At 46.3% G+C, this 140,697-nt stretch overlaps 6 protein-coding genes and 1 long non-coding RNA gene across 36 annotated transcripts; 3 read left to right on the top strand and 4 right to left on the bottom strand.

The window, feature by feature from the left end:
• Positions 1-27,955: 27,955 nt before the first annotated feature.
• On the bottom strand, positions 27,956-36,267 carry SNX12 (sorting nexin 12). 2 transcript variants are annotated; one of them, XM_057719214.1, is made up of 4 exons: positions 35,994-36,267; positions 30,896-30,991; positions 30,240-30,364; positions 27,956-29,829 (listed from the first exon to the last, which is right to left on the bottom strand). In XM_057719214.1, exons 1-4 carry the CDS (start codon positions 36,156-36,158, stop codon positions 29,727-29,729), a joined length of 489 nt encoding a protein of 162 aa, XP_057575197.1. In that variant the 5' UTR covers positions 36,159-36,267; the 3' UTR covers positions 27,956-29,726. The 2 variants fall into 2 exon arrangements, with proteins under 2 accessions (XP_057575197.1, XP_057575198.1); XM_057719215.1 differs by having other exon boundaries at positions 36,006-36,267.
• Positions 36,268-57,553: 21,286 nt separating this feature from the next.
• FOXO4 (forkhead box O4) lies at positions 57,554-64,729 on the top strand. Its single transcript, XM_057719092.1, has 3 exons — positions 57,554-58,482; positions 61,923-62,982; positions 63,308-64,729. The coding sequence occupies exons 1-3, from the start codon at positions 58,018-58,020 to the stop codon at positions 63,313-63,315; spliced, it is 1,533 nt and encodes a 510-aa protein (XP_057575075.1). The 5' UTR covers positions 57,554-58,017; the 3' UTR covers positions 63,316-64,729.
• A 544-nt stretch (positions 64,730-65,273) lies between these two features.
• On the bottom strand, positions 65,274-67,004 carry CXHXorf65 (chromosome X CXorf65 homolog). Its single transcript, XM_057717453.1, has 6 exons — positions 66,980-67,004; positions 66,774-66,860; positions 66,480-66,614; positions 66,078-66,146; positions 65,513-65,619; positions 65,274-65,291 (listed from the first exon to the last, which is right to left on the bottom strand). The coding sequence occupies exons 1-6, from the start codon at positions 67,002-67,004 to the stop codon at positions 65,274-65,276; spliced, it is 441 nt and encodes a 146-aa protein (XP_057573436.1).
• Positions 67,005-67,637: 633 nt separating this feature from the next.
• Positions 67,638-71,242, bottom strand: IL2RG (interleukin 2 receptor subunit gamma). 2 transcript variants are annotated; one of them, XM_057718637.1, is made up of 8 exons: positions 71,088-71,242; positions 70,739-70,892; positions 70,325-70,512; positions 69,985-70,124; positions 69,420-69,582; positions 68,735-68,858; positions 68,416-68,485; positions 67,638-68,070 (listed from the first exon to the last, which is right to left on the bottom strand). In XM_057718637.1, exons 1-8 carry the CDS (start codon positions 71,224-71,226, stop codon positions 67,894-67,896), a joined length of 1,155 nt encoding a protein of 384 aa, XP_057574620.1. In that variant the 5' UTR covers positions 71,227-71,242; the 3' UTR covers positions 67,638-67,893. The 2 variants fall into 2 exon arrangements, with proteins under 2 accessions (XP_057574620.1, XP_057574621.1); XM_057718638.1 differs by having other exon boundaries at positions 71,084-71,135.
• Positions 71,243-73,870: 2,628 nt separating this feature from the next.
• MED12 (mediator complex subunit 12) lies at positions 73,871-96,658 on the top strand. Of its 25 annotated transcripts, none has more exons than XM_057718159.1 (46): positions 73,871-74,175; positions 74,701-74,805; positions 75,011-75,202; positions 75,339-75,498; positions 76,218-76,399; positions 76,586-76,696; positions 76,805-77,059; positions 77,457-77,603; positions 77,768-77,867; positions 77,998-78,134; positions 78,361-78,492; positions 78,822-78,948; positions 79,724-79,953; positions 80,460-80,540; positions 80,668-80,838; positions 81,047-81,191; positions 81,358-81,408; positions 81,729-81,847; positions 82,041-82,184; positions 82,623-82,786; positions 82,988-83,119; positions 83,545-83,772; positions 83,949-84,093; positions 84,265-84,385; positions 84,745-84,846; positions 84,948-85,061; positions 85,313-85,488; positions 85,670-85,849; positions 86,913-86,984; positions 87,418-87,551; positions 87,720-87,881; positions 88,559-88,670; positions 88,840-88,929; positions 89,424-89,533; positions 89,769-89,904; positions 90,565-90,726; positions 91,693-92,067; positions 92,283-92,433; positions 92,590-92,786; positions 92,950-93,027; positions 93,120-93,174; positions 93,250-93,337; positions 95,140-95,365; positions 95,735-95,906; positions 96,095-96,176; positions 96,393-96,658. In XM_057718159.1, exons 1-46 carry the CDS (start codon positions 74,077-74,079, stop codon positions 96,583-96,585), a joined length of 6,645 nt encoding a protein of 2,214 aa, XP_057574142.1. In that variant the 5' UTR covers positions 73,871-74,076; the 3' UTR covers positions 96,586-96,658. The 25 variants fall into 25 exon arrangements, 22 of the variants coding, with proteins under 22 accessions (XP_057574142.1, XP_057574138.1, XP_057574132.1 ...); XM_057718155.1 differs by having other exon boundaries at positions 92,590-92,795; XM_057718149.1 differs by having other exon boundaries at positions 91,606-92,067; positions 92,590-92,795.
• Positions 96,659-101,115: 4,457 nt separating this feature from the next.
• Positions 101,116-119,691, top strand: NLGN3 (neuroligin 3). 3 transcript variants are annotated; one of them, XM_057718263.1, is made up of 7 exons: positions 101,116-101,746; positions 102,386-102,445; positions 106,410-106,469; positions 108,176-108,325; positions 114,430-114,615; positions 116,297-117,086; positions 117,728-119,691. In XM_057718263.1, exons 1-7 carry the CDS (start codon positions 101,290-101,292, stop codon positions 118,569-118,571), a joined length of 2,547 nt encoding a protein of 848 aa, XP_057574246.1. In that variant the 5' UTR covers positions 101,116-101,289; the 3' UTR covers positions 118,572-119,691. The 3 variants fall into 3 exon arrangements, with proteins under 3 accessions (XP_057574246.1, XP_057574247.1, XP_057574248.1); XM_057718264.1 differs by lacking the exon at positions 102,386-102,445; XM_057718265.1 differs by lacking the exons at positions 102,386-102,445; positions 106,410-106,469.
• A 3,408-nt stretch (positions 119,692-123,099) lies between these two features.
• On the bottom strand, positions 123,100-128,114 carry LOC130842164 (uncharacterized). 2 transcript variants are annotated; one of them, XR_009050374.1, is made up of 3 exons: positions 128,002-128,114; positions 127,589-127,638; positions 123,100-124,728 (listed from the first exon to the last, which is right to left on the bottom strand). It is a non-coding gene; the product is annotated as an uncharacterized LOC130842164 (long non-coding RNA). The 2 variants fall into 2 exon arrangements; XR_009050373.1 differs by having other exon boundaries at positions 127,906-128,098.
• Between the last annotated feature and the right edge of the window lie 12,583 nt (positions 128,115-140,697).

Below are 140,697 nucleotides of genomic sequence, written 5' to 3'. Positions count from 1 at the left end.
ACATTGGCAGGCAAATTCTTAACCACTGCACTACCAGGGAGTAACTCCTGCCCATTTTAAAATCAGGTTTTTGTTTTTGTTTTTTGGTTTTTGGTTGTTTTTGATATTCAGTTGTATGAGCTGTTTATATATTTTGGATTATTAACCCCTTACTGGTCATATAATTTGCAAATATTTTCTCCCACTCGGTTGTCTTTTTTTTTTTTAAGAAACTTTATTGAGATACAGTTAACAGACAATAAACAGCATATATTTAGAGTGTACAATTTGGTATCCCAATCTCCCAATTCATTCCCCCCCACACCCTCCCCGCTTTCCCCACTTGGTGTCCATACGTTTGTTCTCTACATCTGTGTCTGTTTCTGCCTTGCAAACTGGTTGATTTGTACCATTTTTCTATAGTCCACATATATGTGTTAATATACAATATTTGTCTTTCTCTTTCTGACTCACTTCACTCTGTATGACAGTCTCTAGGTCCACCCATGTCTCTACAAATGTCCCAGTTTGTCTACTAACTTTGGGTTTTGTTTGCTCTTCTTTCTCTAGTTTCTTTAGGTGTAAGTTTAGATTGTTTATTTGGGATTTTTCTTGTTTCTTGAGGTAGGATTGTATTGCTATAAACTTCCCTCTTAGAACTGCCTTTGCATCCCATAGGTTTCGGTTCATTGTGTTTTCATTGTCATTTGTCTCAAGGTATTTTTTGATTTCCTCTTTGATTTCTTCAGTGATCTCTTGGTTAGTTAGTAGCATATTGTTTAGCTTCTATGTGTTTGTATTTTTTACAGTTTTTTTCCAGTAATTGATTTCTAATCTCATAGTGTTGTGGTTGGAAAAGATGCTTGATATGATTTCAGTTTTCTTGAATTTACCAACACTTGATTTATGACACAAAATGTGATCTATCCTGGAGAATGTTTCATGTGCACTTGAGAAGAACGTGTAATCTGCTGTTTTTGGATGTAATGTCCTATATATATCTATTAAATCAAGCTGATTTATTGTGTCATTTAATGCTTGTGTTTCCTTATTAATTTTCTGTCTGATCTGTCCATTGGTGTAAGTGGGGTGTTAAAGCCCCCCACTATTATTGTTACTGTCAATTTCCTCTTTCATAGTTGTTAGCATTTGCCTTATGCATTGAGGTGCTCCTATATTGGATGCATATATATTTATAATTATCTCCGTTTCTTGGATTGATCCCTTGATTTTTATGTAATGTCCTTTCTTGTCTCTTATAACATTTTTTATTTTAAAGTCTATTTTATCTGATATGAGTACTGCTACTCCAGCTTTCTTTTGATTTCCATTTGCATGGACTATCTTTTTCCATCCCCTCACTTTCACTCTGTATGTGTCCCTAGGTCTGAAGTGGGTCTCTTGTAGACAGCATATATATGGGTCTTGTTTTTGTATCCTTTCAGCTAGTCTGTGTCTTTTGGTTGGTGCATTTAGTCCATTTACATTCAAGATAATTATCGATATGCATGTTCCTATTACCATTTTCTTAATTGTTTTGTTTTTGTTTCTGTAGGTCCTTTTCTTCTCTTATGTTTCCCGCTTAGAGAAGTTCCTTGAGCATTTGTTGTAGGGCTGGTTTGGTGGTGCTGAATTCTCTTAGCTGTTGCTTGTCTGGACAGCTTTTGATTTCTCCATCGAATCTGAATGAGATCCTTGCTGGGTAGAGTATTCTTGGTTATAGTTTCTTCCCTTTCATCACTTGAAATATATCCTGCCACTCCCTTCTGGCTTGCAGAGTTTCTGCTGAGAAATCAGCTGTTACCCTTATGGGAGTTCCCTTGTATGTTGTCATTTTAACCTTGTTGCTTTTAATAACTTTTCTCTGTCTTTAATTTTTGTCAGTTTGACTACGATATGTCTTGGCGTCTTTCTCCTTGGGTTTATCCTGCCTGGGACTCTCTGTGCTTCCTGGACTTGGGTGGCTATTTCGTTTCCCATGTAGGGAAGTTTTCAACTATAATCTCTTCCAATATTTTCTCGGGTCCTTTCTCTCTCTCTTCTGCTTCTGGGACCCCTATAATGCGAATGTTGGTGCATTTAACATTGTCCCAGAGGTCTCTTAGGCTGTCTTCAGTTCTTTTCATTCTTTTTTCTTGATTCTTTTCCACATCAGTGATTATCACCATTCTGTCTTCCAGGTCACTTATTCGCCCTTCTGCCTCAGTTAATCTGCTATTGGATCCTTCTAGTGTATCTTTCATTTCAGTTATCGTGTTGCATATCTCTGTTTGTTTGCTCTTTAACTCTTCTAGGTCTTTGGTAAACTTTTTGATCTTTGCATCCAGTCTTTTTTCAAAGTCCTGGATCATCTTCACCATCATTATTCTGAATTCTTTTTCTGGAAGCGTGCATATCTCCTCTTCATTTAGTTGTTTTTCTGGGGTTTTATCCTGTCCCTTCATCTGGTACAAAGTCCTCTGCTTTTTCATTTTCTCTATCTTTCTGTGGCTGTGGTTTTCAGTTCCACAGAATGAAATACTGCTGATACTGATTAATACTGCTGTCTGCCCTCTTGTGGAGGAAGCTATCTAGGAGGCTCGTGGGTGCTTCCTGATGGGAGGGACTGATGGTGGGTAGGGCTGTGTGGGTGGAGCTCAGTAAGACTTTAATCCGATTTGGTGGGCAGAGCTCAGTAAAACTTTAATCTCCTTGTCTGCCAATGGGTGGGGCTGTGTTCACACCCTGTTGGTCATTTGGCCTGAGGCCACCTAGCACTGGAGCCCACAGGCTCTTTGGTGGGGCTAATAGCGGACTCTGGGAGAGCTCACTCCAATGAGCGCTTCCCAGAACCCCTGCCACCAGTGCCCCTGTCTCCTCAGTGAGCCACAGCCACCCCCTACCTCCGCAGGCAATCCCCCAACACCAGCAGGTAGGTCTGGTTCAGTCTCCTGTGGGGTCACTGTTCCTTCCCCCTGGGTCCTGGTGAGCATACTTTTTTGTGTGCCCTCCAAGAGTGGAGTCTCCGTTTCCCCCAATCCTGTGGAGGTCCTGCAATCAAATCCTACTGGCTTTCAAAGTCTGATTCTCTGGGGTTTCCTCCTCCCGTTGCTGGACCCTCAGGTTAGGAAGCCTGACGTGAGGCTCAAAACCCTCACTTTAGTGGGTGGACTTCTGCCATATAACTCTCCTCCAGCTTGTGAGTCACCCACCCAGCATTTATGGGATTTGATTTTAACACGATTGCGCCCCTCCTAGTTTCTCATTGTGGCTTCTCCTTTATCTCTGGATGTGGGGTGTCTTTTTGGTGAGTTCCAGTGTCTTTCTGTCGATGATTGTTCAGCAGTTAGTTGTAATTCTGGGGCTCTTGCAAGAGGGAGTGAGTGTACATCCTCCTACTCCACCATCTTGATCCTCTCCTCTGTTGTCTTTTCATTTTGTCAATGGTTTCCTTTGCTGTGCAAAAGATTTTAAGTTTAATTAGGTCTCATTTTTTATATTTGCTTATGTTTCCTTTGCCTTAGGAGACAGATCCATAAAAACATTGCTACTATTTATGTCAAAGAGTGTTCTGCCTGTGTTTTCTCTTTGGAGCTTTATGATTTCCGGTCTTATATTTAGGCCTTTAATCCATTTTGAGTTTATTTTTGTATGTCATGTGAGATATTCTAATTTCATTCTTTTACATGTAGCTGTCCAGTTTCCCAGCACCACTTACTGAAGAGATTGTTTTTCCCCCATTATATATTCTTGCCTACCTTGCCATAAATTAATTGGCCATAAGTGTATGAGTTTATTTCTGGGCTCTCTATTCTGTTCCATTGACCTATGTGTCTATTTTTGTGCCAAGAAATCAGTGAGCATGATACCTCTAGCTCTGTTCTTTTTCCCAAGGTTGCTTTGGCTAATGGGGGACTTTTCTGGTTTCCATATAAGTTTTAGGATTATTTGTTCTGCTTCTGAGCCAAATGTCATGGGTATTTTAATAGGAATTGCATTAAATCTGTAGATTGGTTTAGGTAGTATGGCCATTTTAACAATGCTAATACTTCCAATCCATGAACATGGGATATCTTTCCATTTCTTTGTATCATTTTCAATTCCCTTCACTGATGTTTTATAGTTTTCACAGTATAGATCTTTCACCTCCTTGGTTATGTTTACGCCTACGTATTTTATTCTTTTGGTGCAATTTTAAGCAGGATTGTTTTCTTGCTTTCTCTCACTGATAGTTCATTATATGTGTATAGAAAAGCAACAGATTTCTTTATATTAATCTCATATCCTGCAACTTTACTGAGTTCATTTATTAGTTCTAATAGTTTTCTGATGGAGACTTTAGGGTTGTCTATATATAGTATCATGTCATCTGTAACTAGTGAGAGTTTTACCTCTTCCCTTCCAATTTAGATACCTTTTATTTTTTGTCTTGCCTGGTTGCTGTGGCTAGGACTTCCAATACTATGTTAAATACACGTGGTGAGAGTGGGCATCCTTGTCTTGTTCCTGATTTAAGAGGAAAAGCTTTCAGCTTTTCACCGTTGAGTATGATGTTAGCTGTGTGTTTGTCATATATGGCCTGTACTATGTTGCGATTTATTCCCCCTATATCCACTTTGATGAGGTTTTTTAATTATGAATGACTGTTGAATTTTGTAAAATGCTTTTTTTGCATCTATTGAGATGATCATGTGATTTTTATCCTTCCTTTTGTTAATGTGGTGTATCACATTGATTGATTTGCGAATGTTGAACAATCCTTGCATCCCTGGAATAGATTCCACTTGTTCATGGTGTATGATCCTTTTTATATATTGTTGAATTCAGTCTGCTAATATTTTGTTGAGGATTTTTGCATCTATATTCATCAGAGATACTGGCCTGTGATCTCTTCTTTTGTAGTGTCTTTGTCTGGTTTTTGTATCAAGGTAATGGTGGTTTCATATGATGAATTTGGGAGTGTTCCATTCTCTCCAATTTTTTGGAATAGTTTGAGGATAGGATATTTATATGTTTGGTAGAACTCCCCTGTGAACCTGTCCAGTACTGGACTTTCATTTTCTGGGAATTTTTTAAATTACTAATTCTATTAGTATACTGTACACTCTCCTCAGCAACAGCAGCCCTTGCCCTAGTGGGGAGCTGTACTAGAGCAAGAGAGGCCTTAGTGGGTGCTCAGTGTGGGCCAGGGCACACATTGGGGTGGTCTTGGGATACTAGTCAGAGTCCCAGGCAGTTTCTATCTGATTCCTCTACCTTGTTTTGGGAGTAAGCAAGGGTGTGCATGCTGTTCAGGGACACAGTATAGGTTTCTTATAGCCCTCCTGTTAGACCCACTAGTTTTCAAACCAGCTAAGAGGATTTGTCTTCCCAGTGTTGGACCCCAGGCCTGGGGTGCCCAATATATGGTCTGAACTTCTCGCTCCCCAGGGAGGATCTCCAAGCCCATGTAATCCCTCTCCTCTTCTGTGTCCCCTCCAAGGTGCACAGTTCTCAACTAGATCACTTCTTCTCCCTTTCTAACCAACTTCGTTTGGTTCTTTTACAGCCTTAGTTGCAGAAGAGTATTTCTGCCTTTCTCCAGGTTGTTTTCAGTGAGAACTGTTCCACATGTAGATGTATTTTTGATGTGTTTATAGGGGTAGGTGAGCTCAGTGTCCTCATGCTCCACCATTTTGATCTCTTCTCCAAAGAGAAAATAATCTTAAAGAATTTTTACAAGTCTTGAAAAAGTTATTATGAGACTAAAAATAGTCTTTATGTAAAAGAAGGAACATGGTATTTTGTGTCACACAGGCCAGCATTCAAATCCTTGCTCTGCCACTTGTTATTTGCATGACCTTGGGCAAGTTGCTTAGCTTTTCTCAGCCTCAATTTCTTCATGAAGTGTCTTATAAATTTAAATATACACCCTACCCTACAGTCTAGAAATGCCACTTCTAGATACTTACAAAAAAAAACCTAAAGCATGTTTACAAAAAGACTTGTACTAGAACATTCATTGCAGCTTTAGTTATAACAGCTAGAAAATGTAAACAATTCAAATGTCCATCAATAATAGAAAGGACAAACTGTGGTATATTCATACAATGGGATATTACTCACTAATGAAAAGGAGAAAACTTGACATGCACAATTAACATGGGAAAATCTCAGAAACATTATGCTGAGCAAAAGAAGCATTACACAAAAACTATTCCTTATAAGCTATAGATTTTGAAGTAAACATTGGTTAATAAATGTTTTAACAAGTAATACATTTGACTTAAGGAGAGAACCAGACAAGTACACAAAGATGCGTGGGTAAGAATGTTCATCAAAGCAGCTTATAATAGCAAGAAAACAATCTAAATGTTGTTTTAAGAGAAAATTAAATTATGTTACATCCATACAATAGAATGCTACACAGCCATTTAAAATGATGGTATAATCTATATTCATTGACACAGAAAAAAGTTCAGAACATACTACTGAGTGCAAACTAAATGGATTACAAACAACAATGAAATAAAGAACAAGAAATTTCTCACCTATCATGTTGGTAATGATGAAAAATGATTGATAATACCCAATATTGACAAGTAAGTGGGAAAAACATACTTTCATATCCTATTGGTAAAGACTGTAAAATGGTGAACTCTAGAAGGCTATATGACTGTAATTAAAATTCTAACTGTGCATACCATTTCACATAGCAATACATTTCTAAAACTTCATCCTACATAAATACTCACATAGGCACACAGGTATGTGTACAAAGAATGTAGCAGTATTTGTGGTAGTCAAACATTCTAAGAACCCAAATGTCTATCAGCGGATTTGGCTAGATAAAACCATGGTCCATATATACAATGGAACACTATGCAGCTATTAAAATTAATTAGTTGGCCATTGAATCAGAAAGTAGAATGGTGCTTACCACAGGTTGGGGTGGAGGGGAAAGAGAAGATAATATTTTTGTATCAAAGGGTACAAACTTTCAGTTACAAGATAAATAAGTTCTGGAAATGTAATGTACAGCATGGTGACTGTAGTTAATTAAAATGTATTATATTGCTAAGCGAGTAGATCTCAAGTGTTCTCACCACACATACTAAAAAAAGGTAACTATGGGAGGTATGTTAATTAGTTTCATTGTAGTAACCATATAACAATGTATACATATATCAAAACATCACATTTTACACCTTACAATTTTTTAAATATATATATATAATTTTATTCATCTAAATAAATAAATGTTTTTAAATGAATGAGTTAAGACCTCGAAAAGCAATCTTGAGAAAGAAGAACATAGTATCACACTTCCCAATTTCAAACTATATTACAAAATTGGAGTAATCAAAAGAGCACGGTATTGGCATAAAAACAAACACATAGATCAATGGAACAGAATAAAGAACCCAAAAATAAACCCACGCACTTGTGGATAATTAATCTATGACAAAGGAGACAAGAATATACAATGGAGAAAAGACAGTCTCTTCAATAAGTTGTGCTGGGGAAACTGGACAGCTACATGTCAAAGAATGAAATTAGAACATTCTTTAACACTATACACAAAAATAAACTCAAAATGGATTAAAGACCTAAATGTAAGATTGGATACTACAAAACTCCCAGAGAAAAACATAGGTGGTAAGTTCCTTGATGTGGGTCTTGGTGATGATTTTTTGGATTTGACATCAAAAACAAAGGCAACAAAAGCAAAAATAAACATGTGGAACTACATCAAACTAAAAAGCTTCTGAACAGCAAAGGAAACCATCAATAAAATGAAAAGACAACCTAATGAATGGGAGAACATATGTGCAACTCATATATCTGCTAAGGGGTTAATTTTCAAAATATATAAAGAACTCATACACTCAATAGTAAAAAACAAACAAAAACAAAAACCTGATTTAAAAATGAGTACATATAAGCAATATCATATGATATTTGTCTTTGTCTCATTTACTTCACTCAGTATTAAAATCTCTAGGTCCATCCATGTGACTGCAAATGGCATTATTTTGTTCTTTGTTTTGGCTGAGTAATATTCCATTGTATGTATGTACCACATCTTCTTTATGCATTCATCTGCTGATGGGCATTTAGGTTGCTTCCATGTTCTGGCTATTGTAAATAATGCTGCAATGAACATTGTGGTACATACATTTTAAATTATGATTTTCTCCAGGTATATGCCCAGCAGTGGGATTCCTGGGTCATATGGTAGTTGATATGGTCACATTTTAGTTTTTTGAGGAACCTCCATACTGTTTTCCATGGTGGCTGTATCACTTTACAGTCCCACCAACAGTGCAGGAGGGTCCCCTTTTCTCCACAGCATCTCCAGCATTTATTGTTCCTAGATTTTTTGATGATGGCCACATGCCGCGGAGCAACTAAGCCCGTGTGCCTCAACTATTGAGCCTGCACTCTAGAGCCCGCGAGCCACAACTATTGAGCCTGTGCAACTATTGAAGCCCATGCTCCACAACAAGAGAAGCCACCACAGTGAGGAGCCCTCACACCACAATGAAGAGTGATCCCCGCTCGCCACAACTAGAGAAAGCCCATGTGTAGCAACGAAGACCCAACACAGCCAGTAAATAAATAAATAAATAAATTTAAAAACAAACAAACAAAAAACCAAGATTTCAAAACTGTAGTAAAATAATTAAAAAAAAACAAAACAAAACAGAGCTGGAGGAATCAGGTTCCCTGACTTCAGATTACACTACAAAGCTACAGTAATCAATACAGTATGGTACTGGCACAAAAACAGAAATATAGATCAATGAAACAGGATAGAAAGATATGGTCACCTTATCTTCGACAAAGGTGGCAGGACTATACAATGGAGAAAAGACAGCCTCTTCAATAAGTGTTGCTGGGAAAACTGGACAGCTACTTGTAAAAGAATGAATTTAGAACATTCCCTAACACCATACACAAAAATAAACTCAAAACGGATGCAAGACCTAAATGTAAGCCTGTGTGTCTTTTAAACATACATAGTTTCCACTTTACATGGAATAATCAGGAAAAGTGTAAAAACTCAAACGTGAAATAAAAAATTTTATCAGTTAAAAAAATGTCCATCAATGGATAAATGGATAAAAATGATGAGGGAAATATATACAATGGAATGTTATTCAGCCACAAAAAAGAATGAAATCTTGCCATCTGTGATAACATGGATCGACCTTGAAGGCATTATGCTAAGGGAAATGTCAGAAAAAAAAAAAAACCATGTGATCTCACTTGTATGTGGAATCTAAATACAGCAAAAAAACAAAAAACAAAACAAACCAAACTCACAGATATGAGAGAAAAAATTAGTAGTTGCCAGAGGTAGGGGGCAATAAGGGTGAAGGGAGTCAAAAGGTACAAACATCCAGTTATAAAAGAAATAAATCATGGGGATGTAATGTAAAACAGTTTGGAGGTTCCTTAAAAAACTAAAAATAGAATTACCATATGATCCAGTCATCCCACTCCTGGGCATATACCCAAAGAAAACCATAATCCCAAAAGAAACTTGTACCATCATGTTTATTGCAGCACTCTTTACAATAGCCAGGACATGGAAGCAACCTAAATGCCCATCAACAAATGAATGGATACAGAAGGTGTGGCATATATATACAATGGAATATTACTCAGCTATAAAAAGGGATGAGATGGAGCTATATGTAATGAGGTGGATAGAACTACAATCTGTCATACAGAGTGAAGTAAGTCAGAAAGAGAAAGACAAATATTGTATGCTAACTCACATATATGGAATCTAAAAATGGTACTGATGAACTCAGTGACAAGAACAGGGAAGCAGATACAGGGAATGGACTGGAGAACTCGAGGTATGGGAGGGGGCGGGGGATGAAGGGGAAACTGAGAAGAAGCGGGAGAGTAGTACAGACATATATATACTACCAACTGTAAAATAGTCAGTGGGAAGTTGTTGTATAACAAAGGGAGTCCAACTCGAGGATGGAAGATGCCTTAGAGGACTGGGGCAGGGAGGGTGGGGGGGAATCGGGGGGGGCGTCAAGGAAGGGAGGGAATATGGGGATATGTGTATAAAAACAGTTGATTGAACCTGGTGTACCCCCCAAAAAAAAAAAATAAAATAATAATAAAAAAAAAAAAAAAAAAAAAAAAAAAAAAGAAATAAATCATGGGGATGTAATGTAAAACATGGTGACTAATTAATAATACTCTATTGCATATTTGAAAGTTGCTAAGAGAGTATATCTATTTTATAATCAGCAAGGAACTATACTCAATACTCTATAATAACCTATATGGGAAAAGAATCTGAAAAACAATACATATATGAATATGTATAACTAAATGACTTTACTGTACACCTGAAACTAACACAATATTGTAAATACACTGCAATATAAAATAAATTTTTTTTAAAAAATGAAAAAAGAGTAAATCTTAAAAAGTTCTCACCACAAGAAAAAAAGTTTGTAGCTATGTAGTGATGGAGGTTAACTAGACTTATTTTGGTGATCATTTCACAATATACACAAACATTGAATCATTATGTTGTATACCTGAAACTATTATAATGTTATATGTCCATTTATATCTCAATAAAAAATTAAATTTGAATTTAAAAAACATGAATGCATTGATGCTGTATGTATAAAATGACAAAAATATCTAAAATATATTACGCAAAAAGGAAGTTGCAGAATGGTGTATAAAATATAGAGTGTGCCCATTATTATAAAAAGTATATAAAAGTATACATGCAGATGAAACTCTGTAAGACTTACACTAAATTCTTAACAGGGGTTATCTCAGAGTGATAGAATTACCAGAGACTTATACTGTCTAGGTTGTAGGTTTATGTTATTAAGCAAATCTTTTATAATACATATTATTTTTGGTGGGTTTTTAAAATTTTTTTCATCTTTATTTTTTTCATCTACAGTATTGTTTTAGCCTCTGCTGCACAACAAAGTGAATTAGCTATATGCACACACATATCCCCATATCCCTTCCCTCTTGAGCCTCCCTCCCATCCCCCTAGGTCTTCACAAAGCATCCAGCTGATCTCCCTGTGCTCTGTAGCAGCTTCCCACCAGCTTTCTAATTTATATTTGGTAGTATATGTCAATGCTACTCTCTCACTATGTCCCAGTTTCCCCTTCTCCCCACCATGTCCGCAAGTCCATTCTCTACATCTGCATCTCTATTCCTGCCCTGCCACTAGGTTCATCAGTACCATTTTTCTAGATTCCATGTATATGCATTAGCATATGGTATTTGTTTTTCTCGTTCTGATTTACTTCACTCTATATGACAGACTCTTCGTCCATCTGCCTCACTACAAACAACTTAATTTTGTTCTTTTTCATGGCTGACTGATATTCCATTGTATATATGTGCCACATCTTCTTTGTCCATTCATCTGTCAATGGACATTTAGGTTGCTTCCATGTCCTGGCTATTGTAAATAATGCTGCAATGAACATTGTGGTACATGTATCTTTTTGAATTGGTTTTCTCCAGGTATATGCCCAGGAGTGGGAGTTCTGTTTTTAGTTTTTTAAGGAACCTCCATAATGTTCTTCATAGTGGCTGTATCAATTTACATTCCCATCAACTGTGCAGGAGGGTACCCTTTTCTCTACACCTTCTCCAGCATTTATTGTTTCTAGATTTTATGATGTTGGCCATTCTGACTAGTATGAGGTGATAGCTCGTGGTTTTGATTTGCATTTCTGTAATGATTAGTGATGTTGAGCATCTTTTCATGTGTTTGTTAGCCATCTGTATGTTTTCCTTGGAGAAATGTCTATTTAGGTCTTCCACCCATTTTTGGATTTGGTTGCTTGTTTTTTGGAAATTGAGCTGCATGAGGGGCTTGTTATAATATTTACTACTTTTAAAATGATAAGAACACATTTTGAAAAATAAAGTGGAGGGGTTATGGGTCTGAAGGGCAATTACAGAAGGATTAAAGTAGTGAAAAAGTCAGAATAAACCAAAGTCAAGGACAAAGAATGAGATAATGGAATTTTACATTTTCAGTAGAGTAATTCTGGGAAATGACCAAGTCCAGGAGCAGGCGGAGAGATTTTTGTCACATAAGTAGAGTGCAGAAGATCACTAGCAGTGGCCAGGGAACTGTGAAGCTAGGGTGTTGCTTGGCCAGTCCAATCACAGAGTACTGTGATCGGCTAGCAGGTGAAGAGCTGGAGTTTTACCTGGGTAGAGGGGAAAATAAGAGTCAGATGCCCGAGTTCTCAAAGAATATAAGGAAATATAAAAGAAGTTAATAAATGACTACATCAAGAAGTTATAAAAAGGGAATACTCCAGTGGTTCAGTGGTTGGGACTCCATGCTCTCACTTCCAGGGACTCAGATTCCATCCCTGGTCAGGCAACTAAGATCCCACAAGCTGCGGGATGCAACCAAAAGAAAAAGGAAAGGAATAAAAAGTAATATTACCAGGAGGCATGAGATTCAAAGGAGAAACTTTTAATCTGACGGTTGAAAGCCATGATCTGAAAACAGTGAAGAATAAGAATGATAACTGCTCCTGTGAAACAAATAAAAATTACTAACGACTAAAATGACTGAAAAAATATAAATACCTCCCCACTAATGGTGAGGTATAAGAATATAGGCACTCTCATGTATGGCTGGTAAGAATGTACATTAGAACAAACTTTATGGATAAAACTTGGTAGTATTTATCAAATTTTTTAATTCTCATGCCATCTAATTCAGCCGTTCCAATTCCAGAAATCTAACCTACAAATACATGTACTCAAACATAGATTTAAGGATGTTCATTGTGGCGTTGTAATAGCAAAAACAAAACAAAACTGGAAACAACCCAAATGTTCATAAGTAAGGACACTGGTTAAACAAATAATGTGAGGCATTTACTCAAGAGCCATAGCAATAAGGGAGGTATACCCTTGGGGAGAAGCAAGGTTTCAGTAAAAGCAAGTGAAGAGAGAATTGGGGGAGGAATTTTAGGGTACAGTAGAGTTTGTTTACAATGCAATCAGTTTTGCAGAAAACACAGTGTGAAGAATTGGCAAGTGAGGCAACAGGGGTTGGATGAACAGGGTAAGGGAAGGTGTGGAAGTGTAGCTGGAAGCTCAAAAAAGAGTGAACAAAAAGGCAAATGATCAAGGAGGCTTGCAGGATAAACTGGCTTTCAGGTTAACTGGACCCTTCAGTGTAAGATGCCCTTAGCCCACCATTGAAAGTCCAGGAAATGGATTTCCCTGCTAGCGCAGTGGTTAAGAATCTGCCTGCCAGTGCAGGAGACATGGGTTCAATCCCTGGTCCAGGAAGATCCCACATGCCATGGAGCAACTAAGCCCGTGGGCCACAACTGCTGAGCCTGCACTCTAGAGTCCATAAGCCACAACTATTGAGCCTGCATGCCACAACTACTGAAGCCCGCAAGCCTAGAGCCCGTGCTCCACAACAATAGAAGCCACCGCCCCCGAACTGCAACGAAGAGTTGCCCTGCTCGCTGCAACTACAAAAAGCCTGTGCACAGCAATAGACCCAAGGCAGCCAATAAATTAATTTTTTTAAAAGTCCAGGAAACTCCTACTCATTCTTGAAGTCTCAGACCAAAGATTATTTCTTGATGAGGCTTTCCCTGATACCCTGTGGTAGTTATAAAACCCTTCCCTCAAATCCTATAGCAATTTATACAACCACTATTATAGGATTTATCACTTTTGATGAGGGAATACTTAACATGAGGTTTATGGATAGGCAGCAGGGAAAGTATCCGTGTATTCCTTGAAATTTTATGCAAAATTCTGTGTATATTTGTGCATTTTTTTCTTGGGAAAAAGTCTACAGTTTTTAATCAAATTATTGAACAACTACTGTAATGTAATTTGTTCAACAAACATTTATTGAGCAACCTACTATATGCCAGACACTATAAATACAGAAATGAAACAAAAAGGTCCCTACACTCAAAAAGCTCACAGAAAAGAAAAAAAAGTAAATAAAGGATTACAAAATAGTATAAAACATAAATGAAGACCTAAATAAATGGAAAGATATACCATGTTCCTGGTTGGGAAAACTCAATAACGTAAAGCTATCAACTCTCCCTAAATTAAGCTGACAATTCAATGTAATCTCAACTAAAATCTCAGCAAGATCTTTGGTAGGATTTATGGGGCAATTCTAAAAATTCTCATGGAAGGAAAAATGAGCTAGATTAGTCAAGAAATATTTCAAATACAACAAAGGAAAACTTGCCATATCAGGTATCAAAATTTATGATAGTCATAGCAGTAATTTTCATATTGATATTAATATTGACATTAATATTGGCATATGAACAAATACACCACTGAAACAAAAAAGACATCTAGAAACAGACTGATGTATATAAGGGAATTTAGTATATGATAAAGGTGGTATTTTAAATCATTGGAGAAAGTCAATAAGTAGTGTTGGGACAATTAGCTACCTGTTTGGAAAAAAATTCAGTATCTCACATCATTCACAAAAATAAGTTCTAAACAGTTTATTTTTTAATTCTGAGACAAATGCTTTTTAAAAATTTTATTTATTTATTTATTTATTTATTTAGGCTGTGTTGGGTCTTCCTTGCTGCGCACGGGCTTTCTCTAGTTGTGGAGAGCGGGGATACTCTTCATTGCAATGTGCGGGGTTCTCATTGCTGTGGCTTCTCTTGTTGCAGAGCACGGGCTCTAGGCTTCCGCAGTTGCAGTGCATGGGCACAGCAGTTGTGGCGCATGGGCTTAATTGCTCCTCAGCATGTGGAAATCTTCCCAGAGCAGGGATCAAACCTGTGTCCCCTGCATTGGTAGGCGGATTCTTGTTTTCTTTTTTTTCATTTATTTATTTATTTTATTGGCTGTGTTGGGTCTCCGTTGCTGCACGTGGGCTTTCTCTAGTTGCAGCAAGTGGGGGCTACTCTTTGTTGTGGTGCACAAGCTTTTCATTGCTGTGCCTTCTCTTGTTGTGGAGCATCAGCTCTAGGCATGAGGGCTTCAGTAGTTGCACCATGTGAGCTCAGTAGTTGTGGCCCGCAGGCTCTAGAGCGCAGGCTAGTAGTTGTGGCACACGGGATTAGTTGCTCTGAGGCATGTGGGATCTTCCCAGGTCAGGGATTGAACCCGTGTCCCCTGCATTGGCAGGCATATTCTTAACCACCGCATGGCAGGCGGATTCTTAACCACTTGTGCCACCAGGAAAGTCCTAAACAGTTTAAAGAATAAAACCTAAAAAACAAACTCAGAAACAACCTATGTTGGACAGATTCCTTAGATATGAAACCAAAAGCATGAGTCATAAAAGAAAAAATTGATATACTGAACTTCATCAAAATCATGAACTTCTGTTCCTCTAAAGGTACTGCTAAGAGAATGAAAAAAACAGGCTACAGACTGAGAGGAAATGTTTGCAAATCACATATCTGATAAAGAACTTGTACTCAAAAATATATAAGAACTCTCAATAATTAGAAAATAAATAATCCATTTTTTTAATGGGCAAAAGATTTGAATAGACATTATACCATAGATGCTCAATATCATTGTCATCAGGAAAATACTAATTAAAACCACAATGAAAAACCATTACATACCTATTAGAATATCATAAAAAAATTTAAAAAATGACACTACCAAGTGCTGGGGAACTAGAAGTAACTGGAACTCTCATACATTACTGAAAGGAATAAAATTGTATAACCAATTTGGAAAAGAGTTTGGCAGTTTCTTATAAAGTTAAACATACACTGACTATATAATCTAGCAGTCCCACTCCTAGGCATTCACCGAAGTAAAATGAAAACTTGCGTTCACACAAAAACCTGATGTTACTGTTTACAGTGACTGCACTTGTAATCACCAAACACCGGAAACAATTCAAATGTCTCTCAACTGGGGAATGGACAAAAAAAAAACTGTGGTATATCCATATATTGAAATCTACTTAGCAATAAAAAGGAACAAAGTACTGATACAAGCAATGACATGGGTACATTTTAAAGGCAGTGTGTGGATTGGAATAAGCCAGTTTCAAAAGGTTATATTCGTATGATTTCATTTATATGACAGTTTTGAAAACACAAAACTATAATGACAGAAAATAGGTAGTGAGTACTAGGAAGTAGGGAGGAGCTGACTGTAAAGGGGAACTGGGGAATTTTTTTAAGTTATGGATCAACTATTATATATCTTGATTGTGCTAGCTGTCACACAACTGTATGCATTTATCAAAACACGCAGAAATGTACACTAAAAAAGAGTGAATTTTACTATACATAAATAATCCTTCAATTAAAAAAATAATAATCCTGGCACACACACACATACACAATTAGAAATGTATGAGAACAAAGGAACAAGGAGATTTTGGGGGCTGATGGACATGTTCGTTGTGGTGATGGTTTAATGGGCATGTACATATGTCAAAACTCATCAAATTATATCCTTTAAGTATGTACAGTTTATTGTACATCAATCATACCTCAATACAGCTGTTTAAAAAGAAGAGGAAGAAACATATGAGAAGAAAATATGTGACTAGGTTTAAAACCTTGGAGTAGGGACATTTTTTGTTTTTGTTTTTGTTTTTGAGCTACCTGCATTGCATTTTTTAAGCTCTTTATTGGAATATAATTGCTTTACATGTGCCAGTTTCTGCTGTACAACAAAGTGAATCAGCTGTCTTTATACATATATCCCCTCCCTCCCACGACTCCTTCCCACGTTCCCTATCCCAGCCCTCTAAGTCATTACCCATCATTGCGTTGATTTCCCTGTGCTATGCAGCAGCTTCTCACTAGCTAGCTATTTTACATTTGGTAGCGAATATATGTCAATGCTACTCTCTCACTTCGTCCCGGCTTCCCCTTTGCCACACCCTCCACAATGTCCTCAAGTCCATTCTCTACTACTGCATCCTTATTCTTGCCCTGTCACTGGGTTCATCAGTACCATTTTTTTAGATTCCATATATATGAGTTAGCATACGGTATTTGTTTTTCTCTTTCTGGCTTACTTCACTCTGTATGACAGACTCTAGGTCCATCCACCTCACTACAAATAACTCAGTTTCATTCCTTTTAATGGCTGAGTAATATTTCATTGTATATACGTGCCACATCTTCTTTATCCATTCATCTGTTGATGGGCATTTAGACAACCTTCTCAGACAAAAAAAAAGGCAAAAGCCATAAAGGAAAAGAATAATATATTTGACTACATCAAAAGTTAAAGTTTCTGTTCTAAAGACATAAAAAATAAATACAAAAGAAGAGTAGATTGGGGGAAATGTTTGCAACATATATAGACAACAGATAATTAATACCCAAAAAATAAAGAACTCCTACAAATCAATAAAAAACAACTCAATAGAAACATGAGCAAAAGATATAACAAGAAAAAAAAGAGGAAATGCAAATATTAATAAACATACAAAAGGAATATATATAAACTGGCTATTAATTAGAGAACTATGATCAAAACATCACCTTTGGGGACTTTCATGGTGGCGCAGTGGTTAAGAATCTGCCTGCCACTATTTACAATAGCCAGGACATGGAAGCAACCTAACTGTCCATCAATAGATGAACAGATAAAGAGGGCGTGGCACATATGTACAATGGAATATCACTCAGCTATAAAAAGCAGTGAAACTGGGACATTTGTAGAGACATGGATGGACCTAGAGACTGTCATACCGAGTGAAGTGAGTCAGAAAGAGAAAAACAAATATTGTATATTAACACATATATGTGGACTATAGAAAAATGGTACAGATCAACAGGTTTGCAAGGCAGAAATAGAGACACAGATGTAGAGAACAAACATATGGACAGCAAGTGGGGAAAGTGGGGAGGGCTGGGGGGGGAATGAATTGGGAGATTGGAATACCAAATAGTACACTCTAAATATATGCAGTTTATTGTCTGTTAACTGTATCTCAATAAAAGTTCTTAAAAAAAAAAAAAAAAGAATCCGCCTGCCAATGCAGGGGACACAGGTTTGATCGCCAGTCTGGGAAGATCCCACATGCCATGGAGCAACTAAGCCTGTGTGCCACAACTACTGAGCCCATGCACCACAACTACTGAGCACGCACGCCACAACTACTGAATCCCCTGCGCCTAGAGCCCATGCTCCACAACAAGAGAAGCCACCACAATGAGAAGCCCGCACACTGCAACAAAGTGTAGTCCCCCCCAACCCCATGTCCTCCAGTCCATTCTCTGCATCTGCAGACACGGGGTTGGGGGGCAGGGGGTGAAGGGGAAGCTGGGACGAAGTGAGAGAGTAGCATAGACGTACATATACTACCAACTGTAAAATAGAGAGCTAGTGGGAAGTTGCTGTAAAACAAAGGGAGATCAACTTGATGATGGGTGATGCCTCAGAGGGCCGGGACGGGGAGGGTGGGGGGGAGTTGCAGGAGGGAGGGGATATGGGGATATGTGGATACGTGTATAAATACAGCTAATTCACTTTGGTGGAAAAAAAAAAAGTGTAGTCCCCACTTGCCACAGTTAGAGAAAGCCTGCATGCAGCAACAAAGACCAACACAGCCAAAAATAAATAAAAAAAAATAAAATAAATGACACTGAATTTGTTAAAAAAAAAAAAAAAAAAAGGATTTTCAGGGACTTCCCCAGTGGTCCAGTGGTTAAGAATATGACCGGGAAATTATCATGGAAGTGTTACAAATTCTATTGCATATAATCCTGCAACAGAATCCTAAAAGATACTTCTCTACATACTATGAATCAGTATCAAATGAATAAGCATAGCCTTTTGCTGAAGTAACCCACTGTGATAGGCTAAATAGGCAAAGATGTCCATGTCCTAATCCCCAAAACCCGTGAATATTTTACCTTACATGGCAAGAGACTTTGCAGAAGAAAAAAAGACCTTGATGATATGATTAAGTTAAAGATTTCAGTGATTTAAGTTAAAGTTAGGGAGATTACCCTAACTTTATGGTGGCCTCTACATAATTATAAGGGTCCTTATAAGTAAAAGAAGGAGTCAGGAGAGTCAGAGGAGATATAGAGACAAAAGTAGAAGCTGAAGTGGAGATTGCTGGCTTTGAAGATGGAAGGGAACCATGAGCCAAGGAATGCAGATAGCCTCCAGAAGCTGGAAAAGACAAGGAACAGATTGTCCCAGACAGCCTCCAGAAGAAACACAGCCCTGCCAACATGTTGATTTTAGCCCCATAAGACCTATTTGGACTTCTGACCTCTAGAGCAGTAAGACAATAAATCTGTGTTGTTTTAAGCCATTGAGTTTGTGGTAATTTGCTACACAGTAATAGGAAACTAATACACCCACTTTAAAAGGAAAAAAAAATAGAGGAACAAACTGAATCCTAAGGAAAAGATGGCTGGCCCAAAGAAACCTCTTAGGACTTTCTATAATGACAAGAAAAAACTCAAGGAACCTCTTCTCCAGAGTAAGTCTAGAGAGACCACCTTGTGATTTTTCTTCTATCTTGCCTTAAGGGCTGTTTGTCTGGATCAGCTAGGTGACTCTCCCACTCCCACCCTCCAAAAGATACGTGGTACTAGGTTGCTTCTTCCCAGATAAGGATTTCTCTAGGAAGATGTTAGCTCACCTATAGGTTCCTCTTCTCAGCATGAGGGTGGAGGCCAGGATAGAGCCATTGCCATATAGGAAGTTCCAAATGATTAGCAGATGAGGGCTGGGTGTGGGGATGTTGGGCTCTGAATGGGATCCTTCTTTACAGGAAATGGCCCCCCCCATCAGGTGTCCCACTGAATGCAGCCAACTACTAAGGTCAGAAAACATCATGGACAAGACTTCAATTGAGCAGCCCCGGAGATTCACAATCCTAAGTTCCCTTCATTCTGTGCTGTATTCCCGTCTATTTTCAAAGATGGTCCTTTGAAAACAAAGAACAAAAAATATGTCACTCACACCATCCACAAAAATAAATCCTAGCTGTATCAAAGATATAATCAAACACCCGGAAATCCCTATACAAGTATTAGAAAACACAGAGGAATGTTTATGACCTTGGCATATGAAGGACCTTATTAAACAAAACACAACAATCAAAAGCCAAAAAAGAAAAGATAAATCTGACCTCAAAATTTAAAACTTCTGCTCAATAAAAGATATCATAAAGTTAAAAGGTGCGAGATTAACTGAGAGAAAATATTTGCAATATATATAAAACAAAGGACTAATTTTTTTTTATTTATCCTGGATAAGAAAAAGATGAACAACATAGGAAAACAGGTAAAGGTTGTGAGCAGGCATATCACAGAAAAAATACAAATGGCCAATAAACATATGAATGGATGTTCAACTTCCCTCTTAGGGTACTAAAAATAAACGAGATTCTATTTTCTACCTATCATATTGGCAAAATTTAAAGTTTGATAATATTCAGTGTTGGGAAGAGTAAAAAGAAATGAGACCTCTTTTACCCTGCTGGGGGGAGCATAAACTAGTACAGCCACATTGGAAGGCTATTTGGCAATATCTACTAAGATTACAAATGCATATAGTTTACAATACCACTCCTAGGTATATGCCCTAGAGCAGATGTTCAGATGTTCTTAAAAGGTAGTCCATAGATCCCTGGGAGTTCTCAAGATCCTTTCAGGTGACCTATGAGGTTCAAAACTATTTTCATAGAATTATTAAGATGTATTTGCCTTTTTAACTGTGTTGACATTTGCACTGATGGTGCAAAAGCAAAGGTGGGAAAAAAAGAAAAAGCAAAGGTGGATAAAAGGCAGTGGCACCAAAACTATACTAGTAGTCACTGTATTTTTTCACCACCACACACTTAAGAATGTCTTTGATGAAGCAGTAAAAATTATTAAACCTCCATTGCTGGGACTTCCCTGGTGGCGCAGTGGTTGAGAGTCTGCCTGCCAATGCAGGGGACTTGGGTTTGAGCCCTGGTCCAGGAGGATCCCACGTGCCGCAGAGCAATTAAGCCCGTGTGCCACACCTGTGTGCAGCAACAAAGAACCAACACAGCCAATGAATCAATAAAATAAAATTCACAAAATAAATAAATCTCCATTGCTGAGTACATGGATTTCTAATATTTTGTATAACAAAGCAGGAAGTACAGATAAAGTACTTCTGTTGCATACTCAAGTTGGGTTGTGCCAAGGAAAAGCACTTGTGAAACTGAGTTGTGAGTTGAACTAGGCACTTTTTTTAAATGGAACACCATTTTTCTTGAAATAACAACTGACAGATAAACCATGGCTATTCAGACTTGGGTTCTTGGCAGGCATTTTCTCAAAATGAACAAAGTGAGCCTGTTGCTTCAAGAAAAACAACTGACAGTATCTGGTGCTGATAAAATTTTCAGTTTTCAAGTAAAAATTAGGATTTTGGAAAACTTGCACCTCCACCACAGGTTTGGCAGCTTTCCAATACTTTTCTGATGAGAGCAGTGGTGATACTAATGAATGTGATTTTTTGACAGTGTCAACATTTGAAAGATCTGCATAACTCAGTGAAACCAACATTTTCCAAATTGCCAATGCATGATGTTATAAAATTATGCACCCAGTAAAAGATCTATTAAAGTACAGGATAGTCTAATGGATTTTAATGTAACAAAATATGAAAACTTGACTAATATGATTTCAAAATCCACATTAAAAGTAATCTTTTAAAAAGTAATCTTTAAGAAACTACCACTTGTTGAAGATTGACGTAGTAATAAAGAAAAACCACAATTATCTGAAAAGGCTATTAAAATACGGCTCATTTTTCTAATTACATCTGTGCGATATACTTCAACCAAAACATCATACCATAATAGATCAAATACAGAAGCAGATGTTTCCTATTAACCCTATTAAAGAGACTTGCAAAAAATGTAGCACAATTTTACTGCTCTAATTTTTTTTTTGCGTTGGAAAAGTTATTTTTCATCTAAAAATATTATTTATGTTAACATGTAATGTGCTTACTGCTGTTATTTTTAATGAATATTTTTAAATTCTCACTTTTAATGTCTAATACATTGAATAGTGATAGATATAAACCCACACAAACAAATTCTCTTAGGAGTGTAAAGGGGTCCTGACATCAAAAAGTTTGAGAACCACTTCCCTAGAGAAACTGACAAAAAAGGCATGTCAGAACTTTCATAGCAGGACTGCTCGTAAAAGCAGAAAAAAATTGGAAAGATCTAGTAGTCTATTAATAAGGAATGGTTAAATAAACCATTTAATAGCCATTCTATGGCATATTATGCCACATTTTTTAAGTGAAGTACATCTTGATGTAGTGAAATTAAAATGTTTCCAAAACACTGAATGAAAAACTTTCAGGATATGTACAGTATGGTATACTTTTTGTAGAAATAAAAACACAACACAGTGTCTTAAAGGAAAAAAAAAGAACTTGAAGGCTACCAGGATACATACCAAACTGTTGACAGTGGCTCCTTTGGGAAGGATTGTTGGGTAATGGCCAACATGTACTTTAGCACCATCTTTGTGAAATGTTTTGAGGGTTTCCCCCCCAAGGAAAATGTACTAGTGTAATTAAAAATAATTGGGAAAAAGGAATAAAGCAACAAGGTCAAGTCCACTGACACTGAGAAAGAAAGGGCACTGGCTCTGAATCCAGGCTGAGAGGGCCAATGTATTTGTTGCAGTGGTTCTGGAGCTGATGAGTCTAGGAAGAAGCGACGAGGGGTGAAATCATGCGATGGAGGGCGTGGGTGGCTCAAATGGTGGTGACCACTTGGACGGCAGAACTTTGAGTCAGGCACCTCCTGCTCCCTTACGGGGACTTAATTCAAAGCCCTCCACGCCCGGCCGCCGAGCCCTGCCTCTCCCGCTTCCGGCGTCACGAACCTCTCCTTGTTGCCTGCAAATTCTTGCCCCATTCCGGGTCCCCGACCCACTCCCTGGGCCGCATCAGGAGAAGAGCTCCGGGCTGGCAGTGGTGGAAGGAGCCCTGCAGGCTAAGGCATGGCCCCCCTAAGTGCTAGACAATGAGACTACAGCCAGAGTTGTGGCGGCACAGCCGGAGACACCCTAAGACGCCAAAGCGTGACGGTGCCTGGGGTGATGGGGGTGGAATTAGAGGGTAGCTAGGTTACGGGGTACAGGAAGTTACCAAATAATGCCGAAGGAGCTCCGAGGCAACCCTGCAAACTCTTCCATGTGCCAAGAGGCAAGCTTTGTTTTCGAAAGCAGCGCCGCAGGGCCTCCATTGGTCTTCCATTCCAGCCAACCAGCAGGCCTCCCTATGGCCCACCCCCTCAACTAAGAAGCCAATCAGAGGAGAGTATGTGCTCCCGTCGCGTACGACCAAAGTTTGCTCATTTCTGACTGATGTGTGGATAGCCAACCAGAAGAGCCGAGGCCTGGTGAGTCGGCCTCCCGTTTCAATCGCCAGTTACGTCGCTGTCCGTGTCCAGTCCCTACCTGTAACCCAAGGTTTGGATCTGGGAGAAATAACCGAAGAGATCTATGCTGGAGGGATCGTGGCCCAAGAGGCAAAGTGATATTTCCCTGAGTTTCCAAGGTGGTTGGCCCTGAGGTCAGATGAGCCTGTGGTTGCTCTGGGATTGGCCTCAAGTAATGCCAACCTGAGATAAGCATTGGTCGTGAGAGCGCCTCAGGTATGTTGCTTTGCCACTAGGTTAGTTGCTTCATTTTCCCTCAAATTTAGGTGGGAAGAAGGCTAGGAACATCCTGGGCCTTTAACTGAGATTATTGGTTCTTCTATAGTGAGGAGTGTAGGAATCCTCAATTACAGCAATAAATACTGCTTATAGAACAACTAAAATGAAATGTGTGGAGAAAATTTTAAAAACCTGATAGTGGTATCATTACAACTAAATATGCCAGAAAACTCAAATTAAAACTAAGAAATACCACTTTCACCAAATAGCTTGGATAATTATGAATTGTTTAATATTTTTCCACTTTTGGCAAGGATACTATTTGTAGGGAAACAGGAATTTCTCCACTGTTGTGAAGAAACAGAAATTCTCATTTGCTGTAAGTGGGAATCTAAACTGCACTCTTTAAAAAGGTAGCTTAGTAATACCTATCAAAATGTAAAATGCACACATCCTCTGACCCAGGAATTACTTCTCAAAATCTATCCTACAGAAACACTTAAAACACACGAGCAAGGTTATATGCAGCATTACTTATAATAGTGGATGACTGGAGACAAATTTCCATCAATAAGTGAATCATTAAATGATGATACAACTACACTATGAAATAATATTATGCTGCCATTTTAAAAAATGAGGTAAGTTTCCATGTACTAATGTGAGAGGAAGTCCACGCTATATTACAAAGTGATAAAGTTGCAAAACAGTACATAAAATATCCCATTTTGTTTTCAAAAAACTATATATGTGTGTATTCAATGATGTATATGTGTGTATGAATATATGTATATATTCACATACATATATTTGTGCATAGAAAAATGTCTAGAAAGACACATACCAAGTTAGGTTATCCTTGAGGAATGGGAATAGGGTTAGGGAATAAGGAGAAATCTCACTTTCTACTTATTTATGTTTTGTTTGAATTTTGTCAACTAGCATTAATTACTTTTGAACTTTTATCACAATAAAACATTTTAACAAAATAGGCACTTCTGTAATCAGATCAACAAAGTTATAATTTATACATTTTAAATAAGAATAATTACATATAGTTATGAGGTGACTATTTCATTTAAAAATTTCAGCTAGGGACTTCCCTGGTGGTCCAGTGGTTAAGACTCTGCCCTTCTACTGCCGGGGGTGCGGGTTCAATCCCTGGTCCGGGAACTAACATCCTGCATGTTGCGTGGCCAAAAAAGTGTTTTTTTTAATTTTTAAAAATAATAAATAAAATTTTTGGCTAGAAGACCTATGATAAAATTAGGGCCACTGTAAATCGAATCACCACTGAGATTCAATGGGGTACTCATGACAACAGGATATGGGCAAACAAAATCAAATCAGGATTAAGTGAAGAGTCATTCACTTCTGGGAGAGAAAACTAACTGCACTACAGCAAACCCCATCACACAGGGAAATTGTGCTTTCACCTTTTTGGTGGCATCGCCTCCAGGGTTTCTCAACTCCTCGGCAAGGGTTGGAAATCATAAGCATTAGAGATTTAAGATACCTCAGATATCATTTAGTCAAATCCTCTCATTTTATAGCTGAGAAAACAGGCCCAGAGTGGTAAAGCACCTTTGCCTAAGGTGCTATAGCCAGCTAATGGCACAGCCAGCTCCAGAACCCAGGTTTCTATTCCAGGCCTATTACTCTTTCTACTACTTTTCAGATCTTCCTGAGTCTTTATTCTGATGACATATTAGGGAATATTTTTTAAGTCTTATGAATACTAGACATCTCTATATTTAAATTTTAGAACAAAAATGTGTAACAAAAATGTATATCCCTCCACTAGCACAGATGATCAAAAGTTGACTGTACTTGGACAAAAGAAATTATTGCTATAATAAATAACATTTTCTTGAAAAGTAATGCATAAATTTCTGTGAATCTAACTATTTTACTGTTCACTCAAGAACTACTGTTTTGTATAAAAACAGATGATTGAACCTGGTGTACCCCCCAAAAAATAAAAAAATAAAAAAACAAAAAACAAAAAGATACATGTAAAAAAAAAAAAAAAAGAACTACTGTTTTATCCAATTTCTGACTGTTCTTCAATTGGCAGTGCCTCTTAATCCTTTCCCTTCAGTTTCTCTATATTAAGTAGTTGTTGATCTACATACAAACACTTAAAACCACCGTAGGAAGCACCTATTTAAAGAAAGCCTGTCGTGATTTAAAGAATCTTTTATTCTGCATAATGTTAATAATTACCCCAGTTTGTCTGTTTTGTAAGAAATGACTTTTCTGTTCTCAAAGGCATAGATAGATAGACAGGCAGGCAGGCAGGAGGGAGAGAGAAAATAAAAGTAAAATAGGGAACAATTTTTTTTTGTACAAGGCAAAAAAAAAAGATAAGAAGAATGAGGGGTGGTGGGTGGTCGGGAAGGGAGTGGCAGAGAACCACAAGCTAAATTAGTCACAAAGTGTTTATATTTTAAAAGTAAACTTGAATACTGCGATGTATAAATGGACTAACAACCACCTAAACTTCAGACTATAATTAAAGTGTCCAGTTTTAGACTCTATGACTTGGGGACATATGAGGACCTTGGAGAGATTTCAGAATAATAAAGATAAAAGAGTTAAAAATGAGCGAAGTGAGGAAAACTTAGAACTGTTATTGTGTCTAAGAAGAGAAGACCAGAGGTGACTCAACAGTCCTCAAGGATAGGAAGAAATATCCATTTCAGTGAGCAGCTGGTCTGCATTTCCATAGCAAAAAAGTAATTTTACGTAAATTATTACAGCATGTATTTGAAGATGGAAGTGTCTTAAATAGGACACCTCTTCCAACAAAAACTCCAGAGAAGCCTGAATGCTGTCCACCTCTCCCACCCTTTACTAGCTCTGTTCATCTCAAAGAATGGTTCAAAGGGTAGATAAGGCATCTTTGGAATGTGAAGATTTAGACTTCTTTTGGGTATAGCTACTATGTTCAAAAATTTTTGTTAGCCTCTAGCCCCCAGGTCCCAGTGAAAAGTTGACCGCTTCTGTGCTATGGATAAAGGGAATTAATTAGTAGTAAATGCCTAGATGCAGGCATAATCTTGAGTTCCTTATAAAAGTATACTTCTCCTTCTCAGTGTTAATGGGCTTGGATTTGGGGTTCTTTCAGGACCCAGTTACATTTGACTCCAAAGAGGGAATTTACCTGACAAAAAAAAAAAAAAAAAGTTTGGACAACTAACTAGATGTGTCTGGACCTCTTGTCGCTAGCATTTTTTTGTCATTTAGATATCTCCTGAACTGAAGTATAAGAAGTATAAGGTCTATGAAGAAGGCGAATGTAATCATTTTATTTTACCTTGAGCAGCGCACCCCATGACAGCCCAGCTTTTAGCATAAGGCTGGGCGCACAGGCGGCTATTAATTAGTACTTGTTAAATAATGTTATCTGTCCAAAATTTTGCTAATATTTTATTTTATAGCTGCTTTTTCTAGTTATTCTATATTCATTCTCCAACACTGCTGCCTATGAAGGCTGCATTTCTCTTATTACTCTTCCTTTCTCTTATCTCACAGAAACAGCTATTCTTCCCTATCCCCTCAGATATCTTTAGTCATCTAATTCCTAAACTACCAAAACCTCTTAACTTCTTCAATTCAGCCCCTACTCTTCTACTTGGACCCAAATATCATTGTTAAGTCATCTTAATTCATAATGTTTTGACCACATCACTTTCTATACCTTCTTTCCATGCTCAACTACATGATGAAACCTCTCATTCCAAACCTTTCCCAAAATCCACTCTGTGTATGAAGCCATTTCAGAACCCACTGGTCAAGTGTAAACATCCATCCATCAAAAATTCTCAGAGTTCACTCACCTTTCTGCCTACATCAAATCTATTGAAAGAAAAACATCTCAATTGCGGTAAAAATCCTATGAAGGAAATAATGTTTGTAGGGGGTGTGTGGGTGTGTTGGAGGATAAGCGTATGCACACACGTTTATGTACACATACAGCATATGCATATACATGCACACACACACACACACACACTATAAATATATTTTACCCAAATTAGCACAAACCCACAAGCTTAAAAACCAAATCTGCTAAATCTGACCCAAACCACAGTTACTGAGCCCTATGGCTACTTCCTGCAAGCAGATGCATTACCTCTGTGACAAAGTCAATTGCAAGCTGCAAGAAGGATAGGTAAAATCTGCTACAGGCAGCCAGGGTTCTGCTTTTTGTAAATTTAAATGTAAAAATTACTTATCACTTCAGGACACTGACCATGTCGTATAATTTCGGCACAATACTCAGAATATCCTAGAAACTAAAAAGTACTAAATTTACAACTTAAGCAGGAAAACAGAGGCTTGCTTCACAGTGGTTTAATATGAACAGAGTTGAATATGACATTGTCTGACAGAAGAATGAACATTTTGCTGAATAAAAGCCCCGAGTCAGGATATATACAGCAGAAATGGGACCTCAGGCTCTCAGCACTTGTGCACAATGAAAGAAGAAATCTTTAAAATAAAAAGTCAATAACAGAGGATAAAAATGAAAAAGGCAGCAACAACACCAACATTGAGAAGGTGGGAAAGGGAGCAGAGCCTCTCTCTAGGGGCTGCTCAGTCCCTGGCACAGGCCCGGCAACTGAAGAGCTGATCTGTCTCAGGGAACTTCAACATTTAGATGGACTGCAAACCCCATATCAAAATCCAATCCTAATCTCTCCCATCAGGGTCTTGTCAGAATCAGTAATCCTTTTCCCTAAGACCCTATAAAAAGAACTCCAATCCTTCCATGATAGGGAGTCTAAGCAAAGAGCCCCCACTTTTGACCTGACACCAGAGTTAATCTGCTCCCATCCCACCACTTGGGATAGATATTGGGCCCCAGCAAACAAACCACTACCTCCCAGACAGAAGCCCAGGAAAGTTGCCAGCCTCAAGAAGCTGCTTCAGACTCTTAAGATTTAGGAAATCTACACCCAGCTGCTAACCCTAGCTCAGCTTCCGGGGAGAATGCTGGGGTTCCATGGGAAACAAGTGCAGGCAGTTCAATAACCCTGTGACCAAGCTGGGGAGGGCAGCGACAACTCTTGCCCCTAAGCCCCATTTAACAGCTCAAAGTGCTTAGAAGTCAGAGACTGTGTGGTTTGTTCATGTGTTTCTGCCTCGTGGCAACACTAAATGGGATGGGGGGAAGGGAGAATGGAAGGAAGAGAGTGGTGACGCCCTTCCCTACCACCGGGAGGTACCTAGAAAATGATCCACTCCCACCCTTCAGGGAGTTACCTGGCAGTGGTGAGTTTCCCCCAGCCCTTAAGCCACCAAATCTGCAAAGCTAACCCAGAAAAGTAGCAAGGGCTTGGGGAGGGAGAACTGCTGGCCCAGCCCATACTGACTCACCTGCTGGTAAGCAAGAACAGGCAGCCAGAGTGGGGAGCCACAAAGGAGAGGGGCTAGGCAAGAGGAGCTCCCCAACTGCCCTATGGCTTTCTTCTGACTCTGAAGCAGCCATGATGATGGGCCCAGAAAACCCACACACCTTGCTCAACACAACAGACTGCTTAGACTCTAGAATTACTGCCATGAAAAGCAACAAGGGAGAGAGAAAGTACAACAAAAGAAACTCTTGAGAAAACTGGGAGCGGGCCTAGAAAAAACGAGAGCTTTTGGGTCTCTGCCACCTTCCCCAAAAGGAAAAAGTTCATGCAGGTAGGAAAGGCAGGGTCTTTCCCTGCTCAGCGTTCCTGGTTAAACCTAAGAATAAGAAAGATCCCCTGGACTTGCAGCATCAGTATGTATCCAAGTGCCCCACCAGCACAAGACCCACCCCCCCACCCAAGGTTAGCCTTCTGGCATAGGTAAATGCCCAAGAAATTGCCTTCCAGTCCAGTCCCCCCACCCATCTCCCAATCCCAAGCAAAGGGCATCTGCCTATGGTTTCCCACCTCTCCTCAGAGAAGGGGATCCTAGCAGAGTGGTCATGGTATAGTCAGGTACCAAGGAACACAACGCCAGACAGTCTATCAGGCCAGGGGATGGACTTCAGATCAAAGAGAGAGAGAGAGAGGCTTAGTGTAAAAACCAATGTCATTTCAGCAGGAAAGTAGAGGGCAAGTGGTGAGAGGGGCTCCTACTGGCGCACCTTCCCAGGGACGTAGTTCCTGTCAATTGCCTCCTCCTGCAGGAACATGTGTAGGCAGCGTTCGTTCTGAGCCAGTGGGTGCCCAGCAATTCTATAAAGAGACCAAGATAGTTATCAGCAGTATTTGGGATCAGAGAGAATTCACAGAAGGATAGGGCTGTGGATGTGGACAGGGGAAGAAGGACAAAGTCAGCCCTGAGGTTCAAGCAAGTAGAGGACAGCAGCAGGGCACCACTTCAACTCTAATATTGCAGAGGGGACGGGGATAGAGGGGTAAGGTAGGGGGAAATCCCTAGACACATCCAACATGCAGTACTTTCTCAGGCCCTGAAGTACAGGATCAGAACTCTGCTCAAAGGAATGGAGTTTTACTGTCCAGTGAGCCCAGCACACAATCGGCACCACATCACATTACCCATTACAAAAGAGAAAAGAGATGAAACATATAGAAAGATCAAGATGGCAAAAGGAGCAAAAGGAATCCCCAGGAACTTGGCTTACTTGTTTATAAACTGTTCGAGGCCCTGCCTCCTTTCTTCAATAAAGGACTCCTCAAAGATCCCTTCATCTCCTCGAAAAGGGAGCTGCCGCTTCAAGGCTTTCCCAGGCAGTGGTGGTACTACAATCTGTAGGCAGACGCAAAATATCAGTCACATGGGAGAGGACGGAGAGGGAATAAGGTGTTAAAGCACTGTATGCTTCACCTCCTATTAGGCACAGGGTTCATCCCATGCCACAGTTCAGCAGTTTGCAAGAACTGAGATCATAAGAACAGCCAGGATGGCTCAGGTCAAAAATGAATCCAACTCTGTTTCTGTAGGAGAACAGGTTTACCATCTCAAAAGAAAGGAAATAAATTTCAAATATTCTTCACTTTCTTTGATAGTCCACTGCCATCCAAGAATTTAGCTATACTTTCCATTTTTAGCACCTATAGAAATTAAGTTGTATGACTTTTCTAGACACTAAGTCACGTAATAGTTTTTCTTTACAATTTCTCCTGAACTTACCACTTTCAAGTTTCAAAGGGTATCACCCAGATCCAATATATGGGGATTTGGTAAATAGTGTGTTCACCCTCTCTATTGCCTTCAAGATTTTATAAACCTATGCAGATCTTCTCTCCCAAGGGTGCCACACAGGGAACAAGGCCATACCTTACTATCTCGCTCCAGCTCATTTTTTAGCCATTCAAAGTCACTGTAGCGCCGTCGTACACAGGACTCCTTCAGCTTGAAAATAGGTAGGTTTGTCTACAGGAAAGAAAGAATGTGAGAGAAAAGAGATGGTAAGAAATGTTCAGGACTTCCTAAGTGGCGCAGTGGTTAAGAATCTGTCTGCCAATGCAGGGGACACGGGTTCGATCCCTGCCCCAGGAAGATCCCACATGCCACGGAGCAACTAAGCCCATGTGCCACAACTATGGACACTGTGCTCTAGAGCCCGTGCGCCACAACTACTGAGCCCACGTGCTGCAACTACTGAAGCCCACGCACCTAGAGCCCATGCTCCACAAGAGAAACCACCACAATAAGAAGCCCACACACCACAATGAAGAGTAGCCCCCCGCTCGCCGCAACTAGAGAAAAGCCCGTGTGCAGCAACGAAGACTCAACACAGCCAATAAATAAATAAATAAATAAATAAATTTATATAATAAAGTGTTGAGTATTTAAAAAAAAAAAAAAGAAATGTTCAGCCTGTGATGGCCGCCTGTCACACCCACTTGGACAGGTCTTAAGAAAGAAACAGCTCCTATGGACCATGTTCTTATAATTCTTTCAAAACACCACCGGCTGAATACCAATCCTTACCACATCCAGCCTTGCCACAGGTAGTGATTAGAAGTCCCTTGCTGCTTAGAATTTATCCTGATGTACAAGTCTTTTCACTGAATTTTCTCATTTGTATGTACAAGCTTTTCACTGAATTTTCTCATTTGTAATAATAATAAATGTCCATCAATAGATAATTGGTTAAATAAATTATGGTACACTTGTACAGTGGAATACAACTATGAAAAGAATGTGAAAGATATATATGCCCCAATATGGAAAGATATTAAGCGTTAAAATCAAGGCACGGAACAGTATATATAGCCTGCTTCTACTTGTGTTTTTTAAAGGGATATATATATATGTGTATATATTTATATTTATGAATTAAATATTTAGGAAAAGATACTGATAATAGTGACTGACTTTGGAGAATAAGACTAGACAACTGGAATGGGTAGGTCACATTTTTCATTGTACAATTTGAATTTATCATGTGCATGTATTACATTTTCAATTGAAAAGTGAATTTAAGTTCCCTGTAAAGAACAAGAGATAAGCACCTCCAAAGTATGCTTTCTTCTGCTTTTCCTGTCCAAATCCTCTCCATTCTACAAGTCCCAGCTCAAGTCCCACTTCATCCAGGAAATCTGTCCTGACAACACCAGCTTAATTTATTGTTCTCCCTCTCCTCTGACCTCCTATGACACACAGACTTTAGTATTGCCTGACACACTACTGTTTTATGCACTATGTTAGTCCTGCTACCTAACTAAATTATAATTTCATTGAAATCAGGAGCCATGGCTACTGCTACCTCTCCCTAAATGCAGATTATGCAAGTTACTCAATCAATACTCAATTGATTAACAGTGGCCCTATGTATCTGTTTACCTTCTCCTTATCCAGAAAGTGCAGCAGAAATAGCAATTACATTAAGTTGGCCTACCATAGCTTGCTCTCTGACATAAATCAGCTTATTCCCACATCTTAATCACTGAGAATTTTCCCAAGGCTCCAATGGCAACGTGAACCTCCAACGAACAAAAAGCCCTGATCCTCACTCCTATCTACAAGTTCTAAATAGAAATGGCCTAACAAATGTATTAACACTGACTATATTTCGCACCAGTCAATTCAAATCAGTAGATGGAAATAAAAGGAGCTAGTTCCTCTCCTTTCTCCACAACTAACTCAGAGCAGGAAAAGAGCACTGGAGCTATGCTAGAGCTTCACACACTCCTCACTATGTCATGCTTTGTAGTCCTCAAGTCTGGAAATTGTCTTTTTAGGATCTAGTTCTAGGTATAGGGCATCAAAAACCAAATAACTGGCCAAGTGACATCAGTTACAACTCTACTCAGGATCAAGGTCCCAGGAATGTCAATGGGTTGAAGTGGAGTGAGATATATGTAAAGTAATATCTTATTACCTAAACTATTTTTTAGAAGAATAAATAAGAAAATGGAAATGGTTTCTTCAGAAAGGGAACCTCTGGAGGGCAGAGGGAGAGAGGGAGACTTCATTTTTACAGTATAGTTGACCATTGAACAACATAGGTTTGAACCACACGGGTCCACTCATACACAGATTTTTTTTCAATAAATATAGTATACCATTTTTGTACCTTTTGAATTTTGTACCATGTACATGTATTAACTATTTAAAATAAGCCATTATAGAGAATATTCTCAGAATCCTGCGCAAAATATATACATGTATCAAATCACCACATTCTACACCTTAAACCTACACAATGTTGTTTGTAAATTATATCTCAATAAAGCTGGGAGTAAAAATAATCATTCAAGAAAAAAAAGCCCTTCAGTATCATAAGATTTCTAGGTTTCCATCAGAGTACATTACAAATACTGTGATCCCCAAACAGTAGAACCTTAACTAGCAGGCCTTTACAGAAGCCAACAGAAGGACCTAAGAAAAGAAAAAAAGTGCTGAGTAGATTCTTCTCAGACACAGTGAAGCCATCCACTGCCATTTTGTGGACTTCCTCCTTTGACTTACAAAAATGCTATTCTTTCCCTACCCCCACAGGATGGTGACAGTAATGGCCTTTCATCTCAGCACCTAGCCATCTAAGGAAGGGGCTACTATGTACTAGGATACTTTCTCAGCTCCAACCTACAAATTATATGAGGGAGACAGGATTGTGTAGTACAGAATATAGAGTGCTTTGGCTCTGATCAAAACAAAATCAAGGGAAAGGAGAGAAAGAAGCAAAGTTCAAGTCCACAGGACAACTGACATTTGAAAAGTTCCATACATATCATATGAAGTCACCAGAACACCTCTTCAGACTTCTTATTTCTTGGGGGGTGGGGGGGGTATTCCTTCCCTGAGCTATTATACAAAGAAAAAAAGTCAGTGCCGTCTGCTTCTACCATACACAATGCCTAACCCCCAAAGCCCATTCTGAGTCTCACGCTCCCTATAATGCCTACTGTGATCAGTCACTTAAATTAGCAATTTAAAACCAAATGACTTCACCAATTTTCTTCAAAACAGAGTTCAACAAAAATATTAAGCCTACACAGCCATACAAATTAACATAAATAAAAATTAACCCAAATGCACAGAATTAGGAACTGCCGTCAACCCTATCATCACCATACAATTAGTAATTGTAGAAAAGACTGGTGAAAAGCTTAGTGGGTAAAAAAAATCTTGTCTTGGGCTACAGTTTGCAACTAAGCATTGCCAAAGAGACTAAAGTGTAGTGGAAAGAGTATGATGGGCTTTGGAGTCAGACAGACCTGGTTCAAATCCCAACCCTGCCACTTATTAGCTATGTGTACTTGGGCAAATTACTTAAACTGCATTCCTCCTCAGCTGCCTATCTGTAAAATGGTGTTTTTGTAAGGATTTAGAAACTAAGACCTAGTTCAGTGCCTGGCACACAGTAGGCACTAGATGAACAGTTCCTGTTTATATCAGAATGCCTGAAGTAAAGAACAATTCCATTCATAATCCCTACAGCTCTTGGGTAACACATCAAGACAATGTCTCCAAAACCCCACAGCAGAGAGTTCTTACACTGAACAACTTATTCCCAGGCTTCCTCAGGTAATTAAGTTCTCTACCATTAACAGTTCCCAGCTTTTATCATATTTTGAGGGATCTAAGGTCCATTCTTCCCCCAAAGAGACGATTTCAAACAGTTCTTGCTATTTGTGTTTCTTTCTTCGGTTTGGACTTTGCCAAACTTGGAATTTGGAGATCATCACTTCTCAATTACATTTCAAAGCCCAGGTGGGAGAGCACACTCTCTCATTCAATTCATTCATTCAAAAATGAAAGCACATACACTCTTTTAGGGTTTCAAATGCTGTTTGAGCAGCATGCTGTCCATAGAGAATATTCTGGCCCTCTAGCCTGAGAAGAAAACATAAGGAAAATTAGGAAATGACTATTAAACTTTTTTGCCTGTAACCACTTCAATGGGGCCAAAGAACATGCAAACCATGTACTCTGCACATTCCATCCTTGCACTGTGGACTAAAAACTAGAGAATAAAGTCCTCTGCAGCGCACACTGGAAGAAGCCACTCCTGGGGCAGTCCTGAGATGTCATATATTAAAGTTAATTACAGACTAGGGGCTAATATAATGAATCCAAAAAGTTAATCTAGGGCAGAAAGGTCAAATAGCCATTCATATACAGAAAACCCAAATGAGAGCCAGTAAATATTGAAATAAACATTCTGGATGCTTCAAATCTAAAGGGTCAGCACAAGATGAGGGCAGCCACTGACAATCCACCAATCCAAGTGCAAGGTCAGGTTTTCCAGTGAGCATATAGTAACTGAGAAAACTTAAGCATTAAACACTTCTCTCCTTTAGATATTAATTCTACACAAGTCTGGTAAGCACTCAGTCTCAAGGAGACTCCCCTTCTTATTTCTGCTCCACTAAGCCCACTGTCTCCCTTTCCTGGAGTCTTTCTTCCCTTTAATTCAGGCTTTGCTCAACTCCATCATCCACGGAGACCTCATTAAGAAGAAGCCCGGCCTTCCTGTCCCCCTTCTTCAGACTGACTTCCCACAACCTAGTTTAATAATGGGACCTTGCAGCATATCGCCTTGACTTTCCATCCCCCAGCGCTCTTCTACTCTTCCTTCCCTCCTGCTGTCGTACAGTCCTGATTCCTATTCCCTGGAATTCCTCACTCTAATCCTCTCCATCTTCCCCCACCGTCTCCAGCCATGCTTCACTTCTTGCCCATGGGTACTTGTTTTCCCTCACACCAGTCCGGTGGCCCCCTCAGGAGTTTTCTGTATCCTCGGGCCACAACCGAGTGTGCAGACCTCTCTGCAAACCTATTAAGCCCTTAACCCCCAAATGACCCTTCAAGCGACTTCTCCACGGTGAGCCCTCCCTATGGCAGCCTCTCCCCCGCCCCCCCCCGCCCTCCCCGCCCAGCCACCAGGTCCTCCCTCAGCTGTCTCCCTCACCCCGTGACTCACCCGCATGCGAACCTCATAGGTGGTGAAGCGCGCGCGGCCCACGCCCACCGTCTGTGGGTTAAAGATGTCGATCTCCAGGAAGTTACTTGGCGGCCCGTAAGCGTCGGTCAGGTCCTGCGGCTTCGAGTTAAGGCGCCGAGTGTCAGCTACTGCCGTGTCCGACATCTTTCCGAAAGAGAGACCCGGACCAGGGAAGGGGGGGTAGGGGACAGAGGCCGAAGGCAGGAGCGCGCACGGCCCCTCCCGCTTGCAAAATAACCAGCCAACCCACAGACGGCGGCACCGCGCACGCGCACCCACGCACGCACGCAGGCGCACGCGCACGCCGCTGCGGCCCCGGGCCCGGCACCCTGAATAGCGGCGACGCGGATGCCTGGAAGTCTTGTACCGAGGAGGCCTCATTCAGACTTCCGGGCAGTGTTTGTGGCCGCCCGGGAATCTGCATCTGCAACACGCACCCGTCAGTATCCTAGGAAGCACTACACGAGAGATCGGCCAATCGCTGCTCCTCAACCCAAGAAATTGTCTTATATTGTGCATCAGTCAGCAGTGGGCACTGCCCCGCAAGCTAGGCTCGTACAGGGATAGGCCGAAGCCCCGTGACCTGAGAAGGGTGGGCTCCCGAGGGTGGGGTTCCAACAATAGTACTAAGAACCTAAAACGCAGCCCGGCCACTTGTGCCACCGATAGTTTCAATTCATTTCACACTCAATTGAGCACTCAGCGAGCGCTACCTAAGGTGCCAGGAAAGCAGCAAGGATGGGGTAAACAAAGATGATTTCTTATTCTCACTTTTCAGGAAAATTTGGGCATATCTTTCTCCACTTGTTGCTACATTAAAAGCTAATTTCAGGTGTACTGAGATACTACATTTCACAGCAAACTGAGGGCATTTATTTCAACGCCTTCTATCTCAACTCTTCAAAACTCCATACTTGGCACTGCTCTGAGGTTGCTTGCAACCCGTAATGGACATAGAATATGTGTCTACATGAGAATATTTATAGAAATACTAATATTTATACGACTAATTTACACATGGCCCACATGAAGAGGGTAGTGCCCACAGTAAAGGTGGTGATTTTAGGTCATCTTTTCTCCTCCTTGCACAGCCCTCTTCTGATCAAAAAACTATTTCCCATATCATTGATGCCAGAAATTCTTTCAACAGAGTACAAAGCCCTATAATTTCACAGTTAAGTTTTTTAATTCAATTTAACTGATATCTCCTCAGCAACTACTTACGTGTCAGGCACCATGCTGAACTCTAGAGACCTAGAGTTCAATAAGTGAGTCCCCCTCTCAAGGAGTTAACATTCTAGAAAAGGAGACGAGTAAATAAAACTAATATAATGTGACAAATACAAAACAAGTGAATGTTCAAAGCAGCACATAGGACATGAGTAATTGGAGGAATTAAGGAAGGCTTCCTGGAGGAGGAAACATCTGAGTTTGACAGACATGAAAAGACCAACAGGAATGGAAATGGGGGAAAGGTAATTTCTTGCAGAGGGAATAGCATATGCAAAGTCATCCAGATAAGAAACAGCACAATATTTTGAGGCAATTATCACCAATTACCAATTCAGGCTGTGTAATGGAAGTGCTTAGAGAGGTAGCCTGGCTGGGGATGGGCAGATGAGGATGATCCTTCTATATTAAGCAAGGGATCTTTGGTTCTATGATGTAGGCGGTAAGAAACCACTGAAGGATCTTCAACACACACGCACACACACAAAAAGATATGATCAGATTTGTGTTTTAGAAAGATTATTTTGCAGGCAACATGGAAGATGTATTTGAGTTGAATGTGACCAATTATGAGTATCTATTGATACAATAGTACTTGGAATCAGGTGGTGATGGCGAGAATGGAGAAAAGGGAAGAGAGAAGGCTGAGACTGAAGAAATAAAATAGATAGGAGTTGTATGTGATTAGATATGGTGTAGTGTAGGTCTTAAATGTGTGAGCTATGGACTTAGGCTGCCTGGGTTTTTATTTGTTTGTATATTTATTTATTTAGCTGCATCGGGTCTTAGTTGTGGCACACAGGATCTTTCACTGTGGCACCAGGGCTCCTCATTGCAGCGTGAGGGCTTCTCCCTATTTGTGGTGAGTGGGCTCCAGAGCATGCAGTCTCAGTAGTTGCAGCACGTGGGCTCTAGAGCATTGGGCTTAGTTGCCCCGCAGCATGTGGGATCTTAATTCCCCGACAAGGGATCAAACCTGTGTCCCCTGCATTGGAAGGCGGATTCTTAACCACTGGACAACCAGGGAAGTCCCTCTAGGCTGCCTGGGTTTAAATCGTTGCTTCCTAGCTGTATAACCTTGAACATGTTATCCAACGTTTTCCTCCTCTGTAAAATGGAAATAAGACTAAAAGCTACCTCTGGGGCTTTTGTGAGAATTGAATGAAATAAAATATGTGTAAATAGTAAGTGTTCAATAACTATTAGCTATTATTACTATTTGAGGGGAGAGAGAGGAAATAGATAAAATGACTCCTAGATTTCTGATGTAGGTAACTAGGTGGATTGCTGATACCACCAATCAAAATTGGAATTACAGAAAAAAGAGTAAGCTTGGTAGGGAAGACAATGAGTTCAGTTTAGATAAATGTGGGGTGTCTGTAGGACATCCAAATGTCCAGGAGGCAGCTGAAGCTCTAGGGTGTGATTAAGATTAGAGATTTGGGAATTATCAGCATACAGTGTAGAAAGAAAAATGTGAAGAGGCAAGGACAGAATATTAAAAAATCGGTGAAGGCATGCAATATTTATGAGAATGTAAATCTGTACAGTCTTTCTGGGAGGCTAATTGGCAGTATGTATTTAAAAAAGAAAACAACAACAAAACAAAACAAAAAACTTTTGACCTCAAGAAACTTGTAATACTGGTTGTCTCTGGAGAGTAAAACTGGAGAACAGGAGACAGGGCCAGCAAGGAGAGTTGTTTTTCATTTTAATTTCATTTATGTTTAAGTGCTTTTGTATTTTTAAAAATTTTTAAATGGGAATTCCCTGGCTGTCCAGTGGTTAGGACTCAGTTCTTTCACTGCCGGGGCCTGAGTTCAATTCCTGGTCCGGGAAATAAGATCCTGCAAGCCACAGGGTGAGGCCAAAAAAATTTTTTTTCATAAATTTATTTATTTGTGTGTTTATTTTATTTTTGGCTGCATTGGGTCTTCGATGCTGCACACGGGGCTTTCTCTAGTTGCGGAAAGCAGGGGCCACTCTTCGCTGGGGTGTGAGGGCCTCTCATTGCAGTGGCTTCTCTTGTGGAGCGTGGGCTCTAGGTGCTTGGGCTTCGGCAGTTGTGGCACACGGGCTTAGCTGCTTCTCGGCATGTGGGATCCTCCCAGACCAAGGCTCACACCAGTGTCCCCTGCATTGGCAGGTAGACTCCTAACCACTGTGCCACCAGGGAAGCCCCCCCCAGATTTTTTTAATGTTATTTATCAAAACTTTTGGCCCAAAAATTTCACCTCGATCATAAAACTCAGTGTCTTGTGTAAATGGCCAAATTCAGGGTTCTCCTATGTATCCATTTAAAATAATGTTCTTATATTTGTTGATATGTAATGATGCCCACGAAATAATGGGGAAAAGCTGGTAAAAAATATTGTAGACCATGGCGGTTGGCAAGAACAAGCGCCTTACGAAAGGCAGCAAAAAGGGAGCCAAAATGAAAGTACCATGATTGAAGCTCACATTGACGTCAAGACTACCGATGGTTATTTGCTTCGTCTGTTCTGTGTGGGTTTTACTAAAAAACGCAACAATCAGATTCAGAAGACCTCTTATCCCCAGCACCAGCAGGTCCGCCAAATTCAGAAGAAGATGATAGAAATCATGACCCAAGAGGTGCAGACAAATGACTTGAAAGAGGTGGTCAATAAATTGATTCCAGGCAGCATTGGAAAAGACATAGATAAGCCTTGCCAATCTATTTATCCGCTCCATAGTGTCTTTGTTAGAAAAGTAAAAATGCTGAAGAAGCCCAAGTTTGAATTGGGAAAACCCATGGAGCAACATGATGAAGGTAGTAGTTCTGGAAAAGCTACTGGGGATGAGACAGGTGCTAAAGTTGAATGAGCTGATGGATACGAGCCACCAGTCCAAGAATCTGTTTAAAATTCAAACTTTTAATGGTGACAAATAAAAGATCTTATTTGTGAAAAAATACTGTAACATAATACCATTTGCATTACTATATATGCTATATACATAATAATTTTTAAAGATTAGAAGGATATAAATTAAAATGTTAATGGTAGTTACCTCTGTGTGGCAATGGGTTTCAGTTTTATGTTTTTATTTATAATTTTCTAAAGGGCCTGATTTTTAACAATAAACATGTGTCTTTTTTTTAATCAGAAAAAATAAAAACTATTTCCATTTGGGAAAAAAAAATCAAAGGACAAGCACAGGAAGAGAAGCTTGTGAAGGAAACCCAGGAAGGAATTGTCAGAGAGTTAGAAAGAGAACCAGGAGACAATAGTGATCTGAAGAAGAGGAATAAAAAATGTTTCCAAAAGGAAAGTGGGTGGTTAACAGTGCTTAATACAATAGAACGGTCAAATAAGACCTGGGAAATGTCCACTCAATTTGACAATAACCTAAAGGTGAGAGGTTTGGTAGAGCACTGAAAGTAGAACCCAGATTGCAGCAGATTAAGAACGGAATCAGAGGTGAAGCGGAAACATTTAGTAGAGCCTATTCTTTTGAGAAGCTTGCCCAAGATTTGAGGAATGTGGTAGCTAGAGAGCAATGCATTGACAAGGAAGGATTTGTTTGTTTGTTTAAAGAGAAAGGAGACTTGAATATGTTTAACAGCTGGGGCAGGGGGAAGAATTTCATAGAAAGAGGTAAGTGAATATACAGGTAAGTAAAAGGAGAAGGCTTAAAATCAAATAGTGCTAGGAGAATTATGAAAGCTACATTCATAATAAGGCGCAAATACACGATCTTTTTTTTTTTTTAAGAGAGATTTGATAGGATGAAGAGGAGAGTAGCAGGGTACCGGGCTAATTAAATCCTTTGCGGTAATAATGCAATTGACAGCTGTTATCAGCTGGCTCCCATACACACACACACACACACACACACACACACACACACGCACTCAGAATAGAATAGCCGAGTCAAATCTCTTGGCAAACAGGTGACATCAGAACGTGATGTGAGAGCAATATCCATTTTCTTCTCTATTGGGTTTCTTTGACTATGTTCATTCTTTGCCAAAAGGAGTCCAGAGTGGGGAGGGGGATGAGAGAGAGAGAGAGAGATTTAGGATCCGCAAATTGGAAGGAATCTCATTAGTTCATCTTCCTGCCCACAGACAATACTGTACCTTAATCTAACATACATCTATCCATCTTTCTGCCCTTAAATTTTCCCAAAGGAGATTGCACAGTCTCCGAATCAGTCATATGCAACCATGCTGACAAGAACTTCTTTCTAGCCTCTATTCAGACTGTCCTGAGGAATTGGCAAATCAAGAGCCCCCATAATTTGGGGTGTTTGTGTTCTTGGGAGCAGGGGTCAAGAACTGCAGGGAGGGAGTAGGGGAAGGGTCTGAGTGTGAAAGAGGTAGTGCAGAGAGGAAATCCAGGGAGCAGGGCTCATGACATACAGTCTACTCCAGGGAATGTTGATCCAGAGTTTACCTGCCTTTATATGGAGCCCCACTCTCTTTCTGCACACATGCAGCCAGCTGCCTACTACCAGTAGTGACTTCTCTCCTTAAAGTTCATTTAACCATATTTTCATCTGGCACCTCTCTAGGGATCATCTCTAACTAAATCCCTTCTGAAAGTTGTTAGTTCCCTCCCAATGTTGATGAAAAGTCGTTTAAATACTCAACTTGTCTACTTAAGTTGGTGATTGTATTTATTTTACTAAAGTGTCTCTGGATCGCCTGGGGTGAGGGCAATCTGGGGAAAAGTGGTGTGGCCTAAGTGTGTGTCTATGCGGTTTATCAGGTGTTGCTAAAGACCTAACCCTTTAGCTGACAAGAGTTTGGCCTCCAGCTTCCATACAGGTGTTTGTTAATTATATAATGAATTATCTAGCAACAATAAGACCTGGAAAGATAATAATGTTGCAATTAGCCAGCCTTCTTTCCTTAATAAAAAGCTAACATCTACTGAACATTTACTATCTGCCAGGCACTCTTTTAAGCACTTTGTATATTTTAACTCAGTTAATCCTCAAAACAATCCTGTGATATAGGTACTATTTTTATAGCTGCATTTCACTGATGAGGCACAGATAGGTTAAGCAATTTGCCCAAAATCACACAGCTTATAAATGGTAAAGCCAGGATTTGAGCCCAGACAGTATGGTTTTGAAGCCCAGGTTTTCAACCTGCCTATCAAAGAAGATTCTTTTAGCCCTGTATGTCACTATAAAGGGAGTAAGATGGAAAAAGAATTAGGAAATGAAAAAGGAGAGAAAGAAAGACCAAAAGAAAAATTTCATGAGGGGTAGAATGTCACTAACAACAGCTTAGTAACATTCTGGGTGTAAGTTGCCTGCTCCTGCCTAGATGTTCTTCATCTGGCCTTTAATCTGAAACTTTTTGTATTGAATTCTGTCTTCTTAGTACCTATAATAACTTCAAGCCTATTTAATTTCTGCCCATCCTTCAAAGCCCAGTGCAGGTCCCACCTCCTCCACAAAGCCTCCATATTCATCCAGTCTACAGTAATCTGTACTTTTGAAATTTTTTTAGACTTATTATCTGTAGTGGCTCTGACTCACACTTTTAATTAGTCTTATGTGCATTTATGTCTCATCTTATCAGCCATACTGTAAACTCCCTAAGGGAAGAGACTACAACTTTTATTTCTCTTGCATTGTGTATCCCCCATAATGCCTAGCATGATGTATTGCAAATAATAGGCACTCAGCAAATATTTGTTGGTTGACTGATTGATTGGGAAAGGTCAGAGACTACATCAAATCTTGGTTAACCCCTGCATCATTTAGTGAAGAACTGTGCACTCAATGTGTGCTCAATAAACATTAATGATGATTACAAAATCATTCAAAAAGTATAGAGTTTCTACAGTGTGTAGAGAATGGTGCTGTAGGGATAAAAATTAAACAGCTTCTACCTTTGAATAGCTTAGCTTAGTATTCTCTTACTACTTCAATGCACACTATTTCCTTTCTCTGAATTCCTGCTGCATTTGAAGTTAGGACCGGCTATCACTTAATTGTTGTCTCCCCCAATTCGATTGCGAGCTCCTTGAAGGAAATTGATAACACTGTGCTGGGACCATAATGGAATCACAGAATTAGAAGGGACTTTAGAGCTTTCCCTATTGTCAAACTTACCACCCAATGCAAGAATCCCTTTTGCAACAGCCCTGATTCAGCTCTTATTTGATTATACACTTCCAGTATCAAAAATTAACCAAAATAGGAAGCACAGGAGGAAGAGTAGTTTCAGGAGATAGATAATGAGTTGGATTTTGATTACATGCAGTTTAATGTGATTGTCAGACAACTAAGTGGAGACAAACAGCTGAAATTCAGGTATCAATCTCAGGAGAGATGTCAGGACTGAAGATAGAGACTTGGAGTCTTGGGCATGGAAGTGGTAGTTGAAACACTTAGATGATTGAGTAAGACTGCCAAGCACAAGAGAACAAAGGAGCCAAGGACAAAACCTCTGAGACTTCCTCTACTTGGAAAATGAGAGACATCAATAAGGTTAGAGAACTGGAAGATGAGGAAGAGAGTTTTTTTTTTTAAACCAATATGGGGCTCTTTTTTTTTTTTTGGCTGTGTTGGGTCTTTGTTGCTGTACATGGGCTTTCTCTAGTTGCGGTGAGCGGGGGCTACTCTTCGTTCTGGTACGCAGGCTCCTCATTGCGTTGGCATCTCTTGTTGCAGAGCATAGGTTCCAGGTGCGTGGGCTTCAGTAGTTGCAGCACATGGGCTCAATGGTTGTGGCTCATGGGCTCTAGAGCACAGGCTCAATAGTTGTGGCACATGGGCTTAGTTGTTCCACAGCATGTGGGATCTTTCTGGGGCAGGGATCAAACCCGTGTCCCCTGCATTGGCAGACAGATTCTTAACCACTGCGCCACCTAGGAAGTCCCAGGAAGAAAGTTTTTGTCTTTTTGTTTTAAAATAAATTTATTTATTTATTGACTGTGTTGAGTCTTTGTTGCTGCAAGCAAGCTTTCTCTAGTTGCAGGCGAGCAGGAGCTACTCTTCATTGTGGTGTGTGGGCTTCTCATTGCGGTGGCTTCTCTTGTTGTGGTGCACAGGTTCTAGGTGTGTGGGCTTCAATAGTTGCTCACACAGGCACAGTAGTTGTGGTTCTCGGGCTCAGTAGTTGTGGCGCACGGGCTTAGCTGCTCTGCGGCACGTGGGATCTTCCCAGACCAGGGCTCGAACCTGTGTCCCCTACATTGACAGGTGAATTCTTAACCACTGTGCTACCAGGAAAGTCCCCCTGAAAACTCTTAAATGAGCTGTGTACTCAATGTTCTTCCCACTTGCCATCACTCCACGGAAATAGCTATTGCAAAGGTCACTAAATCTAGCAGATGCCTTTCAGTCCTCATCTTACTTTGGTCTCTCAGCAGCATTTAATACAGTCTTAAATGGACCCCTTCCTTCCTTCCAATAATAGCCTATTCTGTTGGCTTTCATGACACCTTACCCTCCTGGGTTTCCTCCTACATCTCTTTCCATTACTCAACTTCCTTTGTGAGCTTCTCCCGTTTTACCTCCTGCTTCCTCTATCATCCAACCAAAGGCAGATAGAATATGACTGGAAAATGATTATGGAAGGGTTACAAATTCTCTTGCATATAATTCTGCAAGCCTAAAAGGTACTTCTCTACACACTATGAAGCACTATCAAATGAATAACCTGTGTCGCCTGCATTGGCAGGCGGATTTTCAACCACCGTGCCACCAAGGAAGTCCCAAGAAGAGAGCTTTAAGGAGAGACTGGTCACCAGAGTCAATTGAGGATGGATCAATGAAGTTAGAAAGGATAAAACTGAGATAAGGTTATTTGATATGGTGATTAAGAAGCCAGACTTTTGATGACCTTGAAGAGAGTGGTCTCAGTGAAGTAGGGTCTATTTTGACTTACTCTTGTTACCTATAATGTCTAGTTCAAATCGTGGTTCAATACATAACTGAATAAATGGTTAGAAAAACTGTAGTTCCTGCTATAAACAGGAGGGATGGGGAAAAGTAAACAAGTTAGCCTTTTTTTTTCTCTGAAGCAAGAGGAGAATATGTGTAATATAGAGAAATGTTAAGGTGAAAAAGAAAGAAGTGGAGGGCTATGATTTTTTCCCTCCAAAATGTGAAGTAAGCTCATCTGAGAATCTCTCACAGGTACTCAATAAATAACAACTATAAACTCTGGACAAAATACACACACACACACACACACACACACACACACCCCTGAAAGCTCCAGAGAGTAAACAAAAGTAGGCAGATATTGGATGGAGTTTGGAACTTGGAAGAAGGGTACAGCATGGGCCAAGTTTCCTATTTTTACAGATTTAGCCTGAGGGCAGGCTGCAGTCACCAGCCACATCGCTGAAACTACAATAGGAAACCCTCATCCTTCTAGCCTGAAGAACCAGAGGACAGGATCTGGGGAAACCACAGGCTCTAGAAAGTGAGGGGATATATTAGAAAGAGATCCCAAAAAGAAGGAGCCCTAAATTATCTGTATAAATTCCTCCCAAGACTTATCCTAAACCATGCATGCACAGAGTGGACTGAAAGCACTTTCTTCTAAGAGTAAAAGAATGGAACTGAGATTTGAGCTGCCACCCATCATAGGCAAGGCAGAATTTTTAGTCTGAATCTAACCAAGTTAATTGCCTGCTGAAAGAAATGCAACCTCACTCTTCAGAGAAATATGACAGTATCCAGAGACTCCACAACATAGCAATCACAACATCCAGTAAACCCTCTAAAATTACTCAATATATGAAGAATCAAGAAAATGTGACCCATTCTCAAGGGAAAGACAATTAATGGAGGCCCACCCTGAGATGACGATGCTCATTGAGGAAAGGAAAAATGACCTGGTAATAAATGAAAAGATAGGAAACTTCAGCAGAGAAATAGAAAATATAAAAATGAACCAAATGGAAATTCTAAAACTGAAAAACACAATATCTGAAATATAAAAAAAAAACTAGATGCACTTAATAGCAGAATGAAACAACAGAGGAAAGAGTAAGTGAACTTGAAGGTATAGCAATAAAAAGTATCTTATCTGAAGAAGAGAAAGTGTTGAAAAAAATGAACAGAGTCTTACAGACCCATGAGAGAACATCAGAGGTCTAAAATATGTGTGATTCACATCCCTGAGGGAGAGAAAAGAGAGAATGGGACCAGAAACATTATTGAAAGAAATAATGGTTGAACACTTCCCAAATTTGGTGAAGGTCATATATTTACAGATTCAAGCTCAGCAAAGCCCAAGCAGGATAAATATGGAGAAAATTGCACCTATATGTATCATAGTCAAACTGCTGAGAACCAAAGATCAAGAGAAAATCTTGAAAGCAGCCAGAGAAAAACAGCACGTTACATATAATGATTCAAACGATGGACTTCTCCTCAGAAACTATGGATGCTAGAAGACAGTAGAAAAATATCTTTAAATTACTGGGGAAAAAAATCACTGTCAACCCAGAATTCTGTGCTCAGTAAAAATATTCTTTAATAATGAAGGCAAAATAAAGACATCTTCAGATAAAGAGAGCCTCTCTCATGCTTATAAGCCTTTATTCTTGCTGTTCCCTCTGTCTGGAACACACAGTCTCTCCTCTAGTCCTCTCCCTATCTTCAGCCTGCTAACTCCTACTAATCCTTCACAACTAAGCTTAGATGCCACTTCCTCCAGGAAGCCATCCTAATCCCCCAAGTCCAAGTTAGGTGTCCCTGACCAATACATCCATAGCCCCCCATATCTCTCCAATCTTAGTATTTATCATGCTGTACGTGTGTTGATTATCTGTGACCTCCACTAGACTATATGTTCCATTAGGACAAACACCATGTTTCCCTTACTGGTGTATTTATAATGCATGTAATAGGCACCTGATTAATATTTATTGAAGAAAGAAAAGAATGTCTGATTCCAAAGTATTTTTTTCTTTCTACCATGCCAGGCTGTTATCATCGAGAGGGAGATCCTGACACTACTATAAGATTGACTACTGTTATACTCTCTTAAACTTTATGGAGAAATCTACTGTGCTTTGAAAAACTGAAGCTTTCATTGAACTATCATTTTCCTGTGATTTCATGAGCAATTACTGTTTGGAGACTCTCCATATGTGCTTAACATAGATCCTCGGTAATCAGTGCTTGTGAAAATCTTCATTCAATACCACTTAAAGATAAATGACTAGTAATACGGAAATGATTATGGTATATCCAACTGATAGAATATTATGTAGGCACTAAAATTATATTTATAAACCTGTGTAATCATTTGAAAACATATTTATACGTTAAGTGGGGAAAAGACAAAACCAAAAACACAAAACTGTATGTATAGTGTGATTACAACATTGTTTTGTTTTTGTTTTTCTTAATCTATGTGGAAGGGGAAAAGTAATGCTGTAAAGAAATATAGCCAAATTATCAACTGTGGCTTTCATTGGGTGATGAAACTCTAAACAATTCTTTTATGTATTTCACAATTTTTCCTTAATAAACATAATTTAAGCAGCATTACTCCGATAGTGAGTGTGGGGGGACTTTCTCTTTTAAAAAGTTTAAAATAGAAAGTCTAAGGGTAGGTAGAAGTCTCCTGATACACCAGACCACAATCACAAGTAAAACAGGACTGTGTTTAAGCCTCCTTTCTCTTTAACTTGTACCTTAATGGCCTGATACCACTCATAGATTAACTGAGTGCATGACCTTGTCGAAGGATGCTATAAGACTGGCCTCAGGAAAAGAAGAAAGGGAATCAGCAGTGGAAACTGCCAGAGGCAGAAGGAGAAAGAGACTAAGCGAAGAGATCAGCGAAAGTAAACATAAAAGAACAGGAAACGGGAGAAGGGAGGGGAAGACAAGAGGATAGGTATATGTATATACATACTTTCATACATCGGCACCCGCATGAAAAATAGGAGCTGGTCATGGATTTTTATTACAGGCATAGCTAGCATATTTTTCATGTTATTTTATTATTATCTGTAATAAGAATATGTGTGTTTGTGCCTCGTGCCTCACTATTCCCCAGGGGCAGACTGTGTATTTCTTCAACCCACATGTGCTGTCGTATCTGCCTGATGTTGCCAGGAAAGATCAACTGGACACTAGGTCTGGACATTCTGGAGCCTACTCTGGGAGCAAATTGCATAACCACGTGCCTATCTACGTGAGCTATAGATTTAGCAGACTATGTGGGACAGTCAGGAACATTCTGGGTGATAAAGGAGATCTGGATGGGGATTCAGGAAGTCCCAGAGGCATTTATGGAAAACAAGAAAGTAGATTAGTTCTCTCTGGGTCTAAACCCATTTATGACAAACAACTCGACTAACTGTACAATGCTTGCTCATAGCCAAGATTGTTTTTGTAGGATGTTCATGTTATTTTGTTGACTTTGTATACTGCTTCTGTCATCCTTGAAATTTTTACTGGGCTAGTGGGATGGTTGATGGGGGTTTCGATTATTAAATGTCAAGTGAGGGTGTTGGAATTAGCAATTAATTTCTACATGGTTTTGTTTGAGTACAGTCATTTCCCAGAAACACTTTCTAGCAACCTTGTCTTTTCTGTATGATAATCCATCTTTTAACCCACCTGGAAATCAGGAACAAGGTGACTTAACCTTAAAAACAGGACATGTAAAGGCACAAACAGAAGATCTTAGCATCATTCATTGACGTTTAGAGGGTGGACCGCAATTGTCTTAGAGCTCCTGATGGTACAATTTGTAATATAAAAAATTGTGGATTCTGTTACCTTACGCTAGAGTCTTGCACCATCCAATACAGTAGCCACTAGCCACATGTGATCAAATTTAAATTAAATTAAAACTTCAGCTCCTCAGTTACCTGCACATTTCAAAAGCTCAATAGGCACATGTGGTTAACGGCTACTGTATTGAACAGAGCAGATATAGAACATGTCCATCATCACAGAAGTTTCTATGGGACAGTACTGTGAATCTAGACTCACAGGATGGTGATCTGAGGACCAGGCATCTCTACATCTGCATGTAAAGTGACTTTTTAAAAAACAATTTTATTGGGGTATAGTTGATTTACAATGTTGTATGTTTCAGATGTACAGCAAAGTGAATCTGTTATACATATACATATAACCACTCTTTTTTTTTTTAATAAATTTATTTATTTATTGGCTGTGTTGGTTCTTCTTCACTGCACATGGGCTTCCTCTAGTTGCAGTGAGCGGGGGCTACTCTTCGTTGTGGTGCGCGGGCTCATCATTGCCGTGGCTTCTCTTGTTGCGGAGCACAGGTTCTAGGTACATGGGCTTCAGTAGTTGCGGCACATGGGCTCAATAGCTCTGGCTCACAGGCTCTAAAGCGCAGGCTCAATAGTTGTGGCACACGGGTTTAGTTGCTCCGAGGCATGTGGGATCTTCCTGGAGCAGGGATCGAACCCATGTCCTCTGCATTGGCAGGTGGATTCTTAACCACTGCGCCACCTAGGAAGCCCATATCCACTCTTTTTTAGATTCTTTTCCCATATAAGTCATTACAGAGTATTGAGTAGAGTTCCCTGTGCTATACACTAGTCCTTATTAGTTTTTTATTTTATATATAGTAGTGTGTATATGTCAATCTCAGTCTCCCAATTTATCCCTCGCTCCCCTTCCTCCCTGGTAACCATAGGTTTATTTTCTACATCTGTAACTCTATTTCTGTTTTGTAGATAAATTCATTTGTAGCCTTTTTTTTTAGATTCCACACATAAGCGATATCATATGATATTTGTCTTTCCCAGTCTGCTTTACTTCACACATTATGACAATCTCTAGGCCCCTCCACATTGCAGCAAATGGCATTATTTCATTCTTTTTTATGGCTGAGTAATATTCCATTGTATATATTACCACATCTTCTTTATCCATTCCTCTATTGATGGACATTTAGGTTGCTTCCATGTCCTGGCTATTATAAATAGTGCTGCAATGAACATTGGGGTACATATATCTTTTTGAATTATAGTTTTCTCTGGGTATACGCCCAGGAGTGGGATTGCTGGATCATACGATAGCTCTATTTTTAGTTTTTAAAGGAAACTCCATACTGTTCTCCATAGTGGCTCTACCAGTTTACATTCCCACCAACAGTGTAGGAGGGTTCCTCAATTGACTTATTTTTTTTTCTTACTTTAAGTTGTCTCCTTGCATTGATGTACTCAGAGTGACACCAGGGAAACTGAGGCAGTTTAGCAGACTTATTAACCCTCTTGTCACACATGCACACACACACAAAGATAAGAATTCTCCCTTAGGGAATAGCTAAATAAAACGTGGCATGTTCATTAAATGGAATACAATACTGCAGTTAAAGGGAATGAACTAGAGGTATCAATAAGGACAGATCTCAAAAACATTTTTGTGTGAAAAAAGCCAGATGCTGAATGTAATCATTTATTGCACACAAAACAACACTATATTTTTCCTATGTAAGAGTATTTTTTTAAAAGGTCTGCAAGAGTACTAACTTCAAGGAGGGAGGAAAGGTGAATAGGATAAGGGATCAAAGGGATTTTTAGATTTTTCTGTAATGTTCTAAAATTTTAAAGAAAAATATGTTCATGTACTACTTGTGTAACTGCAATTATTAAAAGAGCACACAAATATATATACATAACATGAATATAAATATGTAAAAATATGGTGGTGAAAAAAATCAGGGAAAGGACACAAAATCCTAATGATAGTTGTGTTATGATGGTGGGTTTGTTGGTAATTATTTTATTCTATTTTTCTATTTTTAAAAAGTTGTTTTGTGGCTGTAATGTTAATACAATAAAAATTTTTAAATAAAAAATGAATCCACCTTTATGGTGCTGACATAGTATTATCACACATTAGATGTAGTTCCTAAGAGGCAATGGGATCTGGTATATAGTTAGTGCCAGAAATAACAGCTTAATGTCATTTATGTAAGAAATTTCAATTGTCCTTGGTGACAGCCTCCAAGATTCAATTGGTCAATACAAAACCCCATTCTGCAGCTAATTCATACTGACAGACACACTGAGACCCTATAGTTCCTAAAAACAGAGGGTCCATTGGAATATTTACAAGACTTCCCTTCTTATGCCCAGGCCACCTGACTGGATGTGGGCTTTGAAAGCTGTTCAGACAGAAAATACCTCCTCTGGGGACTTCCCTGGCGGTCCAGTGGTTAAGACTCTGCACTTTCAATGCAGAGGGTGCAGTTTCAATCCCTGGTTGGTGAACTAAGATCCCACATGCCGCAGTGTGGCCAAAAATAAATAAATAAATAAATAAATAAAATAAAACAAAACAAAACAATGACAACAAAAAAACCTCATCTGTGGTGTGGAATTCAGTTCCAAAAGCTGCTTCCTAAGAAAAATCTGGCTTCACCTGCACCCTACCTCCATGGGGATGTGAAGTAAACTTCCATGCAGGCAACAACACTGGTCAGGCTTCTCAATTTTCAAGCCAGAATGTTAACCATGTCACCCAACCACCTGTTCATCTGGCTTCCAAAACATATGGATCCTGCCTCAGTCAACAACAGAGCATACCAACACTTCTGGCCTTCATGAGAGAATAAGTGTAGTCAGACTCTGAGGTCCTGTCAAAAGCCTGGCTGTGAGAAGAGATATTTATGGAATATATTGTAAGAGACATTCTATCCATCCACTCCTTTACGTGGCATTTTAAGTTGCGTCCTCAGATCAACTTAGAGCACCAGAAGGTTACATGCCTGAACCATATTAGCTCAGCCCCTGCAGAAATGCTTTAATGTTATACCCTTGGCTTTTAGCCAGGGCAGTTACAAGAAAGTAATATGAAAATCTCTTCTGTGTACATTATAAAACTGTTACTGAGGACATTGTCCCTTACAGTAAATCCCACACAAGAAATTTCTTATGGAATTTAGTGCCAGCGATGAACCATTATGTAGCTGTTAAAAACTATAATTCTGGAAGACTAAATATGAAAACGTGTTTATGATATGTTCATTGAAAAAAAACACAAAATGGTACATAGAGTCTAATTGCAGCCATGTAAAATTATTTGTATCTGTGGACAAGGACAGAAAGCTATAGGCGAAGATGAAAATTGTATGAGGGCAATGGGGTTACAAATCTTTTACTTTTTTCAAAAAATTTTGTTTGCTGTAGCCCTGTCTTTTCAAGTGAGGGAAAAAAGAATTTAGTGACGAAAATCTTTATCTCTCCTGAGGAATTGCCACGTGTCTTTCTTTCTGATAACAAGAATTGTGTAATTTACTGTGTTTTCCCCATTCCCCTGGGCGGCCCAGAAGATTAATTTAATGTTCAGTCATCGCACATTAGCTGCTTCTTCCTCTACATGCCTCTGATGTTCTACTTCTATAATCTGATGACATTTGTACTGTTTTTTTCTGGTAAAGTGCCTCAAATCCTTTATAGAAAGAGCAAAACATAAAGCATTTCCCCCAGTTTAAAAGTTATACACAAAGAAAATTGGACAAATATAAGAAAGTAAAAAGAAAACCACTGTTAACACTTTTTGGCATTTCTTCCTAATTTTTCTCAATGTATTTTAAACAAAATTATGAGCATATAGCATATAAAATATCACATCTAACTCTTTTCATGTAATTTTAAAATTCAAGCATCTTTTTGTGTATTGGATACACTTCTGGTAATAAGCCTAGTAAATATCGTGCCATTTGAAAGTTGGAATCACAGAGGCCTGCAAGAATGGTTAATGAGAAAGCTCAAAGGTCAGTTCAAAGAGCCAGAAACCTGAGAGATGAAGCTTTGTGGACCTTATTCCTGCAGGGGGCCAGGACAGAAATTGTGTGGGTGTAAAGTGTAAGCTCAGGGCAGTCTAAAGCCAAAAGGGCAATCTGGAGTCTTGTACCCATATCAAATATCACAGAAAATAGGATTTTAGACCTAGGAGAGACTTTAGAGACCACCTAATGCAGTATTTCCAGTTTTCAACTGGAAAAAAAAAAGTCAAAGAGGTGATTAGCTTTTTGTAGGCTCTGGAGTCAAATGGCCTGGATTTGTACCTCTGCTCTACCACTTAATAACTCTGGACCTCAGATAGGTCTCTATACCCTCTCTAAGCCTCATTTTCCCCTGTGAAATGAAAATAGTAATAGCATTTAATTTACATGCTTATTGTGTGGATTAAACCAGATAATCCATGTAAAGCCCTCAGCACAGTGCCTAATACATAATAGAAACTCAATAAATGTTACTTATTAATAGTAGTGTAATTATTATCATTATTCAACTAGTTAGTTGCAGAACTACGACAAGGACTCAGATCCCCTGACTCAATCTAGTGCTCTTTTCACTACATCAGACTGACTTCCAGGGTTTGGAAAGGACTGAAAGCTGCCTCAATCTTAGTAGTGGTGCCAACTCCAATCTACTTGGGGCTAAATCTTAGGACTTTAGTCTGGGGTGTACTTTATGCAAAAGCACGTAGCCTGGTGTCTGGAAATGTAGGCTCTTACGAAATGTTTATTAACTAAAAGGATTTTTAAAAACAACAACAGGGCTGGGAGGGTGTTGTTGGCTTCTAAGAGAAGAACGAGAAATCTTTCACGAAAACACATAAAGAAGGACTTAGGGAAGAGGACTACAAAATCATGTATGTTCCATACACTTCTGTGAAGGCCAGGGACAAGCTGAGATTCCTTGAGCTTTCTCATTGTTGTTTTTGTTAACCCTGGCATCTTTTTCTGTAGTTACTAGCAAAAATCCTATGCAAATGCTAGATGGCGGGGGTGGGGGTGGGGGTTCAAGCCTGGGCAGGGTAAGAAAGAAGTGGGGAAATGTCTATCAATTCAAATGAATAAAGCCGGTTTGGCAGTAGGTTTGGGGGGTGGCACCCAGGTAGAAGACTGGGTGGTGGCGGTGAAAGAGACAAGAGAGCCAAACCCCTTTGACCTTCAAGAGGAAAAATCAAGTGGGCATGGGGAGCCAGTTGAGACCATAAACTCTGGGCTTGCAACTGAGAAAAAGGCCTGAGCCCCCCATATCCTGCCATATTTCTGTTCATGATTTATGACGACAACAGTTTTTGGGGGGCTTGCTGTTGGTTCTCTTTTTTGTCAGTTTTATTGGAGTATAGTTGACTTACAATGGTGTGTTTAATTTCTGCAGTACAGCAAAGTGACTCAGATATATATATATATATTCTTTTTCATATTCTTTTCCATTATGGCTTGTCTTAAGATATTGAACATAGTTCCCTGTGCTATACAGTAGGTCCATGTTGTTTATCCACCCTATATATAATAGTTTGCATCTGTGTTGGTCTTCTTTCATGAACAGCGTCTCTTCTATTTTCCAAGGCCACCTTGCTAACGCTCTCTCTTGACTAATGTATATTTCAACACTGCCACAGTAATAAAGTGCATAACTCTGACCTCTCTAGATGCGTGTTTTAAAGTCTTGGTGTTCTTATCATTCCATCGATCCTTCAGCTCACCCTCCTAAATCATCTGGTCCTATGGTTTATGGCCATTTTTATCTGTCCGGAGTTCCAAGGTATACCTTCATCTTAACAGTAAAGGCTAAATAAGCATTTGTGGATCGATTGCAGAATTTATACTCTAGCTGGGGAGACAATATGCCCTCATGAAATGAAAAGCCATGTAACCACAAGTACAAAATGAAAGAATACAAACTGAGTTCACAGAGGCTCAGGAGATGCAGAGTTGTTAAGTGATCTGTCAGCTTGGGCTAGTTGGAGAAAGTTTCCAAGGGCATGTACGTTTTGAGCTTTGAATTGGAAATTTAAGGTGATGGACAAGAGTTGGTGGAGAGGGGGACCTTTTCAAACAAATGCACAAAAGGAGACAATGCAAGATATAACTCACGCCAGGACAGGTGCCTGCCCCACCCTGCCCTTTCCCTGTCTCAGCAGCTCTTGCGTGACCTGCCACCACACCTGTTTCAGTTAGAAGAGAGCTCCTTGTGACCTAGTGCCCACCAGGCTCCCTCCTCTACCAAATTCGCTACTTGTGCAGCGCTTACTGAGTACTCCAGCCCGTGCTGGAAGATACATAGGCAGTAAATGTTCGCCGGCATTGTGAACAACTATCTCCTATCCCTCTAGTCTGGACCTCAGGTGGTAATACACAGTCTTCCGTTTACCCTCTACGTGATAAATGCATGTTGGAGTAAAAGAAGGCAGGAATATGTAGAATCAAGATGGTTATGTTACCATGAGCAGACTAACAACACTTTGAAGGTCCAGTGTGCTGCAGCCTCTGAAAAACTCCGGGTTGTATGGCTCTACAACCTTGATGGGAGGAAGGCTTGGTCATCACAGAGCATGTATCAAGCAACACTGCCAATGGTATAATGCTAGGCACTAAGCAGATAAATTATAGTCCCTACCCCTAGGAGCTTGCTGTCTAACAGGAAAAATGGGACATGGCCAGGCAGTCAATAAACATGATACATTTATTAAAACATTGTCAAATGTACAAGTGGAATGTCACTTGATTCCCGATCTCATTCATTCGACCAACATTTATTGAATGTCTACTTTTGGCCCCCAGAGATACACAAAATTTGTCTTGCCTTCAAGGTGTTCACTGTTTAGTGGAAGAGCCATACACATAAGCAGATAATTACAGTATATATGGTTTATGCTATATAACATAAGACTGCACAAAATGCTTGTGCATGAAGAAGGTACTAACTGTACCTGAGGGACATCAGGAGGGCTGAATAGCAGTTTTCCAGAGTAAGAGACTTGGGGAAGGGATGATGAGAGGGAAGACATCCCAGGATGCGGAGGGAGAGGTATAAAAGGGTATGTATGGTATTTCCAGGAAATAGTGTGAAACTTGGACTGGTCGGAACCTTACGTGCCCAGTGAAAGAGGAAGCAGGAAAGGTGGCCTGAATCTGAAGAAACTTGTATACGTTGCTAAGGAGTTTGAACTTTATCACATAGGTAATGGGGAAAATGAAAGGAAGTTTTAAGCAGAGAAATGCTATGATCACACAAAAGTGATATCCCAGTTCTCCTGCCTCTTAGCTGTGTGACTTTAGGCAAGTCACTAAATCTTTGAGCATTAGTGTCTTCGTCTGTAAAATGGGGATAACAGGGGTACCTACCTCACAAGGTTGATTTGAGGAGTACAGGAGCTAATGCATGTTAAGCAATCAGCACAGCGCCTGGCACATAATAAGTGCTCCATAAATTTTAGTTGTTGTTACCAGGAGTGTTTCTTAGAAAGGTTACTTTGTTGACAGCACAGAACATAAACCGCGGTTGGGAAAAGATTCATGGTGGGAGGTCTGATTAAGACGCTGCTGCAATTTAGTCCAGCGATAAATAAGATCTTGAACTGGGATTTGGATGTGGGAGGTTAGGGAGATGAAAAGATGAAGGGTAAGTCTCGTTGAGGAGACTGGGTAGATTAGGACAACCATTAACCAAATTCAGAGATAAGAGGACCCAGAGGATGGGGGTGTGGGTGCAGGAACAGATAATGAGTTCTGTTTGGAACCTGTTGAATGAGAAGTGAAGCCGCCGAAGATGGGAACCTGGAGAATATCAATATTTAAGGAGAGGCCAGAAGAGCCAGTGGAGAAAACTGATTGGTCAGCAACCGCACTATCAGTGGGAACTGCATATGGGGGGAGGCGGGGGCGGTGGGGGAGACACTATCATCAGCTAACCATTTGTTTATGTTCCCTAAGCCCTCCGCCCAACTCCTCAACACGAAAACAAGTCTATTTTCCAGTCAGTTCTTTGCTTCTTGCTTCTCGGTTTTCTGCTCCTTGCAGAGACCGCGTTTTTTCCTTTTGCCCTCTTCTGACGGGAAGAGGGAACGGTCTAGCATCTCTCTAAACGCTCACCTAGGCGTTCCCGAATCACAAGGGAGGAGGAGGGAAAGGGAGAAAAGGAGGAAAATGATTTTTAAAGAAAAGAAAAAGTCCGCGACGACCTCTAATAATTAATGTTCCCCCTCTCTTACATCCTGCCACGCCACTCTCCAGCCACCCCGATCGGGCTCCTGGCCGCGAAGTAGGACGGGAGATGTAGTCCTCAAGCCCGCCCAGGGTGGCAAGACTAGAGAACTCGGTTTCCCAACCCGCTCTCCAGGCGCGTGCGCAGATGGCTGCCCCGGCGAGTGGTAAACAGAGACGTCAGGCGGGGGCCGCTGCTTGGAGCAAAACAAAAGGGAAACCCGGGGGGCGGGGGGGCGGGGGGGTTCGATAGGGGCATTGGTGCGGGAACTGGTGAGGCTGGGGCGGCGGGGACGTGGACCCGATTGAGAGTGGGGTGGGAGGGAAGAGGCGGGGGGAGGGGGAGTCAGGGGAGGGGCAAGTGACGCGGGGGAGCGGGGCTTGGGGGAGGGCAGTGATCCGGGTGGAGGAAATTCGGGAGGAGTGTCCGGGGGGCAGCAACTTAAAAGGGGGAGGGAACTGCGGCTAAAGAGACGTTCGGTGATGGGAGCGCGATTTGTGAGGGGATACGGCGCCTCAGGTTTAAAAGAGCAGGAAGCTGAGTGAGAGGTTGGGGAAAAAGTGCCTTCGCTAGGCGGAGGTTACAGGTGGTGTCTCGCAAAGAGCTCCGAGGCTGCAGGCTGTAGTGGAGGAGAGGATCAGAGAACTGTGTGCAAGGGACAGCTTAGGGGCTAGCGTCCAGGGGCGAGGGGGAAGTTTGAGGCTTTCTGAGGACTGGCAGGAATGTGCCTCCTGGCCCTCGGTGCTTCCCCCCTGGGGGGAGGCATCGCGAGGGACTGTGGCAGGCTCCTCTGAACACTGAGCGGCGGAGGTCCAACTCCACGTATGGATCCAGTGAATGAGAATTCAGCCAGAGAGGCTGCCGCGCTTGTAGACCTCGATCCCGACTTCGAACCCCAGAGCCGTCCCCGCTCCTGCACCTGGCCCCTTCCTCGACCGGAGCTCGCTCCCGAGCCGTCCGAGCCGGCCGAGGTGGAGTCAGGTCTGGGAGAGAAGGTACACACGGAAGGGCGCTCGGAGGGGCGCTCCCAACCGACCCTGTTGCCCTCCCGGCTCCCAGACCCGGCAGGGGGCCCCCAGCCCGGGATCCTGGGGGCTGTAACAGGTCCTCGGAAGGGAGGCTCCCGCCGGAATGCCTGGGGAAATCAGTCATATGCAGAACTCATCAGCCAGGCCATTGAAAGCGCCCCCGAGAAGCGACTGACACTCGCCCAGATCTATGAGTGGATGGTCCGCACTGTGCCTTACTTCAAGGACAAGGGTGACAGCAACAGCTCAGCAGGATGGAAGGTAACTATGACCCCCTTACCTCCGTCCCAAAACCCATCTGCTCCTGGTGCCCCCAGTCTCCTTACTTCTACTCAGGGGCCCCTTTTTCATCGCTACCTTCCGTCGTCAATTAGACAAACATTTACTTAGGACACAGTATATGCTACTGGGTGCTTGATGCTGGAGGATCACAGATGAATAAGACACTGTCCTTGCCCTGAAGAAAATTGAATTCTCTGCTCACTGCTCAACACTCCCAGCACTTTGGCTTGGGCTGCCCCAAACACTTATCCCCACAGAGAAGTCTTTATCCTATGTACAGCAGGAACTGTGTGGATTCCCCACAGGAACCTAGCCTTCCCTCCTCCCCCACCTCCCACCCCAACACCTTTTCTCCCATTCCTGTGGGATTACTTGGATTCCCTGCTTGCTTCCCAGTACCTCAGGGTAGAAGTACTGTTCTAGGACTCTGCTACCCAAGAAGATGGAGTGAAGTGGCGAAAGGTAAAAAGAGTGATATCCATGTGGTAAGGTATCTTACACACAGAAAAAAAAGGGGGGGCTGCCTCAGTTTACCCTATATAATGCCAAGAAACTCTCCCTAGTAAGGGGCTATCCAAGTTGTGGTGGGAAGTTTTCATTCACCGTTGAGGAATATTCATGGAAAAAATAGATAGGGCTCTGACTTCAGAACACAAGGTTGGGAGTTCCCTTGGCCTTCCATGAGGAAACTGCGAGGAAAGATCTCGCTAGATGCTCGGAAAGCTTGTCCTGAGAAATATGGGACTCTAAGCACACACTTGGGGAGCTTTAACTCCTATTGACGCCTTGTACCCCCACAGGTGGTGAGATCAGCATGCAAGGAAATACAGAGGGTTGAACGAGCAGAGGGTCTTCTCCTAGGTGTAAGAGATCAAGGGATCGGATCTGCAGTATCCCTAGGGGTTGGGCAGAACAGAAAGCAGGACAGCTGACTGAGACCCTTGGCACTATTTCTGGGTAGACTGCCACGCCACAGTCTCAGCTCATAAAGAGTTCCCCTCCTTGGACCCAGCCTACACAGCTGTTTTTCTTTTCCCTTAGGTTCATTTTCCAGGGTAGAAGAAATAACCATGAGTTGTTAGTTATGCTGTGGGAGTGTAGTCCCTCCTTAGAATTTACACTTATACGGGTTTTTCGTTTAGTTTACAAAGTAATTAAAAATTTTAATTTCATTAATCCTCACAGCAATTCTGAGATTCCACATTTTACATATTAGGAACCTAGGGTATAGAAAGGTTGGGAAACTCGCCAAAATCAATAGAGTGAGAACTTGAACTCACATATAACTATAAATCATGCTCTTTCTGCTAATGCATGATGCCGCGGAATGATGGCAAAGCCAAATCAGGCCAAGTCTGAGAGCTCCAAGGTTCTCACCTCCCACTCCCCACCCCCACCCCCACCCCACTCCAAGGGGGAGACGTCAAGCCTGAGCTGGCTTCCCTGATGATGTGCCAAGGTTACTACCACCCCACCAGGGGGCGGCACTCACTTAGAACAAGAAGGCTTCCTTTAGGTGGCTGAGGGAGCAATTAACAGTCACCCCCTTCCAATAGGTAAGGACCGTAGGCTTCTTGGGAGCCTACCTCTCCAGGTAGGAGGCTGTAAAACGTACTAGTTCCAAGGCCTACAGAAGAGGGGATGAACAAATGGCACTCGTGGGTACTGAGTAGTAGGGAAAGGAATGAGCCTTCTCAGTAGACCCAGATTTAAAGGATGGAAAAGCGAGGGGATGAGGGGGTGGGGGAATCATGGGGCCAGAAGTCACCGTGGTCCTCAGTTACTAAGAGCCGAGGCTGGATGGACAAGTGTGATTCCTTGAAGGAACCAGAAGCATTAACGCAGCCAGAGTAGTTGGAGTGCCATTACTACAGGGTCCCAGGAAAACAAGGAGTTCTTGGGCTAAAGAGCCCTGGAGCCAGAGGCTACTTAAGCATCTGTCCCCAGGCAAAGGGTCTCCTTATCTAGAGCATCAGTCTGAAACACATGTAGTGATTTCTGACTGTCCATAGCCTCAGCCTCCTAGTTGCTCCAAGCCCTTCTGGGCTCCTCCCAAGTTTCTAAACACTAAAGAGCTTCATGTGGGAGGTCAGTTGCCCCTAAGGTTGGAGATCCTATGCACAAATTCTTGAGGAGAAGTGGGGAAAAGGAGGTAGGAAAGAGAAGGGAGGTTCCTGGGAGGCGGGGGTGGGGTGGGGTGGGGGGGGTGGGGGCGGACACAAAAGGATGGTGTAACTAGCCTGCAGCATCCAGTAGAAATAAGCTGCTCTGGGGGCTCAAGAAGCTGCCAATCTCAGCTCCCTGGGCCCCTGGAAAAAAAAACTTATCTCTAGCAGAATATCAGCAGCGAGGGAGGAAGAACACAGCTTCTAATACCCAAGGCACTCAAGAGCTGACGGAACCTCAAGGGGAGATTCACCATCTGTCACCCGAGGGCCACCCACCATTCAGGCAACAAATATTAATTATGTACTGGGAGCTTGGCACTGAGGGGGGCGCTGCTGGGGGCTGCCCACCGGGACAATATGTCCTGGCGTTTACACTTGATAAGACAAATTACTTGAAACTATAAACGACATAATGTAGGCTGGGGAAATTTGTGTGGAACAGATGAAAAACGCTGTACAAGAAATTTGGCTGCAGAAGTCAAGCAACCACTTTAGAAAACAGAGAGGACTCAAGCTCGATTTTGACAAACTAGTAGAATTTTGAGAGGGGAGATCCTTCCCCGGACAAGGAGGGAGGGAGGAATGGGCCTGATATGTTTGAGGCACAGCAAGAAGCCTGGCCTGAATGTGGTTGAGGGTGTGTGTCCAGGAACTGGGGGAAATCAGAAAAAAGGAATCTGCAAATCCTAGAGGGAGCCATACGGAGCCGGGGCCCACGTGCCCTGTGCAGAGTGGAGCATCAGTCATGCTGAGGACCGGCTCAGGACAGGGTGGATTTGTCATGGGCTGCTGTTGCACCACTGTCCTGTAAACTCCACCCAAGCCTGCACTCAAGGAAAGGGGTGGAGCTGTGGAATGCTTTTTCCCACTGGAGCCTAGTTCTTGCTGAACCAGGAGTGCATCTTCCCAACGCCCACAAGCCCCAGACAGTCCCCAGAGACTTATGAGGGGTAGAGCGCTGTGAGCTCTTGTTGGGGTGTGGGGGGGGGGGTGCCCTCTGAGTAGCTCATTGCTAGGGTTGTCTCCCGGGCCCCTGTGCAGAGAGGTCTGCAACAGAGGCCAAGCAGCTTGTCTTCAGGTGGGAACTGTGTGTGGTCTCCTCCCCTGCCGCCACCTCCCACCTTTGCGTGTTTTCCCCCTGGATCCGGCTAGCTTTGCATCTCAAGGAACGCCCCCGCTGCGTCCCAGTGTCTTTTTAGACTGGACTGCCGGCCACTGACCTCCCTTTCCTGTTGCCTCTGCCCTCTCCAGAACTCGATCCGCCACAACCTGTCCCTGCACAGCAAGTTCATCAAGGTTCACAACGAGGCTACCGGCAAGAGCTCTTGGTGGATGCTGAATCCGGAGGGAGGCAAGAGTGGCAAGGCGCCCCGCCGCAGGGCAGCGTCCATGGATAGCAGCAGGCTGCTCCGGGGCCGCAGCAAGGCCCCCAAGAAGAAACCAGCTGTGCTGCCAGCTCCGCCTGAAGGTGCCACTCCCAGGAGCCCTGTTGGCCACTTTGCCAAGTGGTCAGGCAGCCCTTGCTCTCGAAACCGCGAGGAAGCAGATGTGTGGAGCACCTTCCGTCCACGAAGCAGTTCGAATGCTAGCACTGTCAGCACCCGGCCCTCCCCCAGGAGGCCGGAGCCTGAGGTGCTGGCGGAAGAGGAAATGCCAGCCTCAGCCAGCGGTTATGCAGGGGGTGTCCCTCCCACCCTAAAAGAAGATCTGGAGTTGTTAGATGGGCTCAATCTCACATCTTCCCATTCCCTGCTGTCCCGGAGCAGCCTCTCTGGCTTCTCTTTGCAGCATCCTGGGGTTTCGGGCCCCTTACACACCTACAGCACATCCCTCTTCAGCCCAGCAGAGGGGCCCATGTCAGCAGGAGAAGGGTGCTTCTCAAGCTCCCAGTCTCTGGAGGCCCTGCTCACCTCTGACACGCCACCACCTCCTGCTGACGTCCTCATGACCCAGGTAGATCCCATTCTGTCCCAGGCTCCGACACTTCTGTTGCTGGGGGGGATACCTTCCTCCAGTAAGCTAGGCACGGGGGGCGGCCTATGTCCTAAGCCCCTAGAGGCTCCAGGCGCCAGTGGTCTGGTTCCCACCCTTCCAATGATAGCACCAGCACCGCCTCCAGTCATGGCAGGTGCTGCCGTCCCCAAGCCCCTGGGGGCTCCTGTGCTCACACCTCCTGAAGCTCCAAGCCAAGACCGAATGCCTCAGGATCTCGATCTTGATATGTACATGGAAAACCTAGAGTGTGACATGGATAACATCATCAGTGACCTCATGGATGGGGGCGAAGGCCTGGACTTCAACTTTGAGCCAGGTATGACACCCCCTAATCACAGTAGCATCTCACAACCTATACCTGTTCCTAGGTGTCCAGCTAGTCCTGCGATTGAGCAAGGGGGAGATTTAGGACAAGGGGTAGCTGGAGGTTCCCAGGGAATCGGAAGGAGGATGTCATATTAGAGTGGCATAGTTTCCAGGTGGGACCTCCAGGCCCCTCAGCAGCGCTCACCCCTACAACGTAGCATGGGAGAGGTGGGGGAGGGGCTATCTCAGTTTTCCTGGGAGTGGATCTGGATGGTGGAAAGTTGTCATGCCCCAGATGAGCCTCTTACGTTGTCTTCCGTTTTTTCTTCCCACAGATCCCTGAGCCATGGCTGGAAGCTTTATTCCCTGCTTCAAAGATGGAGCCAGGCATGCCCATATCCACTCTTCACCCTTGACCCCTCCCCGGGAATTTGGGACCCTACTTTAGAGCTAGGGTAGGGTCTGCTCACCTGGGTGTTGAGGAAATTAGAAAGATAAAGCTGGGGCGTGGGGAGGGAAAGGGGAGGGGGAAAGGGAGAGGGATAATTCTCACTGTGCCAATTAGGGGGTAAGGCCCCCCCTTCAGGAGCCATCCTCGCCCCCGCCCCCATTCCCACCCCGTAGGTTTTGTAGCAGGGGCGGGCAGTACTGTTGGAAATGTGAAGTCACCAGTGGCCTTACCCCTGCCTTTGGGAGCAGGATTTTTTGTAGAGTCTTATCTGAGCTGGTCCAGGCTGGATTGAGCCTAGGATTTTTATGCAGTGGCCCCTTGGGCCAGTGGTGTGGGATTGGGGGGGTAATGGGGATCTGGAAGGGCCAAGGTCTGAAGCCTGGAGTGGCTCACCAGGCCAAATCACCCTTGGAAGGCTACAGATAACAGAAGGGCTTTTTATAAACTTTTAAAGAAATATAAACACAAATATAGAGATTCTTAACCGTGGCAAGGTGCTAGTGATGGGGAGAATGCTTTTTTCTTTCTGAAGGCTCTGTCATAGTAACCTGATGCAAACACTACAGACATTACACCAGGAAATATGAGGGAAGTAGGGGAGAGAACCCGAGGCCAGCAGAGAGCAGGGGGCAAGGGGAAGAGCTCCCGTGAGGACCAGGTCTGAAACATCGTCCGCCCGGAACTAGCTTGGAGTTTCCCCCAAGGAAAAGCTAAGCCAGGTCTCCTCATTCTGTCACCTTGTGCCTGGGAGTGTGTGATGTTGGGGGCAGCCACACTCTCGTGTGACACCCCCCCCCGCGCCCGCCGTGGGTTAGTGCTATGGTGGGAGAGTGTGTTGAGGACCTGGAATGAGTCTGTGGCCTGGGAAGGGGGTGGGAGGGGGGAGAAGAGAAGGAGGGAAGGATTTAGGGTGGTAAAGTTAGGCACAGAGACCTCCCTGTCCAAGGCCCCAGACAGCTGTCCCTGCCCTTCTTCCCCCTGCCCGACTGCAGGGGTTATGTGGGAGTGTGTGCCGGAACAGGCAGGGGGAGGGGCGGAACAGGGAACGGGGAGCTGGGGAGCTTGGCTGAGGGTCTGGGAAATGAGCAGGGATGGAGGGGAATGGGGATCAGGTTTACTAGCACCTGCTAGCCCCCAGAGCAGCCCCTCCCCCAGTCTCCTTTGCATTGTCCCCTCCCCCACCCCTGCTGTGGGTTCCCATCATTTCCTGTGTCAGCGCCTGGCCTACCCAGATTGTATCATGTGCTAGATTGGAGTGGGGAAGTGTGTCAAATCAATAAATGAATAAATTCAATAAATGCCTATAACCAGCTCTGGTTTCTGCTGCCTCGCTGTTCCCCCGCAGATAACAAAGGGGAGGGTGTAGGGACTGCCCAGAGGCAGACTGGTAGGGGGTGGGGGAATTTCAGTCTGGGACTTGGTGGAGTGTGATGGGGGGAGGGAAGATGCCCATCCGTCACCTAACCCCAGCAGGAGTAGGCGGGCTGTGATAGGCCTCCCAAGGGGAGGTAGTCTGGTTGGAGAAGACCCCACCCCCTACTCTGTCCCTCAAAGGCCCATTGTACTAGACTTCACTGTCTTTCCTCACCCCCACCCATGTGCTTGCTCCTGCCCTCTCCTGCTGCTCCTACCCACCCTGAGAGCCTCCACAATGCCTGGGGCAGATATTGGGAGAAGTCTTTCTCGAAAAAAGGAACCTCACATTAAATGCCAGTAATTTCATACCTAGTATTGCTGCTCTCACTTGGTCACTTCATTTTGCTAGCGATGTTTAGTTTATGCCTCCTGCTGAGAAAGTCTGCTCTGGTCTTAAAGAACGGACCCCTGCGAGTGGACCGCCGTTCACCTGATCATCCTGATGACTTGGACTGGAAAAGGAAAGGGTCAGTAAGTAGATAAAGAGGCCCCTGCAGGGAAGCTTTCTACAGACTAGGGCCAAAGGAAGGACAGAAGAGGTTAGAGGCAAGTCTTGGGCATGGATGTTGGATTTGGAAAGGAAATTCATACCAGAGGGCCAGGGTGGGGGAGCCTTTGGTAGACTGGTGGGGAAAGGAGGTTGCTGGGACAGACCACATTTGGGAAATCTTACTGGACGTTTCACAAGGGATTCAATTGAGACGACTTTCTTGGCTTCTTGGCTTCTAAGCCTTTTCACTTGACTCCTCTCCAAGCTGTCACATTGTGTACGCAAGGCATCTAGGAACCAGGAAAAGGCACCCTCACCTCTGAGAACTGGAGACCTTCCCTACCCATCCTGTTCCTCCCGTCATTCAAATCATCACTTGGAGTAACCAGGCCTAAAGCTAGGCTGAGGAGTGACCTGAAGGTGCCTAAGCTTTGCTCTTTTCAGTGGGAATCAAGACACCAAGACTCCAAGAGCAAAAGGTGAAGGGAAAGACGGGAATGATGTGGTGGGATTAGGGAGGTGTACCAAGGAGATGGCTGACAAGCGGCGAGGAGGGGTGAGTGACACACACACACTCCACCTGGTTTGAGCTAAACATGCCTTCTGAAGTGGACCTAGACCCTATTCCCCTTTTCCTAGGATCCTGCGATCCTGCCTGATGGACTACACCAGCCCCACCCTACGTTCTCCATCACCCAGCTGTGTACTGTACCCTCCATGTTCCTCCTTCCTCCATCATGCTCCTTACCAATTAGCTCGGGTTCTGGGTTCTTCAGGAGGGGCACAAGAGCTCGGTAGGCACTCCCAAGGCGGGTTCCTGTGAATACAGCAGTACACTATCCCCAGCCCCTGTCACCCAGGCTCCACCCTTCCGAAGCCCAAGATTTCAGGACCCTAACACTCAATACTACCTTGAACTGGTGTACCTTCTTTCCTCCCTTCAGATCCATCCCTCGGTCAGGCCGGGGCGGGGGTGGGGGGAGCATAGAATGTGCTAACCTAACCATTGTCATAGATGCAGTGCCCTTTCTTAAGCTGACTAGGGACGGTCCATTTGGATCTGGTTGAGGGGGCCCAGTTTGAAGGACCAGGTTCATAGTCCATCTTTGGGGCCTTGCTCTGTCTCTGGGGAATGCTCCCAAGCCTCTACCTGGTGCCCCACGCTCCACCCTACAAACGTAGCAGGTGCTTCGAGCTGTAAGGAATTTGTTGGCATAGTCTCCAGGGGTCTTCATCAGGAAAAACAACTTCATTGTCCCCGTTTCATCACACAAATCGATGGTGTCTGGAGGGAGGCCGCAGGGTAACTGGGGCAGCTAAGGAAGGGGAGCGAGAGCAAAGGGGGCCAAGGAGCTCTCTTCTTGCCAGCAGGAGGACTTGGGGGCTAGAGATGACTCTACTACTTCTGACCCTTGGCCAGGAGTCCCCTCCCCACACTCCTCACCTGTTTTAGGCAACCCCACTTTATAGCGGGCATAATGCAGCAACCAGAAGACAGAACAATTAGTATTGGCCAGAAACTGCTGATTGTCTGAGAAGAGATGGGAGAGGGCATGTGGCCCTTCCCCAGTTATACCATCCCTGTGATCTCCACTGCCCTCCGACATCCCCAACCCTACACATAGACTCCAGCTCTGTGATACCCCTCACCTCCATGCTTGATAAAGATGAACATCTCACGCTCTTCTCACTCTTTAGAGAGAGTCTCGATCAGTCATGGCAGAAGGAGGGTGTTCTTTGAGGCCTTGGGGGGTCAAGCGGGCCCATAAGGTCGGGGGACCGGAGAGGAAGATGGATTACGTTGGCTGAGGAGGCCCAGGCTGGGCAAACAGGAGAAAGCTATTGGCAGTTGTGGATAACCAACATCCCTAGGAGTGGGACCTGAGGCTGCAGCGGAGGGATTATGAGGTCAGAAGTGGTACGTATGGCAGAAGGTGGAGTAAGAGTAAGCAGAGAAGGACCTGAGTGGGGGTCTATAAAAGATTTGTTGAAAATGGGGGCGACAACAACAACAAAAGAAATGGGGGCAGCACGGTAAATCTAACTCCAAACTGGCCCCTGGAAGGAGCATAGGACACCTGGAGAAAAGTCAGTTTCTGGAACAGCACTGTTTTCTAGTGAATTTGGTGCCACTACCTCCGAGGCATCAGTCCGCGGCTCTGGCTTCTGTTTCCTCCCCTCGGCACCATGCCTCCCACCCTCATTGCACCCCACGTCTCCGTTGCTTCCCACCCCAACAACAGACATCCTTGATGATTGTCAACAGAACTTTTATTTCTCATTCATTTCTGGAACAGTTGAAGGGTAGATGGAAAGGGGGAGGGAGGGAGGGCAGAAGTAATCCTGTGAGGAGGAAGGGCTGGATTGGGGCAGATGAGAAACACGGACAGGGCAAAGGGCCAATTCTCAAGTGGGAGATAGTGAACGAGGGGGCGGTTATAGGGGGCACAAAATTCAAAAGCAGCCGCAGGGGGGCGAGGTGAGCATCATCGGACCAAGGTTGGTTGGACGAGAGCAAGTTAGTACAATTTAGGGCTACAGGACGCTGGGGTTCCATCAGGGTGTCAGGGCTCAGGTTTCAGGGTATAACATGGAGGAGCCCAGTAGGGGCTATGCTGGCTGCAGGGGGAGCCCCCAGGCCCTTCCCCTCCTTTGGGGGGAATCTCACTGACGTGGCAGAGCCGTTCACTGTAGTCTGGCTGCAGACTTTCCGCCAATCCCTTAGACACACCACTCCAGGCCTAAAGACAGATATCTCCAGGTCAGGGATCAATTAGGAGCAGGAAGTAAAAGACCCAGGCTCTGTGCCAAGGGAACTCTCCCAAGATCTGCAACCACTGTGATTACAGAAGGGGACACCCTCACTCCTGGACTCCCAATACCACTGTTCCCATCTGCTTCAAGCAATCTAGGATCAGTTCTTCCAGGTGGCTCTCTGCGTCTAGCCCATCCCCCAACTGGTCGGCCACATCCTGACTGTTAGTGCAGGCCCCCTCCCCTCCCCTCTGCCCCCCATGCTCTGTCTGTCTAGCTGGCAGGCAGTTGGCCCTTGACAGACTGCAGTCTGCCTATGATAGTGTTCTCACCGAAAAGTTCCCGTGGTATTCAGTAACCAGATCCTCTAGGTTCTTGAGGGTAGGAATTCGGGGCATCGTCCTGAGGGGGAAGAAAGCGGGAGCAGGAGCACACTGGTTACCTCTTTTATTACTCTTCTCCCAGTTCTCTCACGTGGAAGGAAGTGATTCTGTGTTTTCTGCGCATGCATCTTCCTTCCATCACCATGCCCACTTGGGTGAGCCCTCATTCCTTGCCGTCCCACCCTCTGCTCCTGGAGACCCTGCAATAACCTTCCTCTACGATTCGCAACCACCCCCACCTCATTTTCCCGGGATTCCGAATTCTCACCGTTCCAGCCAGCAGTACACACAGATGAGGCTCACAATCAATCCCATGGAGACAAGGGGGATCAGCACAGCTTGCAACGCAAACAACGAAGGATTTTCAGAATTCTCAGGATTCTCGGGATTCTCTATCGAAAAGAGGAAAGGAAAAGAGACCTAACATTTGTAGTGCCCCCTACTACGTGCCAACCTTCAGAGCCCCAACTTGGTGCCAGACACTGTGCTAAACGCTATCTGTATACTTAATCCTCGCAACTCCTGAAGGGGATGGGGAGCAATTATTATCTCCATTTTACAGATGAGGAAACAGAATCAAAGAGGTGAGTGATGTGCCCAAGGTCAAAGAGGTAGGAAGCGGCAGAGGCAGGTTTAAACCCTAGATTTGCCTGGTTCCAAAGCCATCTTTACCATGCAGGCTTTCTGGGAATGCTGCAGGGAAATCTCATACATTCTGTGTAAGATTTGAGTATCCCCTCAGTCTCCTTCTCAATCCACCCCCCTACTCTATAAAACGCACCGATCCAACCCTACACAGAAAAATCCTGCTTCTTGTGGGCTGGAGTTGAACAGTGAGGGGAGATGCACCAGCAAGTTTCGGGTCTTAAGGGTAGGGAGGTAGGGCAAAAGACAGTGGTGCTACAAAGGTTCATGGGTTTATGGGGTGGGGTGATGCATTAGGCCCATTTTACCCTTTGAAGTATTGCTGCCCCAGTGGATTGGGTAGCTCCAGTCACTCCAGTGTTGAGCGCTTCCACAGAGTGGGTTATAGCGGCTTCGAACACGGAACGTGTAGAGTTTCTGCGCATCCACGCTAGGCAGAGAGAAGCTATGTCTGTGGTCCACGGATTGTTCCTTGAGGAGAAACAGGGTGAGGGAAAGATGGGTGTCCATAAAAAGAGGGAGAATGAAAACTGCTTCCCCACACCCCCACCCCATGTCATCTTCTGGTTCTTTCCAGTTTCTCCTCCCCTCTTGACTACTCAAGCCACACTGCTCCCTTCGCTGACTAGAATTTAATGCCTCCTTAAAGGCTTGCTTTTGTTTACTTGCCTTTCTGGTATTGGGAAGAGTATGGGTAGGGAAACCTTAAGGACAACTCACTGGTGATGAGAGGGAAAGGAGTCGGGGAGGAGGGAAGGTGGGCAGGGGAACTGGGAGGCACAGAACAGGAGCTGGGGATCAGGCCTTCCTATTGGCTCATTGAATCCTTTACCTCCACTTGCCCAGCCTGAGCTGCTGTTCCCACTCACTCACAGTCCAGCTGTGGTCCCGGTCACTCCGGTACTGCACCAGGTGCTCCAAACAATGGTCCAAGTATCTGTTGCTCCAGCTCAGTTCTAGCTGGAATTCACTCAGGTTGCGAAGTGTCAGATTTTCCGGAGCCCAGGGGATCACTGGAGATATGTGTGCGTGTGTGGTCATTTCCCTGGCCTAGACAAGTCAGGATCCTGAAGGTCGTGCGCCTGAGCCCTCCTCCCTTCCCCGTTCTAGCCCTCACCTCCTCTTTTCTGCCCAAGTACCCTTATGGTGAAAGAACACTACTTTATACACTCCAGTACCCCACAATATCCTTTGACCCTCCTTTGTAAATTACCCAGATCCTGCAGTTTTAGCAACTGTTCAGGCTGCCTCCTATGTTCCTGTGGGTCCTGGAGCTGGACAACAAATGTTTGGTAGAGACGGATCTCCTTTTTTCCAAACCAACAGCCAGAAGTGATCCCTTCAGAGAATAGATAGTGGCCACACTCCTGGAGTTTATCATCATCATTAAAGTTCTTGTACCTAGAGAAAGATTTCAAGGAAGAATAACAGTGAGGTAAACTTGGGTACTCCAGATTTCCACAGCCCAGCCTCAGTTCCTCTGAACTGCCTTATGACTTACCCCACGAGAAAACAGTGGGGAGCCGGAGATGCTCTTGGTCCTCACTTTCTTGGTCCCCACGCAGTCTCTCACATCTAGCCCACCTCCTCTTCCTCCCCCGTGCTAACCCCTCTCCCCTTCTCATACCCATAGTGCAGAGTCAGGTTGGTGGGCTGGGGCTCAGAGCTGCTGTTCCAAGTGCAATTCATGTACTCGACATTGAACACAAAACACTGAACCTTTGGGAGGGGCAGAGTGGACACATTGAGGGTCCCAGGGGGTGTAGAGGTCAGGAAGAAGTCTAGGTTAGGGAGAAAATGAAGTGGGGGAGGGGAAGAGAAGACACGATGGTCAGAAGCAGCAGCAGCGTGAGGCAGGGAACCCTTCCTCTGCCCTCCCCACAGTACTCTTAAATTCTGCCCGCATCCTTCTAACGTCCAGTGGCAGGTTCCAGAATTTTGTACGACCCCGTCCCACAGCTTCCCTTCTCACCAACCTGCTCCAGTCGCGGGTTTCCCACCAGCTGTGATGTCTTCATTCCCATTGGGCGTGAGGACATTTGGGTTCAGCCCCACCCCCAGCAGAGGCAGCTGGAGGAATAAGAGGGATCTGAGCGGCAATGGTGGCTTCAACATGGCGCTTACTCTTCGTTCCCTGGGTGTAGACTGTGTCAGGAACCTGGGCCCCTTACCCACTACCCCTCCCCACCCACACATTTCCTTCTGTCATAACTTCCGGTGGAAAGAACCTTAGAAACCAGGGCTTTACAGAGGGTGTGGTGAATGTGTGCTATGACACAGGCTAACTCCTCTGGGAGATTAGGTGTTAATCTAATCTGTAGGAGTAACACCACCACTGTAATGTGGTGTTAAGTAGAGAGTAACTCTGGGTATCCAATATCGTCACAGTCTCAAGAATCCTCTGACTACCTAGGTCCTGGGAAGGATCTATTCCCCACCACCACCGTTCCCAACCACCTTCTCATCTAAAGTATCTTATCCCCAATAGTGGAGGGTCTGAACCTCCCCCCACCCTATGCTATGCTCCTGAAACTGCTATCAAAGCTCTACTGTCTTGGCTGGATGCAAAATGCAGTCTTGGCTCCCGTGGGCACATCTATAGCTATCTTTCCTCTGACCTAATCCAAACCAGAATATCCACCCTTAGCTCTTGCGGGAGCTGGGTCCCAAGTAAATTCTGGAAATGAAGGAACAACAGAACTAGCTTCAAACTCCTCATCGTCCCCTGAATCTGCTTCTCTTCCTGTGTTCCATATCTTAGTTAATGGTATCATCACCCTTTCAGTCACCCAGACTTGAAACCTCAACGTCATCTTCAATTCCTCCGTCTCTCTCACCCTGAGAATCCAATCAGCTCTACTTTTGTCATGTTTCTCCCAGCTGTGTCCTCCTTTCCATGACCACAGCCACTGTGCTAAATCAGCCTTTCATTCCCTCTAGTTATGATTAGTACTAGAACGCACTAACTGGCCTCCCTTTCTAAAGACCCCCTGCTCTCTAATCCATTCTTCATTCTGTTGCCAGATGTACCTTTCCCCAAACACAGAGCTGACTGGAGACACTATTTACATAAATAGTTTATTTAGTAAACATCTACTGAGCCTTTAATATGTGCCAGGCCCGGTGCTTATGTTCTAAGCCACCCTAATTTTCCATGGGTTTAAATTCCTAGGAGTAGGCTCAGATGTTACCTCCTCCAATACGTCTTCCCCTCCCCCATCAGAATTCATTTGTCTTCCCATTGTGATTCAACAGCATTTTCTTATTGTTACTGTTGTTATTTGCTAGTTTTACTGTTTTTCATTTATCGTTATTTGTTACTTTTATTCCAGCACTCTGTCTTTTCTCTAAAAGGCAATACCATCATAGAAAGAATATCAAGAGTCAAGAAAAGTATATCACTTATATGTTAAATCTGAAAAAAATATAACAAGGAATTCCCTGGTTGTTCAGTGGTTAGAGCTCCGTGCTTCCACTGCAGGGGGCACGGGTTTGATCCTTGGTCAGGGAACTGGGGAACTAAGATCCCCCAAGCCACGCTGCCAAATAAAAAAAAATGTAAAAAATACAACAAACTCGTGAATATAACAAAAGTGAAGCAGATTCACCCATATACAGAACAAACTAGGGATTATCAGTGGGGAGAGGGAAGGGGGGGCAATATAGGGATGGGGACTAAGGTACAAACTATTATGTATAAAATGAGCTACAAGGATATATTGTACAACATGGGGAATATAGCCAATATTGTATAATAACTATAAATGGAGTATAAAAAATTGTCAATCACTATGTTGTACATCTGTAACTTATATAACATTGTACATGAAATATACTTCAATTTTAAAAAGCAGGAAAAAAAGAATAGCAATGAGATGATACACTTCTTTAAAAAGAGAGACAGTCAAGAAAAAATCCTGGTCTCAGCTCTGTTACACAGAAGCCATATAATATAGGGCAAGCAAACTTCCACTCTGAAAATCAGCTTCCTCATCCACAAAATGGAGACAATAATAATCTCTAATTTACTGGGGTTTTTGCTTGTTTGTTTTTTGTGGGTCTTTTTTTTTTTTTTCTTTTTTCCGGATTAAAGGAGACAATGTCTGAAAAGCATCTGACACTTAGTAGGTGCCTCTTTCTACAGCAAGGATTCTTAACCTGGAGTTCATGGACCCTCAGGGAATATGTGGGTGAACTTCAGAAGGGGGTCTAAGAATCTCCCTGGAAAGTATCTAACATTTTGTATATCTCTACGTGCATTTTTCTGGGAAGAAGGGCCATAGCGTCCATCAGCATTTTAAAGGGATTGTGAAGCAGAAGAGGTTAAGAACCTCAGTGCTAGACCATAAAGACCTTGAGGGATTAGAGCCGACCTTTCAGGGTTAATAGGTGCTTTCTTATGCATATACAGTTTCTAATCCTCGCAACAGTCCCCTGAAGGAGGCGTTAGTACACCCATTTTTCAGATGCGGGAACTAAGAAACGAAGAAGCGGTTTGGAAAAGGCAGAGCTTCTAACCAACGCACAGAGACGATCGAGCACTTATTCTAGGCCGAGAACTGAGAGAGGCGCTGGGAACCCCATTCCAGTCGGAGCTCAGCGCGGCGGCCGCCTCCCGCCTGGCAGGTTCGTATCCCCAGCGCAGCACACGGCTGGCGGACGTTGCGGGGATCTTCACTGAGTGAAATCGATCTCCGGCGGTTGGCTGGAAAAGCTCCCCGGGCGCGGAGCTCCGCCTCTCGCCGGGCTGGGCCCCGCCCCCGCTGCGGTCGGTATTGTCCGACGGTTCCCGGCGTCCCTCGGTTTGCCTCGGTAGTTTCCGGCAATGATCGAGAGTTTCTAACGTGCCCCCTTGTTGTCTCTCGGCTGCCGTCCTCGCCACCGCAGCCCCCCTTTTCGGCTCCCTCTCCCCCTCCCCCCGCGGCCGGGCCGGGCTGGCGCCTCTGGCGCTACGGGCTGGGCAAGATGGCGGCCTTCGGGATCTTGAGCTACGAACATCGGCCCCTGAAGCGGCCGCGTCTTGGGCCTCCCGATGTATACCCTCAAGATCCCAAACAGAAGGAGGTGCGTTCAGAAATCCGAGCTCCCGAGGGGCCAGGGGCCAGCGATCGGCATAGGAGGAAGCACTGATGGCTCGGGGAGGGGGGGGGGCGGGGCGGTTTGGTGGCAGCGAAAGTCCCGAAAGGGGGAAGAGTAAAGTGGGGTGGTGTTGGAGAGTAGGTCCTGGTGGGGGTGAGGGGAGGCTCCTGGGCGCGAATTGGGAGTGATATCGGGGCCACGCTGGAGGCGCCCCCCTCTGCACACACACACCTCAGAAAGTTGTCTTTCCCCTGCAAGCTCGCAGGGGAAGAGTGCTGTTGAGCAAGCCCTGGGGAATTGGGAATCTTAGTGACTGTGGGGGTGAGGGTGGGGTCCAAATGATTATAAGGGCCTAGCTTTAAATAACAGTCTGTTCTACTCCGAATCCTTCTCCTACCTTTTCCCCCCTTGTTTCCTTCTCTTCTGCCCTCCTCTTCCACTACCACCACCACCACCCCCCCCCCACCACGGGAAAAAAAAAAAAGCTAAAATGTCGTTTTCCTGCCTCAGGATGAACTGACGGCCTTGAATGTAAAACAAGGTTTCAATAACCAGCCCGCTGTCTCTGGGGATGAACATGGCAGTGCCAAGAATGTCAACTTCAATCCTGCCAAGGTGAGACAACCCTGCCAGGCTGAAGGAAAAGGCTGGAAGTATCTGAGAAGGAGCAAAGGCCCTGGGTTGGGAAGACTTAAAGGGACGACCTAAATGGCCAAGTTTTCCTTCATAACCTAATGCTACCACATTGGCATTTGCCCATCAAAGGCACAACCACCTCTGCCCCTTCTGCCCACCCTGAGGTGTAGTTTTCTTCCCTCAGATCAGTTCCAACTTCAGCAGCATTATTGCAGAGAAGTTACGTTGTAACACCCTACCTGACACCGGTAGGAGGAAGCCCCAAGTGAACCAGAAGGACAACTTCTGGCTGGTGACTGCACGATCCCAGAGTGCCATTAACACCTGGTTCACCGATCTGGCTGGCACCAAGCCACTCACACAGTTAGCCAAAAAGGTGAGTTACTGTTTCCTGTTCTTCAGGCAAGGGAAGGGAGTGTGGGTACCAAGTACCCGCCGATTCCTGGATTAAGCTACACGGATGCCAGCTCACAGGGGTGAGAGTGGTCTCACCATTTGCGATGTCCGTGCAGGTCCCCATTTTTAGTAAGAAGGAAGAAGTGTTTGGGTACTTGGCCAAATACACAGTGCCTGTGATGAGGGCTGCCTGGCTCATCAAGATGACCTGTGCCTACTATGCAGCAATCTCAGAGACCAAGGTTAAGAAGAGACATGTCGTTGACCCCTTCATGGGTGAGTAACTCCTAATACCAGGGGACCCACCCCTAATTGCTTCAAGGAGTGGTAGAGAGACCCTTGGAATTATTCTCCTTCCTCATCTATATTCCTTGCTTCTGTTTGTATCTTGTATTCACTCAATTAGTAAGCATCAAGTATCTTGAGTATCTACTGTGTGCATGCATGTACTGGGCTATAAAGATGACCACTAGCTAATCCCTGCCCTTAGAATGCTTGTAGTCTAGTAGGGATGCCAAGGCATGTGTACGAATCCCATAATTGAATATAGAAACGTAGTGTGAAAAGTGGAGGCAGAAGGTTCTTTGAGAATTCAGTGAACAGAAAGATTACTTTCTTTGGGGGATAGCTGGGAAGCCTTTAGGAAGGTGGCATTTGATTTTTTGTTTGTTTTTTTTTGTTTTGTTTTAATTTATTTTGTTGAAATATAGTTGATTTATAATGTGTTAGTTTCTGGTGTACAAGCAAGTGATTCAGTTTTACGCGTATATACGTATGTATGTTCTTTTTCATATTCTTTTCCATTGTGGTTTGTTATGGGATATTGAATATAGTTCCCTGTGCTGTACAGTAGGACCTTGTTGTTGAAGGTGGTATTTGACTAGAGCCTAAGGGGATGAATAGGATTTAGAAACATGGTGACTGGGGGTGGGGGACAGAAGGTGTTCTCAGCAAAGGGCCAGGGTAAACTAGCCCTTTTGCCATCTTTCCCCTAGAATGGACTCAGATCATCACCAAGTACTTATGGGAACAGCTGCAAAAGATGGCTGAGTACTACCGGCCAGGGCCTGCTGGAGGTGGGGGCTGTGGTTCTGCTATAGGGCCCTTGCCCCATGATGTTGAGGTGGCGATCCGGCAGTGGGACTACAACGAGAAGCTGGCCATGTTCATGTTTCAGGTAGGAAAGAGGCATGTTGTGTGGGGCGTGGGATTGAGCCTGACCTCACTCTGCCAGCACAGAACAGAATCCGCTGGCCCCCTTGCCCCACACGTGGTTCTCCTCATTCTTTCACTGACTTTCTCTGCCTCATCTTTAATAGCCCCTGGGTGAAACTAATCCTCTTCCCACCCCTGGTACCCATAGGACGGAATGCTGGACAGACATGAGTTCCTTACCTGGGTACTTGAGTGTTTTGAGAAAATCCGCCCTGGAGAGGATGAATTGCTTAAACTGCTGCTGCCCCTGCTGCTTCGAGTAAGGCCTAGGATTTGGGAGGTATAGGGAGGATGTGAGGAGAGATAAGACACGAGAGCGTTGTTCTTTGGAGAGAACTGGGGGGGTTTGATCATTGTGTCTTCACAGTACTCTGGGGAATTCGTTCAGTCTGCGTACCTCTCCCGCCGCCTTGCTTACTTCTGTACTCGGAGACTGGCCCTGCAGCTGGATGGAGTGAGCAGCCACTCGTCTCATGTGATGTCTGCTCAGTCGACAAGCACACTGCCCACCACCCCTGCTCCTCAGCCCCCAACTAGCAGCACACCGTCTACACCCTTTAGTGACCTACTTATGTGCCCTCAGCACCGGCCCCTAGTTTTTGGCCTCAGCTGTATCCTTCAGGTAGGTACTGGGTGGGCCCATGGAAGTATTCAGAGGCATCTTGAGAAGAGGCAGGGGCATGTCCTGGAAAATGGGAGCCATTCTAAATTGGAGGCAAGAGTAGCCACTGAGTACTTGCTTGGAAATTGTTGGCTTCTCATTCCTGGGGTGTTAGTTCCTTTTTAGTAAGTTAGTTCCTTTCCAGGTCTAAGTAGTGGGCCCAAAGCCTTTTAAGAGAGTGGATGAGGGCAGGGGGCTCAGAGATGGAGGGATGCCACCCCACGGACGCAGAATAACTTTGGATCGGAAACCGAAAGGTTGGGTCTTATAATTGGCTTCTTAAACTTCTGTTGCCCCCGCTGCTTCGAGAGAGGTCGCTGTGGTAAATGAGTTTGACTTAGCTGTTCCTGTCTGGCAGACCATCCTCCTGTGTTGTCCTAGTGCCCTGGTTTGGCACTACTCGCTGACTGATAGCCGAATCAAGACTGGCTCACCACTAGACCACCTGCCTATTGCTCCCTCCAACCTGCCCATGCCAGAGGGCAACAGTGCCTTCACTCAGCAGGTAAGTCTGACCAATAGCCTGGTACCCTCAGGCAACTGGGGTGTGAGAGGCTTAAGTTACTCTTTTAGAAATAGTGACTCGGAGTCTGCTACTATTCTGTTAGCCTGGAGCCTTGACCTTTTTTTGTATGCCTTGCTACGTCCTTAAAGCTTTCCTTTTTGCAGGTCCGTGCAAAGTTGCGGGAGATCGAGCAGCAGATCAAGGAACGAGGACAGGCCGTTGAGGTTCGCTGGTCTTTTGATAAGTGCCAGGAAGCTACTGCAGGTGGGTGCCAGAGAACAGACAGTAAGAAGGTTGTTTGAGGAAAGGATGGGGACAGTAAGGACATATAGATCTGAGAGTCAGAATACATCGGGCCTGTAGCTAAGTCCCCTTTACCGCTTTTCCTCCTCAGGCTTCACCATTGGACGGGTGCTCCACACTTTGGAAGTACTGGACAGCCATAGTTTTGAGCGCTCTGACTTCAGCAACTCTCTTGATTCCCTCTGTAATCGAATCTTCGGATTGGGGCCCAGCAAGGATGGACACGAGGTAATAAGCAAGAAGGGGAAGAAAAGAAGTGAAAAACAGAGCAAGAGCAACAGTATATATGAGGGGAAGGCGTGGTGAGACATTGAAACCAGAGGATGTCTGAAGATATAGAGGGTCTTACTGGGCCTAGGATGTTTTGAGGTGGGGCCTAATCGCTGGGAAACTGGAACTCGGTTCTTTGTCCCCAACTCTACCTTACTCACGCCTGTCTTCCTTTGGTCTCCAGATCTCCTCAGATGATGATGCTGTGGTATCCTTACTGTGTGAATGGGCTGTCAGCTGCAAGCGTTCTGGTCGGCATCGCGCGATGGTTGTAGCCAAGCTGCTGGAGAAGAGACAGGCAGAGATTGAGGCTGAGGTTAGGGGGCCCATGTGACAGTGGTAGCTGGGGTCGGAGCCAGATTGAGCTGGTAGTGGGACCAAAGTTGAAGTTGTGAGAGTGAAGAAGTGATAGAGAATGTACAGTTGAGGACATAAGGCAAAAGTAGAAAGGAGTGGATGAGTGTCGGAGTTAGAGAAGTGACCAAGGCTGCAGCTGGGAGGCAGTAAAGAAAATGGGAGTCAAGGAGGGGACTGGAAGTGAAAAGCTTGGGATGGAGGCAAAACAGGCAGTAGTTCAAGGATTACACAGGGACAAGTGAAGAAATAGTAAAACCCATTCCTACAGTTTGTTCTCTCATCTTACAGCGTTGTGGAGAATCGGAAGCTGCAGATGAGAAGGGTTCCATCGCCTCTGGCTCCCTTTCTGCTCTCAGTGCTCCCATTTTCCAGGATGTCCTCCTGCAGTTTCTGGATACACAGGCTCCCATGCTGAGTATGGACCCCTACCACCCTCTGATTACCTCTGCCTAGACTCACCCATCTCTGTCATCAGAAAGCATGATGAAGGGCTTCCTGGGATACATTTCTGTCTTGAGCTCTATGCAGAATGACTTTTGGACATAATTCTAGTCTTTGCTTATCTTGCGGTTTAACAAAGTAGAGAAATAGAATAAAAACGAGCATACGATCGAAGCATTTTCATGTGTAAATAGCAGAGATGCTGTATTTCTTTACGAGATGGTGTGTGGGGCAGGAGTTGCAGTAACCAACCACACTTTGTCCCTCAACAGTTTTGGTTTTGTTGTTGTTGTTTGAGTCATTTCTTTTTTTTTAAATTTAATTAATTAATTAATTTATTTATTTATTTATTAGTTTATTGGCTGCACTGGGTCTTTGTTGCTGCACTCGGGCTTTCTGTAGTTGCGGGGAGCGGGGGCTACTCTTTGTTGCGGTGCTCGGGCTTCCCATTGTTGTGGGTTCTCTTGTTGCAGAGCACCAGCTCTAGGCACGTGGGCTCCGTAGTTGTGGTGCACGGGCTTAGTTGCTCCGTGGCATGTGGGATCTTCCCGGACCAGGGCTTGAACCCGTGTCCCCTGCATTGGCAGGCAGATTCTTAACCACTACGCCACCAGGGAAGCCCTTGAGTCATTTCTATTCTTGCCTACTTTGGGTACTCTAGGAGCACCATGACTTAGGTGTGTCCTCTCTCTCTCTGCCCGTCTCTTTCGTGCTCCCCTAACTCATTTTTTCTTATTCCCTCTCTCCAGCGGACCCCCGAAGTGAGAGTGAGCGAGTGGAATTCTTCAACTTGGTGCTGCTGTTCTGTGAACTGATTCGACATGACGTTTTCTCCCACAACATGTATACTTGTACCCTCATCTCCCGAGGGGACCTTGCCTTCGGAGCCCCTGGTCCCCGGCCTCCCTCTCCCTTTGATGACCCTGCCGATGACGCCGAGCGCAAGGAGGCTGAGGGCAGCAGCAGCAGCAAGCTGGAGGTGAGCAGGCTTTTCCTCGCCCTAGATGGTTTCTTCTGACAGTCCCATCTTCCTGGCTCCTGGAGTCCTCCGAGAATCCTTTCCCTAGTAATGAGGGTAGCATTTGTTTAGCACTTCACAGTTTAGCAAGCACTCTCATGTCAGTTTTTTTTCATTTGATCCTCACAACAGCCCTGTGAGGTATTCTTCTTTTTTTTTTTTTGGCCTTGTCGTGCGGCTTGCGGGATCTTAGTTCTCCCACCAGGGATCCAACCAGGGTCCACGGCAGTGAAAGCGCCGAGTCCTAACCACTGGACCACCAGGGAACTCCCCCCATGAGGTATTCTTATCCTCATTTTAAAGCTGAAGGAAACCAAGACCTGTGGAGGTTAAGGGACCAGTCAAGACTTGGATCTGGTGCTTATCCCTGTACGGTCTCCTCTCTCTGGCTCCTGGGTCAGCTTTTCTAGGTGATGGGGAGCAGCTCCTTGGGGCTAAAGCAGCTTGCTTCTGTTCTCTGCCCTCAGGATCCAGGGCTCTCAGAGTCTATGGACATCGACCCTAGCTCCAGTGTGCTCTTTGAGGACATGGAGAAGCCTGATTTCTCAGTAAGTTAGATGCTGGTGTGGAAGAATCCAGCTCCCGAGGTCCTCCTGTTATGCCACTTTGGGGAGTTTATGCCCCCTCATCCCTTCGTTTTCCTCTAAACGCTCTGCCCTTTCACCTTTTTCTTAGTTGTTCTCCCCCACTATGCCCTGTGAGGGGAAGGGCAGTCCATCCCCTGAGAAACCAGATGTTGAAAAGGAGGTGAAGCCCCCACCCAAGGAGAAGCTAGAAGGGACCCTTGGGGTTCTTTATGACCAGCCGCGGCATGTGCAGTATGCCACGCACTTTCCCATCCCCCAGGTACCGTTCCCCAACACCTTGCGACCATCTGTTCTGAGCCCAGGTTTCTGTCCAAGGACTGTGCCGAGGGGTTGGAGCTGTTCTTGAGGGTGTGGTATGCTGGGAAGGGCTTGAGCGCTGGGGTGCAGAGGGCGCATGGAGCATGCTTTTAAGAGGAGGGAGAGCGATCCGTGCCGTGCCGGAGTCTGATGGTGCCGCTGGGATGCAGGAGGAGTCATGCAGCCATGAGTGCAACCAGCGGTTGGTCGTACTGTTTGGGGTGGGAAAGCAGCGAGATGATGCCCGCCATGCCATCAAGAAAATTACCAAGGATATCCTGAAGGTTCTGAACCGCAAAGGGACAGCGGAAACTGGTGGGTTTGAGGTGCCTTAAACGGATCTCCCCCAGAGAGCACCCTAGTCAGTCTTCCCTTCCCCAGCATAGGGAACTCCCAGTCATGTCCCGATGTCCTGTCTCTTGGAGTCTCCTGAGAGCTCTAGTCCTTTTGAAACTTCCCCCCTCATTCCCCCCCTCTGCAGACCAGCTTGCTCCTATTGTGCCTCTGAATCCTGGAGACCTGACATTCTTAGGTACCTCACAGTAAGCCCCATACTGCCCGCCCTCCCTCTCCCATCCCTCCCTCAACCTAGCACCTCCCTGTACGTATTCCTCTAAGGTCCACATAGTCTGTGGTCCTCCAAACCTTTGCTTCACTGTCCCCTTCCCTTCATCCCTCCCCGGCCCCTTCCTTGACCCTCCCTTCCCGTCTTCCCTCTTCCTTCCCTCTCTCCCTCCCTCCCTTCCTTCCCCTTCACCCCACCCATAGCCTTCCTCTCCATACCCCCTCCCCACCCCCGGTCACCCAGGTATCGTCCCTGTCCTGACTGGTCCTTTTCAACTGTCCCCTCAGGTGGGGAGGATGGACAGAAGCGGAGGCGCAACCGGCCTGAAGCCTTCCCCACTGCTGAGGATATCTTTGCTAAGTTCCAGCACCTTTCGCATTATGACCAACACCAAGTCACGGCTCAGGTGTGGGCCTAAGTCCAGCCTCCTTCCCACGTTCTGGCCTCCTTGTCCTGCTTTCCTTTCCTCCTTATCCTTTTCTTCCCCCTCAGGCAGGCTAAGCCTCCTGGTCTCATCCCCTTCCACCACCATCCTTTCCTGCTTCCTTGGTTCTTCCCACCTCTTTGCACTCCTGTCTTACTCCCACTGCCCTTACCAGGTCTCCCGGAATGTTCTGGAGCAGATCACGAGCTTTGCCCTTGGCATGTCGTACCACTTGCCTCTGGTGCAGCACGTGCAGTTCATCTTTGACCTCATGGAGTATTCCCTCAGCATCAGCGGCCTCATCGACTTTGCCATTCAGGTGGGGAATGTGGGGAGATGAGGGTGGGGAATGAGGGAGTCTGCTCTACAGGGTCATAAGGACAGGAGGAGTGGCTCAAGCCAGTGTCCCAGGCTGTTTGGAGGGACCGAAGGACTCGTGTGGGGGGAGTGGCCTATGAGCTAAGCCAGCAGGACTAGAGACTCAAGTGCTCCCTGGGGAGGCCCGAGAGACAGATTAGAGCACTGGGCACAGACTGTCCTCCCACTGTGGAGTTCATAGGATTGTATCCTGGAGACTGGTTAGATCATTGATGTGGCTTGTCGTTAACAGAATAAAGGACAGTGGCATATGGCACCAGGGCCCCTCCAGGCTGAGGTGGCTCCAAAAGGGAGGGGCTCCAGTGTTCTTGCAGGCAGGGGGGTTATGTGTAATACTCGAGACCTGTTCTCACTTCTCAACCCCCACTCACTCCGCTAGCTACTGAATGAACTGAGTGTAGTTGAGGCCGAGTTGCTTCTCAAATCCTCGGACCTGGTGGGCAGCTACACCACCAGCCTGTGCCTGTGCATCGTGGCTGTCCTGCGGCACTATCACGCCTGCCTCATCCTCAACCAGGACCAGATGGCACAGGTCTTTGAGGGGTAAGAAGGGCTTCACAATAACCAAAACATGCAGGGCTCTGGTGAATGCCAGTGCGAGTGGCCTGTGAAGAACACGTGGGGCGCTCACCGTGCGGAAGTGCGTGGGGAGGGGAGAAAGCATTGCCAAGGGATGGGAATCTTTGTTCCCCGGCCTGCCATTGCTCCAGGCACACCTACCGACCTTGCCCCTTCGCGCGACAGGCTGTGTGGCGTAGTCAAGCATGGGATGAATCGGTCTGATGGCTCCTCCGCAGAACGCTGTATCCTTGCTTATCTCTATGATCTGTACACCTCCTGTAGCCATTTAAAGAGCAAATTTGGGGAGCTCTTCAGGTAAGAGAGGTGGGAGGTAAGGGGTAGAGAGTGGGACCTCATCCCATCTCCTTCCCGTTACTGCCCAACTCAGGAGCAGAGCACAGCCCACGACCCTGCCGTCTCTGCAGGGTCACTTGGAGATGGTGTCCTCTGCCTGTTCTTGGTTCCTGAGAGTGGGCCTCCTTCCTCATCAGCCTTGCCTCCAGCCCATGTCTGTGGGGCCCGCACTCCTCCTCCCCGGCTCCAGAGGCCCCTGTGCCTTATTCTCACTGGGCTCCTTTCCTGCCCAGTGGGTCTGCTTTGTTCCATTTCCCCTTTTCTCGCCCTAAGGCCCCTGGTCCCTCACTTTCTCCTTTTTTTTCCTTTTCTCCCCTTTCCTGACCATCCCTCTAGCTCACCAGCCCTTCTTCAACACCGCTCTCTCCTTTTCCCCACCCCTGCAGCGACTTCTGCTCCAAGGTGAAGAATACCATCTACTGCAACGTGGAGCCGTCAGAATCCAACATGCGCTGGGCACCCGAGTTCATGATTGACACTCTGGAGAACCCTGCCGCTCATACCTTCACCTACACGGGGCTAGGCAAGAGTCTTAGTGAGAACCCTGCTAACCGCTACAGCTTTGTCTGCAATGCCCTTATGCACGTCTGTGTGGGGCACCATGATCCCGATAGGTATGGGGCGTACTGAGTGAGGAATGGGCTCCGTGCTCCCGCCTGACATTGGGAGGGATGAGATGCCCGGGACGTACCACAACCTTGGTTATGGCCGGGGTGGAGATGAAAAGTTAATGAGTCTGAGGTTTTGCCGGAACAAGGTTTTTCCTGAGGGCATTTGTACTTTTCCCCAGGGTGAATGACATCGCAATCCTGTGTGCAGAGCTGACCGGCTATTGCAAGTCACTGAGTGCAGAGTGGCTGGGAGTGCTTAAGGCTTTGTGCTGCTCCTCTAACAATGGCACTTGTGGTTTCAACGACCTCCTCTGCAATGTAGATGTGAGACTGGGGGTGGGGGCATGCCGGGCACCGGGCAGTTCCCAGGACGGGTCTGCTCCTAGTAATCACGGGAGCGGAGGGACAGAGATTTGCAGAGTGGAGGCCAGGCGCTCGGAGTAGGCGCCCTCTCTCCACACTGAGTCCTGATGTCTGTCTGCTTTTTTCCTCCAGGTCAGTGACCTGTCTTTTCACGACTCCCTGGCCACTTTTGTTGCCATCCTCATTGCTCGGCAGTGTCTGCTCCTGGAGGATCTGATTCGCTGTGCAGCCATCCCTTCGCTCCTTAATGCTGGTGAACTACCAATCCATAACCCCTAGAATGTCTAGACCCTCAATCTCACTCAGTACACACTTGACAGCCGCACTCTTGTTCAGTGTGGGGCTCCTGGCAGCACCAGAGGCCAGTCCTGTGGTGTGCCTCAGGCTGGGAGGGGCCTCTTTCTAACCCTGCATTTTCAGCCCAGATCTTTCCGGTTCCTGACCCTTCCAGGTACTCCCCTTATACTGCAAAACAGTTTGCTACCCCACCTTTCCTCCAGTGTTTTATCTCCTTTCGCCTGACCTCGGCTCCCCTTTTAGTCCCTCACCACCCGCAAACCCACATACAGTCTGCCTTCATCCTTCCCCTGTGCTTTGTCTTCCTCTCTGTAGCTTGCAGTGAACAGGACTCTGAGCCAGGAGCCCGGCTTACCTGCCGCATCCTTCTTCACCTTTTCAAGACACCTCAGCTCAATCCTTGCCAGTCGGATGGGAGTAAGTGACCCCCGATCCAAGTCGGCCAGTCATCGAAAGTTTGGCTACCCCACCCCCACCGTTTCTCCTTTTGCTTCCCCTGACTTCAGCTCTCTCCCCAGACAAGCCTACTGTAGGAATCCGCTCCTCCTGTGACCGCCACCTGCTGGCTGCCTCCCAGAACCGCATTGTGGATGGAGCTGTGTTTGCTGTTCTCAAGGCTGTGTTTGTACTTGGTATGAGGGTAGGAAGGGAGTGGTGCCAGAAGTGTGTATAGGGTGGAACGCCAGCTAAACTACAAAGGACAGCCTTTCTCTCTCCTGAAGGTGGTCTTTCTGACCTTTGGGGAAGAGAGGAGGGAGGAGAGTATATTTCTGGCCCATAGGGCAGGATCTGGGGAGTTGCTGCTTCTGCGGGTCCGGGGTGGGTCTCCACACAGCATTCGGATCTCACTCTGCCCTCCCTATCTCCCACCCGTGAACCACAGGGGATGCGGAACTGAAGGGTTCAGGCTTCACTGTGACAGGAGGAACAGAAGAACTTCCAGAGGAGGAGGGAGGAGGTGGCAGCGGCGGTCGGAGGCAGGGTGGCCGCAACATCTCTGTGGAGACAGCCAGTCTGGATGTCTATGCCAAGTACGTGCTACGCAGCATCTGCCAGCAGGTCAGTCTCACCTTCCCCCCACACCTCCTAAACGCCACTGTGTAATAAAGTCCCGTTTCCTGCCGTGATCACACCACCTCCCTGCCATACATCGTGACCCTCACCAACCCCCAGTCCACCCCCCCCCCTTATTCCTAACCCCCTCACTGGCTTCCCCAGTCCCGATTCTCGGCTTCCTCAGGAGTGGGTAGGAGAGCGTTGCCTTAAATCCCTGTGTGAGGACAGCAATGACCTGCAAGACCCAGTGTTGAGTAGCGCCCAGGCCCAGCGCCTCATGCAGCTCATCTGCTACCCACACCGGCTGCTGGACAGCGAGGATGGGGAAAACCCCCAGCGGCAACGCATTAAGCGTATTCTTCAGGTAGGCCAAGGTGACGGGGGTCTTGGAGGAAGCAGTAGGGCCTGAGCCTGGGGTGAAACAGTGGCAACCTTGAGAGAAAAAGAGAGAGGGAGTTAAGTAGGAAGATGAACAAGGATGTGGGTGAAAGGTGGTGAGGGAAACAGCTCCAGCATTTGTTTTGAAGTCAAGCCAATATGGTCCAGACTCGAGAGTGAACTGTTGGGTGAGGGCCCAGCTATCTGGAGTAGGACTCTAGCTTATCAGTGGGAGGCATAGTATCTGGGAGGCCTAGTTTTTGGCCTTGTATGTTTGGCATGTTGGTCATGGCTCAGTAATGAATAGTAATACTACCGAAGAGCTGCTACTTATCGAGTGGCTGCTTCATGCTGGGTACTGTGCTCAGCACTCTACGTAGATTTTCTCATTCTTAACAGCCCTGTGAAGTAGGTAAGAGTATCCCTGTTTGACCAGCGAGGAATCTGAGGCTTGTAGAGGTTAACTAATGTGCCCAGGGCTCAGTAACTCACACAGCTAGTAAGTTTAAAGTCAGTATATGAGCCCAGGTCTGCCTGTGCCCTTCCTGCCTCACCACACTGCTGCAGACATTCATGTGACGGGAGGAGGGTGGAAAAATAAAGCTGTTGAGGAAAAGCTAAAGGAATGAGGCCTCTTCAGCCCACAAGAGATAATGCCGAAGAGAGATTAGCTAAGACTAGCCTTCGGGTCTGTAAAGGACTTTGAGCAGCTGGTTGAAAACAGGAGCGGCAAGCTTCAACTTCAACATCAAAGATTTAGGTTAAGCATTAAGCAGAACTTCCTGATGTTGAGGAATGTGAGGCTCTGGAACAGGAAACTGGAGAAGGATGTGAAATCCTTCCAGGACTGCTTTTAAAATGGGATAGATTCTTCAGCCATCTTGGATAATTTAGGTATGATCTTTCCTAAAGAGGGGACATAAAGGTCCCTTGCAGACTTCTAGGCGTATGTGATTCAAGGTTGTGAGAGGTCAGGAGTTGGTGTCGGGGTGCGGAGTGGCTGGCGTGACACAGTGATGACTAGCTTGTGGGTGGGGTCTCCGTCACAGAACTTGGACCAGTGGACCATGCGCCAGTCTTCCCTGGAGCTGCAGCTGATGATCAAGCAGACCCCTAACAATGTGAGTGGTGCCCGGGCCCTCTCTTTCCCATGCTTGCTTCCAGCAACACGTGTCAGGGAGCTGGGCCACCATAGAAGAACCTAGGTCCTACCTTTGGGTTCTAGAGATAAGAGAGGATGGGAAGATGACAGACATGTGGAGCCAGTGATAAGGCACATGGGTTGGGAGTGTTGGGGAAGGTTGGCGGCAGTGGCCATAGAGGCTGTTTCTGTGGCCACAGCTGTAAGGAGTTATGTAAAGTAGAAGACAGCGGGCATTGGAGAAATACTACGAGGTGCTGGAGGACACGACACCCAGCAGAGTTGTGTCCCTACCCTCCCGTCAACCTCCACAGAGGCCTTCCTCTGTCCTCATCTCCCAGCTCTCCTATCATCTCTTCGCCTTTGCCACCAGCTACCTATTTAGCAGCCCCCATGCCTTTCATCCTCCTCAGGAGATGAACTCCCTCTTAGAGAACATCGCCAAGGCCACAATCGAGGTTTTCCAACAGTCCGCAGAGACAGGGTCATCTTCTGGAAACACTGCAAGCAACATGCCCAGCAGCAGCAAGACCAAGCCTGTGCTCAGGTTGGGTAGAAACGTGTTAGGACCCATCCCCTTCTGAGTTTTCTCTTCTGGTAGTGTAAATGATTTCAGCCACCTGGAGATGCCAGGCACGTCCATCGGGAAAGGAGAGGATGGATTGTTCCAACCTTGCCTGGCTCCTCTGTAACCCTGTGCGCGCCGTCTCTCCAGCTCCCTAGAGCGCTCTGGTGTATGGCTGGTGGCTCCTCTCATTGCCAAACTGCCCACCTCAGTCCAGGGGCATGTGTTAAAGGCTGCTGGGGAAGAATTGGAGAAGGGCCAGCACCTGGGTTCCTCTTCCCGCAAAGAACGCGATCGACAAAAGCAGAAGAGGTAAAGCGGCTGGGAGGGGGCCAAGATTGAGGGGTATAAAGGAGAGGAGGCATGCCCAGGGAAGAAGAAGAGTTGGGGCAAAGAGGTGAGGATCAAAATCAGAGAAAAGTGGACAATCAGAGGATAAGAGTAATAGTTGAGCAAGAGGCTGGATCTTCTTTTTTTTTTTTTTTAAGGAAGATTTTTATTTTCCTTTTTTAAAAAAATTTTTTATTATTATTTTCGAAATTATTTTTTGGCTGCGTTGGGTCTTCGTTGCTGCCCACAGGTTTTCTCTGTTTGCAGTGAGCGGGGGCTACTCTTTGTTGCGGTGTGTGGGCTTCTCATTGCAATGGCTTCTCTTGTTGTGGAGCACTGGCTGTAGGTGCTCGGGCTTCAGTAGTTGCAGCATGCAGGCTCACTAGTTGTGGTGTGCAGGCTCTGGGGCACGAGGGCTTCAGTAGTTGTGGCGCACGTGCTTAGTTGCTCCGCGGCATGTGGGATCTTCCCAGACCAGGGATCAAGCTCGTGTCCCCTGCATTGGCAGGCAGATTCTTAACCACTGTGCCACCAGGGAAGTCCCAAGAGCCTCGATCTTAACAGAGTAGAGTCTGGGGCTCGGAGGAATGAGGTTGGAAGTTGCCTGACCTACAACCCATGGTCCTGTTCTTTTCTTTTTCTTTTCCTCGCACCTCTAGCATGTCCCTGTTGAGCCAGCAGCCCTTCTTATCCCTGGTGCTGACGTGTCTGAAGGGGCAGGACGAGCAGCGCGAGGGACTCCTTACCTCCCTCTACAGCCAGATCCACCAGGTACAGGTCTCTGGGCCCTGGACCCGGGCAGGAGGGCAGAGAAGGATACAGCCAAGAGGCCACTTATGTGCTCTGAATCTTCAGTATTTTGTGACAAGAGCACCGTGGGTGCTTTGGCATGGAAACAAGAAGATCCCTGAGCTGTGTGTTGTACTTGTTTCTATCTTAGATTGTGAATAATTGGAGAGATGACCAGTACTTAGACGATTGCAAACCAAAGCAGCTAATGCATGAGGCACTCAAACTGCGGCTCAACCTGGTGAGAGGGGGAGCTGGGGAGAAGAAGGAAAGGGGTGGGGCTAGGACTGCAGACAAAGAAGCCCCAGCCCAGGGAGGCAAGGGTGAGAATGGAGGGCCCAGGCTCTTCTGGGGTCTTCACGTATTAACCCAGCTCTCCTAAAGGACGCAGGACCTGAAAGTGGTTTAAGGAGACTGGATCCTTGCAGGGACCCTGCCTCAGTATCCTAGGTTCTGGCTGGGCCCAGGAAGCCCTAGACACCTATTGTGGAGTGTTGAATGAGATCCTGGGCATCCTTTGGTCCAACTCAATCATTTTATAAGGAAGGAAACCAAGGCCCAGAGATGTCAAGAGTTAAGTCATTGGCCTCACATCATGTAGCAAGTTATAGGCACAGCTGGAACACTGACCTCAGGTTTCCCGAGTCACATCCAGCCCGGGTTCTAATCTAAGCTTTCCTTAAATGCTGGACTCCAGCCCTGAGCCATCTGACTGACTTGTTGTGGCCCTGGCAGGTGGGGGGCATGTTTGACACGGTGCAGCGCAGCACCCAGCAGACCACGGAGTGGGCTGTGCTCCTCCTGGAGATCATCATCAGCGGCACTGTCGACATGCAGTCCAACAAGTAAAGCATCCCCGTCCCCTCCCTCCAGTTTTGTACCTGAGAGGATCCCCTTCCCCCACACCAGGTGCACGACCCGCCGCCGCAATGGCAGTCGGTGTGGCTGATGCTGCAGACTCCGCGGTCCGGGGTTCCCCACACGGTTTTGGTGCCCGCTCCCTGCTCGTGTCCAACCCAGCTGTCTCTGTCTGTCTGAAACGCGTTCTCCTCTGGTTTCCTCCCCGGCTTCCTGCCACAGCGAGCTCTTCACCACCGTCTTGGACATGCTGAGCGTGCTCATCAATGGCACCCTGGCGGCGGACATGTCCAGCATCTCCCAGGGCAGCATGGAGGAAAACAAACGTGCCTACATGAACCTGGTGAAGAAGCTGCGGGTGAGCAGAGGGGGCGAGAGCGAGGCCTAGTGACCTGGGCTCTCAGTTTCCTCTTCCCTGATCTCGTGTTTGCGGTCCAGCCTCAGACACATTGTGCTGCCCAGAGTCCCCTACCCTTGCCTTGCCTGGCCATCCTTTTTTTTTTTTTTTTTATAAATTTATTTATTTATTTATTTATTTATTTATTTATTTAATTGGCTGTGTTGGGTCTTTTTTGCTGTGTGCGGGCTTTCTTTTAGTTGTGGTGAGCGGGGGCTACTCTTCGTTGTGGTGCGCGGGCTCCTCATTGCCATGGCTTCTCTTGTTGTGGAGCACGGGCTCTAGGCGCGTGGGCTTCAGTAGTTGCAGCACACGGGCTCAATAGTAGCGGCTCACGGGCTCTAAAGCACAGGCTCAGTAGTTGTGGTGCACGGGCTTAGCTGCTCCTCGGTGTGTGGGATCTTCCTGGAGCAGGGCTCAAACCCGTGTCCCCTGCATTGGCAGGCGGATTCTTAACCACTGTGCCACCTAGGAAGCCCTGCCTGGCTGTGTTTTTGTTATTCGTACGGTGAGGATTTATTGAGTGTCTTCTTTGTGCCAGCCTCTGTGCTGTCCCCTAAGCCTTCCCGTCTCTCTTTTCCTGTGTCCTTGAACTCTTGTCCCATCTTCCTGTGCCTACAGAAAGAGTTGGGGGAGCGCCAGTCAGACAGTCTGGAAAAAGTTCGCCAGCTGCTCCCACTGCCCAAGCCAACCCGAGATGTCATCACTTGTGAGCCACAGGGCTCCCTTATCGACACCAAGGGCAATAAGATCGCTGGCTTCGACTCCATCTTCAAGAAGGAGGCATGTTCCATTGTCTTTCCACCCCCTGCTCCCCGCTCCCCACCTTTTTCCCCCTTTGGGCCAAAGCCTCCCCTACATTAACCTTGTAGCTACAACAGGTTCATCAAGCTCTGTCGGCGAGAGCCGTCCCTGGGGTGATTGAGCTAATCACTTAATTTTCCTCACATTTCTTCTTCCCATCTTGGGAGAGTCACTCTCTTTCCTTGGTCTCTCCCTTCACCCCTCCCCACTTCCCATCACCCTCACCCACCTTTGTACAAACCACCCATTTGTCTGCATCCCACCCTCCTCTTTCATCTGCTCCACCTGCCTCCCATCCTGCTCCACCCCGGCCTGCACCCCACCTATCTACCTGGCTGACAGCCCGTATCTCTTTTATCCCTGCTTCTCTCTACCCCATCCACCCATCTCTGCACGGTTTTCTCTGTCCCCTCTCTCTGTCAGTATTTGCAGTATTTGTTGAGTAACCGTAATCATTGTGTGTAGTAGAGGGAGAGGAGAAAGGGGATGCGGAGTTCAAAATCCCAAGTCCAACCCATTCATATAGCCATACTCTTCATTCTTTTCCTGGCCCATCTGTCTCTGTCTTTCTCGCTCTCTGCCTGTCTCTCTCTTCCTGTTTTTCTCTGTCTCTCTGTCTCTGTCTCTGCCTGTCTTCAGTCTCTCACTGCCTTTTCTTTCTCTGCCTTCCTGTTTCTATATCTGTCTCCCTCTGTCAGTGCCTGTCTCTGTCTCCCTCTGTTGCCCCTCATCCCTTATTAACTCTCTCTCCCCTGTGTGTGTGTGTGTGTGTGTGTGTGTGTCTGTCTGTCTGTCTGTCTTCCTCTCACCATCTGCCCTGAATCTACCTGTGACTTTTTTTTCTTTTGTTGCCAACAGATACTTTTCCCTCTCCTCCAAGTCCTCAAGGTCTGTCTTCTGTTTTCCAAGTCTCAACAGCTCACTGTTTCTCATTTTCCGGAGCAGGGTCTGCAGGTTTCCACCAAACAAAAGATCTCCCCCTGGGATCTTTTTGAGGGCTTGAAGCCATCAGCACCACTGTCTTGGGGCTGGTTTGGAACAGTCCGGGTGGACCGGCGCGTGGCCCGCGGAGAGGAGCAGCAGCGGCTGCTGCTGTACCACACGCACCTGAGGCCCCGGCCCCGCGCCTATTACCTGGAGCCGCTGCCACTGCCACCGGAAGATGAGGAGCCCCCCGCCCCCACCCTGCTGGAGCCTGAGAAAAAGGCCCCAGAGCCCCCCAAGACGGACAAACCTGGGGCCGCTCCCCCTAGCACTGAGGAACGCAAGAAAAAGTCCACCAAGGGCAAGAAACGCAGCCAGCCAGCCGCCAAGACAGAGGTGAGTGCCACTGCCACCACCCGGTGGCACCTCTTCCCCAGCCCGTCTCTCTTCCTAGTTCTGTCAAGCATCTGGTTTGTGGGAGGGCTGGGGGCATTTGGAGAAGGGCTACCTTTAGAATTAAAAGCATGAACCATGGAGATCCAGCTCCTGCTCCCGCCTGCTACTCCACCTGACCCCAGCCCGCTCACCTTCCTCCTCTGCCGCTGACACAGGACTATGGGATGGGCCCAGGCCGGAGCGGCCCGTATGGTGTGACAGTGCCTCCGGACCTCCTGCACCATGCCAACCCTGGCTCCATGTCCCACCTCAGTTACAGGCAGGGCTCCATAGGCCTCTACACCCAGAACCAGCCACTGCCGGCAGGTGAGTGCCCGCCACGAGGCATGAGGGACTTTCCCAAACATTCCTCCCGCCTGAGGGGCGACGCCACTCCTCCTGGGAGCTGTGGATGCCCCGGGGTGCTGAGCGGGGGACGGAGAGACCAAGAGCCTAAAGAGGTCAGCCTGCTCCCCTTTCCAGGTGGCCCCCGCGTGGACCCATACCGCCCCGTGCGGTTACCGATGCAGAAGCTGCCGACCCGACCACCTTACCCTGGCGTGCTGCCCACAACCATGTCTGGCGTCATGGGACTGGAACCCTCCTCGTATAAGACATCTGTGTACCGACAGCAGCAGCCTGCGGTGCCCCAAGGACAGCGCCTTCGCCAACAGCTCCAGGCAAAGATAGTGAGAGGGGCCGTAGGGAGGGCCGTCAGGGAGAGGGGCTTTTGAGGGTCACAAGAATTGGGATCCTCACAGGGACACACAGAGTAGGAGAGACAATAAATGAGGTGGCAGAAAGCATTTCCTGAGTTTGAGTTTGTCTCCTTTTTCCCTCTAGCAGAGTCAGGGGATGTTGGGACAGTCATCTGTCCATCAGATGACTCCCAGCTCTTCCTACGGTTTGCAGACCTCCCAGGTAAGGGCACAAGATGGTGAGAATCGGGCAGCTTGAGGCAGGCTGCTCTGTGCACTCTTGGCCCTGATTCCCTCTCTGCTCCTTCCCTCCAGGGCTATACTCCTTATGTTTCTCATGTGGGATTGCAGCAACACGCAGGCCCTGCAGGTACCATGGTGCCCCCCAGCTACTCCAGCCAGCCTTATCAGAGCACCCACTCTTCTACCAATCCTACTCTTGTAGATCCTACTCGCCACCTGCAGCAGCGGCCCAGTGGCTACGTGCACCAGCAGGCACCAACCTACGGACACGGGCTGACCTCCACTCAAAGGTAGCCAAGGGAGCCAGGGGTCATGAAGACACACTGAGGATTCTGATTTGAGAAAACCTGTGCCTGGAGGTGATGGGACTAGTCAGAACTTTCAGAGGTGTCAAGAACACTTCTCTGGCCACATGACCTGTCGCCACAAAATGCAGGAGCTGGAAGGGACCCTGGCAGCTAATACTCTCGAGGACCAAAGAGGGGAAATCATTTATATGACTATGAGAAGGGAAGATCTGGGGTTCATAGATGTAGTGTGTGGTAAGGAGTCATCCAGCCACTGTTAGAGCAGTTTAGTGCTGGAATGGGCCAGCGAGCACATCCTCCCACCATGCTGAACATCAGTCATGCCTTAGTTAAGACATTGTCATCATGTCTTGAGGCTCTGCAGCTTCGGGTTGAGAATGCTGCGGGGTAGACCAGAAGAAAAGTCCCTTACTTAGAAGTATTGATGAACTGCCCACGGTGTGGCCAGCACTATGCTAGGACCAGGTGGGGTGAAGAGAGCTATTTGAAAAAAATACGAAGTCCCTCACCACGAAGAATTTTTACTATACCTGGGGAGAGGAGACTTAACTCAGAACACTTAGGGAACATGGTGATGAAAGATATAATCAGCTGTGCAGTTGGGTGCTGTGAAGTAAAATGGGAATTCAGGAAAAGTGCGGGATGATGTCATTGTGGGCCTGAGTCATCAGAGAAAGTTTGGTGAAGGAGGTCAGACTTGTGTTGGGCTTTAAAGGATGGCTATGATTTGGATTTGTGGGGAGGAGGAGAAGCAGAGGGGATCCCAGATAGAGGATGTAGCATGAACAAAGACATGGGGACCTTATCTCATATTAACATATATGTGTGGAATCTGGAAAAATGGTACAGATCAACCGGTTTGCAAGGCAGAAATCGAGACACAGATGTAGAGAACAAACATATGGACACCAAGGGGGGAAAGCAGGGGGGTGGGGATGGGGATGAATTGGGAGATTGGGATTGCCATATATACATTACTAAGAAGAAAAAAATCAAGTTGTACACTTTAAATATATACAGTTTATTGTATGTCGATTATATCTCAATAAAATTACTAAAAAAGAAAAAAAAGACATGGGGACCGGAATGAGTAGTGTGGCTGGGAGGACAGGAAAGAGAAGAGCTTGGCTGGAATGTAAGATCTGTGCCAGGGAAGGAGTAGGGATAGGGTGGGAGTGGGCAGGTTGAGAGAGAGCCTTGAATGTTTGGTGAGGGATTGAGACACAACCCCAGAAAGCGCTTTTTTGATCAGGGTAGTGATGTGACGATTTGGGCATGTTGAGAGATTAACGTGGAATTCGTGGAGAGGATGCACAGGGAAGGCGACAGAAGACTTGAGATGGGCCCAGCCAGTAGCCTGTTGCGGTGAAGTACAGATTGGGGTCGGGAAGGTGTAAGGAGCAATGGAACTCAACAGTCTTCAAGACCCTGACATGATATTGGGGACCAACAACAGTAATAAGCAGAACAGCCTCAGTGAGTGTTTATAGAATGCCTAGCCTGTACTAAGACTGTGTTTCATTTTCATAAGAGAAAAACAGCTTCAACAGAATTGAAAAATTCCTAACCATGAAGGTCAGGAGACACTAAAATGGGCGTGTTGTCTTTGCTCCTCATTCACGAACCCGGAAACGTGTCAGAAGCCAAAAAGGCTCTCCTGGTTGGTGACGGAGGAGTGAATGAAATGGCCCGTTGACGTTTCTTTGGGGTCAGAGACCTGGGGTTCATGTGCACCGTCTCCCCACAGCCCATGCCTTAATCTCCGCCTCTCCTTGTCTTTGTAGGTTTTCCCACCAGACGCTGCAGCAGACACCCATGATAGGCACCATGACCCCGCTGGGTGCCCAGGGTGTCCAGGCCAGTGTCCGGTCGGCCTCCATCCTGCCTGAGCAGCAGCAGCAACAGCAGCAGCAGCAACAGCAGCAGCAGCAGCAGCAGCAACAGCAGCAGCAGCAGCAGCAGCAGCAACAGTACCACATCCGGCAGCAGCAGCAGCAGCAGATCCTGCGGGTGAGACCCTGGGATTCCGTCTGGGACCTGGGAGCCTGAGGAGGAGGAGGAGGAGGAGGAGGAAGGGAGGAGGAGGGGGAGGAGAGGCCCAGGCTTTTCCAGGTGGTTTTCAAGGCTGAATGAGGCAGTGTAAGTACCCGGCAGGGCAGCTGGCACGTAGTGGGGGCTGAAGAGGCCAGTTCCCTCCCTCCCCCTTTTTCCGGGGGTCCTGGTGGGAGAGAGTTGGGGGTCATCTGCTGGGTGCCGCAGATTTGATTTTTCTCTCTGCAGCTCTCCGAGCGGGGAGGGCAGTGGACCCAGAGTTCCCACCCTGTGCTTCTCCCATCCCCATCTCTCCACCACTGAGGTTCAGCCCTTTACACTCCTTAGATCCCTTCTGTCTTCGCAGCAGCAGCAGCAACAGCAGCAGCAGCAGCAACAGCAGCAGCAGCAGCAACAGCAGCAGCAACAGCAGCAGCAGCAGCAGCAGCAGCAGCAACAAGCACACCAGCAGCAGCAGCAGGCGGCGCCGCCCCAGCCGCAGCCCCAGTCCCAGCCCCAGGTAGCTGCTGGACTCCAGCCCCGGCTCAGGGACAGCGTGGCCCAGGTTGGGCACACTGCTTGGGACGGTGTGCAGCCGTGGAGAGGTGGGAGGCAAGGCAGGGCCCTCTACGGAGGGGTGGGGACGTGAGGATGGAGGAGGAAGGGGAAGGTTCCAGTTCAATCCTCCACTTCCCATTTTCACCTCAGTTCCAGCGCCAGGGGCTTCAGCAGACACAGCAACAACAACAGACAGCAGCTTTGGTCCGGCAACTCCAACAACAGCTCTCCAGTAAGGCTGCCTTCCTTCCCAAGGAGAGCCCCAAGGAGTAACTTGGGGGGGGTGGGCGGGGAGGAGGCCAAGGTAGCTGAGGTGATTGCTTCGGGCCCAGGTTGTCGGGGGAAGCGTTGCCTTCCATCCCTTCCCTCGGTGCCTGAATGGCTTTCCTCATGTAGACCCCCACCCCTGCTTGGCCTCCCACCTCTGATAATCTCTGGTTTTTCACAGATACCCAGCCACAGCCCAGTACCAACATATTTGGACGCTACTGAGCCACCTGGAGGAACTGCTTGTGCACTGGATGTGGCCCCATCCTATCCCCTTAATTCCCAGTCCCCTTCCTGGGCTAGCACCAGTAGTGGTTGGGGCTCTTCCCTCAGGCTCCATTTTTAATGAGTTTTTAGTATTTTTGTTAATGTGAGGCATTGAGCTGTTGGGTTTTGTATATTATTTATATAGAGACCCCAGAGCTGTTGCACCCAATACACAGAGCTTCTTTGCAAAGGGAGTGTGTGCGTCTGCATGTCTGGGAAGGGCGGGCTCTCAGAAGGGTGCGGGCCAGACCAACAAGTCGGCACCTTCATTCTGTTCAGATCATCTCCCCTGTTTACCTTCCACCCCCTAAATTTCTGAATTCTAATTGGGTTGCTACCCTCTCTCCCTTTCCCCAACGTGGCCACATGTTAAGGGTTGGAGCCTTAGTCTCTCACTAAGGACAGCTCACCTTCTCAGCTAGATGGTGTGGCTTCTGTATAGCTTGTCTCCATGGGAGGATATACCACTGGGATCGGGGAGGGGAGACTGGGCCAGAGGAAAAATCACTGGAACCTGATTCTCCTCCCACCTATCCTACATGCTGGGTTTTGATCAAGCTTCAGGGTGGGGGGCGGGGGTGACAGACACTGCTTCCCCTTTTTGCCGCCTTGTGTGGTCTCCATAATGTGCCAAGCGATATCCTAGATAGAGAACTTCCCTGAGTCACATTTCTGGGATGAAACATTGCCCTCCATTGGCAAGTGTCACCATCACATAGGTGGTGGAAGGACAGTATGGTTCCAGGAGGAAAAACCAGCAAAAGGAAGCATCCTTTTCTCTCTCTGCTCTGTTGCTGGAACTGCTTGTTTTCACACAACTCACCTTGGCACAAGTTACCCAGGGTGACCTGCTCACTCCCATTTTACAGTAGAGAAAACTCAAAACTGTTGCTCCAGAGTCACATTTGGAACTGTGGCAGAGCCATTCTTGGCCCCTTTGCTTTCAGGTTTGGAGCCCTAGATCTAAGGCTATCCAGGAGAGCCAACTGGTTTACTACTGTGGAGTCCTCTGGTGTGCCCAGCTGGGGCTGAAAGAGGGCCAGCCCCGCCTCATGGGTGGGTGGTACCGGATGATTTGACAACTTCAGGATGCTGTCCAGGCCATAGTTGCACTCTGTTAACTGGGAGATGTCAAGTGTGCTGGTAAAAAACCGGGAGCACCAATCAATACTCAAGTTACAAAAAAAAAAAAATTCCCTCTTTGAGGTCCATGGAGCCCTTGCTCAGATGGGACTTACCAAGTTTAAGAGTTGGGTGGGCAAGGAGTGGAACTCCCCGACAGGGTAAAGTTGAACATGATTCACTGAAGCTTTATTCTGCCCTGTCCTATCTTAACAGAAACATTCTGAGGAGCTATAGAGGTAGAGGCTTGGCTGGGATAAGGGACACTCAGAGGGGCTTGGGGTCTAATGAAATTAGACAGGTGCACTACACAGAAACACAAGACACAAAGCCAGATCTGGAAGGGAGAGACTGAAGTGGTCAGACAACTGGCATGCCGACAGCCAGAGTCTGCCGTACCCCAGCAGAAAGGAATAGCATTGACCTTTGGGAGAGTGACAGGATGAGGGCAAAGTGCCCCACCCCACCCCCAACACACACACACCTACTGGTTCCTGCCTGAGTGGTGCAGGTGCTGAGGAGAGGTGAGGGATGCCAAGTGAGGTGGAGGCGGGTCTTCGTGGAGTGTGACTGGGGACTCCCGTAGGCAGTGCCTCAGTTTCTTCCTTTGTTTCAAGGTCTCAAGCTTTGCAGGTAAAGTTTGGACTAGCTGCCCTGAAATATCACCTGTCTGTGATTTGAGGGGTGAGAGAGAGAGAGTGTGATTGAGCCTGGGAGGAACTGGGCCATGCCCCAGGACTTGAGCCATCTCTGGCACAAAAGGAGTTAATGGTAGGGACCGCGCCCCCCCCCCCCCCCCGTGTCCGGGCACGCGCAGCGCGCCCCCTCGGTGCGCGGGCACAGCAGCCAGGCTGCCGGAGAGCAGATCTCGGGGATTCGGGTGCGGAGCCCTTGGCCTGGAGGCGATATGGGTGGTCCGTGGCCCGGTTCAGTCGCTCGCAACAGCCCGGGGAACAGGTGAGGCCGCCTGCCCCGGTCTCTCATCCTCTAGCTGCCCATAGCTTGCCCCGATCCTATCCCCTCCCAATCCTGGGGTGCTCCACTTCCCAGCCAGTGCTCCCCATCCTCTTCAACCCCATGTTCTCTATCAGCACCCCTGACCCCCCAATCCTCCCCCGCTTTTCTCCTCCACCTCCTCCCTGAATCCCGCATCCTTATCATCCTCCCGCCCATGGTCCCTCTATTTCCACAGCCCGGCCCGCATGCTCATCAAAATACCCCTCCTGAGGGCCCCCAGCTCCCTTCCTGTATTGTACATTGCCAGTCCCCCCTCCCCCGCAGTGCAGCCCCGTCTCTCTTCCATCATAGCATCTCACAGCCAGGCTCCCTCCCCCACTCTCTGCAGCCCCCCCCCCCAGTGGAGGCCTTTATCCTATCCTCCCCCGTTTCAATGCGCTTCGTCCCCCAATAGCATTCCGAACCCGCATAGCCCCCAATACTGCAGTTCTCGACACCAGTCCATTCCCGCACAATGCCCCTCACCCAATTCTGCTCCAGCCCAAAAAGTACCCCCAGATGCCATTCTAATCCCCAGCATTGCTGCCTCCCCTTGTCTTCTCCCAAACTGCAAGTTGGACCAGGATGGAGATCTTGGCCTTGGGGACTCACAGTGGGTCCTAGGGTACGGAGGGCGTTTGGGGGTCGGTCGATTTGTCTAGGTGTTCACGGGGGAGGGGCTGCAGGAAATTGACTCAAAAGAGAACAGCATTTGGTGCTGAAGGGTTACTGGAGAGGGAGGCATCCCGAAAGGGTTAATGAAATTTGCGGGGAGGGGCAGCATCGAGGGGGTTAATGGTGTGGGGGGGTTGCTGGCGGGGAAGCCGTGTGAATGAGCGGTCTGTGCCCCGGAGTTGCCATGGAGATGGTGAATGGGGGGATTGTGTGAACTCAGCTGCAGACTATCCCCCCCATACACACACACACACACACACACACACACACACACACACACACACACACCCTCCTGCCCCACCTCCCTACTCCTACCCCTTCCTTCTCCTTTCCCTCCTCCCCATTCCCCTCCTGCCCCCCACCCGGGTGCATTCTGGGCAGTGTCTGGGATCTAACCACCCATACTTTGCTCCCCATTTTCTCTGAGCCTCCACCCCTTTAGTCGCTTTGCCCTCCCTCCTCCTCCTCCTCCTTCTCTCTCTCTCTCCCTCTCTCTCTCTCTCTCTTTCACACACACACACACACACACACACACACATTCTCATTCCCCTCTGGTGGTGGCCGATTGCCGGGCGTTCCCAATCTCCCTCCCCCACCCCTTCAGCCAGTTCTTAAAGGAGCAGACCTACAATCTTGGAAGGCGGGAGAAATAGGGGGAAACTAAATTGTGTGTGTGTGTGTGTGTCCATGCAGAAGTGTCTGTGTGTGCCTGTGTATATATGTTGACTGTACAACTGTTTTGTCAGAAGGCCTGTGTGCCTTGAGTGTGTTGCTATTTCTGTGTCTGTCTCTGCCTGTGTGTCACCATTATGCTACATGTGTCTGGATATTTACCTATGCGGTGTGTGTGATTCTGTTCCAGTAAATCTCTGTGTGTGTCTCTGAATGTATCTCTCTGTGAGTCTATGGCTCTGTGAAGCTTTCTGACTCAGAATGTGGGACTATACGAGGGGATCTCTGTGGGTTTGGAATGTATGTCTCTGTGAGTGAATATCAGTGTCTGTGGTCGTGGCTTGCTCTCTCTCACTCCCTCTTTGAGTCTTTGTGAGTTTATTTCTGTGAGTCTCTGAGTGTGTGTCCCCCGCACTCCGTTGTTTATTTTACACTGGCTGAGCATCAACAGTGCCTAGGGTGCTAGGCAGAACGCTTTCTGCCTCAGTTTCTGGCACTGCGTGTGAATTAGGGATAGCTGACAGAAAGGACCAAGGTTTAAGGACTTGAGAGCAGTGAGGGCTGTGGGGAAATGTACAGGACGGTCTGGCGACTCTGCTGAATGGCCACGCTGCCCCCTGCCCTGCCAGAGGGAGAGGGAGTCTCTCTTGGGGCCCCTTTGCCTGTCTGCTGCATTCCCTTCTTCTGCCTTAGTCCTGAAGTGAGGTTCGCAATCCTACCCTCTCCTGGCGTGGAGGTCCCCGTGTGGGGTTATGGGTCTTGGGGGCTAGGAGCTCAGTGTCCATGCAGTGTAAGCAGGAGCCTGAGCTCCACTTCCTGTTCTCCCGTCGCCTGCTACCACATGCTACTCCGGCTCCAGCTGACCCTGATGAGCTCTATTGGCTGAGGAGTTGAAGCTGGGGACTGGCAACTTGCAGTGGCAACAACTGGCAATCCATCAATCCCCTTGGCTTTTCCAACCATGGCCCAGGCACAGCGAATAGCTCTGCCTGGCAGTGGAGATTGTCTGAGGGTCCCTGGAACCCCGGGCATGGGAAACCTCTTCTAACTGTAGGAGAATAGACCAAGCACAGCAGGGCCCCCAAAGACCCACTCCATAGCCCTCCCCGACCATCTTGGATGACGCATACTTCCCTCTTTCCACAGGCCTGTCTGGCCCTGAGGGAGTCCCCTTTCTGAAGCTGTGGTGCTCGGACGACCTGCTCTCTACATTGCCGGGCACCTGTAGGTGTCCCTCGAGAGCTCAGTTGTGAGGTTCAAGTCAGTGTGGCCATGAAGGGGCTGCCTATTGGGCTGATGCTGTGACCCCGGAGTCTGCCTTTCCTGCCAGTCCCCCGGCCCGGAACATGTGGCCGCGGCTTGGTCCGCCCTCGCTGTCCCTGAGCCCCAAGCCCACAGTTGGCCGGAGCCTGTGCGTCACCCTGTGGTTCCTGAGCTTGGCGCTGAGGGCCAGTACTCAGGCCCCAGCACCCACAGTCAATACTCACTTTGGGAAACTAAGGGGTGCCAGGGTACCATTGCCCAGTGAGATCCTGGGGCCTGTGGACCAATACCTTGGGGTGCCCTACGCAGCTCCCCCCATTGGCGAAAAACGTTTCCTGCCCCCTGAACCACCCCCATCCTGGTCGGGCATCCGGAACGCCACACACTTTCCCCCAGTGTGCCCCCAGAACATCCACACAGCTGTGCCCGAAGTCATGCTTCCTGTCTGGTTCACGGCCAACTTGGATATCGTCGCTACTTACATCCAGGAGCCCAACGAAGACTGCCTCTACCTGAACGTCTATGTGCCCACGGAGGATGGTGAGTGCGGCCAGGCACTGTGCCCTCCCTGCCTCCCACCCGCCCAGCTGTGTCTGTGGCTGGCATGTGGTTGTGTGCCCTGCAGCATGCATCTGTCTGTCCGTGAAAATGCTTCTAACCATCACTCTGCTTGGCCTCCCCCTTCCTCCTCCCTGTTCTTTCCTCTCCCAGCATTGTCTGAGCTCCCATGTGTGAGTGACACTGTTACCAAGAGGGGCCTGGCCAGGCCTGAGAGCTTTGACAGGTCTAGGGCCAGATGCTGGATGGGGATTCCCTGGGGGAGTATGGGTCACTGCTGGCAGCTGCCCGCGGGAGGATGCTGGCTCCACCGGGCCCCCCTGTTGCCATTCCACCTGCTCTGAGAGGTGGTAGGTGTCTGTGGCCAAGGGAGCTGGGTGTGTGTGGGGGGGGCAGGGGGCAAGCCTGGTGGGCAGTGCTTAGGTGCCTCCTCTTTCACTAGCTGATGCCTCCTCCCGCGGGGGTCACATTAAGGTAAGTGACAGAAACAAGGAGATGGTGGGACAGGCTCTCTGCCATGTGCCGCCTGCAGAGCAGCTCTTGGGGCCTGGGGGGTGGGGGGGGTGCATGCCCCTGGGCAGAGGCCTCCTGTTATTTTTTAGTTTTTTATTCATTTTACAGTAAAGCGGATTTCCAAGGAATGCGCCCGAAAGCCCAACAAGAAAATTTGTAGGAAAGGAGGTAGGTAGCGAGCCGGCGGGGAGGGAGAGAGAGAGAGAGGGAGGGCTGCCTGCCCACCTGCCCTTGCCCCTGACGACCCAGCCTTCCTTCAAGTAGCCCAGGCTCAGGGGGCGGTCAGGGAGCAGGCATGAGCTCCACCTCGTCCGAGGGGCCCGGCTGCTCTTCAGGGAGGATCTAGTGGCCTAAGGCAGGTTCAGAGCAGAAGCAGCAACCCCGTCTCGTCCAATCTTCCCAGCCCCCAGTGCCACCCTAAAGTGTGCGCCGAAGGCCGAGCCAGTGGTTTCCTCCGGAACACCTCAGGAGAAACTCTAAGCTGCCCACATGGAGCCAGAGGCTCTGCCCTTCTCCTGGTGAGGGAGCCACCAGCTCAGCCTTCCGTGCTCTTTCCAGGGTTGAAAGTCGAGATTCAACGCTCCAGCCATGGAGCTTAGACCAAACTGTACCCAGGTGCAGTAACCCTGCCACCCTGTCCCCCACCTCTGGCCAGGGCATAGCTGAGTGACCCAGGCGAGTCTGGTGGCAGGCCTTGGGGGGTGTCCAGGCACTGTGGACGCTAAAGGAGGCACGAGATCCAGAATTTCAAATTGACCCTCTTGCCAGGAGGCATTTGTGTGCCCCTCCACCGGTGTAATCATTCTTCCTGTTTGAATACCACTTTATGTTTTCTGGAAAGCACTTGCATGCTTACCTCAGCAAATCTCCCCCACTTCTCTGGAAGCTTACAAGGCAGGAATTGGTACCCCAATTTTACGGATGCGGAAACAGGCCCAGGGGAGTGACTTGCTGCTGCTCAAGGCCCCGTCGCTGCTCTGTGGCAGGACCTGGACCAAAAGCTGGGTCTGTTGACCCTCAGGGCGGTGTTCTTTCCACTGTAGCATGCGAGGCAACTCCCATCTGGTCATTCCCATCTCCCCTGCTCTGAAACAAATGGTGAAATGTGGATGGGTTGAACCGAATTGGAAACAGTAAGAGACTAAGGAACAGGTGGAAAATCACAGCCTGGTCCCTACAACTCTTTGGCAGGCTTGGAGCTTGTTTTCCTTTGAAATCATAGGGCAGGGTTCCCCCAGGTTGGGTCATCAGGATTCCTGGGGCTGGATGCTCCCTACTGAGTAAGAATCTCTGGGGGCAGAGCCCAACAATCTGTATGTTATGCTTTAGATGCCCGCTGAAGCTTTGAATGAGGTCTGCTGCCCTGGGGATAAGCGGACCACCACCTCCCCACACCCAGCTCAGGACCTCACACTCAGAAGGCAATCAGTAAACACATCTTTGCACGAATGAAGATGCACTGTGGTGCCACAGGAAGAGTATGGGTCTGGGAGCCACAAGCCTGACTGAGTCCCAGCTCTGCTACTAACTCACAGTGAAACCTTAGACAAGTCTTTTCCTTTAAGAACCTCTATTTCTGCATCTGAAGGTGGTAGGGAACTGTTCTGGTCTTAACATTCCATTAACCTATAAAAGAATTCAGGAAGAGGGTCTCTTATACCTGATCCTACTAGTTATTTGCTTACTTGGGTGCGGGGGTTGGGGCGGGGGAGGCTTCGGCATTAACCATTTCCTGTGATCCCCAAGGACACCAGTAAGAGCCTAGGAGAGTCCAGTCCAGTCCAGAACTGAGAGTTTGGCTACAGAGCCAACTGGAAGCTCCAGTCAAATTCAAACATTTACCAGTCGTGATTGTTGACTATGGGCAAGGCCATGTGCTAGGTTCTGTTGTGATGTGGAGGGATACGAGATAGAGGAAATATTTAGAAATAACTAAAGACCTGATCGCTACTCTGAAGAAGCTCCTAGCCTAGCATTGAAACTCCGCTAGTTTAGCTAAGCCCCACAGGCCAAGCTGGGAAGTGGGTTTCAGACACACATGGGAGAGGGCATCTGGTCATTTACCTGCTCAAATTAGTTCCCTATTCAGGGCCTGTTGGCCATATGGAACAGACTTAAAAGCCTGCCTCTTGGGGGAGACTTGTCCCCAGAGGTGCTTAGGGTTGTGGTGTGCACAGGGCTGGCAGGGCTGGCCTGGTTGGGCTCCTGTAGCAGCACAGTGCTGGGCTGGGGGATGGTGGTCGAGCTGGCCCAGGGTACAGGCCTGGCAGCAAGGAGTTGCTCAGCAAGTGCTACGCTGAGGGAGCAAAGGCATCTGTACGGAAGAGGCTGGGACAATGCAGCAACCCAGGGATGTTCCCAGAGGGGGGCAAAAGGAACGCACCTTCTAAGTCCAAGGGAAGTGAAGGATTTCCTAAGGGAAGATATGGCCTGTCCCCCTACCTCCACCCCCATCAAGTTGGAGAGAATTCATGTTTCTTGTTTAGGGACGAGTGATTCCTTGCCATTTGGGGAGGTGGGGGGCTGTCCCGTGTGGGTGATGACGCCCCAGATCCCACAGGGTTTCTGAGGGCAGTCCTGTCATCAGGTGTTAAGACGGTAGGCGCCACTGGAGGTTCGGGAAGCCAGAGGCAGTTTCTGCCCCTCAGGGTGGGCTCTTGCCCTAGTTGAAAAGCCACTGTGTAATTTGAGGGCGGCTCCTGTTTTGGTTAATAGCTGTAAGGGAACCCAGACCAGCTGAGAAAGAGGGCTATTTGCTGCCTCCAGGCTAAGAGTATCTGATGTCTTAGACAAGAGTATAAGCCCTGGGGTGGCAGCAGAGTGACTTCTGTTTCCACACACTGACCAGCACCCAGGCGGTGGGTCCTCTTTCTCAAAGCCATTCTCAAGATGAACTTCTCGTCTCCTTAGAACGGGAAGGAGAATTGGTGCCAGCTCACCCAGGTCCTAAATGGCTCTGTTCTTTCCCCTAGTCTCTTCTTTTCTCTCCTTCCCTCCCCGCCATGCTCCACCTCTTTCCTGACTTATTTTTTCCTCTCCCTTTCCCCCATTCCAGAAAGGTGGCATGGTGCAGTGGAAAGACCATGGGCTTTCGAATCCAGCAGAACTAGGTTTGGATCTCACCTCTAGCACTTCCTAGCTGTGCGATCTTAAGCAAGTCACTTTGCCTCTCTGAACCTCAGTTTCCCCATCAGTGAAACAGGAATAAAGATAGTCCCTCCCTCACTGGGGTGTAAGGATCAGACAATATGGCAGAAGTAGAGTGTCTGGCACATGGTGACTATTCGGTACATGGTAGGAGCTGCTACCATTACTCCTATCTCTGTTTCTCTCTCTCTCTCTCCTCCTCTCTGTCTTTCTTCCCCCCCTCACCCCACTCTCTCTCTCTCTCTCATGTCCCTTTCTCCTTTTCCCCTTCCTTCTCTCCCTCCCTCCCTCTCTGGCTCTCTTTCGATCTCAGAGCAATGCTTGCTGCTCTCAGGCCTGGTTCCTGTGGGCAGGAACCCCATTTGCCATTACCCAGACCAGGCCCCAGCGAGGAAGACCAGAGGGAAGGCTTCATCTCCCATTTTCTCCTGTGGGAATCAGGGTCAGCTGAGGCCCAGCTCGAGCCTGCCCACTGGGCCTGAATAGCTCAGGGCTGGGGTCCCTGGCTCTGCCCTAACAGCTCGCATCCGTATCTACACATGCTGGCGAGGCTGCCTCTCACCTCTCACCTTTGGTGCCTGCCCCCGCTCTCCAGCTCAGCCTGCCCGTGTACACACGTGCAGCCCCTTCCACCCAGGAAAAGTCCTTCCCCTGAGTGGGTCTCTGGCTCTGTGCCCTGGCCCACCCGCTCTTACCTCCTTCCTACCTGGGAAGGTGGTTGGTTGAGACGGGCTGCTGGGGACAGGGAGGCAGGCAGGGAGGTGCAGGGAAGCCAGCACAGCAGGGGCCTGCAACACCATCATCCTGATGAAGGTCTGGGCCTCAGCCCACCCATTCCCTCAGTTCTTGCCATCCCTCCTGCCTGTCCTGGGCCCAGGCCCAGAGCTGGCTTGCTGGGCCACACTGCAGTCATGCTGTTTTTGAATTCTCTCTCTGTTTTGTTCTCTGTTCTGTGCTGTTGTGTCTCCCCGTGTCTGGTCCCCAGGATCCGGCGCTAAGAAACAGGGCGAGGACTTAGCGGATAATGACGGGGATGAAGATGAAGGTATTTGGGGGCTGCAGGGCGCGGCGGCTGGTGCATGGCACAGAGCCCCTCCCCCTCTCGATGGGGAGAAGCCCCGTCTGTCTGTCTGTCCGTCCGTTGGTGTGTTTCTGTTCCTGTACAAGGCCGTTGGGCCGATCATCCATCTTTGGCCTGGTCGGCCACTGGGAGTTCCAGGGTGATGGACACGGCTGGCAGGAGCAGGGGACCACGAGCAGAGCCATGAGGAGGGCATCCTCCTCGCCCCGGTCCCCACTGCCCGGAGACAGCTTTCTCCCCCATCTTCTGTGGTTCGTGGGCACCTGCCCCTACTGAGCAGCAGGGAGAGTGGAGAGAAAGCAGGACTGAGGGGGGCGGAGGCCAGGAGAGGCACAGAGGAAACTGAATGGCGAGGAGCCCCTGTGTTTTTGCGGGGAGGTTGGCTCCTGGGTGCAGGGCCCAGCAGGATGCTGAACTGAGGAGTGAGGTAGTGACAACCGCAGGGGCTGGGGAACAGCACCGCCTAGAACCTCTTTGGCCTTTGCCCAGAAAGAGAGAGATGGCCTCAGGGCCAGGGGCTGCATTAGGTTCAGGGCAGGGCCACAAGGACTGGGCTAAAACACCAGGCTTGGGCCAGGACACCACAGCCCAGTCGGTGAATAGCATAAGATCCTTGGGTGACAGTTGAACCAGTCTTCCTTCCTCCTTGGGAAAACAGGTTGCGTTTGCTCGGTGGCAGAGAGCATTCCCTTCTACCTCCATGCCCAGCCCTGCCCGGGGGGCCACACAGCTCAGGGGGGCCCACTGGTGGCTGGTAGGGCTGTGCCCGTGCGGCAGAGTGTGGTCCAGCTCACAGGCCGAGAGGCTTCAGGTGGAGGTGATCAGGCTGGGAGCCTTCTCGTGGCTGCCCAGCCCTGTCACTGCGCTGGCCAGAGCTTGGGAGCAGCCGCTTAAAGGTCCCTCGTTGAGTGGCCTCTGTGGAGGCTCCACCTTCATCTTAAAGCTGACTGGGGGGCAGGCGCTCTCATTCTTAGTTCTGCCTCCACCTCTTCCCCATCCCCAGTGTTTCCAGTTAGGTCTGCCTGATGCCCGGGGAGAATGGGGTAAACAAGCATATGGCTGAGAAACCATGTCAGTAAGGTTCTCCCCCACCAACCCATCTCTGCCATTCGCTCCCCTGTCCCCACATTCTCCCTTGTTCTCTTCCTGTACCACCCCTTATTCCCACCCCTCTTGTCTCTGTCTGCACTGGGGGGCCAGCTGCTGCCAATGGCCGTATTTCCATGTAACTGGTCTAGTCTTGGGGGTTTCAGGGCTCCCCAGCCCCTGCTCTCTAAAGCCATGTCAGGTCCCAGGACTCCTGGGTGCCCGGGGCAGGGACTCACTGATCCAGCTAAAGGACTGGCCCTTTCTCTTCCTCCCACCCCCTGTCCCCCAGGGCCCAGCCATGGCCTCTGTAGACCTAGCTTGTATCAGGCACGCCTGGCTGCCTTCAGCTAGGAGGCACTTGAAACCAGAGTCTTTAAAAACATCACCGAAGTCCAACTGTCTCTAGCTCATGCTCGTGCTCCAGGCTGAACAGCCCCAAGAGTCCTGCCCTCAGAGATGGCGGTGGTGTCCTGGCACCTGGGATAGCTTTGCTGCCCACACCCCCCCCCCCACCAGGGCTGGCGGGGGCGGGGGAGGAAGGGCAGCCTACCCAGCCTGTGTCTCACCCCTTCTCCTTGCAGACATCCGGGACAGTGGCGCTAAGCCTGTCATGGTCTACATCCATGGAGGCTCTTACATGGAAGGGACAGGCAACATGATTGACGGCAGCGTCCTGGCCAGTTATGGCAACGTCATCGTCATCACCCTCAACTATCGGGTTGGAGTGCTAGGTATGGTTCCCTGCTGGGTGCCTAGAAGGAAGCCTGGGTTCTCAAGGAGGGAGGAAAGAAGGCTGAGGAGTTGAGAACAGGCCGCCTTGGTTCTCTCGCTGGTGCTAACGACCATGGTCACAATGTTGTTATCCCACGGCCCCTACCCAACTGCCCGGAGCTTCCCCACATCCCTTGTCCCGTTCCTGGAATGTTGAGATGCCACTGGAAATTCAGTTCAAACTTCACACCTTCTCTTAGATCTCAAGCCAGGTCTCTGCTTCCAGACTTTTGCCTGGCTGAGTTTTGTGGAGTCAATTCATTTTCTGGTGTCCTGTCCTCATCCCTACCCACCCACCCCCACATCCCTAAACACCCCACACATACACAGACATTCCTTGTAGCCAATCACATATCCATACACCCACGTACCTTCACATGTCCGCACTGCCCACATCCATCCCCGTGCAACTGACTATTTCTCACTCACCCCCACAAGCACACATACACACCTGTACACATACAGACCCCTACATCTACATCCATAGACCCCCTCACATATATGCACAGTGCTCCCGCACTCCACAGACACTCTACACATACAGGCTCCCTGACACACATATCCACATACCCGGATACCTCTCTCTGTTCCATATCCATACCCCACAGCTACACCAATTTCTCTCACCTTCCATGCATGCCTACACACACACACACACACACACACGCACACACACACTTGTTCCCATATATCTCTCCCTCCACATTGCTATATCCACATCTATGCCCATATACACCTCCCATGCCCACCCTCACGCTTTCCTCTACCCCATAATACACTTACACAAAGATCCACACCCTACACATCCACATCCACACACAAACCCCACACATATATACCTTGAATATACACAAATATTCCTTCCACACATACACAGACAGATCCACGTCCCCCTACAGACCCTACTTCCACATCTCCTCCAACAGTCATACACACATGTATGTCCCTCACCTTCCCTACATAAACATGAACCAGTGTTCCCCTCCCTACACATATAGGAGCCATACCTGCACATCCACACCTCCCCACCCCACAATACACAAATACTACACACACAGCCCTCATATCCCTGTTTCCACGTCTACATACACATCCCATGAACTATGCTTATACATCCCCCCTGATGGACACACCCACAGACCCCTACACACATACCCACACACACACACACACACACACACTCTTCCTATACACATCTGGCATATATATGTCCAATACATATATATGTACATATTCCTACCCCACAAATATACACACATCCATATACCCACACCTGGCCGTCCACATCCATACACACACACACACTCACGCACACGCTGTCCTCACATGCCCCATATACACACACTACATATTTCTTCTACTCTCTCCACACAGACATCCCCATACACTCCCATCCATTACACAATCACGCTCCCATGCATACACGCTTACTTCCCAAATCCCTCCTGGTACACACCCACATCCCCTTCCCCACACAGATTCTGTCACCTACGTGCTTATTTTGGTGATATAGGCTGCCCCTCTACCCTGTGCCTTCCTTGGTAACTGTTAATGCCTAACTGTGGCCAAGGTCTTGAAGTAAACAAGTGCCTCAGAGAGGGTGACCAAGCGCACAGGGACTTGCTCCCTTTTGGATGCTCACCCAGGCCTCCGAGAGCACACCCGGTCCCATAGCCCTGGAATGGCACAAAGAAGCCAACTTCCTGCCTGGAGGGCTGGTGTCCTCAGAGTCCCAGGTGGTGTCTGGGCTGTTTGTCAGGTCTGCAGGCCTGGTTGCTGAACCAGCAATTAGGCATGACTTACTCCAGGGCTGTTGTCTGACAGGACCTGATTTTAATTTGCTTTTGAATATGTGGCTTTGCCAGTTCGAATCCCAGAGGCCCCGGAGCTACGTTTCACTTCTGAGTGCAGTTATGTGCACGAAAAGGGAATCTTCTCTTGACTTCCCCTTAATACTAGATGGGATAGCAAGACACTTTTGGGGAGTTCAGACCAGAGAAATGATATTCCTTGAAAAAAGTGGAGCCTGAGTCCCCTTCAGCAGCATCTGGATACTGGGTTTGGTGCATGCCGGCCGTCTCCCTGGCTTCTCCGCAGTCTAGTGGGCTTTAGGTTTCATGGTGCTGCCGCTGCTCCTCTGTCTCTCTGAGTTGCCCCAGGCATCATGGCAAGGCTCTCGTAAGCTGCTCTGTCCTCTTGAGAGAGGGGCTCTGAGTCTCTGACAGTAAAAAATGGTACCATGAAGGTGGCTGCAAACCGCCACACTTGGGCTACACAGTTCCTGAGGAGTAACCACACACACACACACACAGGCACACGTGCACGGTAGTTGAAGCCCAGAAGTAATTTTGTTACTCTATTTTCTAAATGAGAGTGATAGGAAATATTCAACTCAACTGCTTTTAACAATTATCAACAGAAAGCTCCATTCTCTAAGGATCAATGGAAAGCATGGAGAATACTAAGCATATGTGTCAGTTCCAAGGAATGAAGGAAAAGAGAGAGTGGAGCATCGGGGAAAAGAGGGGAGAAACTAAGGAAGAGAAGGAAAGGGTGGGAAAGAGAAAAGAGGATACGAGTGACACAGAGAAAGGAGGCAGAAAGGAAGCAGAGGAGAGACTCAGGATTTGAAGTGTCGGTTGGGAGCTGTGGGCTGCGCGGAAGGCTGTTGCTGGCGAGCACTCCCTATGATATCCTGGCTTGCCGATTATTTCCCAACCCTTCGATTGCTCTGATCCTTAAGCTTGTATATCAGAAGTTCTTAACCTTTTGAGGAGTCTTGGACCCCTTTGAAATTCTAATGAAAGCTATGGACTCTTCCCTCCAAAAATGCACGCGTGCGTGTACACACATACACACTTACAGAAATTATTTCATGGATCCCACTGAAACACATACACAAAATTCAGGTTACGATCCCCACCACCACCTTATAACCTCCTCTTGTTTGGATAATGAGAACAGGACATCTCGGGGTAGGATTTTTATTCTTCAGGCTTAAATAGTTAATGATCAAAATAATATTACCCAAACCTCAGAAGGAGCCATAAACTGAGATTTGGCCAGAAGTTCCCCACCACTTCCTGTGTACCCTTCAGTGCCTGCTCTGGAACAAAAATGTAATCGATAAGCCGCTGACTGGATTCTGGGTCTCTTGGCGCCAGATATAGAGCTTGGGTTTGTCCCTGACTCTTGGGGATTCTGCTGTATAGCTTAGGCTTTGTTATTTTGTTTCCCTAAACATCCCGGAACAGGTGGTCAGTTCTGGACCTCAATTATATGCATTCATTCCCCCTCCCCCTCCCCATCAGCTTCTCTAAGCCCTGAGCCCAAATAGACGGTTCCCTCCAAAGTGCTTCTTTAGACATCTTGGGTGATTCATGTATTTGGAGAATGTCACACGTTAGTCCATGGATCCTATCCAAGCCGGAGGGGTAGCTATAATTTGAGAAGCCCCGACTGGGCTTGAGACCAACAAAAGAAAGGGACCCCAGCAGGAGACAGGATGTGGATATCCCTGGGTGGGGCTGAGGAAGTAGGGGCTTGCCAACTTTTATTCTGGGTTTCAGAATTTAATCCTACATTCTTGCTCAGGTACGCTTCAGGCAAACTGAAAACCTGGTGAGCGTCACGCATTGGGTGACACAGATATATGCTTTTGATACAGTGTGCCAGATTCCCCTGTCTTCTGTTGACAGGCAGCTTACCATGTACTACAGTATAAACTTGGGCCTGGGGAGACTGGCTCAGATTTGCTCTAACAGTTTATGGAGTTTGGTGTTTCAGCCCTCATTCTCACATGGTTTCTGTGGGTGACTGAGTTACTGGGAAACTAGCAGTGAGTGACTGCTCTCCCAGACTGTCAGGTTTTTCGTGTATTTGTGGTCAGTGACGCTTGCTGTATCACCTGCCTGAGCCTGTTGGATAGAGCACCTCATGGAGGATGCTTGTGGTAGGATAGTTGACGTGACATCATCCACAAGCCTCAGTGCCTCTTATCCTGAGGTTCATGGGATCTGAGGGAGCAGAGAGTGATGGTCAAATCCTCTGCCCAGCCCTTTCAGAACTTTGTTCCTAAGCCCGGAAACTGGTACATGTTGGAGAAATCTACTTATTACATCCAAATGCAGGCTCTTCCTGCTGATTAGGACAGATGTATTTGACACATTTCACTGAACGATACCTTGGCAGAGACTGAAGCCAAGTCCGCTATTGCCCAAATAAGAGAAAAGGAAGAGAGAAAACTGGGGAAGGAGAGAGGAGAGAGGGAGGACAGGCAGGCTAAGAGAAACACATAGTGATTTTTGCTGGAGGGTCTCAAGGCTTGGACAGCCAGATGGATCTTGGTCAGCATACTTTTTAAGACTCGCAGGAGCTTCAGCTTGTGAATGGGTCAGGAAAAGGAGAAGCTGATTCCCTTGTCTAGAGGAACAAGAGCTCCTCCGTTCATCCTCATTCAGGCTCTCTCTAATTCCTTCTCATTTCCTCATCGGGAACCTGGGGCTAAAGAGGGCTTGTGACTAGGTCCTGAGAGGAATAACTAAGTACTTTACATACTCAATTGCACCAAAGGTAAATTAATAACACACTTGAAGAGGGTGAAATGAGCTCTTTTACAGAAGCTAGAAACACCAAGGACTCAAGAAAGACAGTGATGAGGTCTTGTGCCAGCTTGAGTCTGTTTGAATTCAGCTTCTGCCCGTGGACTACCAGGACCGTCAGAGAACTCTCTGTGAGCTGAGGGAACCTCCTGAAACATGGCCTCCCACAAAGCTGATCCCAGGAGCTGTGAATGAATGGGCTTTTAACTGTGGAGTCAAAAAATACTGACCCGGGTATAGGTTTCCAATGTGTAAGAGTTCCACAGCTACCCACCTGGAAAGAACCTTTCTAAAAGCCTAGGGCAGCAGAAGATGGAGCCTTCCAAGGAGCCTAAGGATCTGCGAAGAGAGATGAAATGAAGCAGCAAGATCAGACTAAAATGGAAGCAGGGTGGGGGGGAATATAGGACATCTCTGTGGGATAGCCAGCAGGTGGGCGGGAAGGTAGTCGCCATGGCAACAAGTCTCCACAGCAGCAAATCCCAGCAGGTGGGTGGGAAGGTAGTCTCCATGGTGACATGTCTCCTCAGCAGCAAATCCCAGTGGGTGGGCGGGAAGACCTGTTTCTGTGGTAACCGCGCTGCACTGACTTCCCCACTTCTCCACTAGATGAAAAAGATGGTCTAACCCAGTGGTTTTCCAACTTTAGCAGGCATCAGAATTACCTGGAGAGCTTGTTAAACACACAGATTGCTGAGCCCCATCCCCAGAGTTTCCGATTCGTTAGGTTTTGGAGGACAGGGAAATGATGACCTGCCCTGAGAATGAGGAGAAGGGGGCATCCAAGACCCTGGAAGGAAGTGGAAATGGACGAACTTGACAGGAGGGGCAAGGAGGGCTTAGGGATTGCAGCCCCTTGGGCTCTTCATTCCTCCAGAGAGAGAAGGAAGGGGAAGGAGAAGTAACTATAGATGTGTAATGTGCTGAGCATATTCAAGATGCTTATGTTCATTTTATCCTTGTTACAACCCTTCAAAGTGTTTTATCCCCATTTTACACAAGAGGAACCCAGAGCCCAGAGATTTTCAATTAACTTGCCTAAAGCTACATGGCCAGTAAGTGGTAGAGCCAGGACTCAAACCAAACTGACTCCAGGGTACCTGCTCTTTCCACTCTATCTTGCCAGGTGCTAGGGTAAAGTCCTGGCTGGCACATCAGGGCAGAGGATGCTGGGTCCTGGCCATTTGCAGTTCCTGCAGTTTAAGTCTCCGAACTGGAGGCATCCCTGTTGAAAGGTCTGGAAACCCCGCCTTCCAAGCTGGAGAACGGGTGGGAGGTAGGGAGCCAATCCTTCCTATAGTGATGGTGCTGGACCTTGCAGAAAGGAGCAATGGTTAATGCTAGCTGGGTGGAAAGAGCTGTGCTGCATGCTCATCCTCTGTCCTCATGCCCCCGACTGTCATCGTCATCCAAATCCTCCATCCCGCCACCTTCACTGTCCTTGTGCTCTTTGTTGAATCCAGGTTTCCTGAGCACTGGAGATCAGGCTGCCAAGGGCAACTATGGGCTCCTTGACCAAATCCAGGCCCTCCGCTGGGTGAGCGAGAATATTGCCTTCTTCGGAGGTGATCCCCGCCGTATCACCGTCTTTGGCTCGGGCATTGGCGCATCCTGTGTCAGCCTCCTCACGCTGTCACATCACTCTGAGGGTGAGTAGCTCTTGGAACAAAATGGGAACTAGCCAAGTGCTGGCTGCTGACCCTGAGCCCCAGGCCCTCCAGATTCCAGGGTGCCCAATTCCATGTCCCAGGAGCACCCAGGGAATCAGCAGCCCTCACCTGCCAGCTTGGTGTCCCTTTGGGGAGAAGTGAAAGGGAAATGTTTCTCTAGGGGAAGATGTAATTCTCCCAGTGTGAGAGAGGGAAGGAGAGAATCCCATTTACATCTTGAGAAAGGAAGGTTCTCCTTCTGATGTAGGAGTCTTATTGAGGAGTGTGGGAGTAGAATGTCTCTCTCTGAAGGGACAATGGCTCTTTTTGGGTGGGGGGAAATCTTTCCTTGTGGGAAGGACACATGACTTTGGGTAGAGCTCTAGAGCGGAAATTAGTTTTTAGGTGTAAGAAACACTCATTCCCTGCCTTTCTCTCTGAAAAACAAGTCTGTGCAAGTTGGGAACTGTCCTTGACAGGGGAGATGGGACCAAAGTGAGGATTACAAACCTGTGGGTGGGCTTTGTCTGAGGGATGGCGAGCTCTTATCAGACTCCAGACGAGACCTCTCCTGCCCCTGGGCTGCACAACCCCCTCTAAGGGAGACTTTCATTTTTAGCCCGAAGGGAAACCTTTCTCCTTGCTGTGGGTCCCCCTGCCAGTGACCCTTCCGTGGAGGCCGAATAGGCCTTTTTTTTTTCTTTTCTTTTTTGGCTTAGCAGGAAGTGTTCTCTTCACCTCTGGACTATAAGAGTCCTTTCTACCTCTGAGAGGCAAAGATGAGCTTCTCACAAAGAAGAGATCTTCCCCAAATAAGTGTCTTTCTCCAAAGTAAGGAAAGCCGTGAGAGAGGACACAGTTTTTCACTGAAATCAACTTTATGAGTTAGTGATATTCTAACAGGAATACTTGCAGTCTCTCTTTGAAGAAGGCCTGTCTCTCTGAGGGAGAAAAATCACCTTCTCTGACCTAGAAATTCTGTCCCTGTCCCTCCAGGGACTCCGTGAAGGAAAACTAAGGTGGGATGTAGGGAATGTCGGATGTACATCCCTCTTTTAGAATATGTTTCTAGGTGACAGTACGGGAACAGGAATTCCTTTTTTCCACCAAGGAGGGTGAAGTGACTAGTTGTGAGGGTGCCTGGAGACTTTCAGACCATGAGGCCTTTGCCCTCGAGAATCCTTTCCCAAACTCCCAGAATGTGAGGCTCTCTCCTGCCTGCATTTCTTGTCTCTCATGAAAAAGACCCCTTTGTGGTGGAAGCGCCAGCTCCCTGGTGGTGTGCTGGCACAGAGCTTGGCCCAGCTGGGCAGGAAGCAAGAGGGGAAGACAAGGAGAGATAAAGAGAGGGAGCATAAGGAAGCTGATGTCTGGGACCCAAGGGGTTAATTCTTCCTGGCATTTCCTTAACCCCCAAGTTACCAACCATCACCCCAGAACAAGGAGGCAAGAAGCAGGCAGGGGACCAATCAGGAAAGGAGTCCAACAACCCATCCTCTGGTCCTAACCCATCATTCCAGCCAAAAGGGTTGTTTCTCCTTCTCAGTCCATTCAACCCAGAGGGCAGCCTCAGTAACAAAGGAATGAGGAGGTGTTTGATCTGTCCCTCAGGGACAAACAAGGGAGGCCTAGGCTGTGAGTGACATGACAGATCTGACCTGGTGCTGCCTATTTTCTGTAGGACTTTTCCAGAGGGCCATCATCCAAAGTGGTTCTGCTCTGTCCAGCTGGGCTGTGAACTACCAACCGGTGAAGTACACCAGCCTGCTGGCAGACAAGGTAGGCTGTAACGTGCTAGACACAGTCGACATGGTGGACTGTCTTCGGCAAAAGAGTGCCAAGGAGCTGGTAGAGCAGGACATCCAGCCAGCCCGCTACCATGTGGCCTTTGGCCCCGTGATTGATGGTGACGTCATTCCTGATGACCCGGAGATTCTCATGGAACAGGGCGAGTTCCTCAACTATGACATCATGCTAGGTGTCAACCAGGGCGAGGGGCTCAAGTTTGTGGAAGGGGTGGTCGACCCTGAGGATGGGGTCTCTGGCACTGACTTTGACTACTCAGTCTCCAACTTTGTGGACAATCTGTACGGCTATCCTGAGGGTAAAGACACCCTGCGGGAGACCATCAAGTTCATGTACACAGACTGGGCAGACCGTGACAATCCTGAGACCCGCCGTAAAACACTGGTGGCACTCTTCACTGACCACCAGTGGGTGGAGCCCTCAGTGGTGACAGCTGATCTGCACGCCCGCTATGGCTCACCTACCTACTTCTATGCCTTCTACCATCACTGCCAGAGCCTCATGAAGCCTGCTTGGTCAGACGCAGCTCATGGGGATGAAGTACCCTATGTTTTTGGTGTCCCTATGGTGGGCCCCACTGACCTCTTCCCCTGCAACTTTTCCAAGAATGACGTTATGCTCAGTGCTGTCGTCATGACATACTGGACCAACTTTGCCAAGACCGGGTAAGGAGAAATCGGGCATTCTTCTTTGGGACCCCAGCATGCCCTCCCCTCTGCTCCTCTATCTAGACCTCTTCCATCATCTCCTTTCCTAAGACAGTCCCCAAATCTTGATTGGTAACCCCTTCATCCCTCTCCCTACATCCCCCTTTCCAGTCTTCCATGCCATTTCCTTCCCCTAAAAAATTTTTTTGAGGCTCAGAACTCAGTTAGCATTAGGATTGAGCAGGAATGAGAGTTACTGGCAGAACTATGGTATTCAAGGTTAGATGGTCAGAGGTCATGTGAAATGGGAATAAAGTACATTCAGAAAGAGCCTTTAAAGGGCTCTTGGGAAAACTGGGCAGCTGAAAAGATTGATGAGTGCTCTGTAGCTTGTGAGAAGAAAAAGCGTCCTATAGCTTGATCTCACAGGATCAGCACAGGGAAGGATGAGATGGTTTCCATGATGCCATGGGCAATAGGAGTTCGAGGCCTGGGGAAGAGGAGGGGTACGGACAGAGGGAGGGACCCTGAAAAAGATGGAAATGGTGGAACATTTTGGACTGGGGAAGGGGTTTAGGGCTTGGTGTGAGAGGAAGAATCCTGGGCCCTTTCCTCATCTACGCAGAGTGATGACCCCAGATTTCCATGTGGTATTTCAGGGATCCTAACAAGCCGGTCCCCCAGGACACCAAGTTCATTCACACCAAGGCCAACCGCTTTGAGGAAGTGGCCTGGTCCAAATACAATCCCCGAGACCAGCTCTACCTTCACATCGGCCTGAAGCCAAGGGTCCGCGATCATTACCGGGCTACTAAGGTGGCCTTTTGGAAACACCTGGTGCCCCACCTATACAACCTGCATGACATGTTCCACTACACTTCCACAACCACCAAAGTGCCGCCCCCGGATACCACCCACAGCTCCCACATCACCCGCAGGCCCAACGGCAAGACCTGGAGCACCAAGCGGCCAGCCATCTCCCCCGCCTATAGCAACGAGAACGCGCAAGGGTCCTGGAACGGGGACCAGGATGCAGGGCCACTCCTGGTGGAGAACCCTCGTGACTACTCCACTGAATTAAGCGTCACCATCGCCGTGGGGGCCTCTCTCCTCTTCCTCAATGTTCTGGCCTTCGCCGCCCTCTACTATCGGAAGGACAAGCGGCGTCAGGAGCCCCTGAGGCAGCCCAGCCCTCAGAGGGGAGCTGGGGCTCCTGAATTGGGAGCTGCTCCCGAGGAGGAGCTGGCAGCACTGCAGCTGGGCCCCACCCACCATGAGTGTGAGGCGGGTCCCCCCCACGACACCCTGCGCCTCACCGCACTGCCCGACTACACGCTGACCCTGCGGCGCTCCCCTGATGACATCCCACTCATGACCCCCAACACGATCACTATGATCCCCAACTCCCTGGTGGGGCTGCAGACATTGCACCCCTATAACACCTTTGCCGCAGGGTTCAACAGTACCGGGCTGCCCCACTCACACTCCACCACCCGGGTATAGCTCCAGCCCAGAGCACAGCATATATCCTGGCTCCGGCCCGCCCAGATCCACACACACACGCGCACACGCACACGCGCACACGTACACGCGCACACGCACACACGCACACGCACACACGCACGCACAGGTATATATGTATACGCACGCAACCACACCCAACAGCAGACCCACCTGCACAAACATAGACAGATGTGGACATGCACCCGCATGTGCAACAACACAAATAAGTCAACCTGAACAAACCCTTCAAATGGGGACGCAAGCGAGTCCTTGGGAAACCGAGGACCCGTGGAACAGCAGCTGAAGCCGGCTCCCCGAGCCTGACCACAGACACTCCTGGGGAGCCTGAAGTACCAGCTGGACACTCCCTTGGTGCTCGCCTTCCACCTCTCTTGGAACTGCACCACCGACCAACTCCAGACTTGGGAGCTTTAAAGAGCAGAGTAGCTCTTTCTCCCCCAGACTTGGTCTTTTTTCTGGGTCTTGTTTTTGTTGATTTTTTTAAAAAAAATTTTGGAACAAATGCTTCTCCAACTGGTGAGTGCAAAGAGGCTCCGGAAGGGAGGACTCCAGGCCCAGGTCTCTCTGGCTCTGGAACTCCCAGTGCTCACACAGTCCGACCAAGGAACATGGTCACCCAAGAAATAGATTCGAGCAAAACCATGGGGGAGAAGGAGGAAGGGGCTGCTACTGGATGGGGTTGGAGGGCCATAGGGGACAACTCGCCAGCCATCTCTGTATCTCTGTGGAGGCCTGCAGAGACCACAGGGTGAACTGTGTCCCCCAGAGGCCAGGAGCATCGGCCTAGCTAGACCAGCCAGGGGACCGCAGATGTGGTGAAGGAGGTTTTGTGGAGGCCGTGTCATTATCAGGGCCCCGGGGTATAATCTGGGTCCTGCCTCTGCCCTTGGGGTAATGCTATCAGAAATTCGCCCCATTTTCTTTACAGAGTCTCTTTTGTGTCTGTCATTTCTCTTTCAAAAAGGCGGTGTTTTTTGTTGTTGTTGGCTTTTTTTTTTTAAAGAAAAGTTCTTAAAACACTAACGGAAACCCATGGAGTTTGTCCTTTGTAAAAATTTTAAACACAGTGTCTTGATATAAAAATAAAAAATCCAGTTAGCACTCCCAACCTGCCTCCCTTGCACAGGCCTTGCCCAACAGACCTCCCGGCAGGGCGCCTCTGGGGGCGAGGAATCGCAGCCTCCCTCTGCATCCTGTGCCTTTAAGCTGTCACAAGTCTGGGCAGCACGCTGCTGGCCCCCTGCAAGAAGGCCTCTCCAATCTCAATCAGGTTGCCATCCCCACCCCCCCACCCCCACACCCCAGCGCTCTGGGTTCCTGCAGCTGAAGCCTTCTCTCAGCACCTCGGGCCTCCTAATGAAACGGCAGAAATAACACTTCCTTTTCCACTGCGCCACCGCTGCCGCCGCCGCTGCCGCCGCCGCCGCCGCCACCACCACCACCACCACCAGCACCACCACCACCACCAGCCACTGCCTCTGCCACTGCCACCATCGCCACCACCCTGCCCTCGTCCTGGACTGGGGGCTGGGAGGAGGTCTGCCCTCTAATGTATTAGAAATCTTTTTCGTGTCTGAATCCGGTGCAGCATCAGATATGTGGACTCCCTGGCCTTGGGTGACCGACAGAGCAGGGGCCCTCTCCTCCCCAGGGATACTGGTTTCCTGTTCTGTGACTTAGAATTGGAGAAGTCATTGGGGCTCTGGGAGGATTTCTCTCCAAGATCGTGATCAGTGGCTGTCTGTCAACCCTGGGGGACAGATTCAATGGGCTCCACAGAGTTAGCATTATGGTATCTTATTATTCTCAGTGACTTGAAGGACTGAACCAGGAGTCTGCACATCAAGTGTGACAGTTGGGCGGGGTTGCTGACACGTCAGAAACCAGGAATAGAATTCTTCAAAGTGACCCTGACAAAATGAGGGACATGAACGAACACAACAGGATGATGTCCAGAGGGGATGAACACAAGGTAGTACAAAGACCAAAATCGAGAACTAATATACTAATATGGTACGTGGGCACAAGAGAGACGGGCGATGATTGACTTGACCCAGGTTAGTTAAAAAAGAAAAAAAGAACTGGGGGAGGGTGTCAGGGTAGGTCACCAGTTGAATGAGTCCATAGTGTAGAAGTGGTTTTCTCTTCTCTCCCTCCTCCCTCCCACCCTCTTCCTTCTCTTCCTCCCTCCCTGCCTTCCTTCCTTCTTTCCCAAACTAATTTGAATACTAGCATATAACAAAAATTTAGTATGGAGTCATTGGGAAGTAATCAGAGTCCGAATTTTTCGAATTAGAAGTAACCTCAGAGTCATGTAGTCCAACCCACTTATTTTATAATTGGGCAAATGGGCTCAGAAAAGCACAATGTCACAGTGTTAGAAACAGATTTAGAATGCAGTCCAGTTAACATGACCTTTCCCACGGTCCTCAACTTTCTCCACTCTACCTAGCATTGGTTAGGCCTTTGAAAACAGTAATGGGCCTGCCCTTGGTCAACACACTTTCAGCATATGTGAAAAAGCTGGAGAGGGTCTGGAGAAGAACAAAAACAATGTACCAAAGGACTAGCTTTTTTTTTTTTAATTTAGAAGGGAAGAATCTGAAAGGTAACATTCAGTAATTGTGGAGTACCTACTATTTGACAAGTGTGCTATATCATCTTCAAAAATGTAAATCCTAAATCAGGACAGAGCTGGTGATCTGTTCTCAGTTTCGTCTGAGAGTGATAGAGGGGAAAAGATTGTTAGACACAAGGCAAAACTTTGCTGTAGATAGGAGCTGATCATGGCATGTAGGAAGTCCTCAATAATAGTTGCCAAAATGAGTGAATGACTAAAGGAAGCAATGGTGTTCACCTTCCTGAAGGCAGAGGGCTGGGTTACATGACCATTTTAGATCAATTCAGAGTCTTTGTTGTTATGATCCTCTGATTGCTCCATGTCAGGTATTACCAAATTGGGCCTCCTCTTCTGAGGTGTGTGTATGTACCTCCAAATTAGGAGGCTTTCTAATTGGGGAGGATTTAGACATTGCTTGTCCTCTAAGTACTCAAGGTGGCATAGCAAACCCGGCTCCAATCCCATTTGGGACCCATCAGTGAGAGATCAGAGTTGGTCTTCACACCTTCAGAAGGTCTGAGCGACCTCCAAGGCAGGCAGGGTTTCAGTCTAATTGACAGTCAGTGCTGTGCCCAGGTAGCTTGAGTGTTCTTGGCCCCCTTGTTGACTGCCAGCCCTGAGCCCAGCCAAAAAAGCCCAGGTTCTTGTTTAAAGGGCTGAGGGTATACTTGGGTTTGATTTCGCATTGCAGAAATCATTAATGCCTAGAGCAGGTCCAGCCTGCATCCCTAGATTTATCTAGTTTCTATATTAGTCCTTTGAGGAGCTGGCCACAGCTATCTTGGGATCTGAACTTGTGGTGTATGTGAAGGGCCAGAGGTTGGTCACTGTGGAAAATCTCCATAGGAAGTGAGGATGGTTATCAGGACTCAGGCCCTGTGCTGGTTTATATACTATGAGGGATAAAACTTACCCTCTTTGGGGTGCATACTGTCAGGAAGACAAAACTGAACTATGATTGAAATGCATAATCTCTGTGACTTCAACTGTATGAGAAAGGGTAAAAGGAGCTGGAGAAATTGCAAGAAAGGCTATGATGAGATCTGGATGGGTGGGTGGAATAGTGTGCATTCCAAATTGGGAGAAAGTCCTCAGCCAGAGCATAGAGATAAGGTCTAAATATGCTTGAGGAGCATTGAGGGAACTGACTGGACTGAAGTAGAGGGTTCAAGTTAAATGGTGGGAATTCAGATTGGAAAAGCAGGTTGTGGAGGTCTTCATAACAGCAGAGGAGTTTGGGTGTTACCGGATGAGTGATGAGGTGCCCTGACTTTTTCATTTGCTAATGGTTTTACAGAAAGGAAACAAAACCTCCTCAGCAACTCCTGTGTTCCTTCTCTCCTGCAAGGAGAAGGATTTTCAGAGTCAAAGGGACAAAGTGAGCCCCAGAGAGAGGCTCCTCAAGGCAGTCTAGTCCTAGAGAGCCTTGAGCTGCTCTGAGCAACTCCATCTCATAGTCTGGGTCAATAACAGCCCAGGGCATTATGATAACCTACAGCTCAAGTTGCAAGACAACTGGTGATGGCTTTGAAAACCCCATAGAGGGTGAAGGGGTTGCACACTGCCCCGTACCTGAGATCAATGAGTTAAATATTGATTGAGGGCAAGATTCTAGAACAAACGATTAAAAGGAGGGCTGGTGAGCACTTAGAAAAGGAAGAGAAGATCACTCAGCCCCTGCATGGATTCAGGAAAAACAAATCATTCCCCACTCAAGCTCGTTTCCTTTGATAGGGTGACTCCATGGGTGGATGAGGAGAATGCTACCCTACAATGTATCTGGAGTTCAATAAAACATTCTTTCACCATACTCTTGGGACAATATAAAGAAATGTGGGGATTCTAGGCAATTCTTAAGCAGCTGAATGACCACACACAAAAGCGTTCTTTCTGTTTTAATGTCACTAGATCAAATTTGAAAATTGCACATAGCTGGGAGAGAGAGCCAAAATGTGAGATGACATAATAAGAATTCATAGGGATGTCAAGAGGCTGGTATGATGGACTCGCTATAGCAAAATCAAAGTGTACAGGGACAAACATGAGGTCACCTATTTGAATTCCAAAATGTAACAGTACAACAGTAGGAAGTGAGAAATGTGGCTCAGAAGGTTTTAGAATAAATGAAAGTTCATCATGATCCATGTGTCAAAAGCATGGTTTGGTTGTGACACAAAGTACTGTGACCTTGGGCTTATTAATAAGAGTATAACATCCAGAGTAAAGGGGGTGATCATCTTGTGCTACTCTGCACCGGTCAGACCACACCTGAGGCCCTCTATTCAATGCAGGCATCACACTTCAAGGGACAAGTCAACAAAAGTACAGCCAGAGAGAGAGTGGTGAGAATAGTGAGGGGACTAGCAAATCCCCAGAGAAACTTGTCTATTGTCAGCGAATCATTACTGGGCTCATGGTGAAGAGGAAGCTGTAGATTTATTCTGTGTATGACTCCAAGGGCTCTGCGATCTAACGGAAGTTACAAGAAAGCAGATTTTGATTCAACAGAAGGAAGAGGCTTTTTTTCTTTTTTTTATAATGAAAACATGATAATAAAAGTTTCGGCTCATGATTCCAGCCTCTTGAAGTCCTTTTAAAATTTATTACTGACAGTTTCAAAAACAGAGAAGAAAAAAATTCTTAATCCCAACATCCTGATATAAGCATTTCACTGTGTTTAGGGAGAACTTTCTAATGATTAGTAATACTCTCTAAAATTAGAATGGACTACCCCAAATGGTAGGCAGCTCGCCATCACCAGAGATGTTCAAGCAGTGACTGGACAATCACTCCATGTGGGTGATTCAAAGGTAAAGAAAGCATCTGATAAAGGCTGTGCCCGATGACCTCTAGCTTTACTAGGATTCTATGATACGTGAGCTGGAACGTCTCATGATAAAGTATTCAGAAAAATATTTCTGGAGCCTCTGTGCAGGGCAGGCTGGAAGCAGAGATAATAACTGGTTGAGAGGTACCTACTTTGAGGGCCACAAATATTTCCACCTCTGGCCCCCACCCCTACCCCTGACTTGAATCCCCAAATTACAGTGTCAGAAGCCGACTTAATGGTTGCCTAATTCCTTGCCCTTATGATCTGATGCTTGATTCCCTCTGCAACTTCTTTGCCAAATAGTTATCTTGTCTCTGTTTAAATACCTCCAGTGATGGGGATATCTTGTCCTTTCAAAGCCAACCATTGCATAATATTTGGTCATCTTGAACCATCATAAAGTTCTTCCTTAGGCTGAGTCAAAATATGTTTTCCCAGAGCACATGCCCTTTGTCCCTCTTATAGAGCAAAACGAGATGTCTCCTTCTACATGATGAAGCTTCCAATATTTGAAAACTTGATCCTAAACCACCACCATCCCCTTTTTGATCCCTTCTCCAGGTTCATATACGATGATCCTAAAGTCCCCTCACACTCCTGGTCTCTGTCTTTTGTGCGTGCTCCAGGTTGCTAATGCCCCTGTTCTTGTGTGGTGTCCAAGGCCAAAGACAGTCCTCCACTGTGGTCTAATGAGCAGAGAAGAAAGCACAACTGTAATCTCCCGCATCCTAGCCCCGAATTCATTAGCATTTCAGGCAGCTAGTGTCAAAAGGAATGAGCTTACAGGCACCTTAAACACCTGAAACCTTTTCACACACAGTCACATCTCTCCCACCTTGCACTTAAGCATTTGGTTTTGCCAAACTTGACTATGAAACTTTACATTTCATTTTCCTGGTTCATTATGGCCTCTTGGGATCTTCCTGAAACCAGCATCATTTACAAATTTGATCAGCGTGCCCTCAATGTCCTGATCCAAGTCATTAATTAAATTATTGGACAGGCCAGGGACCTCCCTTCAGGCCTCCACAGATCCATTAGTCACCTGCTGTGAATACACCTTTACTGTCCCCACATTTTTTCTTCTTATCCACAAGGACATCTCACACCAGGACATTCTTAAACAAAGTAAGACTGCATTCTGAAATCCTCTTTGGAAATAAGGGAGGGGGGAGAAAAAGGAGCAGAGATGAAAGGATTTTGACCTTAGGTCTTCCCCTCCCTTTTCCCCAGTCCCATGATGAGTTCCATGACCTCAGTCTCCAGGAAGGAATTTCCAGCCACCAGCTCAGGTAGAGAAAGTTGAAAGAACTGAATTTAGGGTCAGAAAACCTGCATTCAGACCCATCTCTGCCTCTTCCTAGCTGTGTGACCATGGGCAAGTTCTTTAACTTCTCGTAAAATAGGGATGATAACACCTACCTCACTGGGTTGTTGTGAGGATTAAATGGGAAAATGGATGTGAACGTGCTTTGTAAACTGTAAGCACCATACAAATGTAAGATATTATTATCATTATTTATTGAGTGCCTACTGTGTTCATCAGTGTAGGGTATAAAAAAGATACATAAGATATGGTCCTTTCCCTTGGGGAGCTCACAATTTTGTAGGGGTGACATGTTCACAAACAACTATAACATAAAGTAGCAGAACAGGGCAAATGGCATAAGTCCTTATGGTAATTTAGAAAAGTGGAGCTTCCTTCAGACTGGGGGAAATGAAGGAAGGCTTCATGGAGTTCTGTCTGCACCTCAACAAGTGGCTTGGATATGACAGATAGAAACGGCTGAGAGAGGACAGCATTCCTGGGAATGGTGATTTATGGGGCGTCTTTGAGGGGCTGGAAACAGCCCTGTTGGATTCTAAGAGGCCACGAGGCTGGTTGGCCATATCACAACTTGTTTAGACATGGTCATTCCCAGCATGCCCATGACAGAGCACTCAGCCCTTCAGAAGGAGGCCCGGGATTTGAGCTGAACCTCCAGGGTCTGATGTCTGCTACAACTCAGCTGACTACCTTGGAGAAAAACAACTCATTTGGAGGGTGGAGGCATCTGAAATGATTCCAGGAAAGTCACCATTTTCCTTATCTGCAGCTGAGAAATAGGTCTCCAGGAAGGGTGGGGGCTGAGGGTGCATTTAAATCCTTGGAATCTTCAGCTGCAAGATTAAAGATTCAAGTGTTTTTATTGAATGAGAGCTATCCACCATATCTGAAAGGCTTCTTATTTTTCAATTCCACGTGGGGAGCGGGGAGGGAGAGGAAAATAGTTCAAGGACTGTCAAGGTCCATTTCCTGCTGGTTTCTTTGGAGTTATGGTTATCATTTGGTGCCACCTGGTGTCTGAGATGGAATATAGCAGCCTCCTTCCTAAGTTGAGAGCACTGGACTGCCACCCAGCATCTAGGATGAGGCTAGCTTCCTTCCAGTTGGGTAGAGTCACTCTGGGGTCCGGGTAACAGAAAAGAAGAAGGAGAAAGAAAAAATGCTACTCCAGGCAGGCCTCTGTCGTTAAAGCTTTCATTTCCCCCAGAGTACCCCTAGAGATGTGTTTACCCAAATACTAAAGGATTATTTTGCTGTGTCCCCCTCCCTCCACTCACCCCGCCACCCCCCCACACACGCTTTTTTACAATGGCTTGAATATCTGTAACAGATGCTACAAGATCTCTCTTTCAAATCTGACCAAAGACATTGTTGTGAGCCTCTAGGGTGGCCAAGGGAGGAACAGGAAAAAGGCCCGGTTCCCCTGTGAGCTCACGTCTAAGTGTTTCCTCCTGTGTGTGTTACACTGTTCTACAATGACTGAGCCCAAACTCTCCCGTAAGAAATCTGTTCCCTGCGGCTATACTTAGGCTTCCTACAGCCTTTCTAAAAGGTTAGGGGAGAGAGAATGGGGGGCCTCAGAGAGTAGAACAGATGGTGGCCCCTTTTGCCCTCAAACTCCATTCCCGAATAGATTCATAACGATCAATAAAACTAAAACCGAATTGGTCTGATGATGCCTCACAATGGGGTAATAGTAGAGGGTAGACGGCCAGAGCTGAGTAAGGAAAAGACTGAGCTAGTGAAGAGGTGAATCCCTCTGTCACTGCCTTGAAGCCTGCTTTTCTGTTGTGCCCCATCTTCTCACGCACAGCCTTTGCAGGTTCTTCTGAGTGCTGCAAATCCTCGGTAGCTCTGTTTGGATTATGGATTGTGGGTGGGAGCCTAAAAATGGCTGAAGTGCAAATGGGAGGAATCAGCTAGATTAGAATGCTTCCATTCTCAGATCACTACTTTTATACGTCCCAGCTCTTCCCTGGTCCCTACAGTACAGGGAGGCCTGGGTGGAGGCCCCCTAACTGGACTGGCCAAGAAGTTAACAAATCCCTTTTTATCCTGTAGTTTAGCTACAACCGGGTTGCCATTTTTTAAAAATAACATCTGCTAGAAAACAGATAAAAATACTAACGAAAGAACATACAAACAAATGGGTTTAGGGCTTAGCTAAAATTTCTTATCCTATTCTGGATCAACTAAAGTCTAACTGCAGGTGAACTTACCTGGTGCAATGGACAGGGCACCCAACCGAGTCCTTTTGTGTCAGGGCAACCTTGCAAAACAGGTGACAGGCAAGAAATTAGACCAAGCTGCCTAGACTTTAGCCTGACATAGATCTGGTGAAACTGGCAGTCCCCAGCAGAATCGGCCTCCCACGTTGCCTTCTGGCCTGGCATCCAGCTGCCTTCTGGTTCTGCAGTCTCCCTGACCCCTGGGATCCCCCACCCTTTCCTGCTCCCTGAGAGAGAAGAGCCCCGGTGAAACTCCACCCCTTCACATATCGTTTTTGATGGTTTTTAGGACCTATGTTCTGACAAACCTGTGTGCTTATGAGTCTAATAGGCAAACGAAATTTTGGATTCGAGACTGCTTCCGAAAATCTGAATCCTTAGATAGCTGTTCTTATCTTTCTCACCAGTATTTCGTTTAATCCCCTAAAGTGGCCATGTGACCTTGATGGCAAACGCCATCTTCCCAAGTAGCCTGCCCGCGCCGCATCAGACCCGGCTGACGGCTGCTCACGCTCGGTCCTTTCCGATTTCAAAGCCCTTAGACCGCCCACCGAGACCCCTCTTCCGGTCTGAGAAGCCAGGGGAACTCTCAGGTCATTTGTGGAGTAGATGTGATTGACACGGTCTGTGCCTAATGAATGCTCGCCTCCTTCCCAGCTCAGATTACTAGTTCCGCTCTCTTTCCAAGCGTCTTTTTGATGACTCATCCCTCAAATTCTCCGCTGACTCTCCTTATGCCCGTCCCGCCCGTTCTTTCTCTTTTGGCTCCTGGTTGTCCCCCACCCTTGGGGGGAATGGGTTTTGTTAATCCTATCGAGTGTAGTTTTTACAGTGTACTTGAAACATATAGAAGCAAAAAACACAATTTCCGCGCAGGAACGTGAAGGTTCGTTTCCTTATAAGGAGCTTAACCCGTCACAGTTCTTTGAGCTTTCTCTTTCTCGTGATGGGGGTGGTTTCTGCCTCTGTTTCCAGTTTAATTCCAAACCCCGGGCAGCTCTGAGTTCGTAGCAAAGCTTAAGCAGCCCTGCTTCAACGGCTGGCCTCGCAGAGGGAGGAGTCAGGGGAGGCTCGATTAGGGTTGGAAGTTTTCAAACATTTCTGTGGGTCTCTTGGGCATCTGCATCACGCACGTGGCACAACCGTGCTGGGGACTGCAGCCGTAAGGGGGAAACAGACCTGAAGTCGTTAATGGCGTGGAGAGGGAAGTGGGCGGGCGGGGCGGGGGGTGGGGTTGGGGGGGGGTGGGAGTTAGCAAAAAAAGTAGGGGGCTGAGACTGAACTTAGAAGTTGTCCTGGACCCAGTCCATTTAAATAGGTGAATGAATGGACTTTCACCTGGGCAAGTGTCCTCACAGCATGCTTTCCCGGATAGGTCAGGTGAAGCCAGTAGAAAATCTGTAGTAGGAAGTTGGTAAGGGACTGGCTAAATTTGTCCCCTTTGGGCACTTGTAGGCTCAGTTGCTCTTTCATGCTCACAGGCTCATCACCACTTCAACTCTCTGTCTTTTATGCCACAGCTAAAGCCTGTGATCGAAAGCTTCAGTTCGCCTAGGTTTAACACTGCCTGTGTAGGGCTTTGCGCATAGTGGGTGCACAACAAATTCCCTGGAGTCTGAGTATCATACCAAAGGCTAGCGACTCAGGGACTACCCAGTCTGCAAAGTGCTCTCAGACTCAGGCACCTATTCAGAGGGAGCTTATGCACTTTGGTATTGTGCCTCGGGGAACAGAGAGTAGTTTGTCGCTTGGGGAAAAGAAGGTGGTGAGAAATATGTAAGGCACCTTCCTCTTCTGTTCCCTCCTTGTCAGCCTTGCTGCTCTCCCTTTGGAGGCCCCTTGGCTAAGTCCCATCCACAGCTCATTTGCATTGTCCAGGCTTGCCCCTCTGGCCTCTGAGAGGAATGTAATCAATGAACAAGAAAGAGGCAGCATGCTTTCTGCCCCTGCTGGGGTGAGAGCAAGTGGGGACACAAATCCTATTCCCTCCTCAGCTTCTGCTTCCACCTCCTCTCCTTCATCAAAAAACAATTTGGAAGCATTTCTCTATCCAAAGCTCTGTCTGTAATTAGTTTACACACAGCCCTTGCCCTGACCATCAAAGGCAACAAGGACTGAGTGACACCGAAAATGCAGAAAGCACTAACACATGGAGATGGGGGGAGAAGTGGGCTAATGTGGTAAAATGTGTAGTTCAGAGACACATCTGGGGATCAGTGCAGTTTATGGCTAAGGAATAAGGATAAATGCATGCAATTGGGATGAACAGTGGGGGTGGACAGTTGTGAGAGTTTTAGATCTAGGTAGATTGGGACAAGCAAAGCTATTGTCTCTTAATTGTAAGGGATTCCTAGAAGAGGTGGGATTTCAGGAATAGCTGAGTGACAGAACCAAATGGCCATAAGGTATTTATGTCCTGAGGTGGGAGTAAAATTAGCAGATGGAGTAGACTTTGATCAGGAAAGCTTGAATAACCACTGATTGTTATTCCTTTCCCTCCTCCCTTCTCAACACACATTTGTTGAGTGCCAACTCTGTCCTAGATACTGGGAAATAAAAATAAGAGTGATAGGACTTCCCTGGTGGTGCAGTGGTTAAGAATCTGCCTGCCAATGCAGGGGACATGAGTTCAATCCCTGGTCCAGGAAGATGTCACATGCTGAGGAGCAACTAAGCCTGTGCACCACAACTACTGAGCCTGCACTCTAGAGTCCATGAGCCACAACTACTGAGCCCGTGCACCGCAACTACTGAAGTCCATGCACCTAGAGCCCATGCTCCAAAACAGAAGCCACCACAATGAGAAGCCCACGTACTGCAACGAAGAGTAGCCCCCACTCTCTGCAATTAGAGAAAGCCGGCGTGCAGCAACAAAGACTCAATGCAGCCAAAAATTTAAAAAAAACTTTTTAATTAAAAAAACACTGATAGCAAATAGTTATTGTGTATGTACTATGTGCCAGGTACTGTTAAGCACATTATCTTATTACCTCTCGCACTGGCCTTATGATATAGGTGTCATTATTGTGCCCATGTTGCAGATGACAAAACTATGGTTCAAAGAGATGAAGTGACTTGCCCCAAGATCACACAGCTGGCTGTAAGTGGAAGTGGTGAGATTTGAATCTGGGCAGTTAGGGTCTAGAGCCCATGAATTTAATCAGTGTCTTCTACCTAATCTTCTAGTTGGACCATGATAGAAATGGAACTCCTTTGATCGAAGGGGAAGCAAAACAGGGAGGGCCAGGGCTTTGAAAGTAGACCAGGTAAAGCAGAAGATCCCAGAAGCAGCAGCAGAGTCCCCAGCCAGCTATTTAGACAGGCAGGTAGAACAAGCATCAGGGTGACCAAGACACAGCAGACACTAGGAGGAAGCCCAGACAGGCAGGTGGTTGGCAGCCAGAGTTGCTGGCAGCCAGTGACAGAGGCTCTGCCATGGGTCCTGGGCTTCCAGAACAGAATGCCAGATGTCAAAAGTTCTGGCAAGAGCTAGATGAAGCACTATTCTAACAAAGACTAAGGTGCCAGACAGGGCACCAAGGTAGAACTATGGAGCTGTGAGCATCTGAATGGGGCTTAAAGTATGGGCTTTTATACAACAAACCAGGAAACAGCCCAGTTTTTAGAGCTAGGAATCAACTCCATTCATTCATCCTCCTCTCTATTCTTTCAACAACATTTTTTGAGCTCTCACTATGTTGTAAGTGCTATGCTAGGCTCTGGGGTAAGACATAGTCTAGTCGGGGGAGCCAGACCTATGAAATAGATAGCTACAAAACAGTGATAAGACTTCCCTGGTGGCGCAGTGGTTAAGAATCCACCTGCTAATGCAGGGGACACGGGTTCAAGCTCTGGTCCAGGAAGATCCCACATGCCGCGGATCAACTAAGCCTGTGTGCCACAACTACTGAGCCTGTGCTCTAGAGCCCATGAGCCACAACTACTGACCCTGTGTGCCACAACTACTGAAGCCTGAGAACCTAGAGCCCATGCTCTGCAACAAAAGAAGCCACCGCAATGAGAAGCCCGTGCACCTCAACGAAGAGTAGTCCCCGCTGGCCACAACTAGAGAAAGCCCCCATGCAGCAACGAAGACCCAACACAGCCATAAATAAATAAATAAATAAATAAAATAAACAGTGATTAGTTTTATGTTAGAGACACAAACAGACTGTGTGTGGAGGAGGGAGGAGACTAACTTTCCTTGAGAGAGTTCTCAAAGAATATTAACTCTGAGCTGGGTCTTCAAAGAAGAGGAGAAATTTCCCAGGCTCTGAGTGGTAAAGAGGATTTCAGGCAGAGGGAATACCATGGGCCAAGGCATAAAGTTTTAAAAGAATAGGCTGCATTCGGGGAACAATAAGCAATTCACACTGGATCATGGGGTATACAGTAAGGAGAGGTGGGGAATAGGAATCTGAAGAAGACCTGAGGCCGGATTATGAAGGCTTTTGTGGGTGCTGCTGACAGTCTTGGACATTATCCCACAGGTAAATGCGACCCAGCTGTGGTCTCTGTGTTGACAAGTGATGGGATTGCATTGAGGTGTTTCAGGAAGACTGCATGGGAAATAGTGGCAGATGTACTGGAGGCAGGCAGGTCACTCAGGAGGTTATTGCAATTGTGCAGGCAAAAAATGATTGGAGCTTGAATTAAGATAGTGACAGAGAGGATTAGTTTAGGAAAATATTTCTGAGGGAGAGCTGACAAGACTTAGTGACTAATGTGGTGACTGACTGGGGAAAAGGAGTCATGGATAATGCCAACAATTTCTTGCTTGACAACTGGATCTATGGTGACATCATTCACATAAAGACTGAGAATGTAGGATGAGGAGTGGGTTTTATGGGAGGAGATAAAGAGTTCAGTTTGGGATATGCTGAATTGGAGGTGCCCAGTGCTGTGTTGGTAAATGTTTAACTACAAGCTCTGGGTGGTGGAGGGTCTCCTTAATTTACTGATTTCTGTGGTGTAAATACACCCATCATAGCCAATTTCAAACTACCAATGTGACGTCAACCCACTCACAAAACTCCTGAAAATTTAACAGTCAGTCTCAGAGACCCAGAAAGGACTGTGCCAAGTAATCTGGGGCACAAGCTTCTGATGACATTACTTAAATAATTTCTGAGACCATACCACTGGACTTAGGATTTTCAGAATGCCAGTGGAGAAACTAATGGGTTCATTAAACTGCTAACCCAAGATCAAGCAGAACAAGAATGAAGTATATGGCACTGAATGAACTGATGAAGGATGATTATGGCTTTTGTTTGAAATATTGCTGCTGGATTTAAGGAACCCCTTTCTCTTTTCTCTTAAGTTAGCTATACTCATAGCAACTAGTAGATTGTGCTTTTATAAACAGAAATGAAACTTATCTTTTCTCCCTAATTGATCTCTCCAGAATTTGGAAACTCTTATCGAGTATTCTTATCTCTATGGAAATATAATTATTTGCATAAGTTCAATAAGAATCTGTCCTCCTTGTAACAGGACATGATTAGAAACATTGCCTATATAACCAAGATGATTGGAATGTCATATTTGAAAATGATGTGCACAGAATCAGCTATGACCAGTTTTAAGGAACTAAGGTTGACTTTATGAAGCCAATGCTTACAAAATCCTCTTGAGAAAACTGGTCTGGTAACTGGCTTACAGGGTTCCCAGACTTACAGGTGAGTAAAGAGGGTAATTTCTTGCAAGGTAGGCCCAGGAATCTTGGGCTATTTTGGAGACCTCAAGAAAAGAAGAATTCACCCATATCTATAGGTATTGCAAGTGAAATCTGGTGGCAAGTTCTTGGCTTGTTTGAAAGTCTAATGTGAGATTCACCATGAAAAGTTCCAGCAAAGCAAACTTTAAAAGGCCTTTGTGGTCAATTACCATTTTTTGCTGCATTTATGTAAATAATCAGCCCAAATCTAATGAAATGGGATGTATTTTGTAAACAAGAATAAAAAAGGTGGGATGCCTGTAGAGAGAAATAAAACTAGGGACTTCCCTGGTGAGGCAGTGGTTAAGAATCAACCTACCAATGTAGGGGACATGTGTTCAAGCCCTGGTCCAGGAAGATCCCACATGCCCTGGAGCAACTAAGCCCGTGTGCCACAACTACTGAGCCTGCACTCTAGAGCCTGCGAGCCACAACTACTGAAGCCTGCGTGCCTAGAGCCTGTGCTCTGCAATGAGAGAAGCCACTGCACTGAGAAGCCTGTGCACAACAATGAAGAGTAGCCCCCACGCACCACAATTAGAGAAAGCCCACGCACAGCAATGAAGGCCCAACACAGCCAAAAATAAATAAATAAATAAATAAATAAAATAATTTTTTTAAAAGACTGGAATTTGATCTGTGAAAAATGCTTTAAAAAAATAAAACTATAGTACATCTTTGTCAGTTATTAGATTCTAGTCCTGTTGGTTCTCTTTGTTTTTCACCTCTTGGTAAACTACATTTTATTTTCTACTTTGTTATCTACCTATAATTTGGACAGGATCCTGTCATCTTGCACATTTTGTCAGTCCTTACCAACTTCTTAATTCTTCTATTTTCCCTCAATATCTGGTTACTCTCCAAACTGACATTTCCAATTTTTCTCCCTCCCTCTTGACTTGGATCCATTGAGAACTAAAACATGACTGCCCAGGTCCTTACAGACTAAAAGTCACTGTAGCTGCTTTGACCTTCCCCTACCACGATCTAAAGAAACCATGTAAGCTAAAGCTGGACAACTTGATACAAACCTCCAAGGGGTCATCACCACAGCAGATCACATATGGGTAACCTTTGTGCCTGCTGCTGTGTGGGTCACTCAGAAAGATCACTGGAACACCTGCATCTTCCATGTTCTGCTCCAGGAAACAACCATGCAAACTTCAACCTAGAAAATCCATCATCTTGCCACTGCAGTCCTCATTCCACTAGTATATAGAAATCTTCTTTGAGCCCAGTGTATAGACATCTTCTTGACCAGCTGCTTTCTGGACTCAGAAACTGGGTTTCTACTCAGCTCCAACCACTAATCTTTGTAGTTCTTTTGTTTTCACAGAAATTTCCCTCCTTAAATGGCCGAAGGCTCACATCATCCAGCAAATATCCTCTACTACCTTGTCTCAACATATGGTTCAGCTGGTCTGTAATGAACAAAAGGTGATCAGATGAGAAATGGACTTAAATTGTTTAGAGGAAATAAGAATGTATCTTCTTTGGTCTGTCCAGCCCAGTCTTGGCAAAGAATTCTGCTAAAAGTCATCCTCCCATGCTTGATATCTGATCAAGTTCTTCACCCCCACCTCAGATGTATAAGTCCTGGCCTGCTATTAGCAAGACTGTTAGGTCAGTTAGTAATTTGCCATCCACTGACCCCTTCACTCTGGTCATTGGCTATAAATCCCCACTTGTCCTTGTTGTATTCAGAGTTGAGCCCAATCTCTCCTGTATCTTGAAAAAGTCTTCCTTATCATTATGCGAGGGAAAATCTGATAAAACTTCAAGGATAAATAGCTGAATTCACTATTGCAGTTGGAAACTTCAACACCCCTCTGTCAGAAATGGGCAGATCCAGCAGGCAGAAAATAAGTAAGGACATAGTTGAATTCAACAGCACCATCAATCAACTGTATATAACTGATATATATGGACTACTTTGTCCAACAATAGCAAAAGAGCATTTTTCTCAGGTTCACATGGAACATTCATATAGACCACATTCTGGGCCATAACAAATTAAAAATAATAGAAATCATACAATGTCTGCTCTCAGGCCACAGTGGAATTACATAGAAATCAGTAATGGAAAGATAACTGGAAAACCCCAAAACACATGGAGATTAAACAACACACTTCTAAATAACACAAAGCTCAAAGAAGAAATCTCAAGACAAATTTTAAAATATTTGGAACTAAATGAAAATGAATACACAACTTATCAAAATGTGAGGAATGCAGCAAAAGCAGTGCTTAGAGGGAAATGTATAGCATTGACTCCTTGTATTCAAAAAGAAGAAAGATCTAAAATCAATAATTTAAAAAAAATAAAATAAAATCAATAATCTATGTTTCCACCTTAAGAAACAAGGAAAAAAGAGCAAATTAAATCCAAAATAAGCAGAAGAAAAAAAAATAAGAATTAGAGCAGAAATCAGTGAGATTGAAAATAAGAAATCAATAAAGAAAATCAACAAAAACAAGCTGAGTCTTTGAAAAATATCAATAAAATTGATAAGCCTCCAGCCAGGCTAACTAAGAAACATGAGAGAAAACACAAATTACTAATATCAGAAATGAAAGAGGGGTCATTTTTACAGATCCATGAACAATAAAAGGATAATAAAGGAATACCACAAACAACTCTATGCCCATAGATTTGGCTACATAGATGAAATGGACCAATTCCTTGAAAGACACAAGCAGGCAAAACTCACACAAGGAGAAATAGACAATCCGAATAGCCCTAATTGTTAATGAAATTGAATCAATAACCATCCAAAAACAGAAAACACCAGATCCAGATGAGTTCACTGGTGAATTCACCCAAATATTTAAGGAAGAAATTATACCAATTCTCTACAATCTCTTTTAGAGGATAGAAGGAAAAGGAATACTTCCAAACTCATTCTATGAAGTCAGCATTACCCTAACATTAAAACCAGAAAAAGACATTACAAGAAAATAAAACTACAGATAAATATCTCTCATGAAGATAGATGCAAAAATCCTCAACAAAATATTAGCAAACCAACTTCAACAATGAATAAAAAGAATTATACACCATGACCAATTAGGATTTATCCCAGGTATGCAAGACTGGTACAGCATTCAAAAATCAATTAATGTAGCCAATCATGTCAATAAGTTAAAAAAGAAAAATCACATGATCATATCAGTAGATGCAGAAAACGCATTTGTTAAAATCCAGTACCGATTCATGATAAAAACTCTCGGATTTCCCTGGTGTCAAAGGGGTTAAGAATCTGCCTGCCAATGCAGGGGACACGGTTCGATCCCTGGTCTAGGAAGATCCCACATGCCTCGGAGCAACTAAGCGCGTGCACCACAACTACTAAGCCTGCGCCCTAGAGCCCGCGAGCCACAACTACTGAAGTCCTTGCGCCTAGAGCCTGTGCTCCACAACAGGAGTAGCCACTGCAATAAGAAGCCCACGGACTGCACCAAAGAGTAGCCCTCACTCGCCACAACTAGAGAAAGCCTGCGCACAGCAACGCAGCCAAAATTTTTTTAAAAAAAGGTTTCAAGAAATAAATAAATAAAAATAAAAACTCTCAGTAAACTAAGAATAGAGGCAAACTCCCTCCACTTGATAAATAATATCTACCCAAAAACCTACAGCTAACATCGTACTTAATGGTAAGAAACTTGAAGCTTTCTCACAAAGATTAGAAACAAGGCAAGGATGTCACCTCTCAGCACTCCTTTTCAACATTGTACTGGCAGTTCTAGCTAATGCAATGACAAGAAAGGAGAAGAAAAATTATACAGATTGGGTAGAAAGAAATAAAACTATCTTTGTTTGCAAATGACATGATATATAGAAAATCCAAAAGAACCACCACCAACAAAAAACTACTGGAATAAGCAATTATAGCAAGGTTAGTATGCAAAGTGAGTCACTTTCCTAAATACCAGTAATGAACACGTGAAATTTGAAATTGAAGACACAATACCATTTACATTAACACCCTCCAAAATCAAATACTTAGATATAAATCTAACAAAATATGTACAAGATATATATGAGGAAAACTACAAAACTCGGATGAACAAAAATGAATAAGAACTACATAAATGGAGACATGCTCCATGTTCTTGGACTGGTAGACTCAATATTGTCAAGATGTAAGTTCTTCCCAAATTGATGTTTATATTCAAAGAAATTCCAATCAAAATCCCAGCAAGTTATTTTGTTGATATCAGCAAATTGATTCTAAAGTTTATATGGAGAGGCAAAAGACCCAGAATAGCCAACACAATACTGAAGGAGAAGAATAAAATTGGAGGACTAACACTGCCCAAAATCAAGATTTACTATAAAGCTACAGCAATCAGTACATTGCGGGGACTTCCCTGGTTGTACAGTGGTTAAGAATCCACCTGCCAATGCGGGGGACGTGGGTTTGATCCCTGGTCTGGGAAGATCCCAAATACCGTGAAGCAACTAAGCTCGTGCACCACAACTACTAAGCCTGCACTCTAGAGCCTGTGAGCCACAGCTACCAGAGCTCATGAGCCTAGAGCCCGTGCTCCACAACAAGAGAAGCCACTGCAACAAAGAGTAGCCCCCTGCTCCCCGCAACTAGAGAAAAAAGCCCATGCACAGCAACGAAGACCCAACACAGCCAAAAAAAAAAAAAAAAGACATTGTGGTACTGGTGAAAGAATAGACAAAAAGATAAATGGAACAGAATATAAAGTCCAGAAATAGACCCACATAAATACAGCCAACTGATCTTTGACGAAGGAGCAAAGGCAAAACAATGGAGCAAAGACAAGGGCTAGAACAACTGGACATCTACATCTAAAAAATGGATATAGGGACTTCCCTGGTGGTCCATGGTTAAGACTCCACACTTCCATTGCAGGGGACACGTGTTCCCTGGCTGGGGAACTAAGATCCCACATGCCACGTGGTACACCCAAAAAATTTAAAAAATAAATAAATAAAAATAAAACTCCTAGGAGATAACATAGGCAAAAACCTAGATGACTTTGGGTATGGCAACGACTTTTTAGGCACAATACCAAAGGCACAATCCATGAAAGAAAGAACTGATAAGCTTAAAATTAAAATGAAAAACTTCCAGAACTTCCCTGGTGGTCCAGTGGTTAAGAATCTGCTTTCCAATGCAGGGGACACAGGTTTGATCCCTGATTAGAGAACTAAGATCCCACATGCCGAGGGGCAACTACAACCAAATGCTGCAACTACTGAGACTACGCACTCTAGAGCCCAAGTGCCACAACTAGAGAGAAGCCCGTGCGCCGCAACAAAGATCCGGTATGCCACAACTAAGACCGGTGCAGCCAAATTAATTAATTAATTTTAAAAAATGAAAAACTTCTGCTCTGTGAAGAATGTCAAGGGAATGAGAACACAAGCTACAGACTAGGAGAAAATATTTTCCAACGACACATCTGATAAAAGATTGCTATTCAAAATATACAAAGAACTCTTAAAACTCAATGATGAGAAAACAAACAACCCAAGTTAAAAATGGGCCAAAGACCTTAACAGACACCTCATCAAAGAAGATAACCAAATGGCAAATAAGCGTACAAAATATGCACCACATTGTATGCCATCAGGAAAATGCAAATTAAAACAACAGTGAGATACCACTACACACTTATTAGAATGCTCCAAATCCAGAACACAGACAATACCAAATGCTGGTGAGGATATGGAGAAGCAGGAACTCTCATTCATTGCTGGTGGGCATGCAAAATGGAAGGCACTTGGAAGTCAGTCTGGTGGTTTCTTACAAAACTAAACATACTCTTACCATATGACCCAGCAATTGCACTCCTTGATATTTACCCAAAGGGGCTGAAAACTTATGTCCACTCAAAAACCTGCACTGAGATGTTTATTACAGCTTTATTCATAATTGCCACATCTTGGAAGCAACCAAGATGTCCTTCATTAGATGAATGGATAAATAAAATGTGGTACACCCAAACAATGGAATATTATTCATTGCTAAAGAGGGATGAGTGATCAAGCCATAAAAAGATGTGGTAGAACCTTAAATGCATAATTACTAAGTGAAAGAAGCCAGTTGGAAATGGCTACATACTTATGATTTCAATATATAACATCCTGGGAAAGACAAAACTTTGGAGACAGTGGAAAAAAATTAGTGTTTGCCAGGGGCCGGAGTTGGGGGAGGGATGAATAGGCAGAGTACAGAGGATTTTTATGGCAGTGACACTACTCTGTATGATACTATAGTGGTGGATACGTGTCATTATGCATTTGCCCAAACCCATAGAATGGATAACACCAAGAGTGAATCCTAAGGTAAACTATGGATTTTGAATGTACCACTTCATTGGGGGATGTTGATAATAAAGTAGGCTATCATGTGTCAGGGCAGAGAGTATATGGGAAATCGCTGTACCTTCCTCTCAGTTTTGCTGTGAAACTAAAACTGCTCTAAAAAAAAATTGTCTTTTTAAAAAATTAGCAATCAGCTGCCAGTACAGGCTGACTCCAGCATACCAATAGAGGTGCCTGAGGAACATCTAGGAGATATTTAGAAGGCCGTTGGAAGCACAGGTCTAGAGCTAGCAAGGTCAGGGCTTCTCTAACCTTGCCTCAGTCCTTGCCCTGACCCAACTCTTCCTGAAGGGCCTGCCCATACACTTGCCTTCTTGAATTAGGCTCCCTTAGCCCTCTCCTAGATACCAGCAAGTCAGTATCAGGAATCAGCCCTCCACAAACCCTTTGGATTGTAATTTAACCTTTTCTGCAACTCAATGCAAGATTGTCTTGCTAGACTCTCCCAGGATATAGCCTGGTTCTCACCTGAGTACTCTGGCAATATTTCCCAAGCTTTAGTCATTCAAGAATATCCTTCACAATTTTGACAGATCCATGTGACCACTTGTACTATTATTTACTTAACATGTTTCTTTAAGTTGCCTTTAAATCAACTCCTCCTCCCTTTTGCTTCTTCCCAAACAGCAGTAGTTAAATCCACCCTTTAAAAACCCATGAGGAAGACGTCACGCTGGAGACCAACATACCTTATTTCAAGAAATTCAACAGAGCTTGAGACAGATTGCTGTTTCTTGAGTTGAGCCCTTGATGAAGTTGTACACGTGCAGTTAGGAACCATGTTGCTGGAAAATCTGTAAATTCAAACCCTACTTGGTGTCATGAGATTCCTATGGTGCTGGAGAGTAATTTGGAGAAAACATTAGATCCACGTTTCCTATAGTACCTCACTACAGGGTTGATTGGGAGTAGTGGAAGGGGGACAAAGGTGGGATCTGGACTATTTAAAGATTTTTCCGTCTCTCTGGTGAATTCATTCATTTCAGCTTAATGTGCTTATGATGGACACCACTATAT

The sequence above is a fragment of the Hippopotamus amphibius genome, chromosome X (genome assembly GCF_030028045.1).
Source record: "Hippopotamus amphibius kiboko isolate mHipAmp2 chromosome X, mHipAmp2.hap2, whole genome shotgun sequence".
Classification (NCBI taxonomy): Eukaryota; Metazoa; Chordata; class Mammalia; order Artiodactyla; family Hippopotamidae; genus Hippopotamus; species Hippopotamus amphibius.
This window is presented reverse-complemented; position numbering and strand designations above follow the sequence as displayed.

Excerpts from the sequence above, each read along its gene's own strand:
- SNX12 (XM_057719214.1), bottom strand. The coding sequence starts at position 36,158 with ATGTCGGACACGGCAGTAGCTGACACTCGGCGCCTTAACTCGAAGCCG. Across the intron at positions 30,992-35,993 it reads CCTATGAGGTTCGCATGCGG|ACAAACCTACCTATTTTCAA; the intron begins GTGAGTCACGGG and ends TCTTTCCTGTAG. Across the intron at positions 30,365-30,895 it reads AGCTGGAGCGAGATAGTAAG|ATTGTAGTACCACCACTGCC; the intron begins GTATGGCCTTGT and ends GTCTGCCTACAG.
- FOXO4 (XM_057719092.1), top strand. The coding sequence starts at position 58,018 with ATGGATCCAGTGAATGAGAATTCAGCCAGAGAGGCTGCCGCGCTTGTA. Across the intron at positions 58,483-61,922 it reads ACAGCTCAGCAGGATGGAAG|AACTCGATCCGCCACAACCT; the intron begins GTAACTATGACC and ends TGCCCTCTCCAG.
- CXHXorf65 (XM_057717453.1), bottom strand. The coding sequence starts at position 67,004 with ATGTTCATCTTTATCAAGCATGGAG. Across the intron at positions 66,861-66,979 it reads CATCTTTATCAAGCATGGAG|ACAATCAGCAGTTTCTGGCC; the intron begins GTGAGGGGTATC and ends ATCTCTTCTCAG. Across the intron at positions 66,615-66,773 it reads AGTGGGGTTGCCTAAAACAG|ACACCATCGATTTGTGTGAT; the intron begins GTGAGGAGTGTG and ends GCCTCCCTCCAG.
- IL2RG (XM_057718637.1), bottom strand. The coding sequence starts at position 71,226 with ATGTTGAAGCCACCATTGCCGCTCAGATCCCTCTTATTCCTCCAGCTG. Across the intron at positions 70,893-71,087 it reads GAAACCCGCGACTGGAGCAG|ACTTCTTCCTGACCTCTACA; the intron begins GTTGGTGAGAAG and ends TCCCTAACCTAG. Across the intron at positions 70,125-70,324 it reads GCTAAAACTGCAGGATCTGG|TGATCCCCTGGGCTCCGGAA; the intron begins GTAATTTACAAA and ends ACATATCTCCAG.
- MED12 (XM_057718145.1), top strand. The coding sequence starts at position 74,077 with ATGGCGGCCTTCGGGATCTTGAGCTACGAACATCGGCCCCTGAAGCGG. Across the intron at positions 82,787-82,987 it reads ATGGCACAGGTCTTTGAGGG|GCTGTGTGGCGTAGTCAAGC; the intron begins GTAAGAAGGGCT and ends TTCGCGCGACAG. Across the intron at positions 85,850-86,912 it reads GCATTAAGCGTATTCTTCAG|AACTTGGACCAGTGGACCAT; the intron begins GTAGGCCAAGGT and ends TCTCCGTCACAG.
- NLGN3 (XM_057718263.1), top strand. The coding sequence starts at position 101,290 with ATGTGGCCGCGGCTTGGTCCGCCCTCGCTGTCCCTGAGCCCCAAGCCC. Across the intron at positions 102,446-106,409 it reads GAAAATTTGTAGGAAAGGAG|GATCCGGCGCTAAGAAACAG; the intron begins GTAGGTAGCGAG and ends TCTGGTCCCCAG. Across the intron at positions 108,326-114,429 it reads CTATCGGGTTGGAGTGCTAG|GTTTCCTGAGCACTGGAGAT; the intron begins GTATGGTTCCCT and ends TGTTGAATCCAG.